Source organism: Pristiophorus japonicus, chromosome 3, assembly GCF_044704955.1.
Source record: "Pristiophorus japonicus isolate sPriJap1 chromosome 3, sPriJap1.hap1, whole genome shotgun sequence".
Classification (NCBI taxonomy): domain Eukaryota; kingdom Metazoa; phylum Chordata; class Chondrichthyes; family Pristiophoridae; genus Pristiophorus; species Pristiophorus japonicus.
The window spans coordinates 274,578,237-274,722,415 of record NC_091979.1 but is presented as its reverse complement, the minus strand read 5'-3'; the positions used below and the strand labels follow the sequence as shown (position 1 = coordinate 274,722,415).

The following is a 144,179-nucleotide window of genomic DNA, read 5'->3' as shown; positions in this document are numbered from 1 at the left end:
TTCTAGTGGGCGGCAGGTCGATCTGAATCCATCATCCCTGAGGAAAATGCTGGATTTCCAGTCTCTCGCACGGACGGGCGGCAGGGCGTGACGCCGGCGGAACCTCCGTGACCAATCTCCCGCCGGGCGGAACGTGGACAGCAGATGGGCGGTTTCGGAAGAATCGGCCAAAAAAACAAAATTTCCAGTGGAACCTTGGCAGCTACGGGTGCAGTTTCCACCAACTTCGGCCCCATTGTCACTAAGCACGAGCCTAAGGCCTAAACAATGCACACCAGTTTTCTTCTCTTCATTTCAAAGATGTTTCCATGCTACTTCTGTTTTAACATGATTCGTAACTATGTACATATTTTAAATGTAAGCTTTTCATTTTGACTGTCTAGAAAAATGTATTTTTAATTTTATGTCAGGTTAATAGTTTTTTTTTCAAATTCTATGAGGGCATATTATTCTGTCATCAAATTCACAAGAATTCCTGAAATCTGTAATAAGGTTGGTTTGGTGTCAGAGGCAATTTGACTTCAATAGTGTCTTGTCAGTCAGCCTAATCTTCCGTAACTCTGTAAAGGGAGATAGTAAATGGATGGAAAGGAAAATGATTTCTTCTGGAAATATATGGAAGCGCAGCAAATATGACTACAGTTCATAAGCCCATGAGAAGACTTCAGTAACAAAATAATGATCATGTCATAAGATACTCCTTATTTTAATTTTACTTTAATCAAGAATCTTTCGTCTGTCAGCTCTCAGGCCATTTAAAAATAGCTTCTCTCAAACTGCATTTTGGAGAAATTTCTCTGCCAATTTGATTTCTGCGTTACAGGGAAGGCACATCACTAACGTGTATGTAGACTACTACGTCAAAGGTGGACAAGTCTCCTCTGTCTGGGTGAACTGTTTAATTAATGTTAGAGACAAAGGGGTGAAATTCGTCTTCAGCTCAGTGCATCGGCGCTGCTTTACACCCTGCCCCATTCTCTTTTTCATTGACTTCAATTTTGCACCACTGCCGAACCCCAGATGCCATCCAGTTGTTAAAAACAGTTCATTTGAAGCACCTAGGCATGAGAAAGGGACAAAACTTACCGTTTGGAACTGCTGATTACTGGGGGGATAAGCTAGCACTGTTTATATGAGAGTTGCATTGTTTCAAAGCTGTAAGTCTTATATTAGGAATTCCTGTCAGGCAGACAATGTGCCGTAGAAACATTTTTGTGATTGACAGCTGTATTTGATCTTTCTTTGTCACAGTGACTTCAAATTAAAGGCCAGATATAATTCCAGTTTGTTAGTGTTACAGCATTTTTTCAGGCAGTTAAGTGAGCTCCAGAGACACTCCGTGAATGTCTGCTTTCACATATCGGCTTTTCTTCACATGTGTGTTGCAGGTTTTGAGAATTGTTAAAAGCATTCAGACATTATTTTGAAATGGATTTAAAGAACTGGTGTGAAATCAAATATTCATTTATCATAATCTGGTGAAATCTGCTGTGCCTGACCCTGGCTGTCATTTCATTTTACTTCTTAATAAACCTGCTTCATAGTTTGCAGCCTGAAATATACAGCCAGCGTGTTATTTGATTGTCATTCAAAAAGATCAGGAGCTTGGTATTATTTCCAGTGAATATATTGATTGACAGTGATCATTCATGGCACATATCCCAGATTACCTCACACATAAATTCACATTTCAGTTCATAGGAAGTGTGGGCTTGCCTGCCGAAATGGTTCTTTGTGGTGGGCGCGAGAAAAAGTATCTTCTATCTGGTGAGCACCTGAATCAAAGCAGTTATGTCAGATGGTGCAAAATTAGTAATGTAGTACAGTTAGATAGTAAGGAGTAGATTTATTAGCTACCAGTGGTTTTGACATAATTGAATACTATGCCAGTTTTAATGCAGAGACACTACAGCCTGATCCATTACATGCAGAGATATGTCATGCTGGCACAGTTTTAACTGTATATGTCCAGTTGCATCATATTTCTTGATCCCAAAAAACAGTGATTCCTGATACAGCACAGAATCTTAATATATGAATCAGATCCATTTTCGCACGATCAAATACAACTCATATTGCCCCATGTTTGCGACCTTGGCTGAAGGTAGAAGATATAACCTCTCCATAAACGTGGCATAAATTATTAGATACAGGACAATCACTAATTGGCTATAACATGGAGTTCATAAATTACATCTCTTCATATACAATTATGGATAGCTATATCTGATGCAACATTAATCACAAATAGGAACATCAACACCTGGCCACACATAATTAAAGCATGTTAACTAATTTTAATTAACTAATGAGCATTGTGAGCAGCTTGTGCCTGAATTTGTGCTAAGCCCTTTTGCTTTACCAAGCTCTTATACCCAGATACCGAAAAGGGACATCGGCCCCAGTGTATCTTAATGTGCAGCAAGGTAACTGTTATGTATGTAAACTTGTATATACCTTGTACAACCACCAGAGGGCTCATGCCCTGGAGTCCAAGGGATCCCACAATCCCTTGGGAGCACAGGTACTTAAGGAGGCCTCATAGTATGGAGAAGCAATAGAGACCTGTAATAAAAGACTCAGGTCACACTTTACTTTGAGCTCACAGTATCCAGTCAGACTCTGTATTCATTTATAACAACTGACGACGAGATACAGATGACAAACCCAACGATGCAAAGAACAGTGGGCATCCTGGAGAAATTTTTGGAGGGCGATGATTGGGAAACCTTCGTGGAGCAACTCGACCAATACTTCGTGCCCAACGAGCTGGAAGGAGAAGCGAACGCTGCCAAATGAAGGGCGATTCTCCTCACCGTCTGTGGAGCACCAACGTATGGCCTCATGAAAAATCTGCTTGCTCCAGCGAAACCCACAGAGAAATCGTATGATGATTTGTGCACACTGGTCCGGGAGCATCTGAACCCGAAGGAAAGCATTCTGATGGCGAGGTACCGGTTCTACAAAAGGTCTGAAGGCCAGGAAGTGGCGAGTTATGTCGCTGAGCTAAAACGCCTTGCAGGACATTGCGAATTTGAAGGACATTTGGAGCACATGCTCAGAGACTTTTTTGTACTTGACATTGGCCATGAAGTAATACTTCGCAAACTTTTGACTGTAGAGACCCCAACCTTGAGTAAGGCCATAGCGATAGCCCAGGCGTTCATTGCCATCAGTGACTATACTAAGCAAATCTCTCAGCACACAAGTGCTGCAACAAGTACTGTGAACAAAATGGTGTTGTTTTCGAATTGCAACGTATGGCAGGCCCCACATGCCTGCAGCTGCATGTCCGCAGATGTCTCAGAGTCCACCATCAAGGGTGATGGATGCATTAACACCTTGTTGGCGCTGTGGGGGTGATCATCATTTCCATTCATACCACTTCAAAGGGTATGTTTGCAAGGGCTGTGGAACAATGGGACACCTCCAACGTATGTGCAGGTGAGCTGCAAATCCTGTTAATCCTGCAAATCACCATGTTGCAGAGGAGGACAGATCCATGGCAGATCACGACAAACCAGAGCCTCAGACCAAGGAGGCAGAGGTATATGGGGTGCACACATTTACCACAAAGTGTCCCCCAATAATGCTGAAGGTTGAATTAAATGAACTCCCTGTGTCAATGGAGCTGGACATGGGCGCGAGCCAGTCCATTATGAGCAAAAAGACTTTTGAAAAATTGTGGTGCAGCAAGGCCTCAAGGCCAGTCTTGATTCCCATTCGCACAAAATTGAGAACATACACAAAAGAACTGATTCCCGTGATTGACAGTGCTACTGTAAAGGTCTCCTACAATGGAGCCGTGCACAAGTTACCACTCTGGGTAGTACCGGGCGATGGTCCCACGCTGCTCGGCAGGAACTGGGATGACGTCCGAGCGCTCTCGCCCGCTGATGACACTTCATGTGCCCAGGTCTTAAACAAGTTCCCTTCGCTGTTCGAACCAGGCATCGGGAAGTTCCAAGGAGCAAAAGTGCAGATCCACCTAATTCCGGGGGCGCAATCCATCCATCACAAGGCGAGAGCAGTACCGTACCTGATGAGAGAAAGGGTAGAGATCGAGCTGGACTGGCTGCAACGAGTGGGCCAGTCCAATTGTTCTAGTCCTTAAGAGAGACGGCACCATCAGAATCTGTAGTGATTACAAAGTAACTATCAATCGTTTCTCCCTGCAGGATCAATACCCACTACCAAAGGCTTACGACCTTTTTGCTACACTGGCGGGAGGAAAGACGTTCACGAAGCTGGACTTGACCTCGGCCTACATGGTGCCGCAGCTGGAGGAATCATCGAAGGGCCTCACCTGCATCAACACGCACAAAGATCTCTTCATTTATAACAGATGCCCGTTTGGAATTCGATCAGCCCTGTACCCTTCAAGTTTTTTGAGTTCAAGTATGTATCAAATTCCCTTTCGAATGCTATTATTGAATCTGCTTCCACCATCCTATCAGATGGTGAATTCTGGACCATAAAAATTCGCTGTGGAAAGAAAAATTCTCCTCATTTCGCCTCTGGTTCTTTTGCCAATTACCGTAAATCTGTGTCCTCTGGTTATTGGCCCTTCTGCCACTGGAAACAATATCATTAATTACTCTATCAAAACCCTTTTTTTTGCCTGCTTAACGCCCACTTAATGCCCATTTTACCGCTGAATTGACGTATGACGCCCATATATCGACCATTTTGGCACAAAATGGAAACTGGTGGGCAATTTTCGGAAACTTATCGCCGAGCGTTTCTTTCCCCATGTGGTTAACAGCGAGAAAAAATATTACCGCCCGCCCACTTTTTTGGGGCAGAATCAGCAGAATGGGTGAATTCAACGGCCATAAAATCGCCCAGTGTTACTTTCCGCACAGAATTAACGCCGAAATTCAATATTAACACCCGCCGACTGTTTTTTGTCGTAAAGAGCATATTTACCCAAACTAGCGGCCATGGAGATCGTCCATCGTCAATTTCACCACCTCGCACACATTTTGCCCACAATATCGCTCGCTTAAAAAACAAAAAATGGAACTAACCGGAACGAATTACAATGTTATGGATGCCATGTTGTAGATCACATGTCGTGTCTTTTAAAAGGCTGCTGTGCTTCAACTTCGGCGGAGTTCAGATGTACTCTGCAGGCCGTTGGAGTTGATGTGAACATCTCTAAAAACATCTTGACCACACTGAGACCGATTGGAATTGAAGAGGTGTGTTCATCGGGACATTCCTTGTTTATGTGCAATTGGTGGAAAACAGAGAGCTACTGCAATGGGGCCTGTCCTTTCTCACCCTCTCTTGGTGACCAAATCCATGCAGCAAACTCAACATCGCCGAAGGAATGCTCCACTGCATTATGTACCCAATGTACGAAGTGACAGACAGATAAGGAGGACCAGACGTTACACCCCCCGCAAGTACAAGGAGAAGCATTCTTACCTCGACTTGCCCAACCACCTGCCTTCGGAGACTGCGCTTCCACAAAGAGGTTATCACTGAGGTATGCCAGCTGATAAGGGCAGATGTGCAGCCTGCCAGCACCATCAGTACTGCACTGTCCGTCGAGGTCAAAGTCACCGTGGCACTGTCGTTCTATGCCTCCGGTTCTTTTCAGGCCACAGCTGGAGACATTTGCGGACTTTCTCAGCATGCCACACATCGCTGCATTAGACAGGTCAATGAAGCCCTGTATGCACGCAGGAGGGACTTGATCAGCTTCCCTATGAACAGGGAGGCACAGAGTGAGAGGGCTCTAGGTTTCTCCAGAATTGCAAACTTCCCCAAAGTGCAGGGAGCAATAGACTGTACGCACATCGCGATGCAGGAACCCTTTCAGGATGCTGAGATTTTCAGGAACTGCAAGGGATTCCACTCCATGAATATCCAGCTGGTTGTCGACCAGTAGCAAATTATACTGGCAGTGAATGCTCAATTTCTAGGCAGCATCCATGATGCGCACATCCTGCGTGAGAACACTATCTGACTTGTTTAACAATGAACCACAAGGTCAATGCTAGATGCTTGGGAACAAAGGATATGGCCTCGCCACCTGGCTGATGACACCCCTGCGTGATACCCACACCGAGGCTGAGAGGCGATACAATGAGAGCCACAGAGCAACTCACAATATCGTGGAGAAAACCATTGGAGTGCTGAAGCAACGCTTAGATGCCTGGACCACTCAGGAGGCGAGCTCCAATACCTCCCTGAGCAGGTAGCTCAATTCATGGTGGTGTGCTCCATGCTACACAATTTGGCTATCAGGAGGGGACAGAATTGCCTGATGAGTCTGACAGTCCACCTCACCAGAGAGAGGAAGAGGAGGACGAGGAGGCGGACGCTGACATCGGGCCAGACAATCAGGCTGATGCTGAAGCTATGCCCCCACGCCCTTGTAGACCATATGAAAGGGCCCATGATGGCATGATAGCTGCAAGAGCCTTACATCAGGAGCTCATCAATGATCGCTTTGCCTGAAAGAACGTTGGTGTTATTTATAAGGCTGACACATTGCTGGGTGTGCCGGTCATACATCAATGGTGGCCATCACCTTGGTGACAGTTAAAGTTTAAGTTGATTGAAGTTAAGTGGCATTATACCCTTTGATGTTAAGGAATCACCAGCTTGTAATGGTGCAGCTATTTGAGTCAATATGCTGCAAGGTTTTGTTAAATAAAAAACATTTAAACTGAACATTAGTCTGAAATCATCAGTATTTCTGTACAAACCAACCCTCCCCCCCCCACCCTCTGCTTCTCCTCCCCACCTCTACCCCTTCCCCTTACCCTCCTGACTCCAATCCGCCTGGCCGAGTAGGTCCTCAGGCGATGCTGCATTGTGGGGGGGGGGGGGGGGGCGGTGATGGCCGAAGCGTTGCGTGGATCGATATCGGAGAGGACGGTCCCAAGGTGGGAACGTGCTCCGAGCCATAAGCAAGATATTGCTGCTGGCTCTCATGTGTGGTTGGCAATGGTGGCGCATCACCTTGGGGTGCAGTGCGGTGCTCCGGGACAACTGGGAGCCCTCTGCCACCAGTGTTCCTGGCTACCAGCTCCAGGGCCTCCTCCATCCCTTCCATGTTATATCTTATTTGTTGGACAAAAACTCGGTGCCAGCTATGTTCTTGGTGCTTAGTGGGCTTTTTGCTGCTGGTGAATCTCCGTCATTCCTCCCACAACAGCCAAACAAGCACACACCACAGCCACACACGCTTTCAGTGCCTCTGAGCTCTCTCTCTCTGTCTCCTCTTCTGCGCATGTCATGATGATCCTTGACCTCCTGAATCGCGGGAATCGAGCATTGCCATACCATTGCTAAGGACGGCCACACTTTATGGCAGAAGGTCAGAAAAATTTAACGCTATCACCCATTTGCGCGATAACACCCATTTTCAAAAATGTAAACTCGGTGTTTTCAGAATGGGCGAGAAGCCAGCAATCTGAAAAACCCTTTTTAATGACCACGCCGGAAATAACACCATTTTGGGGCGATAAAAGTGGAGGTTCTAGCCCATTATTTTGAACACCTCTATTAAATCTCCCCTTAACCTTCTCTGTTCTAAGGAGACCACCCCCAGCTTCTCTAATCTCTCCACATAACTGGACTCCTGTCCCCTGGTATCATTCTAGTAAATCTCCTCTGCACCCTCTCTAAGGCCTTGACATCCTTCCTAATGTGTAGTGCCCAGAATTGGACATAATACTCCAGCTGGGGCCTAACCAGTGTTTTATAAAGGTTTAGCATAACTTCCTTGTTTTGTACTCTATGCCTCTATTTATGAAGCCCAGGATCCCATATGCTTTTTTCAACAGCCTTCTCAACTTGTCCTGAAACCTTCAAAGATTTGTGTACGTACTTCCCCAGGTCTCCCTGTTCCATTACCCCCTTTAAAATTGCACCATTTAGTTTATATTGCCTCTCCTCATTATTCCAACCAAAATGCATCACTTCATACTATACGTTAAATTGCATCTGCCATGTGTCTGCCCATTTCACCAGTCTGTCTATGTCCTCCTGAAGTCTGTTACAATCCTCCTCATTGTTTACTGTCAAGGCTCACAACAAAATAATGGTCACTTTGGTGAGGCCCATGAGGTCCCAGCAAGGAATCAATGCCATCAAGAGAGGAGGGAAATGAGTGGAGAAAATCAACGAGTAAAAAGATGTAACAAATGTCAGGAGTATGGGTGCAGAGTGCTATTCAATGTAATTGCATAAAGTGTTGTAATTTATAACTGTTAGCTTTGGAGCGAGCCTTTGGCTTCGTGGAAACATAGAAAATAGGTGCAGGAGTAGGCCATTCGGCCCTTTGAGTCTGCACCACCATTCAATATGATCATGGCTGATCATGCACTTCAGTACCCCATTCCTGCTTTCTTTCCATACCCCTTGATCCCTTTAGCCGTAAGGGCCACATCTAACTCCCTTTTGAATATATCTAACGAACTGGCCTCAACAACTTTCTGTGGTAGAGAATTCCACAGGTTCATAATTCTCTGAGTGAGGAAGTTTCTCCTCATCTCGGTCCTAAATGGCATTCCTGCCTCTGTTTCAGCAGGTGCAAGGTTCAAGCTGACTCCAGACAGTCCTGGTGAGTGGAGACATGATCTCCAGCTCTGAATTCTGGGTTGATGTCCAGTGAGATCCTCGGCATGGTGGTTGTCGGTCCGGTGGGTATGGGTGCTGCCCCCACCCCCCTCGAATCATATGGGTTATGGGAGCTCATAAAACTCTCCCACTGTATAGGACTAACCGTCTTATAGAATGGTATAAAGATGGTCACGGCCATAAAAGGAGCGTTCACATTACAGCCTGTCAGACTTATAATCAGCCTGTGGATCCTTCCACTATGTTTTTCTAACTCCTGGCATTAACATTTGAATTTGGGCCATCATCCCTTTTGTCTCTCTAATCTCTCTTGTCTTCCAACCTATCACAGACCTTCCCTTTTGTTCTGTCTTTCCCCTCCCCCTTTCAGTGCTCCTGAAGAATCTGTTCTTTTCGAACACTCTCCAGTTCTGACGAAGGGTCATTGACCCTAAACGTTAACTCTGCTTCCTCTCCACAGATGCTGCCTGAGATTTCCAGCATTTTCTGTTTTTATTCCAGATTTCAGCATCCGCAGTATTTTGCTTTTATGAAGTAATTAGATGATTCCACGGTCATACAACTGCCGACCTGCTTACCTGACATGATCCCCAAGCAGCGTGGACTCTGCAGGCGACCTCGTAAAATGTAGCGGTGAGCTCACAATACTACTTAATGAACTGTTAACAAGGTCATAATGACCTGAATTGCCTCCCCTGCCACTGTGTGTCGGGTCTGTTCAGCGCTGACAGACCCATCATCTGAGAAAGGCGTGTGGCAGTAGGTTAAGAGCGGGCTCCCGACCCGCTTTCAAAAAATAAATTCTCACCCGACCCACCATCGAACCTGACCCCCCGAAAAATTCCCCCCTTAGCACAAAGCCGGCAGAAGATCAGATTGCTAGAGTGTGAAGTTAGAATTAGTGTATCTTAGCAGTTTGAAAGGAACTAATAGACAAACTTTATGTCCTTAGTTGTGTGGTTTGAATCTGAAGACGTAGTCATACATATAGCACCACATGTACAGTTCTTGTTATTTTTGGTTAAATTAATAACACAGCAGATTTTTTATAAGGTTTGTGATTGTGATTTTGATTTATTATATTTACTAAAGACTTTCAAGCCAAATAGTCTCGAATTTAAAACAATTGTGGCATCAGTTGTATTAGATCTCTTGTAGAAGACAGAAACCTGTGCATTATATGACATTTGTCCAACATGGGCACAAATATAGACATGGAGATTTGCTACATTGACAGTTAACACCAATGAAAAACATAGCATCCCAAATTTTGGGCACAAGAACACAAAGGGAGACATTTCATTGATAGCTGATACAGAGTGAACAAAAACTTGATGTAGCATTGATGCCATTAGATTGCTAATTAATTACAGAAAAGAATTTGGAAACCAAACTTCAGATTTTCAAACCAATTTATTTTCAGAAGGATTTATGTTGAAAAAGCAGCTGAAACAACTTTAAGATAAACTTCAAATCTCAGTATTGGGAGGTTGATTCAAAAATGGATTGCAGACAGGAAATTAAAGATAATGTGAGTACCTTTGAAATGTTTTATTTACTACTAATGGCAAGAGATTAGTGAAGCTAGGGAAGAGACTACAAAAGGAAAACATGAACTTCCGGAAGACCTTAAGGAACTTGAAAGGAGTTTTTTTGATTAAAGGCTATTAGCTTGTTAGAGATACTTTCGTAGATAGTTGCAGAGAGGATTAGACTTACCCAGGTTCCTTTCTGGCTAGTGGTACCCTGCATTATGTATTTTTATTGCACTACAGTTTAACAGCCATAAGTGAAAACACATTTTTTCTACTGGTGTAATCCAAGCAACCATTCTATCCTTGGTTGATAGGGGCAAAAGGTCAAGAGCAAGGGTTGCCATCTCATGGTCATCCAGAAGTCGTTTGAATTGTCACAATTTGCTCCATAATGTCTTGGTTCACCTTTAATTGTCTGTGAAGTGATGCAGTGGTTTGCCCTGGGAACAACATTGAAAGAAAGTCGTCTAGTCCCGCTTGTGCTTGATGACTATTTTACTCCTCGAGGTTTTCCTGTTTTTGCCATCAAATAGCAGAACAAGTTGAGTTTCATCTTTTAGCGAGGAACTCGCAATCAGCTAAAATATCCATCAACAGGCCAAAAGGTACATAGATTCTCTGTGATATATTTATGGTGTCAAATGTCTTTGTGCCGTGAGGAAATACATTGGAACATGCCCACAGTGCTCATCAATATCTTTGGAAAATATTTTAATGATATGATCCATTTTCTCTTCAATTTATTCAAAGCAAAATACATCAGTTAGATTTTGGTTGGGAAAAGCTAGAGTGCGCTTTGCAAGTATAAAATGTTATTCCCTCCCATACACAAATACTTACAATTACACACATATAATTTGCGCCATGGTATGTTTGATAATATTCAATAAGGGTTAAATCAATCAAGATGAAAAGGAGAAAGGACAGTATCAATGTATGTGAAAATAAAGGACCTGAATGCAAAATGTTGAAATGGAAAGAAAGGGAATTGTAGAATAAAGAATATAATAAAAAACCCTTTGCAAGCACAGATAAATTGTAAGAAAGGGCTGAAACTAAATACAGTCTGGTGAAAGGATGAAAATCAACTCAGGAATTGACACCCACTGAAACTATAGTGCAACAATTTACATCTGCATATCCCAACATTAGCCACATATGTTGTAGAAAAAAAGTGTTTTTAGATTTTGAGGTTAGATTATATCATTTAATGTATGGATTTTCTTCCCCAATATTTCATTGTAATAGTCCACAGAAGAGAAATATAAGTTGGATTTACACGTTGTTGGAGACAGTTAAAATTTAGTGAATTGCTGCCCAGTCTGCAGGTGCTCTCTACTTTTTTTTCATTCTCAGGATGTGAGCATTGCTGGCAAGGTCAGCATTTATTGCTCATTTGTAATTACCCTTGAGAAAATGGTAGTGGGCTTTCTTGAACCGCTGCAGTCCATGTAGTGAAGATATTTCCACAATTCTAAGGTAGGGATTTTACCCAGGGATGATGAGGTAACGGCGATATATATCCAAGTCGATAGTATGTGACTTGTAGGAGAAATTAGAGGCGATGATGTTCCCATGCACCTGCTCCCCTTGTCCTTTGAGGTGTTGCAGATCGTGTGTTTGGGAGGTGCTGCTGAAGAAACCTTAGTGAGTTACTGCAGTGCATCCAGTAGATAGTGCACACTGCAGCCACGGTATATAGGTGGTAGATGTTTCTAGCTAGTGCTTGAGGTGCCAATCAAACAGACTGTTTTGTCCTAGATGGTGTTGAGCTTCTTGAGTGTTGTTGCACCTGCACCTATCCAGGCAGGTGGAGCATACTCCTTCACACTTCTGACTTGTGCCTTCTAGGTGTTGGCGAACATATCTAAAGGCTTAGGTCTCTGCTCTAAGAAACTCATGCAGCAATGTCCTGGGGCTGAGAAGATTAGCCTCCAACAACCACAACCATCTTCTTTTGTGCCAGGTATGACTTTAGCTACTGGAGAGTTTTCCCCCTGATCCTCATTGTCTTCAGTTTTAATAAGATTCCTCGATTGAATGCTGCTTTGATGTCAAAGTCACTTTCATCTCACCTCTGGAATTCAGATCTTGTGTCTATCTTTGGATAAGGTTGTAATGAACTCTGGAGCCCAGTGGTACTGATGGAACCTAAATTGGGCATTGATGAGACAGTTATGAGTGAGTCAGTGCCACTTTATAGCACTGTTGATGACTCCTTCCATCACTTTGCTGATGATTAGAATTATGCTGATAGGGCACTAATTGGCCCGATTGGATTTGTTCTGCTTTTTTTGGACAGGACATACCTCGACAATTTTCCACATTGTCAGATAGATACCGGTGTTGCAGCTCTGGAGCACATGTCTTCAGCACTACAGCTCGGGATGTTGTCGGGGCCCATAACCTTTGCTGTGTCTCATGCACTGAGCTGTTTCTTGATATCACGTGAAGGGAAATGAATTGGCTGAAGACTGGCTTCTGTATGGCAGGGAGCTCAGGAGGAAGCCAAAAAGGTTTATCTACTCTCATCATCATCATCATCATCATAGGCAGTCCTTCGAAATCGAGGAAGACTTGCTTTCACTGTAAAAGTCAGTTGTCAGGTGGCTGTACAGTCCAATGTAGGAATTACAGTCTCTGTAACAAGTGAGGCAGACATTGGTTGAAGGGAAGGGTGGGTGGGGAGTCTGGTATGCCGCATGCTCCTTCCACTGTCTGCGTTTGGTTTCTACATGCTCTTATCTACTCTAACTTCTGTCTGAAGATGGTTGCAAATGCTTCATCCTTGTGCAACCTAGTTTAAAAGCTGCTTTTGTAATAATAAAATATTTTTTGCTAAAATCAATAAGGGAGAAGTGATTTTTAGACCATAATAGCATTCTTCAGGTATTATTTTCTGAAACAACCTTTTATTTTTGAGCACATTGCATTTAAAGCCAAATCAGAAATGGAGATTGGATTTTCCAAAATGAGTAGCTGTTGCACAAAGAAATATAAAAGACCGAATTGGAAAAATAATGGCTGGGAAAATAACATTGGCTGCTACAAATTGATTTTTGTCAATTGATTTTGACAAACAATTATTCCAGCTGGGAGCAGCCTTTGAAATGTAGGCCAATGAAATTAGGAATGGACATTGCATTCAAGCATCAAACACTGTGTGATGATATTTTGACAAATTGCACAATTACTATAGTGCAGACCTTTATATAAATACCTAGAGTCAAAAGAATCTACAAATATTGAAATGTTTTACTAAAATAGATCTGTGTAAAATAGGAAGAAAAAATCAGTTCTGAAATGTATCAAATTCTTTAATGGTTCAACTACAGTCTGGTGATATTTTTAGGAATAGCTGCTAATGAGCACTGTTGAGACTCAGCAGCATAAACTCAGAAAAACAAGAGAGAGTAGAATGAGGAATCCACTGATACTTCATGAGCTCCTGGTACCAGCCACTGGGGCTTCAGCTTTTGTATAGTACAGTGCGGCAGGCACAGCAGGAGGGGCGAAGGAATGGCAAGAGTTTGGAGAAGGAGGTGATCAGGGCCCAGGATAGGCATGAATCTGGGGCCCAGAAGAGGTGAGGGCCCAGGGGCAGCACGGGCCAGCCCACACTGCTCTATGTGTGCGTGCTCGGTCCGTGCAGCAGAGCTGGTCTCCAGTCATCTTGGTTAATCCTCGCCACTGGACCAAGACCTGGCTCTATCAAGTCTGTGTGGTGGCTGGGATGCAATGGCCGCCACACATTAAAAAAAAACCCACGCACAGGCATCTTCCACCCTCCAAGATGTAGTTCGGGATCTGGAATATTAGGTCCTTCATTGAAACACCTGTGAACTCATTCCTTTTTGGCGTGGAAGCAAGTCATCCTCGCTTCGAGGGACTGCCTAGGATGATGAGTACTCATGATAATTAGAAATAAATGACAGTTCTCTGTGTGAAGTGAGATTGTGCCCCAAACTATGTTTGAAGAAGGTAAAAGGTTCTAATCGTAAAGATTTCCTTGAAACTGTTGCAGACAAGCTGGGGAATAACATTATTTTGCAAGAACTCCACGAAAACTTGGCTGTAAAGAAAGATAATGAACAAACCATAGTGGCTGAAACATGGACTTACAAGTCGAAATTGACACTGGAATCACTAAAGGTATGGTTTGACTTTAGCATGTGTCTGCAACCCCAGACACCCAGATGAGATATCGAGTGTTTGAAGCACCTGCCTAATGGGCAGACCATTTTTGCCCTCGTCTGCCTGTTAGGTGTATCTTCCTTTTTCCAATCTACTTTCTAAAACAGCGTTTCTACTTCCTGATCCTACTCATAGCAAGGAAAAGAGATTCAAGGGAATTCTACTGGGAAGTGGGGTCCATTCCTATCTTTTTGACACTCTCAAAACAGATTTAAAGGACAGGTAAGGCTGAGTTAAGTCTATATTCCTGAAGGACCCTCTCAATCTCTGCTGTGGCTCAGTGGGTAGCACAATTGCCTTTGAGTTAGAAGATTGTGAGTTCAAGTCTCACTCCAGGGACTTGAGACACTCCAGTGCTGTGCTAAGGGAGTGCTGCACTGTCAGAGGTGCTGTCTTTTAGATGAGACATTAAATCAAGGTCCCATCTGCCCTCTCAAGTGGATGTAAAAGATCCCATGGCACTATTTCGAAGAAGAGCAGGGGAGTTATCTCTAGTGTTCTGGAAAATATTTATCCCACAATCAACAAAAACAGATTATTTAGGTCATTATCACATTGCTGTTTGTGGGAGCTTGCTGTGTACAAATTGGCTGCCGCATTTCCCACCTTACAAAAATGACTACATTCCGAAAGTACTTCATTAGCTGTAAAGCACTTTGAGACATGAAAGGCGCTATATAAATGCAAGTCTGTCTTTATTTTTCAATCTCTCTATTGTAAAGGCCAGGAAGCAATAGATTCATTGCGTTACATGAAATGTAATTCTGTGGTCAGGTAATTAGCCTTGGCTTGGTGATAGACTTCTCAACTCTAAGTCAGAATGCTGTAGGTTGAAGCCCCACTTCAGAGACTTGAGCATATAATCTAGGCTGACATTTCAGCGCTCAACTGAGGGAGTGCGGCATTGTCAGTGGTCTTTCAGCTGAGATATGAAACGTGGACTCTGGTGGCCCTCTCAGATGGGTGTAAAAGATCCCATGGCACTATTTAAGAAGAGCAGGGGAATTCTCCCATTGTTCCGGTCAACATTTATCCCACAACCAAAATAATTGGAAACAGATTATCTGGTCATTTATCTTGTAGCTTTGTGTTGGACCTTGCTAAGGGCAGATTGGCTGCTGTGTTTCCCTACAGCGACCACACTTCAAAAGTACTTAATTGGCTGTGGAATACCTTGGGACGTCCTGAAATCGTGAAAGGCACTATATAAATGCAGGCGTGGAATTTGCCTTGTAGGGGGTCCCATGCAAAGGTTCACTTTGAGGCCCCTACATTTTACTAGCTGGTATTTATTTACATGTATCATCTTAGAAGTTTCAAATTGACCAGTTCCTTCTCTGAGACTCGCGTGTGTCAGCCGTGGCTCAGTGGGTAGCATGATTGGAGCGTGGGCAAAAGACAATACTTGTAAATAAATACCAGCTGTATAATCCAGGTCTATAGTTACAGGATAAAGTCTGTAATCCAACTCTGTGAGTGGACAAAATACAACTGAAGAACCGCTCTGATTCTTTTAAATACTGACACTGTCTCTTTCCTTTTTGAATTCCTTATCACTGAGGAAGCTGATTTTCATCGAAACTGCTTTTTCTTTCTTTTCTCACAAGACATTGAAGAGGGAGAGATTAGATCTCGCTGTGCTTAGAAAGATGGAATTGTGATGATCCTCCTTTTCCAGGTTCAGCAGCATCTTAGAAGTTTCAAATTGACCAGTTCCTTCTTTGAGACTTGTGTGTGTCAGCCGTGGCTCAGTGGGTAGCATGATTGGAATGTGGGCAAGTACAGTGGGAGCGGCGAGGTCGGGGCGAGGTCGGGGCGAGGGAGCGGCGAAGTTGGGGCGAGGGAGCGGCAAGGTTGGGGCGAGGGAGCGGCGAGAGATTGGAGAGCAACGTGATCGGGGCCCAGGAGAGACGTGAGTTCAGGGCTCAGCTGAGCCGTGGGCCCAGGGGCAGCACGGGCCAGCCCACACTACGATATGTGTGCGCACTAGGTCCGTGCAGCAGAGCTGGTCTCCAGGCGTCTTGGTTAATCCTTGCCACTGGACCAAGACCTAGCTTTATCAAGCCCGTGTGGTGGCTGGGTGCAACGGTCACCACACGTTAAAAAAATCCACGCACAGGCATCTTCCACCCTTCAATATGCAGTTCGGGGCCTAGAATATTAGATTCTTCATTGAAACATCCTTTTTTTGTGGAAGCAAGGCATCCTCCATACAAGGGACTGCCTAAGAGGACGACATTTTACCAGTCAGTGCTCATCCCATTGGCTAAGGGTCCCACCGCCAGTCTTAATCACTTACTCACAGTTATCACAAAGAAGCTACCTTCCTCATTTAATCGTTTCAAAAAAAGCTTCAATTTATTCTCGCCTCTATAATACTGCTCCAGTGACATTTTCTTCATTGCTCAGACATCACAGCAGTAGGCTGAAGGTCTATTATCCGAACTGCACCTGGAGTGAGCGAGTGTGCTACTCCTCTGTGGCCCCTCAGCCGCTCCCCAGGGGCAAATACTGTTAAATCCACTCGCACCACTAAACACAAGGCACAGCGGGCGAAGGGAAGTGTTTAGAATACAAACGTGCAGTAGAAATCAGCTTTGTGTCGGTAAATGCCTGGGGTTTAGTTGCGCTTCTGTGAATTATTGGAGGAAAATGAATAATCAAATAATAATTAATATTTCTGCTATTGGGATCAGGCTTGTAGTTGGGATAGTAAGTGTGTGTGCGTAAAAAATCCATTCCGTACAAGTAGGCACGAAGCAAGTCGTTCTCATTTTATTCAAAGTTGAAGATTTGAGAGAGGCCAATTTCCCTCTGCCCCAGCAACACCGCGGCCTCGGTTACAGAACAGTCGCAGGGGGCGCGGATGGAGTGGATCCCAAAGGATTGAAGCTGCTGCGCTTTCTGAGAGCGGGAGTATCGGAAATCCTTGAATGTATCACGGGATCGGCTGCCCCTGACTGTCTCAGGACCCCGTGCAATTGCTCGGGTTCCACGGTCCTAACCCCGTCTCTGTCTAAATGCAAGTTATTTCTTTTAGTCGCCATTTACTGAACAAAATGGATCGATTTTTAGTTTGAACATGTAATGCAGATAGTTGGGCTTCTAAAATATTTCCTGAAGGTTATGAGCTCAAAAAACTAACACTGGTCCCGATTAAGGAAGATTTGTATTCTATTGACTTGTCACTTAAACCTAAATGTCATAAAGGGAGATAGATGTACACTTATTCATGTTGTTAGCTTCCCTTGTTACATTGTCTTCTGCTCCAACATGTCTAGCTGGATGTTACCAGGGAACAGGCAGGTTCTGTAGAACTCTTCCTCTTGAAATTGCACTCTGGTGATTATATTCACAGCCTATGATCTCACTGTAGTGAAACGTCATAATGTCATATCAGGTGTATCACACAAAATAAGCCCGAGCTTTAACTAGCAGTTTTAAAGAGTGAAACATGGTAATAAGTCCACAGGTAACATTCAATGAATTGCACATTTTAGCTCACAAAATCTATCAATTTTTAATATATCTGAGAAAACAAAAGGAGTTCCATTCCCTTAAGGTGAATATGAAATTGATAACATTATAAAACATCTGCAGCTGAAGGAAAACAATGATAACAGCAGTTATGTTAGAGCTTGTTTGACAAGTATCTCCTACAACAAAGAAACAAAAACCAAGCACCACAAATGAAGAAATTTGATAAGCTGCTGATGTACTTGTTGATGGAAAGCACATTCAGAGCAGTAAAGCAAACAACCAGGAACGAGCCTGCCTATATAGTTCTGATGAAAGGTCATTGATCCACAGCTGCTGCCTGACTTGTTGAGCATTTCCAGCATTTTCTGTTTCTACTGCCTATATACTTAACCATTTCAGTTAATATGCTCACTAAGGGAAGGAAGTGGAATAATTAGAATTTATATTTATCCAGTCTGCATTATCAAATTCTCCGATGTTCAGAGTGATATATAAGAATATTGTAAACATTCCATAAACTAAAATGTATGTATTAATCTATGTACTTATCACACCCTAAATCAGTATTAGATTAGATCAATTCTTCTATATTGCTTGAATAAGCAATGAAAAAAAATCAGTTGCACACAACAGATATGCACCCATATTGATCTAGACTGACTTCAGGTACAATTGATCCTCTGATAAGCATATGATCAATACAAATCATCACTGCTGGTCTGAAAAACAATTAGGCAAGCCTTTTCTCATTGTTTAGATAGAAACATAGAAATTTACAATGCAGAAGGAGGCCATTCCAGTCCATCGTGTCCGCGCTAGCCGACAAAGAGCCACACGGCCCTTGGTCAGCAGCCCTAAAGGTTACATATAAACCTATGAACAATGACGGAAAGGCAAAGAGCACCCAGCCCAAACAATCTGCCTCACCACAACTGCAACACCCCTTATACTAAAACATTCTACACTCCACCCCAATCATGTGATCTCCTGGGAGAGGCAAAAACCAGATAAAAACTCAGGCCAATTTAGTGAGAAAAAATCTGGGAATATTCCTCTTGACCCATCCTGGCTATCGAAACTAGTCCGGGAGATCACCCTGGCCATATTCTATTTCCTGCAGTACTTACCATGATATCTGTTCCATCCAACAAAAGGTTATCCAGTCTAATCCCAATTATCCGCTCTAGGTCCGTAACCCTGCAGGTTACAGCATTTTAAGTGCCCATCCAAACATCTCTTAAAAGTGGTGAGGGTCTCTGCATCCATCTCTCTTCCAGGCAGCGAGTTCCAGATCCCCACAACCCTCTGCGTAAAGAAGTCCCCCTCTCAAATCCCCTCTAAACCTTCCACCAACCACCTTAAAACTATGCCCCCTCGTAATAGACCCCTCCACCAATGGAAATCGACCATTACTATCCACTATATCCAGGCCCCTCAATATTTTGTACACTTCAATGAGGTCTCCTCTCAACCTCCTCTGTTCCAATGAGAACAACCCCAGCCTATTCAATCTGTCCTCATAACTCAGATTCTCCATTTCAGGCAGCATCCTAATAAATCTCCTCTGCACCCTCTCTAGTGCAATTACTTTCTTCCTATAATACGGCGACCAGAACTGCACGCAATACTCCAGCTGTGGCCAACCAAAATATTATACAATTTAAGCATAACCTCCCTGCTCTGATATTCCATGCCTCGGCCAATAAAGGCAAGCATTCCGTATGCCTTCTTAACCACCTTATCCACCTGACCTGCTACTTTCAAGGATCTGTGGACAAGCACTCCAAGGTCCCTTTGTTCATCTACACTATTAAGTGGCCTACTGCTTAATGTGTATACCCTTTCCTTATTAGCCCTCCCAAAATGCATCACCTCAAAAAAGGCATTCAGACCAGCCCTGAGACCCATTCACACGAAACTGAGAACGTACACCAAAGAGCTTATCACTGTCCTGGGCAGTGCCATGGTCAAGATCATCTATGAGGGCACAGTGCGCGAACTGCCACTCTGGATTGTCCCGGGCAATGGCCCCATACTGCTTGGAAGGAGCTGGCTGGGCAAAGTCCGCTGGAACTGGGATGACATCCGAGCGCTATCACATGTCGATGAGGCCTCATGTACCCAGGTTCTTCACAAATTTCCTTCCCTTTTTGAGCCAGGCATTGGAAACTTTTCCGGGGTGAAGGTGCGGATCCACTTGGTCCCAGAGGCACGACCCATTCACCACAAGGCGAGAGCGGTACCTCATGTGATGAGGGAGAGAGTGGAAATCGAGCGGGACAGGCTGCAACGCGAGGGCATCATCTTCCCAGTGGAATTCAGCGAGTGGGCCAGCCTGATTGTTCCAGTACTCAAAAGTGATGGCACGGTCAGGATTTGCGGCAATTATAAAGTAACTATGAATTGTTTCTCGCTACAGGACCAATACCCGCTGCCTAAAGCAGACAACCTATTTGCGACGCTGGCAGGATGCAAGATGTTTACCAAGCTTGTCCTGACTTCGACCTACATGATGCAGGAGCTGGAGGAGTCTTCGAAGGGCCTCACCTGCATCAACACGCACAAGGGACTGTTCATCTACAACAGATGCCCGTTTGGAAGTCGGTCGGCTGCAGCGATCTTCTAGAGAAACATGGAGAGCCTACTCATGTCGGTACCACACACGGTGGTCTTTCAGGACGACATATTGGTCATGGGTCGGGACACCGCCGAGCACCTACAAAACCTGGAGGAGGTCCTCCAGCGACTGGATCGCGTAAGGCTGCGGCTGAAGAGGCCGAAATGCGTCTTCATGGCAACAGAAGTGGAGTTTTTGGGGAGAAAGATTGCGGCGGATGGCATTCGGCCCACAGACGCCAAGACAGAGACTATCAGGAATGTGCCCAGGCCACAGAACGTCATGGAGCCGCGGTCGTTCCTGGGACTCCTCAACTATTTTGGTAACTTCCTACCGGGGTTAAGCACCCTTTTAGAGCCCCTACATGTGTTATTGCACAAAGGTGAGAACTGGGTATGGGAAAAAAAACAAGTAATTGCTTTTGAGAAAGCCAGAAACATTTTATGCTCCAAGAAACTGCTTGTATTGTATAACCCGTGTAAAAGACTTGTGCTAGCAAGTGACGCATCGTCGTATGGAGTCAGGTGTGTATTACAACAAGGTAACATTGCGGGGAAGTTGCAACCTGTCGCCTATGCTTCCAGGAGCTTATCTAAGGCCGAGAGGGCCTACAGCATGGTTGAGAAAGAGGCATTAGCATGTGTTCGGGGTAAAGAAAATGCATCAGTACCTGTTTGGCCTCAAATTTGAGCTGGAAACCAATCACAAGCCCCTCACATCCCTGTTCGCTGAAAACAAGGGGATAAATACTAATGCCTCAGCCCGCATACAAAGGTGGGCACTCGCGCTATCAGTGTATAACTATATCATCCGCCACAGGCCAGGCACCGAGAACTGTGCGGATGCTCTCAGTCGGCTACCATTGCCCACCACAGGGGTGGAAATGGCGCAGCCTACAAACTTGTTGATGGTGGCGCAGCCCGCAGACTTGTTAATGGTCATGGAAGCGTTTGAAAATGATAAATCACCTGTCACGGCCCGCTAGATTAGGACTTGGACCAGCCAAGATCCTCTGCTGTCCTAGTAAAAAACTGTGTACCGTATGGGAGCTGGGCCAGCATCTCCGTTGAAATGCAAGAGCCAATCAAACTGTTCCAGCGCCGAAAGGACGAGCTGTTCATTCAGGCAGACTGCCTGTTATGGGGTAACCGTGTAGTGCTACCAAACAAGGGCAGGGAGACGTTCATCTCGGGTCTCCACAGCACACACCCGGGTATAGTAATGATGAAAGCGATAGCCAGATCCCATGTGTGGTGGCCCGGTATCGACTCTGACTTAGAGTCCTATGTATGGCAATACAGCGTATGTGCTCAGTTGAGCAACACGCCCAGAGAGGCACCACTAAGTTTGTGGTCCTGGCCTTCCAGACCATGGTCAAGGATCCATGTCGACTATGCGGGCCCGATTCTCGGTAAAATGTTCCTGGTGGTGATGGATGCTTTTTCAAAATAGATTGAATGTGAAATAATGTTGGGAAGCACCGCCACCGCCACCATTGAAAGCCTGAGGGCCATGTTTGCGACCCACGGCCTGCCTGACATACTGGTCAGTGACAATGGGCCATGTTTCACCAGTGCAAAATTTAAAGAATTCATGACCCGCAATGGGATCAAACATGTCACCTTGGCCCCGTTTAAACCAGCCTCCAATGGGCAGGCAGAGCGGGCAGTACAAACAGAGCCTTAAACGAGTCACAGAAGGCTCACTCCAAACCCGCCTGTCCCGAGTACTGCTCAGCTACCGCACGAGACCCCACTCGCTCATGGGTGCCCCCGGCTGAGCTACTCATGAAAAGGACACTTAAAATCAGACTCTCGCCGGTTAACCCTAACCTGCATGATCAGGTAGAGAGCAGGCTGCAGCAACAAAATGTAAACGATGGTCGCGCCACTGTGTTACGGGAAATTAATCTGAATGACCCTGTGTATGTGTTAAACCATGGACATGATCCCAAGTGGATTGCGGGCACGGTGATAGCTAAAGAAGGGAATAGGGTGTTTGTAGTCAAAGTAGACAATCGATAAATTTGCAGAAAGCACCTGGACCAAACGAAGTTGCAGTTCACAGATTGACCTGAACAACCCACAGCAGACACAACCTTTTTCGAGCCCACAACACATACCCAAAGGATCAATGACACTACACCGGACCAGGAAATCGAACCCATCACGCCCAACAGCCCAGCAAGGCCGGGCTCACCTAGCAGCCCTGCAGGGCCAACAATACGCCAGCCCAGCGAGGGCACAGCCAACACACCAGAACAGACATTTGTACTGAGGCGGTCCACCAGGAAAAGAAAGACTCCCGACCGCCTCACCTTGTAAATAGTTTTCACTTTGACTTTGGGTGGGGGGGCAGTGATGTTGTGTATCTGTAAAGCATGCACTCTCATGTTCCGCCACCAGGGAGCTCATCCCCTGAAGTCCCAAGGGATCCCAGCTTGGGGATCCCAGCAGTGCTTGGGAGCACTGTATATAAGCCGGCCCCTAAGGCCTGTTCCTCACTCTGGAGTGTCTTATTAAAGACTGAGGTCACTATTACTTTAACCTCCCTGTGTGCAGCCTCATCTGTGTTAGGAACACAATACTTTTTAATTTTATCTCTTAACTTTCTATATTACTCTAAAGATTCTATAGTATTTAGCTGGTGATATATGACATAAGCGTCCCTTTTTTTCTTAATCCTTTCCTGTAAATCCCTAGACATCCAGGGGGCTCTAGAATTATTTTCCCAGCCTTTTTCTTTCAGGGCACATGTTTGGCCTGAGCCTTCCAGATCTCCTTAAATGCCTCCCACTGTTCCGACACTGTGTGAATGATATTAATGATTTTGGAAAACATCATCAGATTAGGAAAATATAAATCATATGAAACCATTGTGCTGAAAACTACTTGTGATTCTTCTGAACTCTATCACTCCTCAAAATGGTGATTTTGTTCTTTGCAAGTTGCTGCTTGAAGTAACAAATGAGATTGTGCTTTACAATCCTGCAGAAATATAGATAATTTTCTCAATGGTTCATTTGGTAAATGCACTGCCCAGTGTGGTACTGAACCACACAAACCTGGAAGATATCTTGTCTGTGCTGAGTTACTAATAGTTTGGTGGAGGGCCACTGGAGCAGTAATAATGATCTCAGTACGCCTGGAGTAAAGAGTTAGTTGGGATTCCTATTCCTTATTGCTATCAAATGACCTTGTTACAAAGTTCCTAATATATAGGTGGGTGAAGAGAGGAGCAAGCTGAGCTGTAATCCTACCCTCAATTGATTAACCTGCTGACATTGTTTAGGTTCACACATAAAGATTGGTTAGTTGGGCAAGGTACAAATGGCCTTCTGGTCCCTGTGGAACTACACCTCAGGAGGACAATCCTCTGATATGGAGAAGTGTGGCACTTTCTTTATTTTATGTTCTACACAAAGATAAATACTACTGATTGAATTACCCGAGTCTGATCATATCATCATCATAGGCAGTCCCTCAAAACGAGGATGATTTGCTTCCACAACAAAAAAAAAGGATGTGTTCACAGGTGTTTCGAAAGAAGAACCCGAACTACATCCTCAAGGGTGGAAGGTGCCTGTGCGTGGATTTTTTTAACGTGTGATGGCCGTTGCACACCAGCCACCAAAAAGGCTTGACAAAGCTAGATCTTGGTCCAGTGGCAAGGGTTACCCAAGACAACTGGAGACCTGCTCTGCTGCACGGACCTCATGCACACACATATCACAGTGTGGGCTGGCCCATGCTGTCCCTGGGCCCCTGGCCTGAACTCACGCCTCCCCTGGATCCCGATCATGTCCCTCCACAGTCTCTCGCCGCTGCTTCGCCCCGACTTCACCGCTCCTGCTGCATCTTCCCACGCTCCAATCACCAACCTGGACCTTGCTGATGTCACTCTTCACTGCTGTTGCCCAGCTTGTGCTGTACCTTGAAGTGGCATGCCTCCACGCTGCCCATAACCACCGCTCACAGCTCCTTTTATGGCCCTGACCTACCGCTGCTCATAACTGCTGTTCTGAAGGATCTGGAGAAGAGGTGAATTTGTAAGTTATCAATAACACCCTCTATGACTACAATTGTGACTTTTCCTTATCTTCCTCAACTTCTTTGCATTCAACAGTTCCTCATTCCATCCATCTCCATTACCTCTCCACTTCAAGGACTGTCCTCTCTTGCTTCTACTCCCCTCTGCATGTGCTGGGTTCTCTTCCCATCCCTACAAGTCTGGTCCTGTTCTACCACTCTGCCATCAGCAGCAGAGTCTTCAGGTACGGTGGCCATACACCATGATCTTCTCCCAAACCTCTCCACTTTGCCACCTCCCCGCCTTTAAAGGCTTCCTCAAAACCTATGGTTTTGAATGCCTTTGGTCATCTCGCCTCAGTATTCTACCACTACTTGTACATACTCTTCAAGATGAAGAGCTCCAATATGAGGAGATTATCTGAGTCAGTAGGTTGTGGGTTCAAGTCCCACTCCAGTGTCTTAAGCACATGAATCTAGGCTGAGGGAGTGCTGCACTGTCGGAGGTGCCATCATTCTGATGAGACGCTAAACCAGGGCCCTGTCTGCTTTCTCAGGTGGACGTAATAGATCCCATGGCACTATTTCAAAGAGCAAGGGAGTTATCTCCGGTGTCCCCAAATAATAACTTCACGGTGGGGCGGACAATAATCAAGGGAATAATGGAGGCATGTGAAAAAGGAACGGCAGTAATCATAGGGGATTTTAACCTACATATCGATTGGTCAAATCAAATCGCACGGGGTAGCCTTGAGGAGGAATTCATAGAATGCATACGGGATTATTTCTTAGAACAGTATGTTACAGAACCTACAAGGGAGCAAGCTATCTTAGATCTGGTCCTGTGTAATGAGACAGGAATAATAAACGATCTCCTAGTAAACGATCCTCTCGGAATGAGTGATCACAGTTTGATTGAATTTGTAATATAGATTGAGGGTGAGGAAGTAGTGTCTCAAACGAGCGTACTATGCTTAATCAAAGGGGACTACAGTGGGATGAGGGCAGAGTTGGCTAAAGTAGACTGGGAACTCAGACTAAACGGTGGCACAATTGAGGAACAGTGGAGGACTTTTAAGGAGCTCTTTCATAGTGCTCAACAAAAGTATATTGCAGTGAAAAAGAAGGGCGGTAAGAGAAGGGATAACCAGCTGTGGATAACCAAGGAAATAAAGGAGAGTATCAAATTAAAAACTCGAAGGCAAAAAGAAGTAGAAAGAAATCAAAAGGTGACGTCACAGCCAAGAGGGTAAGTGATTGGCTGGTGATTGGTGAGTAGTTTTTCTTTTTTCTCTTCTATATCAGTGAGTAACTTTTAACATTGTTGTTGCCAATTTAAGTGTATCTAAGGGTTAAGTCATGGCAGGAGAGCTCGGTCGGGTGTTATGCTCCTCCTGTACCATGTGGGAACTCAGGGACGACACCAGTGTCCCTGACGACTATATCTGCAGGAAGTGTATCCACCTCAAGCTCCTGACGGTCCGCGTTGCGGAGTTGGAGCTGAGGGTGGATTCACTCTGGAGCATCCACGATGCTGAGAATGACGTGAGTAAGACGTGTAGCGAGTTGGTCGTACCGCAGGGAAAGGGTCCACAGCCAGATAGGGAATGGAAGACCAACAGGAAGAGCAGTGCAAGGAAGGTAGTGCAGGAGTCCCATGTGGTCATCCCCCTGCAAAACAGATACACTGCTTTGGGTACTGTTGAGGGGGATGACTCATCAGGGGAGGGCAGCAGCAGCCAAGTTCATGGCACCATGGCTGGCTCTGCTGCACAGGAGGGCAGGAAAAAGAGTGGGAGAGCAACAGTGATTGGGGATTCAATGGAGAGGGAAATAGATAGGCGTTTCTGCGGCCGCAACCGAGACTCCAGGATGGTATGTTGCCTCCCTGGTGCAAGGGTCAAGGATGTCTCGGAGCGGGTGCAGGACATTCTAAAAAGGGAGGGAGAACAGCCAGTTGTCGTGGTGCACATTGGTACCAACGACATAGGTAAAAAAAGGGATGAGGTCCTACGAAATGAATTTAAGGAGCTAGGAGCTAAATTAAAAAGTAGGACCTCAAAAGTAGTAATCTCGGGATTGCTACCAGTGCCACGTGATAGTCAGAGTAGGAATCGCAGGATAGCGCAGATGAATACGTGGCTTGAGCAGTGGTGCAGCAGGGAGGGATTCAAATTCCTGGGGCATTGGAACCGGTTCTGGGGGAGGTGGGACCAGTACAAACCGGACGGTCTGCACCTGGGCAGGACCGGAACCAATGTCCTAGGGGGAGTGTTTGCTAGTGCTGTTTGGGAGGATTTAAACTAATATGGCAGGGGGATGGGAACCAATGCAGGGAGACAGAGGGAAACAAAAAGGAGGCAAAAGCAAAAGACAGAAAGGAGATGAGGAAAAGTGGAGGGCAGAGAAACCCAAGGCAAAGAACAAAAAGGGCCACTGTACAGCAAAATTCTAAAAGGACAAAGGGTGTTAAAAAAACAAGCCTGAAGGCTTTGTGTCTTAATGCAAGGAGTATCCGCAATAAGATGGATGAATTAACTGTGCAAATAGATGTTAACAAATATGATGTGATTGGGATTACGGAGACGTGGCTCCAGGATGATCAGGGCAGGGAACTCAACATCCAGGGGTATTCAACATTCAGGAAAGATAGAATAAAAGGAAAAGGAGGTGGGGTAGCATTGCTGGTTAAGGAGGAAATTAAGGCAATAGTTCGGTAGGACATTAGCTTGGATGATGTGGAATCGATATGGGTAGAGCTGCAGAATACCAAAGGGCAAAAAACGTTAGTGGGAGTTGTGTACAGACCTCCAAACAGTAGTAGTGATGTTGGGGAGGGCATCAAACATGAAATTAGGGGTGCGTGCAATAAAGGTGCAGCAGTTATAATGGGTAACTTTAATATGCACATAGATTGGGTTAACCAAACTGGAAGCAATACGGTGGAGGAGGATTTCCTGGAGTGCATAAGAGATGGTTTTTTTTAGACCAATATGTCGAGGAACCAACTAGGGGGGAGGCCATCTTAGACTGGGTGTTGTGTAATGAGAGAGGATTAATTAGCAATCTCGTTGTGCGAGGCCCCTTGGGGAAGAGTGACCATAATATGGTGGAATTCTGCATTAGGATGGAGAATGAAACAGTTAATTCAGAGACCATGGTCCAGAACTTAAAGAAGGGTAACTTTGAAGGTATGAGGCGTGAATTGGCTAGGATAGATTGGCGAATGATACTGAAGGGGTTGACTGTGGATGGGCAATGGCAGACATTTAGAGACCGCATGGATGAACTATAACAATTGTACATTCCTGTCTGGTGTAAAAATAAAAAAGGGAAGGTGGCTCAACCGTGGCTATCAAGGGAAATCAGGGATAGCATTAAAGCCAAGGAAGTGGCATACAAATTGGCCAGAAATAGCAGCGAACCCGGGGACTGGGAGAAATTTAGAACTCAGCAGAGGAGGACAAAGGGTTTGATTAGGGCAGGGAAAATGGAGTACGAGAAGAAGCTTGCAGGGAACATTAAGACGGATTGCAAAAGTTTCTATAGATATGTAAAGAGAAAAAGGTTAGTAAAGACAAACGTAGGTCCCCTGCAGTCAGAATCAGGGGAAGTCATAACGGGGAACAAAGAAATGGCGGACCAATTGAACAAGTACTTTGGTTCGGTATTCACTGAGGAGGACACAAACAACCTTCCGGATATAAAAGGGGTCGGAGGGTCTAGTAAGGAGGAGGAACTGAGAGAAATCCTTATTAGTCGGGAAATTGTGTTGGGGAAATTGATGGGATTGAAGGCCGATAAATCCCCAGGGCCTGATGGACTGCATCCCAGAGTACTTAAGGAGGTGGCCTTGGAAATAGTGGATGCATTGACAGTCATTTTCCAACATTCCATTGACTCTGGATCAGTTCCTATGGAGTGGAGGGTAGCCAATGTAACCCCACTTTTTAAAAAAGGAGGGAGAGAGAAAACAGGGAATTATAGACCGGTCAGCCTGACATCGGTAGTGGGTAAAATGATGGAGCAATTATTAAGGATGTCATAGCAGTGCATTTGGAAAGAGGTAATATGATAGGTCCAAGTCAGCATGGATTTGTGAAAGGGAAATCATGCTTGACAAATCTTCTGGAATTTTTTGAGGATGTTTCCAGTAGAGTGGACAAGGGAGAACCAGTTGATGCGGTATATTTGGACTTTCAGAAGGCTTTCGACAAGGTCCCACACAAGAGATTAATGTGCAAAGTTAAAGCACATGGGATTGGGGATAGTGTGCTGACATGGATTGAGAACTGGTTGTCAGACAGGAAGCAAAGAGTAGGAGTAAATGGGGACTTTTCAGAATGGCAGGCAGTGACTAGTGGGGTACCGCAAGGTTCTGTGCTGGGGCCCCAGCTGTTTACACTGTACATTAATGATTTAGACAAGGGGATTAAATGTAATATCTCCAAATTTGCGGATGACACTAAGTTGGGTGGCAGTGTGAGCTGCGAGGAGGATGCTATGAGGCTGCAGAGCGACTTGGATAGGTTAGGTGAGTGGGCAAATGCATGGCAGATGAAGTATAATGTGGATAAATGTGAGGTTATCCACTTTGGTGGTAAAAACAGAGAGACAGACTATTATCTGAATGGTGACAGATTAGGAAAAGGGGAGGTGCAAAGAGACCTGGGTGTCATGGTACATCAGTCATTGAAGGTTGGCATGCAGGTACAGCAGGCGGTTAAGAAAGCAAATGGCATGTTGGCCTTCATAGCGAGGGGATTTGAGTACAGGGGCAGGGAGGTGTTGCTACAATTGTACAGGGCCTTGGTGAGGCCACACCTGGAGTATTGTGTACAGTTTTGGTCTCCTAACCTGAGGAAGGACATTCTTGCTATTGAGGGAGTGCAGCGAAGGTTCACCAGACTGATTCCCGGGATGGCGGGACTGACCTATCAAGAAAGACTGGATCAACTGGGCTTGTATTCACTGGAGTTCAGAAGAATGAGAGGGGACCTCATAGAAACGTTTAAAATTCTGACGGGGTTAGACAGGTTAGATGCAGGAAGAATGTTCCCAATGTTGGGGAAGTCCAGAACCAGGGGACACAGTCTAAGGATAAGGGGAAAGCCATTTAGGACCGAGATGAGGAGGAATTTCTTCACCCAGAGAGTGGTGAACCTGTGGAATTCTCTACCACAGAAAGTTGTTGAGGCCAATTCACTAAATATATTCAAAAAGGAGTTAGATGAAGTCCTTACTACTAGGGGAATCAGGGGGTATGGTGAGAAAGCAGGAATGGGGTACTGAAGTTTCATGTTCAGCCATGAACTCATTGAATGTTGGTGCAGGCTAGAAGGGCCGAATGGCCTACTCCTGCACCTATTTTCTATGTTTCTATGTTTCTATAAGGGTGGCCAAGGTTAGTGGGAAACCAGAAGATTGGGAAAATTTTAAACGACAGCAAAGAATGACTAAGAAAGCAATAAAGAAAGGAAAGATAGATTATAAAAGTAAACTTGTGCAAAACATAAAAACAGAAAGTAAAAGCTTTTAACAATATATAAAACGGAAAAGAATGACTGAAGTAAATGTTGGTCCCTTAGAAGATGAGAAGGGGGATTTAATAATGGCAAATGTGGAAATGGTTGAGACCTTAAACAATTATTTTGCTTCGGTCTTCACAGTGGAAGACACAAAAACCATGCCAAAAATTGCTGGTCACGGGAATGTGGGACGGGAGGATCTTGAGACAATCACTATCACTAGGGAGGTAGTGCAGGACAGGCTTATGACTCAAGGTAGACAAGTTCCCTGGTTCTAATGAAATGCATCCCAGGGTATTAAAAGAGATGGCGGAAGTTATAGCAGATGCATTCGTTATAATCTATCAAAATTCTCTGGACTCTGGGGAGGTACAATTGGATTGGAAAGCAGCTAATGTAACGCCTCTGTTTAAAAAAGGGGGCAGACAAAAGGCAGGTAACTAGGTCAGTTAGTTTAACATCTGTAGTGGGGAAAATGCTTGAAGCTATCATTAAGGAAGAAATCGCGGGACATCTAGATTGGAATAGTGCAATCAAGCAGACGCAACATGGATTCATGAAGGGGAAATCATGCTTAACTAATTTACTGGAATTCTTTGAGGATATAACGAGCATGGTGGATAGAGGTGTACCGATGGATGTAGTGTATTTGGATTTCCAAAAGCAATTCGATAAGGTGCCACACAAAAGGTTACTGCAGAAGATAAAGGTATGCGGAGTCAGAGGAAATGTATTAGCATGGATAGAGAATTGGCTAACTAACAGAAAGCAGAGAGTCGGGATAAATGGGTCCTTTTCAGGTTGGCAATTGGTGGTTAGTGGTATGCCACAGTTTTCAGTGCTGGGACCACAACTGTTTACAATATACATAGATGACCTGGAAGAGGGGACAGAGTGTAGTGTAACAAAATTTGCAGATGACACAAAGATTAGTGGGAAAGCGGGTTGTGTAGAGGACACAGAGAGGCTGCAAAGAGATTTAGATAGGTTAAGCGAATGGGCGAAGGTTTGGCAGATGGAATACAATGTTGGAAAATGTGAGGTCATACACCTTGGAAAAAAAACAGTAAAAGGGAATATTATTTGAATGGGGAGAAATTACAACATGCTGCGGTGCAGAGGGACCTGGGGGTCCTTGTGCATGAATCCCAAAAAGTTAGTTTGCAGGTGCAGCAGGTAATCAGGAAGGTGGATGGAATGTTGGCCTTCATTGCGAGAGGGATGGAGTACAAAGGCAGGGAGGTCCTGCTGCAACTGTACAGGGTATTGGTGAGGCCGCACCTGGAGTACTGTGGCAGTTTTGGTCACCTTACGTAAGGAAGGATATACAAGCTTTGGAGTGGGTACAGAGACGATTCACTCGGCCGATTCCGGAGATGAGGGGGTTACCTTATGATGATAGATTGAGTAGACTGGGTCTTTACTCGTTGGAGTTCAGAAGGATGAGGGGTGATCTTTTAGAAACATTTAAAATAATGAAAGGGATCGACAAGATAGAGGCAGAGAGGTTGTTTCCACTAGTTGGGCAGACTAGAACTAGGGGGCACAGCCTCAAAATAAGGGGGAGCCAATTTAGTTGAGAAGGAATTTCTTCTCCCAGAGGCTTGTGAATCTGTGGAATTCTCTGCCCAAGGAAGCAGTTGAGGCTAGCTCATTGAATGTATTCAAATCACAGATAGATAGATTTTTAACCAATAAGAGAATTAAGGGTTATGGGGAGCAGGTGGGTAAGTGGAGCTGAGTCCACGGCCAGATCAGCCATGATCTTGTTGAATGGCGGAGCAGGCTTGAGGGGTTAGATGGCCTACTCCTGTTCCTAATTCTTATGTTCTTCTGTCCTGGTCAATATTTATTCCTCAATCAACATAACAAAAACAGTTTATCTGGTCATTATTGATACACTCATAATAAATGGTCAGACTGAGTATTGTGTGTAATGAGCCAGTGTGACCTTAGCTCCTTTATTAAGGTTCCAGAGTGCAGGTACCTCGTGGGTGGCCTGGTTATATACTGTGCTCCCAAGGGATGCTGGGATCCCTTGGGATTCCTACAGGTAGACCCTCTGATGGTCAGGTGTGTTGCCGGTTACAAGGGGTTAAATACATAACAATTATCGCATTGCTGTTTGGAGGAGCTTGCTGTGCACAAGTTGGCTGCCACCTTTCCTACATTACAACAGTGACTACACTTCAAAAAGTACTTCATTGGCTGAAAAGCACTTTGAAACCTCAGGTGGTCGTGAAAGGCACTATAATATAAATGCAAGTCTTTCTTTTTCTTTTATATAGATACATTATGGTACTCCTAATGTTGCCCAGCTGAGGTCTCCAAACTCTGCACAGGGCAGAAAGTAAACCTGGGACCGCCCTGATCTGTATGGCTCAGTAGCACATGATGTGGTGAATTTCCCCCGCCATCGGAGAGCACAGCCGAGCGTCTACTAAACTATTCCTCGATACCGCCCCTATTTATAGACTCTTTCATGCTTGACTTTGTATTCTATGATGTATATTTATTTTATTTGTTGCGTTACTTTTTTTTATAGGCGCCATCCTTAATGACAGAAGAATGCATGTTGGGATTGGGCTTCACATGTGCACATGTATATACTCTTATGTAAAAGAAATGACAATTGCGTGTGGACACATAGCGGTTTCATTTAGCTGCCGGGTTCCTCCTGCAGCCAAATGCCCCGTTTAAAAGCCAATCCTCTTTATTGTGGAGTTGGGAGCTTGGTCTCACTTAGGTCACTGCGCCATCTAGCACGATAATTGCGACAGCGCCAAATATTCCGTCTGAGTCAAAGCCTAGGGGAGGGAGGGGGGGCAATGCCAATCCACAAATGAATCGTGTTTGTAAAGCTGACATCTCATGCAGTTAATTTTTTTTAAACGTTGGTACTTTGCATATTGCTCGCCGGACAACAACTTTTTATTCCACCCTGAAAAAACCCACACAGATTCATAACAACAGACTGTCCAGGAAGTGACAAGCAGACTTCCCTTTACATTTCAGCTGATGAGGAGTTGTAGTGAGTGGACGGCTCCAAATCGGGAAGAGAGAGGAGGGGTTGAGAGGTAAGTGTAGCAGCCAAGGATTGATCGGAGCCGGGGGCAAGACTGCGGGGCTTGGCAGACGGGCGAGTGGGGAAGAGATTTATGCCGGTATTTGATGCGGGAGCGGGCGAGGCCGGTGCAGGGAATGGGCTGGGGGCGGGGGTTGGAGCCCGTGCCTCCCTCCTCCACGGCGCGGAGTGGAGCGGCTGTGTGCGGATATTGTTGCAATGTGTAAAGTCAGGCTGCGAGAGAGAGTTTGTGACAGTGCCCAGACGGGGCTGGGAGCAGCGCTGAGAACAGCTGAAAGCTTCCTCCCGGGGTGAACATGTCCTCAGCCTCGCACCACCATCGAGAATTGTGAGAGAGGGGGAAAAGCACACCAAAAAGGAGCTGACATCCTGATCTGAAGAAATAACGTTGGAGGAAAAAAAAGATTTATTATATAAAAAAAATATATCTATTAACCGATCCAACACGTCGCATCCTCTTAATCCTGAAAGGATGGATGATCCTGTGGGTATAATTTTCATGTGATTATACAATAGTTTCCTATCCAGCCCGTGTCAAAAGTAATATTTAAATAAATATGTGTGAGAACGAGCAAAGAATGCAAAGGCTCATTTACATGTTGTAACCTATTGTTCAATAGTTTTACTTTGATTTTTTTGTTTGTTTTTAAGAATTTTCTTTGTCGGGTGGGGAAGTGATTATTGTTCGGAGGAGGTGCTGATGGTATTTTTTTTCAGTGGGAGCCTCCAGTTTTTCTTGGAGTGTCTGCTTTTGGAAGGCGGTCGATTCCTTTCCAGTTCATTTAGTGCAGTTTGCCAGCGCACTGCTGGGCTGCGTGAGGCTGCACATGGCGATGGCTCGATACACCGGTCTGCCCTTGAAAGTCGCATTCCCAGCATTAAGTCAGTGGTTTGGAAACCGCCAGGAATCCCGGGGGCTTTTCTTCACAGTGTTGGTTTCTCGTTGTCACCTTTGCACGGCCGCGATTGTATTAAAGGAAAACTGCTTAAAGTATTTTAAAAATTATTTTTTGGGGGGGAAGTAAAAGGTTTGCAGTCATGGTGGGATTTAAAATACACGTTTCTTACACTCGAAGCAAAAATAGTTTCTAGCAAGCAGTTGTATAGATAATTCCTGTGCTCAGATGCCATCTCCAGTTTGAAACAGTAACCTCCCCCTGTCTGGGTGCACAGATCAACATTGCTTTGCTCTATAGAAAGAACAAGCTGGCAGTTGCCGTAATTATAAACATGCAGACAGTTTTTTAAAATGCATTTATGCTTTGCATGGGTGGCTTTTACAATTCTTCGAAAGCAATAAATGATGATTTAGGATTTCTCCCTAACTACGACCAGCACGTAAAATGCAGACTTTGCCGTATTTGCTGATGCTCTAAAGTGTTTCTTGGATCTTTTAAGAGTTGACTGGGGCCTGATGCCACGAGACAAAGTACAGTTTATGCTCCTATTAATTGTGTTGACAAATTAAGGCCTAACTTGGTGCCAAGATCAGATACTGTAGTATATTCCGCCTGTACAGGCGAGTGCCACAATACGCAACTGTTTCTAGTTGGGAGGATGGAATGTGCAAGGTATTTTGAGGTTTGAGATTGGTGTCACATAGAGAACGCTGTACAGTAAGTACACTTGGATGCCTTTGAGCAGGCAGCTGGCGGCAGGGTAAGTACGTGGAGTTGAGATATTGTTTATAATACACGATGTTTCTAATACACATTAGTTCTGCTTGTTCTCACTCACCGCTTACAGTTCATTTGTTGAAGGTCTATTTCCCCCACTGGATCCTCATTTTTTAATGTCTGATGTTTTCCAAGGAAGAACATTACGCCATGCATGGCCCATTATTTTAATGTTGTACTTGTTTCCTATTAGGTTTTGTAGGAAAATGGAAAAATATTTAAAATGTCTGAATGCTTTAAATTATGCTTGAGTGAGCTCTTACACTGTATAGGTATCTTCCTTCCCAGAGAGAATCCACACAAAGTGCTGTTAAAAGTATAACTTTATGAACGTTTATGAAGGAGGGCTGAGGGATATATAATTAAACAATCAGATCTTGAAACTCATTTAACCAAGGCTGAATCATTTACATGTAACTACTTAATTCTCTAATAATATTCCCATTTAGATAGAACTCTCATCTATATAGCACTCTTCATGTTTTTATGATGTCCCAAGGTGCTTTATGGATTACTTTTGAAGTGTAATTGCTGTTTTGTAGGCAAACAATTTTGGTGGTGTTTGAGGGAGGAATGTTGGCCAGGGCAATAAGTGAACTCCCTGCATTTGTTTGAAAAAAAAATGACATCTCATAGCGCCACCATCAATGCAGCATTCCCTTAGCACTGCACTGAAGTGTCAGCGGAGATTATGTACTCCGATTTTTAAGTGGGGCTTGAACCCACAGCCTCTGACTCGGGAAAGAGTGCTACCAACTGAGTAAGCTGATACTTTACTTTGTCTCATAGCATCAGACCTCAGTCAGTTCTTCACAACAAAAGCAACTTTCATTTATGTAGTGTCTTTAATGTAGTAAAAGGTTCCAAAGTGCTTCAAGAAACATTTTAAAGAAAGAATTTAATCATAGAATCATAGAAATTTACAGCACGGAAGGAGGCCATTTCGGACTTCGTGTCCGTGCCGGCTAACAAGAGGCTATCCAGCCTAATCCCACTTTCCAGCTCTAGGTCCATAACCCTACAGGTTACAGCAATTCAAGTGCACATCCAAGTACTTTTTAAATGTGAGGGTTTCTGTCTCCTCCACCATTTCAGGCAATGAATTCCAGACCCCCACAACCCCCTCAAATCCCCTCCAAACCTTGTACCAATTACTTTAAATTTATGTCCCCTGGTTGTTGATCTCTCTGCTAAGGGAAATAGGCCTTTTCTATCCACTATATCTAGGCCCCTCCAAATTTTATACAACTCAATGAGGTCTCCACTCAGCCTTCTCTGTTCCCAGGAAAACAAACCCAGCTTATCCAATCTGTCCTCATAGCTAAGATTCTCCACTCCCGGCAACATCCTCGTAAATCCCTTCTGTACCCTCTCCAGTGCAATCACATCCTTCCTGTAATGTGGTTATCAGAACTACATGCAATACTCCAGCTGTGGCCTAACCAGTGTTTTATACAGTTCAAACATAACCCCCCCCTGCTCTTGTATTCTATGCCTTAGCTAATAAAGCATTTGTATAGTGCCTTTTATGGCCTCGGGATGTCCCAAAGTGCTTCAAGGATAGTGAAATATTTTTGAAGGTTAGTCACTATTGTAATGTCGTCAATTTGTGCATAGCAAAGTCCTACAAACACCAATGAGATACATTAAAAACAGATTATCTGTTAGTAATGTTGGTTGAGGGATAACTATTGATCGGGACACTGGTATAACCTCCCCCCCCCCTATTCTTCTTCAAATAATGCTGTAGGATCTTTTATGTCTCCCTGAGAGGGCAGAGTCCATCTCAGTTTAACATCTCATCTGAAGATGGCACCTCCAATAGTGCAGATCTCCTTCTGCACTGTGCTCAAGTGTCAGCCTGGAATATTTTAGAAGTAATAGTTTAAACTCTGTGTGAAATACTGCTATTGTAGCAATAGAACCAATAACTGTATGTACCTCTTTTAGCTAATAGTGCAATTGTGCCAGTTCAGTTTTGCCATGGTAAGAACAAATGTGCGGACATGTGTGATGCACAAAATGAAACAAGCTTGAGCACTATTAGAATAGCTTGTGTCTTGTAATATCAATTTTCACGTGTCACATTTTTCTACAAAATGTAATGCACATTTGCATAACTTTTATTTTTTTGAGGGAATTCCCTAATATTGAAGTGCAATCTTGAGGCTCCCTCGTTTGCTGTATAACTGTGGCATATCAGCTGCAACCTGTCCTGACAGATGCAAATATTTACAAATTAGTAACTTTAAAACAAGAAAAACATGTCATCTTTCCTTGCTCAGCAATTTCATAAAAGAAAAGGACAACCATTTTATTGTACTAGCTGGAGGGAACTCAGGAATAAAATGTGCAGCTGATGGCATTGAGACTGTTGTGTGTTCTTTTGGATGCTGATGGGGATTTAGCCATGTTTTCACACCCTATTTACTTTGCCATCACCAATTTCTGCCCTGAGCTCACTGATAAAACAGTGAAGTAAACAAACTGGCACCAGTTTTATCGGAGGTGGGATGTTCCACCCACAAAGCTGGCACTAGACCATGCCTCTGGTGGCTGTGTTGTCACAAAGAACTTGCTTCACAGGCACCATATTTTTGACCACGATGGTTATAGTGCTTGGCAAGCCTCATTTAAGCCAGTTCTTTCATTGGCCTATTAATTACCACCCCTGTCACTGGTGAAGATTTTAGTCCCAGCAAATAAAAAAAAAAAATCTTGAATTGTGATTTTAGACTACATTTGTTTTAATATCTTTAAACATTGCATGCCTGTTACCTTGCACACATGCAGTTGTTTAAATGTTGAACAACATTGGAGAAATTGCTTTGTAATATAAACATCATCATTTCTCATCCTAAACTAGGAAGGTACCAGGTTCGATTTCTGGCCTGTGCTAAGGGAGTTGATTCCAGTTGGGAAGCAGCAGGGCACAACAGTTGGTTGCATTTCCCTTGGGATAGGAAAAGGGAAATTGTCAGGAATGCCCACTCCTGATTGCTAAGCAGCAACCCCTATCTGTGGATCAGAAAGAAGGGGAAGAGAGAAAAATAAAAAGGTTAATTTTTACAACACTGGGAACTGTATCTGGCAAGCCAGGACCAAATTTTGAAGTTGAGCTTCAGTACAAGTTCAGAAACATCAACCAAGACTACTCTTCCCAATCGTCGAGTAATGTTATTATTCAAATGTTTGCCGTTCCATGTAACTGGCCAGTAAGGTTTTATTTAAATTGACGACATTTCCATGAAATCTTACTTCATGATGGAGGATGTCTGGAAGAGGAGCTACACACATTTTAGTCTCATTAACATTACACATAAGTGAAGTAATGATGTGTTTGGCTTTGATTTACATTGTTCATCGGCAAACACTTTTTAATCGTAATAGTTTCCATTTGAGAGTTTATGAACATTACAGTAGCAATTGCTTCAAAAATGATTTATTTGAAAACTGCATGTATTGATTTATTGCAAAATCTTGACTTTTTCTGGAAAAAAAAATGATATTATGTAGGATTGAAACATGTTGTCATGTCACTTACTGGCACTTTGGAATTGCTTACTTGACAGTGACATTGGGTGAATTTATGGCAGTCACTGTAAACATTGTTTTTAAACTTTGGATTTGTTTCAGGCTATTAATAGCAAATATAAAACATTTGTTGAAATACTAATAGGACTGGATAACTCAACTGTACATGGATTTGATTGGTCCATAAACACAACTTCTGCTACACTGAGAACTGCTAAATCCTACCCCTTGAGCTGCAAAAGTGGTGACCAACAGCAAAGTTATCACCGTGACATGCTGCCATATTTCTTATGCCATATTAGCATTTTTTCTGATGTGTGTCTTAACTCCCTTGATTATTTTTATAAACCCTTTCCTATTCTCTCATTTTGAATGCATTTTCTGATTTTTGTTTTTCGTATTTTATAGGATTTACCTCCTCCCCCACCGATCAAATCTGAGTTGGCCTTCTGCATAACATGCACAAGTGTAAACCATGTCTTGTAATGACATAGATACCTGGATGTGATTGAAAGGCAGTAATTTAATCCAGGAGTTCAGATGGCATCATAAACCTGGAGAGCAAATTGTGAATCATTCATAATGTCCATTGTATCTATAGATTAAATTACTGTAGAGCATTTTTATATAAAAAAAAAACATTTTCAATTCTGGGTTTGTTTTTGGCCTACCGGTTATATAGAAGACAACGCTCCATATACTTTGCTTTATTCGTCTGTAATGTTCAAAAAGAAGGATTATTGATTTGAGATGCAATTAGTATTGAGTAATGATCCGTAGTTGATTTACCAGAAAATTTAAGTGGAACACATTTTATAAATCACTAAATGTAGCATGTGCCTTGTCTACAAAAATCATACAAATTTTGAAACAGTATCTTAATGGAGAATATATTTGCAAGCTGAAGTTTTTCTGTAGTGAGGTTGGTGTGAAGTATAGTCTCCATTTCTTCTGCAATGAGATGGAGCAGGGGTAACGGCCGTGTTTATTATCTGAGGGTCTATGGTTGATTACAGTTGTAACTTGAGATTTGCTACTTCATGGGATCTGTGTTTTACGCTACAATAACATGGCTTGCCAGTCATCAGCTCTGAGCAAGCTGCCAGTTAGAAATTTACTTCAGACTCATGTGGCCTCTGGGTGAAAACAATTAGCAAGGCATTGACGCAAATGGTACAATGGAGTGTTTTGTATTGTCACTTGTAGTTTGGCAGCTGCAAAAACTAAGAATTTATGGGAAGCAATAATAATAGGCCTTTACTCACATGTAATGCTGTTTTCCTCATGAAAAACATTCAGGATTGTTTTGTAACAAAATCACTTCAAAGCAGAGGCCACTTTTTATGAGCTGGTAATGCCATATTGTAGAGATTTTGTTTGTGCTACTCACCTAAAGGGTCAGTGCCAGCCAATACAAACTGTCTCTCAAAACTCATTGTCCTCGTTCTACATGGTGGAGAGCACATGGACAGGACTGGTATGATGTCATTGAGTCCAGTACTTCACTATTATAATTTTTGTTTCAATAAAATCTAACAAATAATTAAAGCCCTATTATAATGTTTCATAGTGTATCGATGTGGCGGTAGTAAAACCTAACCAGCAGCCAGCATAGCAGGACTGAAATGGAGTTTCCTGAGCTTTCTTGGGACTGAGTCTGTCCGGTACTCCTTTAGAGAAGCTTCAAGCTCTTTCGTCGGAATGATCAAGCCAAGGAGCAGAAGGTGTGCAGCACTGTACCTGAATCCGTCGCTTGAAACCTCTGAATTATTAAAATAATGTAGTCTTGACAGCTTGTTTTATTTGTAAACTGCTGCGTTTCAATTGTAGATAGATTCCAATTAAAAGCCTTACACAATATTAAGTACTTGGAGAATAATAGATAAATAAAAAGAAAACTAAACTGCAAATACTTGAAATCTGAAATGAGAACAGAAATGCTGGAATTACACTTCAGGTCAGTCTGCATCAGTAAAGAGAAAAGGCTGATTAACCTTTCAGGTGCAGGACCTTTTCTCACAATATTGGACCTCTGGGAGTGATTAAGTATTTTTTTTAGAGGTTTTGTTGCATCATAATCCATATCACTGAAATAGCTTACAAGTGTCACCTTGTCCAATCCCAGAGATAAGATTATGGCTGTGACTCCCTAGGGCTTATGAATGGTCTATATATTATGGATATAAAGTATTGGTGTAGTTATTAGCTATTGCTGGCATCTAAATTATTTGAAAGCTGTGATACATATTTATCAAAAAGTTTGCTGGTTCTATAATATGATGTGTTACAATGCATGCTGGTATGAACCAGTAGTGATATATCATCTTGCCTGTGCCATTGAGATAGGTGCAGTGTAGAAGCTTATTATCTGCCGAAAGGGATCGGTGGGAAAATGATGAGCTTGTTGCCAAACATTCTTCTTGCACGTAGCTGGAACAAGAACAACATTTGTGGTGGCCGAGGAGCAGGTTGTTTGTTTGGCCTCTCAGATGGAGAGTGGGTGGGGATAGCATTAAAAGTGGCAGTAAAGGGAAATTGTGAGAGGCCTGCCATTTTGTAGGGGTGAAATGCCAGTCCAAGGGTTGATCCTGCAGCACAACTCTGTCCCTCGCAACTTCTCCAGTACCGTTTCCAGGGTGGGCGAGCACTCCTTCTGCCTGGCTGCCAATATGCCCAAGGACCACTTTGGGAGCATGTCTGGGGATCCTTCCTGGACTTCCCTGGAAATTCCATCCAGCTCACCACTGCTAGGCCCAGTGGCACCTGTACCCGCTGAGAGCAGGCAGGGGTCCCTTTCTGGACCTGGAAGAGACTCCATGAATAAATAAAAAGCTTGTTGATCCCACAGGCTGCCTGTTGCGTCCCGAGAGGAATTGTAAAATTTGCAAAGCTATTTTCCTTTGGCCTTTTCCAGGCCTCTTGCATCATTTTTCAGTGTGGCAGGGTGCTACTGCAATTTCTGACTCGGTGAGGCAGGGGCCTTTGTTGCACTGATACAGCTGCAGGTGTCCGCCCCGAATATTCTAATGACCCCAGGCCCCGGATTTGGCATAGGGCCAACGGCAGATCTAAGAAGAAGGCAGAAGTCTTAACTCGTTGCAATTTGGTCTCTTTTTAAAAAAGTCTGTGAAACTCCTAGACTTATATCTTTAATATTGAAATGAATCTAGGATGCCCTCAGATTTATTTTGAGTGGAAGTGTTTAGTTGAAGGTCACAGTGGAGAACCATACCTTTTTGGATTCACTTGTTTATCCTGTTCCCTTTTATTACCCACTTCCTCCTTCGCTTCCAGTTTCACGCTGTCTACCTTCAGATCCTCACTGGGAACAACGGGCTATGCCTCGGGGGATCCAGAATTTGTTCCATATGTTGTATAATTTGTTCTCCTGTATGTTGAGCAACATATCAGAGTGTAACACATTGCATTGCTGGCTGAGTGATAAGTGAGTTTGACCTGTGATTTTTTAACATGAGTTTGTGCTGTCCGTCACTGCACGCAGCAAGTCATAGTGCTGTCACAGGCAAGATAATTACGCACTGAGGGAAATTTGCAGCTCAACCACGCTGTGCTGTTCTTGTGCTCTTCGAAACAGCAAAGGCCTGGGAATAGGTTTTCTGCTTTTTGGTTGGAGAATGGTACAAGGCGCAGGAAAAGCCAAAGAGAGGGATAAAATAAAACACTTCTAAAAATGGTGACTTTGGGGCTCCCACCATGTGGTGTGGTATTGAGCTCGACATGACATCCAAAGTTCAATTCCTGTTCTATGCCACGTTAGATGGTGTCGGCGCGAGTGAGGGCAGGAGGGCTACAGTTGGCATCAGCAACTCCGTTAGGGTTTTTCCCACTCCGGAGAACCAGTAGTTCCAGTTGGAACAGGGCTGAAAATCCTGCTAACACTCCAGCCTAGATTTCCAATTGGTGTTAATACATCCAATTTAAGCAGCTTGACGCTAATGTTAAACATAATTCCAATTGGAAGATCTAAGAATCACCATCTCGGCTCAGACAAGAAACATGGTCATTTGCGTGAGCTATTGGAGGGCTGCCAGCACCGACTGCCAACCCTGATCCCACATGTGTCACCATCTTCAGAAGAGGAGGGGAGAAAGGAATTCAAAATAATACATGTAACATATGGACAAGATCCCATGGGGATGTTTTTCATAACTTGGTGCTTGTGATCATCGAATCATAGGATGGTTACAGCACAAAAGGAGGCCATTCTAGCCCATGCCTGTTCTCTGCAAGAGCACTTCAGCTAGTCCCACCCCCTGCCCTTTTCCCACAGCCTTGTGATTTTTTTTCCTTCAGGTATTTATCCAATTCCCTTTTACATAAGAACATAAGAATTAGGAACAGGAGTAAGCCATCTAGCCCCTCGAGCCTGCTCCGCCATTCAAAAAGATCATGGCTGATCTGGCCGTGGACTCAGCTCCACTTACCCGCCCGCTCCCCATAACCCTTAATTCCCTTATTGGTTAAAAATCTATCTATCTGTGATTTGAATATGTTCAATGAGCTAGCCTCAACTGCTTCCTGGGCAGAGAATTCCACAGATTCACAACCCTCTGGGAGAAGAAATTCCTTCTCAACTCGGTTTTAAATTGGCTCCCCCATATTTTGAGGCTGTGCCCCCTAGTTCTAGTCTCCCCGACCAGTGGAAGCAACCTCTCTGCCTCTATCTTGTTTATCCCTTTCATTATTTTAAATGTTTCTATAAGATCATCCCTCATCCTTCTGAAGTCCAACGAGTAAAGACCCAGTCTACTCAATCTATCATCATAAGGTAACCCCCCCCCCCCCCCCCCCCTCATCTCTGGAATCAGCCTAGTGAATCGTATCTGTACCCTCTCCAAACTAGTATATCCTTCCTTCAGTAAGGTGACCAAAACTGCACGCAGTACTCCAGGTGTGGCCTCACCAATACCCTATACAGTTGTAGCAGGACCTCCCTGCTTTTGTACTCCATCCCTCTCGCAATGAAGGCCAACATTTCATTCGCCTTCCTGATTACCTGCTTCACCTGCAAACTATCCTTTTGTGACTCATGCACAAGGACCAATTGTGGAGCAGTGGAGGCGTGTCCTGCACAGTAGGAGCTGAGCTGCTGAGAGAGGAGCAGCTACCAACCTTAGCTCCTGCCTTGGAAGGCCTGGAGAGCCCTGAGAACAGCCCAGGAAGAGAAGGAAGGAAGGGGCTTCATCACCAACTTTCACCCAGAGGGAGAGGAGGAAAAAGCAGAAAACTTTTACTAACTTAACATTCTGCAAAGAGTTGGAGAGAGGGGGAAAGACCAACAACAACATCCAGTGTGGAAGGAGGGAGACTCTACCATTCTACAGGTGGGTGTGTTTTGGTGCAGTCCTCATAGACTTTGTTGTATCGGTGGGGGGAGGAAAGAAGACCACTGAGGGCCGGAACATCGCGGGGGGTGTGTGTGTGTGTGGAAGTGTGTGTGGGGGCCTTGTTTACAACTAGGCCCCCCCCACAATTGGACCCCCCCCCCCATTGCCTAGCCTGGGATAGCTGGAGCTACCAGGCTCAAGAATATTTACCAACTATTTAAACATCATCATTAGGAGTGTGTGCCTGGTGGCTCGAGCTGCCCCAGGTGAAGACATCTTCTCCCCTCACCCGAAGACCACCGCAAAGACTATTTGTGTTTTGCCATCTGGGGATTGCACCCATCCACAGCTGCGAGGGGAGACCTGCCCTCGCAGTTCCCCCCCCTTCCTACCCCCCTCTCTCTTTCTCTGTTACTCTCTGTTTCTCCCCTCTCTCTCTGAGACCCCTTCCTCCTAATTTAAAAAAAATAGAAAACAATTAAGACAACTGAGCAGAGGGAGCAAGGCCCCTCCCCAATTGCCAACTAGGGGAGAGGTGTGCCTCGTTAAGAGCTCCTCTGCTCAGTCTAATCAAACGAGGCCAATCAAGACCATTAAGGCCTGTGACTTTGGGGTGGGTGTAGCCCTTAAAGGGACCCCGTGATGGCGACCCCATCCACGCCGGTGGCAGGGCCAGCGAAGACATATGCGCAGGTGGCAACCGCTTCCACGGCACCTCCTGCGCCACCCGCTGCCCTGCCACCATTCAGACTTATTACGAAAAAACACTGGGTCAAGAGCTACACTCACCCCACAATGACCATCGAGGAGTGTGTGCGGGCGATGGCTGGGGTAGTCGGCCCCTCGGCCATTGTCGCAGCCTCCAAGATATCTGGGAAGGCCGTGTTCTTCCTGGGGTCGGAGCGGGCGGTGTCCCTGGCCCTCGAAAAGGGGCTCACGGTGGGCGGGACGTTCCTGCCGGTGGACCCTCTCGAGGCCACCGCGCAGAGGGTCATCGTATCAAACGTCCCGCCCTTTGTTCCCGCTGAGCTCCTCCCTCACCTACACCAACTGGGGGAGGTAAGGTCGGGGATCAACCCCATACCGCTCGGCCTCAGGGAGAACAGCCTGCGCCACGTGTTCTCCTTCCGCCGCCAGCTCTTTGTCCGGCTGGCACGGGAGGACACGACGGAAGGGCACTTTAATGTGGTGCACGAGGGGACTGCCTACCGCGTCTTCTGGACGTCGGACGGCGTGCTGTGCCATGCCTGTAGGGAGGTGGGGCATGTTCGTAAGAACTGCCCCGCCTCCAAGGCCGCCAAACCACCGAAGGCGGCCAAGGCTGGCGCCGCCGCCACCCCTCCCCCTAGTTGCGTCCGCGTGCCGGGAGCCGTAGGTGCGCGGGCATCGTCGGGGGCCTTTGTTTTCACGGCCTCCGGCGGGGGGGAGGGAGAGTGTCCGACCGGAAAGAAGGCGCGGAACAAGGTGAAACATCTAGAGGCGGGTCCCCTCAGTGCGCCGGAAAGATTGACCACCGCGCTCAGCCCAACCCAGTCACCGGCGAGCGCGGGGTGCCCTGAGACCGTGCCCGAGCCCTTGACCAATACCGCAGAGGGGCTCGGGCGAGGGCAAGAAAAGGAAAAGGGGGGGGCGGAGCGGGAGGCCTCGGCAGACATGGAGGTCTCCCTGCCTCAGCGCACCCCCAGCAACAAAAGGAGGCGCCGCTCCGATGAGGCGGAGGGGGAACAACATCCCTCCGCGGAGGAGTTGGTGCCCGCCGCGTGTCCCGCGTCCCCCACCAGCGCCCCCAAGCAGCGCCGTAGGCGGGAGGAGTCTGTCCCCGGGGAGGGTGAGACAGTCGAGGCTGCCCAGCCTCTGCCTCCCGGGGATGGCGTGGAAGATCTGCCTGTCGTGGGAGGCGTGGGGACCGCGGAGGAATGCATTGCCGCCGGGCCAGGCGTCCCGGGGACTGAGGCGGGCGGGGCCGAAAAGGCCGAACCTGAGCCCGCCCAGCCAATACCCAACTTCCCCCGGGATTTGCACGACCCGGCAGAAACCGAAATCAAGGAATTTAATGACACTGTAGATGCTGGGCCGGGGGGTGGCAGCGGGGAGGGGGAGGAACACCCACCCTCGCCCCTTACTTTTGGAGCTGGAGCACTTGGGGAGCCTGGGGATTTCCTATGGCCGGATCTCTCCTTGTTCCCCGGTTCCTGGGGCGGAGGGGGAACCCCTTCCGCTGTCGTTTCCCGACCCAGCACCATTTTTAAATGAGCCCAGTGGGGACTCCTCTGCCGACGATCCTGGGGGTGGGATCGGGGCAGAGCCAGGGCCGGTTGGAGCGGCCGGGTCATTTGCCGTACCTTGTGCGGTCGATGGGCCGGCTGCTGGCGGCCACCTCCCGGAGGAGGACGGGGACTCGGTGGGGGACGCGGGAGAAGAATTAGAGACCACCGCCAGGGAGGAAAAATGGTCCGAGCCAGAGCTGATCAAGGGGTCCGTCCGCGCCGCCGTTAAAACCTTGGCCGCGGGCGGGCCCTTGACAAAGGAGCAACACCTTGAGCTGTGCGAGCTCGAGGGACTCCTCGCTGGGCTGCGGAGGGAGCGGAGTTCAACAAAAGACTCCGCTCCCTCCCCCACAATAGGTTAAGGTAGAGGTTGTACTATGCTTTTGCCATGAAGATAACCATAGCCAGCCTCAACATCAACGGCGGCAGAGGGGCACGCCGTAGATTTGACAATTTTTCGCTCCTGCGGGAGGGGAAATATGCGGTGTGCTTCCTGCAAGAAATCCACACCGTTCCGGGAGACGAAGCCACGTGGCTCCTGGAATGGCAAGGAGAGGTCCGCATGAGCCACCTCACCGCCATTTCTAGTGGGGTGGCCATCTTGCTGGGCCCGCATTTTCAGCCGGAGATCTTTGGGGTCGAGGAGCCCGTGCCAGGCCGCTTGCTGCACGTAACGGTTCGCCTGGGGGACGTGCCGCTCCATCTCGTGAACGTGTACGCCCCTCAGCCCGGCCCGCAGCAAACGCGCTTCTTTGAAGAGGTGTCCGCTCTTCTTGGCTCCGTCGACGTCGGCGACTGCATTGTCCTCGGGGGGGATTTTAACTGCACCCTCGAGGCGAGGGACCGCTCCGGTGCCCCGCAGTGCATGACGGCGATGGAGAAGTTGAGGGACCTGGTCGGGTCCTTCGACTTGGTGGACGTCTGGCGAAATCTCCACCCCGACTCCAGCGCCTTTACTTGGGTGAGGCCTGGAGTAGGATGGTCCAGAGTCGACCGCCTTTACGTGTCTCGGGCGTACGTTTCCTGCGTCCCGGCGGCCTCCATGCGGCCGGTGCCGTGTTCGGACCACCACCTGGTGTGGGCGGAGCTCGCTTCGCTCCGCGCGAGGCGGGGTCCGCGTTCTGGCACTTTAACAACCAGCTGCTGGAGGACGTGCGGTTCCAGGACTCGTTCCGTCGATTCTGGTCCGACTGGAGAAGGAAGCAGGGGGGCTTCCCCTTCTTGAGGCTATGGTGGGACGTGGGCAAGGCTCACGTCCGCGTCTTCTGTCAAGAGTACGCGAGGGGGTCGACCAAGAGGCGGGCGGCCAGAGTCGGGCGCCTAGAAAAAGAGGTGCTCGACCTGGAAGCCCGTCTCGGTCAAGTCGTCCAGGACCTGGCCCTGCGGACGGTGTACAAAGCGAAGAAGGCCGCGCTGAAGGACCTGCAGCTCGTCGGGTCCCGAGGTGCGTTCGTGAGGTCGCGGATCCGGTTCCTGCGGGATCTGGACCGCGGCTCCCCCTTCTTCTACTCGCTGGAAAAAAGGCAGAGTGTCCGTAAGCAGCTCTTGACGCTGCTGGCCGACGACTGCTCTCTCGTCTCGGATCCGGAGGGCGTCAACAACAGGACCCGTGAATATTACGGGGCTCTGTTCTCTCCGGATCCGTCCAGCGAGGAAGCGCGTAGAGTTTTGTGGGAGGACCTGCCGAAGGTCAGCCCGGAGGGCGCCGAAAATCTGGAAGCTCCACTAAGCCTGGCGCAGCTGATCGGTGCCCTCGACCGACTCTCGAGGGGAAAATCCCCGGGGCTGGACGGGCTGACCGTGGAGTTCCACAGGGCGTTCTGGGACGTCCTGGGGAGCGACTACGCGCGGGTCCTGGGGGAAAGTCTGGCGACCGGGGAGATGCCCCTCTCTTGGCGCAGGGCAGTCATCGTCCTGCTGCCTAAGAAGGGCGATCTCCGCCTCCTTAAGAACTGGCGCCCGGTCTCCCTCCTCAGCACGGACTACAAAATCTTCGCCAGGGCGATGTCTGCTCGCCTTGGTGCCGTGCTGGACCACATGATCCACCCCGACCAGTCCTACACGGTTCCGGGCCGGACAATCCACGACAACATCCATCTGGTCCGGGACCTCATCCATTGTTCCCAGGAGGCTGGTCTGTCGGTCGCCTTCCTATCCCTCGACCAAGAGAAGGCGTTCGACAGGGTGGATCACGACTATCTGCTCGGAACTCTGCGCGCTTTCGGGTTCGGGACGCATTTCGTCGCCCGGATCCGACTTTTGTACACCGCCGCGGAGTGTCTGATTAAGGTTAACGGGTCCTTGACTGCGCCCCTTCGCTTTAGGAGAGGGGTGCGCCAGGGATGCCCCATGTCCGGCCAGTTATACGCCGTTTGCGTGGAGCCTTTCCTGCGCCTCTTGCGGACGAGGTTGACGGGACTGGCTCTGCAAGGGCCGGGCGTGGAGGTCGTCCTCTCGGCTTACGCCGATGACGTGCTCCTCGCGGTAGAGGATCCCGCTGACCTGTGGAGGATGCGTGAATGCCAGGAGATTTACTCGGCCGCGTCCTCCGCCAGGATCAACTGGGAGAAATGTTCCGGACTCCTGGTAGGTCAGTGGCGGGTGGACTCCCTGCCGGAGGAGCTCAGGCCTTTTGCCTGGAGCACGACCAATCTCCTCTATCTGGGAGTCTACCTTAGCCCCGACGAGGGAGCCTGGCCGGCGAACTGGCAGGAGCTGGAGGCCAAGGTCGCCGCTCACCTAGGGCGCTGGACAGGACTGCTCCGAGTGCTGTCCTACAGGGGTCGAGCGCTAGTCATAAACCAGCTGGTGGCCGCAATGTTGTGGTACCGGCTGGTCACTTTGACCCCTCCCCCTGCGTTTGTCGCCAAGATACAGAAGAAGCTGGTGGACTTCTTCTGGAACAACAGGAAGCACTGGGTCTCTGCTGCGGTCTTGAGTCTCCCGCTTGAGGAGGGCGGTCAGTCGTTGGTGTGCGTCAGCGCCCAGCTCGCGACTTTCCGTCTTCAGACCCTGCAGAGATACCTTTACGTCGAGCCCCCTCCTAGGTGGTGTGCTCTGGCGACGTATTTCTTCCGCCAGCAGCGCGACCTCAATTATGACACGCAGCTCCTGTTTGTGAACTTGGGGGGTGTCAGGACCACCCTCCGGGAGCTGCCTGTCTTTTACAAGGAACTCATCAGGGTCTGGAATAAAGTCTCCACCAGGCGCAGCTCTCCGCCGGCTGGAGTGGCGGCCGTCCTGCAGGAGCCGCTGCTCGGGAATCCGTACCTCCACGACCGAGGTTTTATGTGGCAGTCGGAAGAGAGGGCTGTGGCTGGTGAGGTGACCAGGGTCAGGGACCTGCTCGATGGCGGAGGAGCGGGCTGGATGGCGCCAGACACGCTGGCGCGGCGCCTAAATTCTGCCAACGTCCGCCACGCGGCCGATGCCATCGAGTCGCTAAAAACAGCTCTGGGCCCTGACTCCGTTGGGTGCATCGAGGAGGCTCAAGCATGTGGGGAGATCCTGTCCGAACTGACCCCCGTCCGGACGGAATTCCTCATCGGCGCCAAACCCCGGAACCTCCCTCCGGGGCCGGCGCCTCACAACTTGAGCCGCCTCGGGGAAATCCCTTCCGTGCCTTTCAGTTCCGCGCGGAGGGGTTTCCTGTACGGGCTGCTCCTGCACACTCTCAACTTTGCCATCCTCGCCGGCCGTCCGGACACGCCATGGCGTACCATCCTGCCGTCCGGAGGAGGCGGGGGTCCCCGATGGAGGGCACTCTACGCAGGGGTCCTCCCACTATTCATCGGGGACTTGGCCTGGAGGGTGGTGCATGGAGCAGTGCCGTGCAACAAATTTTTAAGCCGGTTCACGGACTCCCAGGCCGCCTGCAATTTCTGCGGTCTGGAAGAGTCCGTGTTCCATGTTTTTATGGAATGCACAAGGTTGCAGCCCCTGTTTTATTATTTGAAGGGGCTGCTCCTGAAATTCTGGCTGCACTTCAGTCCCACTCTCCTGATCTTTGGGCACCCTGTGCGGAGGGGAGAGGGTAGGTCCGAAGGCCTCCTCGTAGGACTGCTCCTGGGCACGGCCAAGGGTGCCATCAGCCGGTCCAGGCAGCGGGCGGTCGAGGGGGTCGTTCAACCTGACTGCCTGCCTCTCTTCCGCTCTTACATCCGGTCCAGGGTGTCCTTGGAGATGGAGCACGCGGTGTCCACCGGTACGCTCGCGGCCTTCCGCGAGAGGTGGGCACCGGAGGGACTGGAGTACATCATCACGCCCGGCAACCAAATTTTAATTTGATTTTACGTTTTTAAGTTTAATTTGTTTTAATTGCCGGTGCTTTTAGTGTCCCCTTCCCTTTTATAGGGGGCACTGGAAAATTGTGATTTTAGTGCCCCAAAAAAACCCACAAAAAACACAAAAAAAAACCAAAAAAAGGAAAAAAAGGGCCTTGTAAATGTCTGGTGTGTCACCCAGGTCGGGTGGCACGGTTTAATGTTTTATGTTTTGTAGGTAGACTCAAGGATGCACAAGGATCCCCAGGTCCCTCTGCACCGCAGCATGTTGTAATTTCTCCCCATTCTAATAATAATCCCTTTTACTGTGTTTTTTTCCAAGGTGGATGACCTCACATTTTCCGACATTGTATACCATCTGCCAAACCTTAGCCCATTCGCTTAACCTATCTAAATCTCTTTGCAGCCTCTCTGTGTCCTCTATACAACCCGCTTTCCCACTAATCTTTGTGTCATCTGCAAATTTTGTTACACTACACTCTGTCCCCTCTTCCAGGTCATCTATGTATATTGTAAACAGTTAAAAGCCACAATTGAATCTGCCTCCACCACCCTCTCAAGCAGTGCATTCCAGATCCTAACCACTCGCTGGTTCTTCTGCCAGTCACATTAAATCTGTGTCCTCTGGTTCTCGACCCTTCCACTAATGGGAACAGTTTCTCTCTATCAACTCTGTCTCGACACTTCATGATTTTGACACCTCTATCAAATCTCCTCCTTGGCGCAGAGATGGTTGAGAGAACAACCCCGGCTTCTCCAGTCTATCCACGAAACTGAAGTCCTTTATCCCTGGAATCATTCTCGTAAATCTTTTCTGCATCCTTTCTAAGGCCTTCACATCCTTCCTAAAGTGCAGTGACCAGAATTGGACACAATACTCCAGTTGAGGTCGAACCACAGTGTTTTATAAAGGTTCATCATAACTTCCTTGCTTTTGTACTCTATGCCTCTATTTATGAAACCCAGGATCCCGTAGCTTTTTTAACTGCTTGCTCAAACTGCCCTGCCACCTTCAACGATTTATACACATATACTCCCAGGTCTCTCTGTTCATGCACCCTCTTTAGCATTGTACCCTTTAGTTTATATTGCCTCTCCTCATTTTTCCTACCAAAATAGTATCATTTTGCACTTTTTTCTGTGTTAACTTTCATCTGCCACTTATTTGCCATTCCACCAGCCTGTCTGTCTGTTATGTATGCAATAAAGGTTCAAAGTGAGTACTGTTTAACTAAGCAAGATACAACCTTGGCTCTGTTCACTGATGACCCTCGAGTCCTCTGAAGACTGCTGGTAGGTTGGTTGATTGTTGATGGTTTCTTCATCTGACTGTTCTGGCTCGTCTGTGTGCCTCAGCTTTGTTTGATGCAAGAAACACATGGAAGTTTGCCCATTCTTGAGCTTAATAACGAATACTCTGTTGCCCTCCTTGGCCATGACTACCAGCGATCCATTTGGGATCCTGATCATAGTTCAACACATACAGGATCATTAACAGAAAACGCGCGTGACACAATTGCGCGATCGTGGTACCCTTGTTGACTTTGTCTTCTGTATTCAACGTGATTATTTAAATCCGGGTGTACCAGAGATAGCTTGGTCTTAAGACCTCTTTTCATCATGAGTTCAGCAGGCGAGATCCCTGTGAGTGTGGGGTCTTGTCCTGTAACTCAGCAGTATGCAGGACAAGTGGGTCTGCAGTGACCCTTGGGTTACTCTCCTCATGCTTTGCTTGATAATTTGTACTGCACGTTCTGCTTACCCGTTGGACGCAGGCTTGAATGGTGCTGACCTTGCATGTTTTATGCCATTAAGTTTCACAAACTCCTGACTGGTGAAGCATGACCTATTGTTGCTCACCACTATGTCAGGCAGACCATGTGTCGCGAACATGACATTGAGATTCTCTATGGTTGCTGTGGATGTGCTGGGTGACATGATTATGCATTCTGTCCACCACTACTAAAAACATCTTGCCCAGGAAGGGACGTGCAAACTCTACATGGATCCTGGACCAAGGTTTGGATGGCCACAACTACAGACACAGCGGCGATTCTGCTGGTGCTTTGCTGAACTGCATGCAAGTGTTGCACTGATGCACGCATGCTTCTAGCTCAATCAATTCCTGGCCACCATACATGGGACCTGGCGATGGCCTTCATCATCACTATATCAGGATGTGTGTTGTGTAATTCATGCACGAACTTCTCTTTCCCTTTCTTGGGCATTACAACATGATTGTCCCACAATATGCAATCTACTTGAATAGACAGTTCGTTCTTGCGACGAATGCACCTGTTTGGCCTCCTCGTACATTTGCTTAGGTAGAGCAGACCAATCCCCTTTTGAGGATGCAACCCTTTACCACCGATAAAATCAGGTCCTAGCTAGTCCAGATCATGTCTTGTTGAGCCGTGACAGGGGTTCCTTCACTCTCAAAAGCATTCATGATTAACATTAAATCTGCCGGTTGTGGCGTTTCCACCTCCGGTGTGAGCAACAGCAACCGGCTCAAAGCGTTGGCACAATTCTCTGTGCCAGGTCTGTGGCGAATGACATAATCATAGGCAGATAATGTCAGCGCCCACCTTCGTATGCGGGATGAAGCATTGGTAATGATACTTTTGCTCTCGGAAAACAATGAAATGAGCGGCTTGTGATCAGTCTCCAATTGGAACCTCAGACCGAACAGGTATTGATGCATCTTTTTAACACTGTACACACACGCTAAAGCTACTTTTTCTACCATGCTGTAGGCTCTTTTTGCTTTAGACAAACTTTTGGATGCATACGCGACAGGTTGAAGTTTCCCTGACTCATTGACTTGTTGGAACACGCAACCAATTCCATATGACGATGCGTCACAGGCCAAAACTAAACGTTTACATGGGTCATAATGTACCAGCAGCTTGTTCGAGCAAAGCAGATTGGTGGCTTTCTCAAAAGCTCTGTCTTGTGATGCGCCCCACACCCAGTTGTTTCCTTTTATCAATAGTAAGGTGCTCAATTTAGGTAGGAAATTACCAAAGTAGTTGAGTAGACCCAGGAACGAACACAGCTCCATCACATTCTGTGGCTTGGGTGCATTCTTGATGGCCTTGGTTTTTACGTCAATAGGTCAGTAGGATTTTCCTCCTGAGGAATTCGACCTCCGGTGCCATGAAGACGCACTTCGAGCGTTTCAGTCTGAGTCCCACTCTATCCAAATACAGTAGAACCTCTTCCAGATGTTCCTTGGAATCACGACCAATGATTAGGATGTCATCTTGGAACACGACAGTTCTAGGAACGAACTTCAGTAGACTTTCCATATTCCTCTGGAATATTGCTGCAGCCGAGCGAATTCTGAAAGGGCACCTGTGGTAAATAAATAGTCCTTTGTGCGTGTTAATGCACGTATGTTTCTTTGATGTATCGATCAAATCCTGTGTCATTTAGGCCGATGTCAAGTCCAGTTTTGTGAACAACTTCCCACCGGCTAGCATCGCAAACAAGTCATCAGCCTTCGGTAATGGGTACTGATCTTGTTTCGAAACCCTGTTGATCGTAGCCTTGTAGTCTCCACAGATTTTGACTGTGCCATCACTTTTCAGCACAGGAACAATGAGGCTGGCCCATTCATTAAATTCAACCGGTGATATGATCCCTTCATGCTGGAGTCTGTCTAGTTCAATTTCGACTTTCTCCCACATCATATACGGCACTGCCCGAGCTTTATGATGGACGGGTCTTGCATCTGAGTCCATGTGGATCTGCACCTTGGCTCCCAGGAAGCTGCCGATACCCGGTTCGAACAGCGAGGGGAACTGGCTCAATCCTCTGATGACAACACCTTTTATGTTGTTCCAGTTGCATCTGATTTTCTCCAACCAGCTCCTACCGAGCAGCTTTGGGCCATTGCTTGGAACAATCCACAGCAGTAACTCATGAACCACAGCGTTATAAGACACACTAATTTGTGCACTGCCAATCACCTTTATCAGTTCTTTGGTGTATGTGCGCAGCTTGGCGTTAACAGGGCTCAGCCTGGGCCTCACAGTCTTGGTATCCCACAGCTTATTAAACGCCATCTCATTCATGATCGATTGACACGCCCCAGTGTCCAGTTCCATCGATACCGGTATCCCGTTAAACTTCACGTTAATCAAAATTGGTTTACTCTTGGTTATGGAGGAGTACAGTCCATACACTTCCTCCTATTGCGTATCCGGATCCGTGTTAATCTGACTCTCGTCCTCCACGTGGTGTGTCGCAGCTCACTTGCTCATCTGCGGACACTTGCACTGGAGATGTCCTACTCTCAGACAGTCTTTGCAACTATATTGCTTAAATCGGCACTGCTGGTGCCGATGATTTCCCCCACAACGCCAACACGGAGAAGTCGGATACATTCCCGCTGGCGGACTTTGAGCAGCCACAGATTTCGCGAACGCAGCCGGATAGGCCCTGCCATGTGCCGCTCTGTCGAACGCCGAATCAATTGCATTTACAGTACTTGCCGAGGTTCGGTTCTTCACCGATATTTGCTTTAGACTTCTGTCCATCGTCATACATGATAGGGCCATCCAGATCGCTCAATTTAAATCCAACAACTCCACCACCAGAAGTTTGCACAGGATCACCTCGTGATTGATACCGATAATAAAGAAGTCCCGCAGCATGTCTGCCAACACCGTCCCGAACTTGCACGGTCCCGCTGGACTTCAGGTCGGCAACGAATTCCGCTACGCTCTGGCCCTCCGATCGAATGTGTGTATAAAACCTGTATCTCAAGATGATGATGCCATCATCTGGCTTGAGGTGCTCCCGTACCAATGTACACAACTCCTCGTACATTTTCTCTGTTGGATCACTAGGCATGAGTAGATTCTTTATCAGACCGTCGATCTTTGAACTGCACACAGTGAGGAACACAGCCCGGCGCTGATCTGTATCGTCGACCTCCTTCATTTTGTTGGCCACGAAGTACTGGTTCAAACAGCTCACAAAGTCTGCCCAATCTTCTCCCTCCACGAATCGCTCTAAAAATCCAATCGTGCTCATTTTGCAAACAAAGGTTCTTGTAGTCTCATCGCCAAATGTTATGTATACAATAAAGGTTCAAACTGAGTACTGTTTAACTAAGCAAGGTACAACCTTGACTCTGCTTTATTTAGGCCCAAAGTGCATGTCTCTCAAAATGGCTGGCCTTTTATACCTGAGCAGCACACATATGGTGCTGCTCAGTGGCCTCCAACAATGGTGCCATCTGGTGGCTGTACATTCTGTTTGTATACATGACACTCTCTTCTTGAAGTCTATCACTATCTTCCTCACTGTTCACTATACTAGTGATGTCATAAAAACAAATGTAATTTTAAAGTGCTATTTTTCTCTTTCATCTTTCTATCATATAGTGAGCACTTCGTGTGTCACACTTCCTATATATTTAGCTTCGTTACACTTTGTTGATGACATCCCTATGGTCACAAAACAGCACATCCTGTGACTGTCCATGAGCAATGCCACGGGAGATCTGATCCATATGTACATAGTCTTGTGTCTATTATGTGTCAGTCACATCTAGATGTCTCATTTGAAAGTATCACAAAAGTACAAAAATTGAAAACGAAAGCCAGTCATTTCCTGCTGGCTCACCTGGATAACTTGGACTCTCCTTTAAAGCCAGGAGCTGGGGATTTACAAGCAGTTGCTAACCTACAGAAACTTCTCTGAACAGTTAACCTCTAATTAACCTCATTATAAATGTCTCTATTTGGACTGCTTCCCCACAGGGAGTACCAGACCAGGCTAGGTTAAACACTGATCCATCTTGGCAGCTAAACATCACTACTGTGCTCCAGAAACCAAACTATCCATTAGCAAGGCTATGGAAGATCAGCTTGTATTTCAAATATGCAATAGAAATAGAATATAGCAAGGTAAATGGAGAACTATGATAAATATCTCTGCTTATAAGCATCATAATCCAACGCTTGTTATTTTTCCATCTGATTGACAGCTATGAGATCTCTCGGTTCATGTTTCTTTAGGATAACTCTACAGAGACTAGTGATGAAAATACTGTTTAGCTTTCACAATTTAAAAAAAACATACCTACTGTAAGTAATCCAGGAATTCAAGATTGCAATGCTCTCTGTCTCTGTCCTTTTCCACTCTCTCTCTGGATTCCTCTCAAACTTTCTCTTGTGTTGTCTCTGTTCATTTCACACTTTTTTTTTCTTATTTTCTCGCTTTGCTTTATTCTGTAAGACTCCTTCCCTGTGTCTCCACAGGCAGAGCAAGGAGTGAGGGAATAGAACCACTTGGAGCACTATGGGAGGAGGGAGTGGGGGAGGAGTGAATGAGATGGGCAAATCAAAAGCCAGAATACTGCAAGGGCTGCCTGCAAAGGCAGGATCAACCAAAGCCAGTATGGGGCTAAGATTGAAAAGGAGTTCGAAAGTCTAGGGCTGTGCTACAGGTAGGTTTTCACGCACGAGCGTTTGGATTCCTGTCCAGACAGTGCTCAAGTCTGGCCTCAAAACGTGTGATCTCAAACTACACCGAGGCGGGCAGTTAGATCTGGTACTGAGTAGGGTATATGCAGGTTTGAGACCCATGCGAGGATGGGGAGTAGCTGTTGAACTGATTGGAGATGAACCCAGCGACAATGAAGGAACGGCGATTATACTTCCAAGTCAGGATGGTGTGTGACTTGGAGGGGAACATGGAGGTGGTGTCCCCATGCACCTACTGCCCTTCTCCTTCTAGGTGGTAGAGGTCGTGGGTTTGGGTGGTACTGTCAAAGAAGCCTTGGCGAGTTGCTGCAGTGCATCTTGTAAATGGTACACACTGCAGCCACGTTGTGGTGGAGGGAGTGAATGTTTAAGGTGATGAATGGGGTGCCAATCAAGCGGGCTGCTTTGTACTGGATGGTGTCGAGCTTCTTGAGTGTTGTTGATGCTGCACTCATCCAGGCAAGTGCAGAGTATTCTTTTGCCCTGTAGGCACTGGAAAGGCTTTGGGGAGTCAAGAGGTGAGTCACTTGCTGCAGAATACCCAGCCTCTGACCTGCTGTTGTTGCCACAGTATTTATGTGGCTGGTCCAGTTAAGTTTCTGATTAATGGTGACCCCCAGGATGTTGATGGTGAGGGATTCGATGATGGTAATGCCATTGAATGTCAAGGAGAGGTGGTTAGACTTATTCTCATTAGAGATGGTCATTGCCTGGCTCCTGTGTGGCACAAATGTTACTTACAGACTGCATCATTATCTGAAGTAATGCAAATGGAACTACACACTGTGTAATCGCTGGTGAACATCCCCACTTCCGACCTTATGATTGAAGGATGGTCACTCATGAAGCAGCTGAACATGGTTTGTCCAAGGACACTGCCCTGAGGAATTCTTGCTGCGATATTCTGGGGTTGAGATGATTGGCCTCCAACAACCACACCTGGTTTGTGCTAGGTATGACTCCATCCAGTGGAGTGTTTTCCCCCTGATCCATACTGACTTCAATTTTACTAGGACTCCTTGATGCCACAATTGGTCATATGTTGCCTTGCTTGTCTCTTACCTCACCTCTAGAATTCAGCTCTTTTCTCCACGTTTTGTACCGATGCAGTAATGTGGACTGGAATCGAGTGGTAGAACCCAAACTCAGCATTGGTGAGCAGCTTATTGGTGAATAAATGTTACCTGATAGCACTGTCGACGACATCTTCCATCACTTTGCTGATCATTGAGAGTAGGTTGATGGGATCGTTGTTATATATGTGGACTTGTATTTACTCTGTACAGCCACTAGAGGACTCATTCCCCGGAGTCCCAAGGGATCCCATAATCCCTTGGGAGCACAGGTATTTAAGAAGGCTTCACAGGTTGGAGAGGCACTCTGGAGACCTGCAATAAAAGACTAAGGTCACACTTTACTTTGAACTCCCAGTGTTCAGTCTGACTCTTTCTCCATACACAACAATAGTGATTGGAGGGTCATTACCTCCCGACTGCATATCACTGCTGCCACCTCTGGAAAGTTTGTCCTACCAGTGGGGTAGGACATACCAGTGATTGTGATGGAGGGGTCTGGGACGTTGGCTGATGGGTATGATTCTGTGAGTATGACTATGTCAGGCTTGACTAGTTTGTGGGACAGCTCTCCCAATTTTGGCACAAGTCCCGAGATGTTAATGAGGAGGACTTTGTAGGGTTGACTGGGCTGAGTGGCTTGCTATGCCATTTCAGAGGACAGTTAAGAGTCAACCACATTGCTGTGAGTCTGGAGTCACATTGAGTAAGAACATTAGTGAGCCAGTTTATTTTTTATGACAACCCAAAGTTTCATTGTCACCATTTGATACTAGCTTTTTATTATTTAATTAACTGAATTCAAATTCACATACTGGTGAGATTTGAACTCGTGACTCCAGATTATTAGTCCAGGCCTCTGGATTACTAATCCAATAACAGAACCATGATGTTACCATACCCATTCATTACAATCACTTTTGTAATATGAAACTGCCTCGAGACTTGAGCAGTATGGCTGTGGCACATTTCATTCTTTCTTGGATCAGTGCAATCCACTTTTGCAGTATATAGAGGTGCTCTGATATCCAGTATCCCTTGATTTATAAATAAAAAGATTTGTGGGAACACCATCACCTCCACTTTCCCCTCCAAGTCACACATTGTGCTGACTTGGACATATGCCATCATGGTCACCTGGTCAAAACCTGCCTATCACTATTGTGGGATAACTATCATCACAAGGACTGCAGCAGTTCAAAGAGAAGACCCAGCACCACCACCTCGGGGCAAATATGGATAGGCAATTAACGCCACGGCCTCTTCCTCTTCTGAGGCAGTCCCTCGGAGTCGAGGATGACTTGCTTCCACACTAAAAATGAGTTCTCAGGTGACTAATTTTCCTGACGTTCCAGGTCCCGAACTTCATTTTAAACTGTGGAAAATGCCGGTGCGTGAATTCTTTTAATGTGTGGTGGCCGTTGCACACCAGCTACCACACGGGCTTGACAGAGCAAGGTCTTGGTCCGGTGGCAAGGGTCCAAGATGACAGCAGACCAGGCTCCACTGCATGTGCCTAGTACATACACACAAACACAAACATACTCCTACTGTCCTCCTTCCCACAGGACCTCTCTCCCTGGAATTGATAGTACACAGTCTGGGCCTCACAACCTCACTATTGGCCCGTGTTGCGCCTTCCCTTGGCCTCGACCCCGCTGTTGATCCACTGCTGGGCTCCTACCTCACGCCACGTCCCCCGCAAGCTAATCACTATAGTTTTAGTTTATCTGTGCACATGGCTAATTTCCTTCCTACTATCCATCTTGGTAACTCAAGATCCTGATAATGCAAATCAATAACATTAACTGTTTCAACTAACATTGTTTTTTAAAAAAATAAAACAAAGTATATTGAAATTCCTTGACCTCATTTGCACCATGCTAAGTTAATCATGTTTAAAATGAATTATGTGATTTTTCTTAAAGGGAAACTGATGATGCAATTCCTTTTTTATAATAAAACAAACTGTATATATATCCCTACTCCACTCAAGCATGATTAATAACATTTTGAAATATTGAAGATGGCATTTGATCACCATATATTTTTTAACATTGTTATGGTATGGCTTGAAGGAGAAAAGGAATGGAAGCAGACTGGAAAATGGCTGTTGGAGCTCTGAGATGTAAATGCTATTCTTTATAACATGCGAATTGTGGAAAAGTTATGCGGTCACAACACCCAGCACATGGGCTGATTACAGCATGAAACTAGACAGCTCAACAGTATTAACCATTAATCTCCGGCTGTACATCAGAGGCTGCACATAGGTTTAAACATTAATAAGTAGAAACAAAATAGATATACTGATACAGATAATACAATCGATACAAACAAATTAACTTAACTTAAAGATATACAGTGAATTCTTGACTGGTTTCCAGATTTTGTTTGAAATTAAAGTCAGCAAAAATACTTTATAACCTAACACAACAACAAACAGTTGCCAAGTATATCACTTTCATGATATTTTAGCAACAGTTGTTTTTCCTTCTTCCATTGTGGCTTCCCCCAGCTGCGATTACTGGATAGTCTAAGCTGTGTTCCAAAATATGTTGAATTTTTCTAATCATCCCGTTGAGGGTTTGTAGTGTTGGGAATGCAGCCAGTAAGCACTACCAGGCCAGGTCTCTATGCCTGTTTTCTACTCTCCCAATGTGCCTTAGCCTCAATGTCTGAAAAGAGCATCCTCTTTGGTGCAGTGTGGATTTTCCATATACCACACCAGACATTTTATGGGCTTTCTTGATTGAGATTGCCGGTTTTGTGCTGTTGGCCAGGTATGCTTCCTGGAAACTTAATTGAAACTGTCCAAACTCACTTTGCACAGGACTCCTGCAGATAGAGGAGACTTGCATTCTTTCAGTCTAGGCTGTATTTGAACCAGATCACGGAGGTCAAACACTGGTGTGCGAACTCACTGTGTCTTGGGTGCTTTAGGTCCAGATGAATGGCACATTTTTCTTCATCTGCTTGTGCAGTGACACTGCTGCAGTTGGTGAAAACATTTCACTTCATCTGGACTTGTGGAAATTCCATTTGCCAAATAAACCATAACACTCATGTCTTGGTGCAAGAGAAAATAGTTCTTAAATTTGAGCTTAATACCAGTATTATCCATAAGCATTACAGAAGCCAAAAGGCATCACCAGAAAGTTATACAAACCTTGTCCTGTTGCAAAAACCACTTCATGTCTACCTGCAGAGGTTCTAAATGATTTGAGAGAAAACATGAGATTTGTTGCAAAGATTAAGGTCCAAGGTATTAAAAGTAAAGTGGTAGCATGGATAGTGGGATGGCTGAAGGACAGAGAGTAGAAGTAAATGGATGATTCTTGAATAGGCAAGATCTAGCTAATTGCCTTCCCCAGGGACCTATGTTGGAATACTTTTATTCTGTGTATACCTAATTTGGAAACAGGCATTTCAAACTGTATAGCCAGCAACACCTGGAATGTTGAGATCCAAGCTCCCAAGCTGAACCTCTGTTTCCCACAGCCCAGAATGGCCAACTTCTCGGAGTTTGGTAGCAGAGTGCTTGAGTGTATGGTATGAGGCGATCCCCAACACCTCCATGCAAGTGAAAGCAGAATGGCACTTGATAGAAATGTGACCTTTCACCCTGTCTCCAGTGCATGGCGGGTCTTTTGATCTCTCTGTGGATGCGATCCTCCCGAGTGGATCAACTGTTCATTCGTAGCAGCTGGTCTGTCTGCATCTGCTGCAGCCGATTTAACAGATAGTTCTTTTTGTTCGGTGCTTTGGTTCTGCTCTGGTGGCAGAATGCCTCATTCCATCTGGCTTGTATAAGTCATGGGCTCTTCATGCTATGTTTTCCTGCACTTCTTGCAGTGTTTTTCCTCCTGTTGATCTTTGTAGATTGTTTGACATATTACCATAGTTACATCCATCAGTGCATGGGTATCATCAGCAGCTGCTGTCGTCAGTCGTGTCCTAAACCATTGGAAGCTTCTCGCATGAAGAACAGTGCACAGAAGGAATAAGTGCTTCGAGAGTCTTACTCTCAAGTAGAAATCTTCTATTTCTGCTACCACTCTGCAGTATTTGTACGGATTATTCGGTTCTGGCACCCGTTGAGCATATTATGAATCCATCCAATGTGAATATTGCAGAGAAGTATCATAGTATTTACCGAGTGAAAAATCAAACCTTATTCCAGCACAGCACAGAAAATCCTAGTGGAGCTTCACGAAGCATGCTTTCCCTGGAAACTCTTCAAATATGTCGTGCATTAATACACAAACACACTGCTATTCAACCTCCAATGGAAAGCTGGGTGCTTTGCTATGATGGTGAAAGGAATTTTTACATTTCCAGTTTTTTGAGCTTTTCTATTATTCAGTTAGCACTTGGTTAATGAGCATCATATGTGTAACTTTATTTCCAAACAAAACTGCTCAGTTCAATGATAGGTGGATTATTTAAGTTAATGAAGTCCAAATTTTCTTCAGAACCTACTCCAAAAGGCACGGTTTATGTAGAAGGTAATCCTGCTGCGTAAATTATTTATTGAAATTTGACAAGGGCAACATATCCTGCCAGAAAATCCACCTTTTCCACAAATTTATAACTGGAAATGAAAAGTATAATATACCAGCATCTGTACAATTTAGAATCTCTTTTCTAATGTGTATTTACTGAAAGTGTAAATAATGATCTGGTATCTACAAGTGGCGTAAGCATTGTTGCAATAAGCAACTTCCTCAATTTTAGGAATTTAATAAGTCTTCCTTTTGAATGTTAAAATCCAGTAGGCAGCAAAGTGGCTTTATTGGGCAATTATGGGTTTTGCTGCATACTGTCTTGACAAGTGAATCACTTGTCAAATTGTCCTCATTTAACAATGGAGGCGAGGATATTAGCCAATCACCTATCTGGGTTCAAATGAAGTACAACTATGTTTCATTGTAGGCAAGAAAGGTCTGCACACAGATCTCCAAACATCTTGCATGTGCAAAGTATTAAGTCTGATGCCCCAAGAAATCATAGGTACTTATTTATTTGAAAATAAATCAAATCACTGTTAGATGTGCTATATGAAATAAACAAGCAAGGTGCAAGTAAAACTAACCACTGTAGTGCTAGTTTATTTGGAGAGAAATTGGATGCAAAGTCCTATCTGTTTTTCAGTGGAAGACCATTGTGACTCTTGCCTGTTCATCCAGATACAAAGGAACATTTCTATGAAATCAAATATGGAAATGTGTTGCGTTTTTTAAAAAACTGTTAATATTTCCCATCAATTCTGTTTCGCAACTGGCCCTCCGTTTATTCCAGGAGTGCATTGAAAGTCACAACATCTTAGTACACTGCTACAGAGTGTAGGATCTGGGTTCATACTTGTGATTCCCCACATGTCGATTCCCTGGCCTCAGTCATGACATTAGGAGGTGACACAGAATGGAAGCTAGTCACCTCCCCAAAGAGGAAGTGAATTTTCACTCTGAGCTCTTATTTATTAATAATCTGCAGCTGGTTAGAGAGCAGAGTTGCAAGAGACCTGGACGCAAGTCACGTGCCAAATCTTCTTGCCTGGAATATGGTGCATGGCACACCGAGGGGAGGAAATAAATATTCAGTAGATATTTAACTTCAAGTTTGATTTATTGAACAAAAACTTATGTGCTTCTCTCTTTTTCTCTCCTCCATGGTATTGGACAGTTATGAAGAGCATTGCAGTAGTATACTCACAGCTAGCTCTCTCGCTGACCTGAAATGGAAGATGTGGCTTAAAATGATATCCACTAACAACTGGTCACAGTGTAATGGACCAAGAGTGGTGACTGTGTTACCATGGTGACTCTTTTAACCAAAGGTGTGGAAAACAAGGGCTTGGATTATGGTACATGCAACACCTTCAACACAGAACCGGTAAGCTTATTTCTTAAGCCTAATGTGTGGATCATTTTTAAACATTTACTTTGATTTTCCAATATAAATAGTTTCAGAAGATAACTTCCACTGGTAGGTTATATTGTGCAGCTTCACAATCTTAGTGAATCCTTGAGAAACTCTCAAAAGTTGTATTTGTGAGCAGTGCCACTACTAATATGTAAATTTAATTTCAAACTGGTTTGCACTGGGTAATTTACTTTGATTTCATTGCGCTGGCTTAATCTTTGCCTGATTTTGCACTGATTAAATAGAGTGCCACATCACTCCTAAAGCATACGGGATCCTGGGCTTCACAAATCGAGGCATAGAGTACAAAAGCAAGGAAGTTATGATGAGCCTTTATAAAACACTGGTCCGGCCTCAACTGGAGTACTGTGTCCAATTCTGGGCACCGCACTTGGAGAGGGTTCAGAAAAGATTTACAAGAATGGTTCCAGGGATGAGGGACTTCAGTTATGTGGATAGACTGGAGAAGCTGGAGTTGTTCTCCTCGGAACAGATAAGGTTGAGAAGTGATTTGATCGAGGTGCTCAAAATCATGAGGGGTCTGGACAGAGTAGATAGAGAGAAACTGTTCCCATTGGCGGAAGAATCGAGAACCAGAGGACACAGATTTAAGGTGATTGGTAGAAGAACCAAAGGCGACATGAAGAAAAACTTTTTTATGCAGCAAGTGGTTAGGATCTGGAAAGTGCTGCCTGAGAGGGTAGTGGAGGCAGATTCAATCGTGGCTTTCAAAAGGGAATTGATTAAGTACCTGAAGGAAAAAAAATTGCAGGACTACGGGGAAAGGGTAGGTGAAAGGGACTAGCTGAAGAGCTCTTGCAGAGAGCTGGCATGGGCTCGACGGGCTGAAAGGCCTCCTTCTGTGCTGTAACCATTCCATAATTCTAAACGTCAGAAGAGCAGCCATGTAATAATTGTAGCAGCTATCCTGATACTTGTGACAGCTGCTGAAAAACTAATACAATCATTCAGAAAAGTTAGTAAAAATTAAATTTCATAAATCTGTAGCTGGCAGTACATGAGGGAACACTACCGATATTTAGGGAAAACCTCGTAAAGGCAATTTGTGTGATCTTTCTGGGGAATATCCCTTTTATACTAACACATGAGCTTGTATCAATGGCAGACATGTTATTCAAAGTTTAAGTTAGATCCATCTACAGTAAATATTTTAATTTTGACAGTTTTGTCACTAATATTATAATATTTATATTATATTAATATTTGTGAATTGGCCAACAAATCTATTTTCCCACAATATGGGAACATTTACCCAATGTCCAAATGGAGGGTCTGTGCAGTTATCCTACTTGGTCCTGTATGCATTCTAGTGTTCTTTCTAAACTGTGTTGTACTTGGGATGTAAACAGCTAATTATAAGAACATAAGAAATTGGAACAGGAGTAGGCCATACGGCGCCTCGAGCCTGCTCCGCCATTCAATAAGATCATGGCTGATCTGATCATGGACCCTGCTCCCCATAACCCCTTATCGTTTAAGAAACTGTCTATTTCTGTCTTAAATTTATTCAATATCCCAGCTTCCACAGCTCTCTAAGGCAGTGAATTCCACAGATTTACAACCCTCAGAGAAGAAATTTCTCCTCATCTCTGTTTTAAATGGGCGGCCCCTTATTCTAAGATCATGCCCTCTAGTTCTAGTCTCCCCCATCAGTGGAAACACCCTCTCTGCATCCACCCTGTCAAGCCCCCTCATAATCTTATACATTTCGATAAGATTACCTCTCATTCTTCTGAATTCCAATGAGTAGAGGCCCAACCTACTCAACCTTTTCTCATAAGTCAACCCCCTCATCCCCAGGATCAACCTAGTGAACCTTCTCTGAACTGCCTCCAAAGTAAGTATATCCTTTCGTAAATATGGAAACCAAAACTGCACGCAGTATTCCAGGTGTGGCCTCACCAATGCCTTATATAGCTGTAGCAAGACTTCCCTGCTTTTTATACTCCATCCCCTTTGCAATAAAGGCCGTACCTGCATACTATCCTTTTGTGTTTCATGCAAAGGCATCCCCAGATCCCGCTATACCACGGCACTTTGCAATCTTTCTCCATTTAAATAATAACTTGCTCTTTGATTTTTTTTTTGCCAATGTGCATGACCTCACACTTTCCAACATTATACTCCATCTGTCAAATTTTTGCCCACTCACTTAGCCTGTCTCTGTCCTTTTGCAGATTTTTTGTGTCTTCCTCACACATTGCTTTTCCTCCCATCTTTGTATCATCAGCAAACTTGGCAATGTTACACTCAGTCCCTTCTTCCAAGTTGTTAATATAGATTGTAAATAGTTGGGGTCCCATCACTGATCCCTGCGGATAGGGTGATGAAAAGCATAATTCTGAGTGCTAATGCTACCAAATTCCACAATATTTATGGGCTTTCTAAGAATAAGGTCGCAAAGCTAAAACAATCCAATCCAGATTGTTTTCATTCATTTCTAATATTGGTGTGGCTCAATTTAGATTAAGAGGTATGAGGACAGATTTCACTTCACGACTGCATTCTCTACCAGTCGTAGGGTGATGAAGGAGAAGATTAAAAAATAAGAAAGAAGATGGCACTAAGTTTGTTGGAAACACCAGCATGAAGCAGGATGAGTGTGTTTAAATAATTGATTTGCTGCAACACGTGCTCTTAGTGCATAGTTAATTACGAGATATGCAGGGTAGTCTGTAAAGTTTATGTTTAATCTGCTTTTCCATTGGGTTTTGCCTTTCAAGATTTGGTCTTGTGTTCTTGCTTCAGAATTCTGCTGGAGCTTTGTATCTTCCAGTTGTTCAGTTTTGACTGCGTCTGCCATGTTGTGCTGCTTTTGATTGTATTGGAAGTTCTCCGACTGTATCCTTTTGTTACGTGCCTGTAATGCAGAGGATTGGTTTGCTGCACAACAAGCAGATGTCAGGAAATACAGTAGGAGAATTCACCGTCTTTGCCATTTGCTCCAACTCCCTCTGGACACAACATTTATGTGTTGCACCACTTTTGGCCAGCCATTCGGTACCACTATCTTATGGAAGGATGCCCTGAAGTGTCAAACAAGGCAAACCCTCCTTTTCCCTCATTTCTTCCATGAGCATTTGAACTGCTGGATTTGTAAATCTGGTATTCTTTGGTGCAAAAATTGCTGATGTGGGAAAAGCCAAACAAAGACAGAACAGGCTGAGGAAACCAGCAGGTCAGATGACAGCTGTAGAGGGAACCGATGAGTTCACATTTTGGTCGTGGGCCCTATAAAGTGTCTACACCTGAAATGTGAACTGATCTGTTCCCTGCATAGATGCTCCCAGAACTCTCAAATTATTTTTGCCAGACAAAAGTCCCTCCCCATTAAAGGGTTTTTGCAGCCCTTTAAATGGTTGCAGCAGTGCCAGATAGCCCACCCCTAAATTTGTCAGCTCCCAGAGACTGGTAGATTGAATGATTGGAGCTGAGAATGAACAAGTAACAAGGGTCAGCAGCTCCAGCAGATTTGACAGAGTTGGCCATGCCTTACTCAGACAGGTGCAACATTTCTGCTGCATCCATCCACATCATGGAAAATACATTCGATGGTCACATCAAGGGCAGATTTTCATCTTCAGTGCCTAGGCATAAGAGCTTGGCAAGGTGGAAGCATTTATCACAGGTTTGGGCACAAGCTGCTCCTAATTTTCCATTCATTATATTGTCAGCTGTTTGTGTCGTAGTTTGCAATAATCACTTCTGCTCTGCCAAACTCTTATGCCCAGAAGTGGGAAGAGTAAAATTTCCCCCCTGTTTCTGAAACAGAACCTATACCTGATTGACAGATCAGGCTTGAATGGGTTAAATGGCCTTTTTTCATACTAATTTTATGACAGGCACACAACCCTAGAAATTACATTTGGTGATAATGGACAAAAGCTTAACTCATTTCTTCGACATTCCTTTGTCCAGTAATTTAATTGAAGCATTAAACTATTTAGTTTAAATAAAAGAACTATTGCAAAGGACTGTAACACGTCTGATAATCATTCGCCTACTAATACTGGCAACAGTAATTTCTCGGCCTCTAAGTCTCATCATCCAGATATAGTTTTTATTTGAATGTAAGCACAAAGACCATGATATTTCTAGAGGTTTTGATAGGATATGGCACTCTAGCTTCCTAACCCCATGGGAAAAGTGACTGCATCTCAACATTCTCTATCAAAGCTTCAGACACTGGCTCTCCTGTGGAGCTCCCTCCCAGAAGGTGCAGCCACCTGGAATTGTATCCCTTGTTAACAGGAGTTCAAATGGACTGTTAGTCATCACTTGATAAACTTTGATTGTTGCAGCATGTAATAAGTTATGGAAGATCTCCTGACTGTATAGTTTCTCCTTTTGCGCTCTCTAACTATTGAGCTCAAGTTTGCGAGAGATCTGCCTTCGTTACACAAAATATTTACACTTGCCTGCTGCTGTTCCGAAGTGAAACTAGTGTTTACCGCTTCAATACCGAACAGATTTACGACTTGCTACACAGAATGGAACTGGTGGTTCTATTTCTGTGCAGCATCAGTTGATTAAATTTAAACAGCGAATTGAGTGTTTTATGTTAGTTAAAAGTTCACTGACTCTTGCAACATCTTGTTGCGAATAGTTGTATAAATTTAGTACTTAATCTCTTGCTTGAGTGATTTTCCAAGATGGCAGAAAGTCACTTCTAGACTGAAGAGAGGAAGCTGGTTTGACATAGCAGGGGATATTACAGACCCATCTGTACTCATAATTGTGCCCATTTTAATAAATAAATCAGAACAAGAAACATTTCAAATGTGAGTATGACTATGATTGTCCATTTGCAGGCTTTAACACTGCTCGCAGTTCATTTTATAAAGATGGCTGGTCAAACAGTCCAGGAAATGCTCAGATTTGATCATTGGCCTTTATTCATTTAGTAGATCTCATTCTGGGTCACAGTAAGGCCACTATAATTAGCCTGAATATCTCTGAGGTTGTTGACGGGAAAATCAGTCATAGTTCTCGCTCCTGATCACTGTCCAAAACTGCCTACAAAAAGCGAGCACATCTGAAGGTCTAGCAAAGACAGAGTTGGGCTCCAATATGGTACTACCATGGTCATAATAACCTGCTGGGAAATACAGATGAAGAATGGTACTTTGATGAAATACTGATGCAAGGCAGGCTGTGAAACTGCATCTTAGCAAGGAGGTCTTGAGAGAAGATGGGCAGAGGAAAGAAATTACCAGAAAAAGGGGAAAATATGATCCGTAGACTGGCCATACCTCACTCACTTCTGGGAATATTTATTATATCGTGCTTCTGGCCTAGCCACTTCCTCTGAGGGATAGTCAAAGGAACTTTCTTTCACAGTACAAGTCACTGCAACAAGTACTGTATAATGTAAATTGTCTTATTTTGGAAATGATAGAATATAAATAATTTGTAATCTCTTGTTGCCACAGGATGTAGTTGTTGATATTCTGGAATGGTTGGGCCAACACTGTAAACAAACGACTACTAACGTTTCTTTGATATTTTCTGGATCTTGCAAATAATGCACAAGCAAGAAGAGATTGATCCTCAGAATTAAAAATAAAATAAAAGCTAGTGGTCAGTTAATGGAAGGTGATGGCAGTGGTGGTGGGGGGAGGGAGGGGGAGCTTACAGTGCAGAATGAATGATAAAGAAGACACTGGAGTCTAGTCTGACTTGGATCAGCTGTTCCAATTTACTGATTTCTGGTAGTTTAATCTTCAGACCACGGGAGTGTTGGTTTTAAATCCTAAGGCACATCGAGCAGGGAGCTTGAAACAGCACGAGAATTCCTGCCACAGCAGTTGTTTGAACCAAACAAGAGACCTCAGAGATGCAAGCCTTGCCTGAGGGTTAGTGTAGTTTCCAGCCGCAAAGAACAGAAAGAAGCTAAATTCCCTCTTATAACAAGAAATTTGCTTGTTATTTAACAGACTCTTGAACTCAATTAGGAGCTGGTCTTGTGAAGGATAATTGACTCTTAACTGATATTCTTATTGCATGTATATAGGGTATTCTTAGCACATGCTGACTCTTTGTTTGTACATGAAAATATTAGTGGCTTTAGTCTGTAAACTTTTGGTCTGTGTTTTAATTGCCACTTCAAAGTGAATTTGGTAATGTAGCACAAATCTATCTTAATTCCAGCAGAAAGAAAGAAAAACTTGGATTTATATAGCATCTTTCATGACCACTGAACATCTCAAAGTGCTTTACAGGCAATGAAGTACCTTTTGGAGTGTAGTCACCGTTGTAAAGTGGGAAACGCGGCAGCAAATTTGCGCACAGCAAGCTCCCAGCTCCCACCAACTGCAATGCGATATTGACCAGATAATCTGGTTTTTTTTGTTTGAGGGATAAATATTGGCCAGGACACCGGGGATAACTCCCCAGCTCTGCCATGGGATCTTTTACGTCCACTTGAGGGAGCAGCTGGGGCCTCGGTTTACAAACAGAAACATAGAAAATAGGTGCAGGAGTAGGCCATTCGGCCCTTCGAGCCTGCACCACCATTCAATAAGATCATGGCTGATCATTCACCTCAGTATCCCTTTCCTACTTTCTCTCCATACCCCTTGATCCCTTTAGCCATAATGACCATATCTAACTCCCTCTTGAATATATCTAATGAACTGGCATCAACAACTTTCTGCAATAGAGAATTCCACAGGTTAACAACTCTGAGTGAAGAAGTTTCTCCTCATCTCGGTCCTAAATGACTTACCCCTTATCCTAGACTGTGACCCCTGGTTCTGGACTGCCCCAGTATTGGGAACATTCTTCCTGCCTCTAACCTATCCAATTCTAACCTGTCAGAATTTTATATGTTTCTATGAGATCCCCTCTCACTCTTCTAAACTCTAGTGAATACAGGCCCAGTCGATCCAGTCTCTCCTCATATGTCAGTCCTGAAATCCCGGGAATCAGTCTGGTGAACCTTCGCTGCACTCCCTCAATAGCAAGAACATCCTTCCTCAGATTAGGAGACCAAAACTGAACACAATATTCCAGGTGAGGCCTCACCAAGGCCCTGTACAGCTGCAGTAAGACCTCCCTGCTCCTCTACTCAAATCCCCTAGCTATGAAGGCCAACATGCCATTTGCCACCTTCACCGCCTGCTGTACCTGCATGCCAACTTTCAATGACTGATGTACCATGACACTCGGGGCTCGTTGCACCTCCCCTTTTCCTAATCTGTAACCATTCAGATAATATTCTGCCTTCCTGGTTTTTGCCACCAAAGTGGATAACCTCACATTTATCCACATTATACTGCATCTGCCATGCATTTGCCCACTCACCTAACCTGTCCAAGTCATCCTGCAGCCTCTTAGCATCCTCCTCACAGCTCACACCGCCACCCAGCTTAGTGTCATCTGCAAACTTGGAGATGTTACACTCAATTCCTTCATCTAAATCATTGATGTATATTGTAAAGAGCTGGGGTCCCAGCACTGAACCCTGTGGCACCCCTAGTCACTGCTACCATTCTGAAAAGGACCCGTTTATCCCGCTCTCTGCTTCCTGTCTGCCAACCAGTTCTCTATCCATGTCAATACATTACCCCCAATACCATGTACTTTAATTTTGCACACCAATCTCTGGTGTGGGACCTTGTCAAAAGCCTTTTGAAAGTCCAAATACACCACATCCACTGGTTCTCCTTCGTCCACTCTACTAGTTACATCCTCAAAAAATTCAATGTCTCATCCGAAAGACGGCACCTCCAATAGTGCAACACTCCCTTAGTACTGCATTGGTATGATCACCTAGATTTGGTACACAATACTTTAGGTGCAGGGTACAGAAAAGGTTCAGCTTTGAGATTGTAGGGCACAAGGTGTGCTAAGCAGGAAAACGGTACTAAAAAGTGACAACATTTTAACATCTATTATTGGAGCAACAAATGTTCTAAATAAAACTATACCTTTGTTCCAAGTTAAAGAAGATTCATATCATTTAAAAGATTTAATTTTTATTTCTCCACACTCCATTTCAAACAAGTTGTATTTCTTAAAAGTGCTTACGCTGGTGATATTCAAAATCAGTCAGTTAGTGGTGTCATAATGTCACGTGATCACGTGACACAATTCTTGTGTTGTGATTGGGTAATTTTACTTGCTGTAAAATGTCACATTACGTCAGTAATTTTGTCAATTACATGTCTTTTCCCCTGAATTATGATTGGCTGATTTCATGACATAATTGTAATAGTGTTTTAAATTTTTTTAATGCATTTTTTTTAATCAGCTATCTGTAAGTGCATTTTTTATATTAAATACTTTTTAACTGGTAGTCATTATAAATTCTGCCTTAACTGCTCTTTTAATTATTTTCAGCACGATCCAAGGAAGATGAATAAAGGGCCTACTCTCCTCTCATGTGGAATCATGGGTAAGTGTAGAAATGATTAGTTGCTAAGAACACTTGGACCAAGTGGTCATTACGTGTGCCAATAATTATATTCTAGATACAATACTCAGGTGGGCTAAGTTTCCTTTCATAAAATTAATTAGGGAGGCTAATTCCATAGGCTTAATAATATGCACGTGATGTTTACTATGGAGTTTGGTCAGTTTCCATGGTAAGAGAATATTTTCTGGACATGAAGAATTCTAGTTCTGAAAGGTGATGATGATAAACCCTTTTTAGAGCATTTGTATCATAGTTCCAAAGATAATGATCTAATGGAATTTTTGGCAGTTTTGGCAGCCCCTGTGACAATGTGGAAAGTATCATGAGGTGTTTTTAAACTGTAGAGTAAATTCACCAATTCTGTGTTCTCAGCATTGAGCTGTGCTTGAAGGGAATGTGGATCAGAATCAGTGCTATAGTATTGCAGTCCTGTCTCTGACCTATGCTTCCTTCAAATGTAGTTTCCTACTGGGAGCACAGAATCGCTGAATTTGCCTTTATATGAGTGTCGATTGCAGATTACAGTCCATGGTGTAAACAAACCCTCCTCCCAGATCCCGATGGCATTGTAGACCAATTAAAATATGGCAGCAATTGCTGCCAGCAAAGTTGAAGTAGTTGCGTACGCGCATTCTAAGTGTTTTTTTGGTTGTTCGCTTTGCGAAACACGGGCTCTGAGGGAAAAAAGCTGGGAAGGGAGCAGGTCTTTGGGACTGTAGGAAAAAATGCCAGGAACAGAGCGGGTCTTCGGGACTGTAGGGAAAAATAGCCAGGAATGAAGTGGGCCCTGTGAGGGGAAAAAAAACCCCAGAAACATGATCGATATCAGCTTCCAGATTAATGTGCAGAACGCTTCTGAGCAGCTTCCGGTCATTGGCAGCAGTCACCATTCCTTTAAAATGTAGGCTTACAATTCTGTCGATTAGAATAAGGGAGCTGATTTTAGTAGTGTAAATGCAGGAAGCTGGTCGTGTAACTTTGTTTTCTGTGGTATCCCATATAGAGCCTCGTATTTCTACAGAGACCAGCTCCTTGGCCCAGTATAAAAGTGGGAAAGAGGCACATAGCAATTGCTCTCTCGCACTGGATGAAGTACAATCTCCAGATATAAAACCATGATGTTAAAAGATTGGGTGTAACCATCTCGTCCCTTAATTGATTGGGAAGAGCAATTTCCACCCTAAATAGCTTAAGAGTCATGGGATTGCTTCAGGCACATGGTGATAGTTTGTGTGCATCCGGCATTACCTAAGCCAATAGATTGTGAATGTGTAAAATACTGATCATGTCCTAACCTATTAACCTATCATATGCACCGCTAGGGGAGCAATAAACTCCACAAACTCTGAGCATATTTTAAAAACAGATCAATGTTTCAAATGCCAAAGCTTTCTCTAGCTTTTCTTTTAATATATTGTGCTTGGTGTTTCTAGTGATTTTCCTTCGTGTTGAATGGATTTTGAGCAATATTTTGAGTCTTAATCAATCAAATTTGGTTGATTTGGGCTATTATTCTGAAAAGTTATGATTTGACTGATTAGAAATACAGAGTAAATTATTGAAAAAAAAATTGGTTAAGTGCACATATCGGTGAAAGCTGACCCTTGCATATGCTGAACCAAGTAGAGACGAGACATGAACTATATGGCTAATTTAGCAATCACTGTAATGCAAATGACTTTTTGGGGGGAGAAATAACTTTGGTGGGATATAGAATAGCACTATGCTACATTCCAACTCACCATAGAGTGGACTGGTACTATACAGACTGACACTGGAGAGTCCCCAATCCCAGACAGGTCTTCGTAGCAGAGACAACTGGGAGAGGTCACACACCCGCCCTTTTGACTTCAATATGATGCATGACATTGAGAAGAAGCCATCAAGAAAAATGTGGCATGGATTAGTAGTGTGAGAATTTTGCTGATTTTTCTCTCTTTGCGCATTATATGTTATTGGGACACCCAACTGTTATCAGCAAAGGTTGCCAAGAATATTGTGCACCTCCTTAGTTTGGTAGGTTTTTCCCCATCAACCCACACATAGTAATTGGTTCGCATTCTCCTCTATTTGTAACTTATTTTTTCACTTCATGTTACGCCATTCCCTACTAGGAGGACGAAATTACAAGCATCCACCAATGTACCGCTTGAGAGTGCGAAAGCAGCGCCATGATGGTAACAACTTAGACCTGTTTCCATTGTGACGGGACTGGGTGGGTTGGAACAGTATCATCTCAACTGCATTTACTTTTGCTTCTAATCTTTACAGCTTGTTTAGATTGTTTTAACAGTATAATCGTTATTTTTAAAGGAAGTTCCTCTTGCATTAAATTTTTGCAGGATTGGGCCAGGGCTGCATTTTCTCCACCATTTGAGGCTCCAATCGGCTACTTTGTACACACAGCCCATCCTGATAATAATCAACTTTTAAAATGGGCTGTGTGCTTCCATACAGCAGATGCCATCATACTGTTGCGATAATACAGCACGGATTCCCTGGAATTACATGTTTTCATTAGACCCATGTGATAATGTTTTCTGGAACCCCAGCCTTTTTCTGTTTAGTATTGTGTAAATAAGGATGGGAGAAGGTAGAGTGATTCTACCTTGTGTAATGTAAACAGGGCAAGAACCCAATGCAAAATCAGTGAGTCAGGGAGCCTACCCACGGCAATGGTTCCTGTGGCAACAACTATAAAATGTGGAAATGCAAAAGAATAACCAAATAATAATCATTGGTAAAGGCTAGCAGTACCAGTAGAGTAGCAGCTGTGATTCAACAATTTAAAAAAATCACACTGGGGGTGGAGGAAGGAGGAATTTGGTTCTCTCCGATCTTCAAATGTTATGGCCAGAAGGAGACTATTGGTGGATTGCGCCTGTGCTGGCTCTCGGAAAGAGCTATCACTTAGCCTCATTGCCTTACTCCACATTTCTCTGCATTATAGGCTGTTTGTGCTCCCACTGGGGAGTGACACTCACAGGAGGTACATGGTGACAAATCCCAGGTTATACACTGCCATGTGCCCTTCCCCCCACCCCATGAGCACAGCTCCCCACTGGTGATGCAGAATAGCCCTTAAATTTCATGTGACATCTATTTTCCCAATTTACTAACCTATCACTTGCAGTCCTCCGTGGTTAGACACACCCTTTATATTTATGTTGTCTGCAAATTTTGATATAGCACCCAACACATGTAAAAATCCACGATGGTCTTAACAATGACACCTAACGAACACCGCTGTCCATATCGCCCAAGTCTCAAAAACATCTGTTAACAACTTCTCTGAGGCCAAAATTGCTCTCCGCCCCAAACAGGGTGCACTTACCGTTTTTAAATTTTTTCCTCTGCCTCAACCCATGGGGCGGAGAGTAGAACGATATTCAGCTCTTTCATTTTTTTTTGAGTTGGTGCGGTGCTCTGGGCGGCTGCTGGGCGGAAATGCCCTTGGGTCGGGTCGGCCGTCACTACGACGTCAGCGTGTCGTGGATGCGCTGCGTCCCGCAGATATGTCAGAACGTCCCTCCTCTTCAGTTAAAGGGGAGGGCCGCTGCTGGTTCTGCAGCCACTTTAGTGGCACCCACTGGGCCACGTGGGAGAGTTTCGGCCGAACCAGCGGTCTGGCACCCAAGAGGGGGAGCCGGGCTGCCGGTTGGTGGCCCGGCCGAACACATGGCTGCCATTGTCAGGCCGACCTCGGAGCCGGCCGACAATTAAAATAAAATAGCGGCCGCGGCAGTGCGCCCTCCCCTTTAAGTGCGGACGCGCCAGACAGCCACAAGAAGCTTCCCGCTGTGGAAAGCTGTCGGGGGCACAGACTGGCGGCCAATCCGCTCCCGGGGGCAATTTCCCATGGGGCAATTTCCCAAGCGGGGTGGAAAGGGGGTCACCGCTGGTTGGTATGGGGTCGGCGTGTGCCCGACGGAGCGGGAAGACGGCTGGGGTGGTCCCGTACACCATTCCAAAATTAAAGGAGGGCAATTTATAAAATGTCGGTCCCTCTGGGCCGACCAAGCGCTGAGTGCTTTCTGCTCCATTGTCGCCTCTGAGGCGATAACGGCTCTTTTTATTTTAAAATAGGGGCAATTCCGGCCCCTTTGTTTTCTATGTTCTCGCCAACTTTCTGTCCATGCTGCCACTTTACTTTAATAGTGTGTCCTAATTTTGCTAACAAGCCTACTTACATGGCATTATATCTATCAAGCGTCTCTTGAAAATCCATATGCAAAAACATCTACTGCATTTCCATTATTAATACACTTCACATTATTTCCTCAAAGATCTATTAAATTTGTCAGGCACACCTTGCCTTTATAAGACTGTGCTGGTTATCCTTAATTAAACCATATCTTTCTAAGTGGATATTCATTTCATCACGTATTATTGTGGCCTTTGGAAGCTTACCCACTAACGTGTTGGACTGACTGGTTTATAGTTATCCACTATCTCTCTTTTTCAACAGAGGTGCTGCTATTGTAGCCCTCCTAGTCCTCTAGCACAATTTCCAGTTTGTGGTCAGATTGTCTGCTATCTCAGTTCCCACTTCTCTCTGTATTCTATCAGGACCTGATGCTTATTCCACTTTTGAGTTTCACCAACTTTTTCTGCACCACATCCTTTTTTATAGTTTCCCTTTTGCTCCACCTCCTCCTCTTGAACCCTTTCATTTCCATGATTATACTCTTCTGTGAAAACTAAGGCAAAATACTCATATCTTCACCACTCCTTCGCCTTCTGTGAAAAAACTGCCTTTTCTAAAGAAATCTCAGCTTCAGAAAGCCTATTGGCCTTTTTTTTTTTAACCCTGCGTTCCTTTTACATCCTTATATGGCTGAGATTATTAGGGTCTAGGCACACACCCATGCTCTTTATGCATCTGTGCCATGATGCCTTCCTATTTTCCCCAAGAACTCTGTCTGAATCGAATCTATGTTTCCAAACTAAAAGCTGCTCTAGATAAAAGGGAAGAATAGTAATGATCTTGGAGATCACTGGCAACAACTGTGAACTCTCCTCTGAGCTACCCTTCTGTGATTGAGGTGCACATACCATCAGTGTTGCAAATCATAAAGTCCCAATACACATTTATGCTTGAGATATATAAGATTTGTATCCAAACATTTCTATTCATGTCTCCAAACACATAGGCATATGGCAGAAGGGCTTTCTTTGGCTTATGCCCAAGATTCAGGAGCAAGTTGCAAGGAGGGAAGGCTTTGGTTTTCACCGACCAGTTGCTTAGTACTATGGAATGGAAACCAGCCACATGGCGGCCATGTTTCTTTGTCACGTGATAAATAAACTTGGTACATAGAACTGGACTTGAACGTCTAGATTATCAAGGTGACTAGGACAGCACATGTGGTCCTGCATAGGACCTCCCATCACCCTGATGAGGATAGTTGGAGGCTTAGCCTGGCAGTCAACATTAAGCATTATCTTGACCATGATCAGGTTGCGCAAAGCCTGCAATTCACAATTCAGTGGGTAGGGTATGTAGCCAAACTGTGATCTTTGAGGATGCACTTGCACACTTTTTAAGGTGAATTGTGTAGGTCATCATACCATTGGTGAGAAAGTGCTGGTATCTTCTATCTTCCCAGAATGGATTCAAACACAAGTTTAAGAACATAAGAACATAAGAATTTAAGAACATAAGACATAGGAGCAGGAGGAGGCCATACAGCCCCACGAGCCTGCTCCACCATTCAATAAGATCATGACAACAACAACTTCTATTTATATAGCGCCTTTAATGTCATAAAACATCCCAAGGCACTTCACAAGAGTGTTATCAAATAAAATTTGACACCAAGCCACTTAAGGAGATATTAGGGCAGATGACAAAAAGCTTGGTCAAAAAAGTAGGTTTTAAGGAGCGTCTTAAAAGAGGAAAGAGAGGTAGAGGGGCGGAGAGGTTTAGGGAGTGAATTCCAGAGCTTAGGGCCTTGGCAGCTGAACGCACAGCCGCCAATGGTGGAGTGATTAAAATCAGGGATGCTCAAGAGGCCAGAATTAGAGGAGCGCCAGTATCTCGGAAGGTTGTGGGGCTGGAAGATATTACCGAGATAGGGAGGGGCAAGGCCATGAAGGGATTTGAAAACAAGGATGAGAATTTTAAAATCAATGCATTGTCGGAGTGGGAGCCAATGTAGGTCAACAAGCATGGGATGATGGGTGAATAGGACTTGGTGCGAGTTAGGACATGGACAGCAGAGTTTTGGATGACCTCATGTTTACGGAGGGTAGAATGTGGGAGACCTGCCAGGAGTGCGTTGGAATAGTCCAGGCCAGAGATAATGGGCATGGATGAGGGTTTCAGCAGCAGATGATCTGAGGCAGGGGTAGAGTAGAGAGATGTTATCATGGCTGAACTTCTACATCAATTCCACTTTTCTGTCATATCCCCATATCCCATGATTCCCTTAGTGCTCAAAGATCTATCGATCTCAGTCTTGTATACACTCATCGACTGAGCATCCACAGCCCTCTGGGTAGATAATTCCAAAGATTCACAACCCTCTGAGGAAATTTCTTCTTATCCCAGTCCTAAATGGCCGACCCCTTATCCTGAGACTATGACCCCTAGTTCTAGACTCTCCAGGTAGGGGAAACAGCCTCTCATCATCTACCCTGTCAAGTCCTCTAAGAAATTTATACATTTCAATCAGATCATCTCTTATTCTTCAAAACTCCAGAGAATATCATCATAGGCAATTTTCTACTCAATCTCTCGTCATAGGACAGCCTCTCATCCCAAGAATCAATCTAGTGTACCTTTGTTGGACCACCTCTAAGGCAAGTATATTGTCAGTTGTTTAACGACTAACTAGTGACTTTCAGTCAGTGGAGAAGGCAAGTGGGCTTTACATTATGACATTATGACAACTCTGATATCTGAAGTATTCCAGAGCACTGTTGATAACTGAAGGGGTAGTCACTGGAATTCATCCCACCTGAGCCCAGGTGACCCTGCATGCCAATAGACTAATGGGTAGGGTGATCCTAACAGGATAATCAACAGGAAGTTTGCCAGTGATTTCAAAATTCTTCTCCTTGTTTACAAATCCCTCAATGGACTCTCTCCTCCCTATCTCTAATCTCTTCCAGCCTCACAACCCCACGAGATGTCTGCACTTCTCAAATTCTGCCCTCTTGAACACCCCTAATTATAATCGCTCAACCATGGGTGGCTGTGCCTTCAGCTGCTTAGGCCCTAAGCTCTGGAACTCCCTCCCTAAACCTCTCCGCCTCCCTACCTCTCTTTCCTCCTTTAAGACGCTCCTTAAATCTACCTCTTTAACCAAGCTTTTTGTCATCTGCCGTATTTTCTTCTTGTGTGGCTCGGGGTCAAATTTATCTGTTTTGTCTTATATCACTGTTGTGAAGCGCCTTGGGATATTTTACTACGTTAAAGGTGCTATATAAATAAAAGTAATAGTATTGTTCCGTGCTGGTAAGCTGTGACTAAGTCCATCAGTACTCCTGCACCCACTTGCGGGTCCCCAAGCTATGGCTTCTGCTAAGTTTATACTTTCATTCTGCTAATTTGGGTGAGTGGGGTCTACACTCTACACTGGGCAAAAACACAAACTCCATCTTTGTGGCTTTCTCACTACTTTGGTTTGGAGACTCTTGTGCTTGGTAATGTGTTTCTCTAACCGCAAGATACCTGGCTGGCCAACATATATATATATAAGTAAATATGTTAGGCAAACTGAAAATCATTTTGGACCCTGTCCAGTTAGATTACATGAATAGTCCCACCCTCCAGTCTTCAACATTGTTCGGTCCTTATGAATACAATATTCTGATTTTTATTGCAAAACAAGACTGGAAAAATATATGAAAGCTTAGTATGCTTCAGTATGCTAATATAGGATAGGCATTTAGCGATATGCAATAATGACACAGTATTTTGTTTTATTGTTATGAATGCTTTCAGATATATTTCTGTCTGTAATTATATAATTCATTTTGTTCACACTCTTAACCATGAGCTGGAATAAAATTTAAAAAAGATGTCTTAGACTTTTCTCTCCTTACCTCTAAAACTTATGAGATGTGATTCTTGTTCACTTTCAATTTTAGCTTTTCCACTCTTGATTTTCCTATTTATCATTCCAATAGTCTACTCTAGTGTCCAGAGAGTCAAACCTGCTTTTGTTAATTTTACTGAGAAAGTCAGTAATAGAATTATCAATGAAAAGAATCTCATTCCCCAGGCCCTTTGGGCATGAAGCTTGCTGGTTTGGAGTAGGAGCATTGCACATCTAACCACAGATTTTCTAAATAGCACAGAATATTTTGACTCTAAGCAAAAAAATCAAAGGAAAGCAAATAGTGCAGTTCACATCCTGCACTGTACAAAGCCAGCAAATATTTCACTGCTACATGGTTTATCAGCTCCACAAACCAGATGATCTTTTTCCTGTCAAATAACGCTGAAGACATTTCACAGAACATAAAATGAAATAGTGCTCCAGTATTTTTAGCTTTCAGTCTTCGTTGGTTTTAATTTTATTCCTCTCTCTCCTTTTCCCCTCTGAATTCAGCAGCACCTGTGAAACTTTTTAACCAGCTTTTGAATTACAGAATGTACAAGGAAAATCTGAAATACATTTTGGAGGATTGGCTCAGTCTCCAGCACAGCAAAGAGAAATATTACTTTCCCTTCTGAATCTTTCGCTTTGTTTCTGCTGTTTTGTAACCGTTTTCTGGAATGTTCCAAACTGGTTGTTTTTCCCAACTTCTAATTTACTTTTATGATTTGCCCCCTCACTTCTTCCACCATGGATTTTTGTAGACATCCTTTTCGGAGTAACTATTTGTACCAAGTCTCGAGACACATACGCAGAAGCGAGAGTTAGGACAAATAGTCTTCCAGCGCAATTTACACTAACCCTTTTTTGAGCGTGCGCCCATCCGCAGCGCCAATCCATCCATCCTCCGATCCATCGACCATGTTGCCTCCATTATGTCGAGCAGTCCCGAGCTCTGAGCAGCCCTGTAACACCACGTTGCCTCCACTGCAGCTCCGAGGCCCCGACAGCGGCGAGCCTCCGATCCATCTGGCCCAAAGAGGGCCGGCAGGGAGCGAAGTGGCGGGCAACCGAGAGGGGAGTGGGAGAGAAATACTGGGGGGGGGGGGGAGGGGGGAGAGAGAGAGAGAGAGTCTTACAAGGGACATCGTTGGGGGTGGATGAAATCCAGAAGTCACGACACTGTCATCATTCACTTCATACCCAATAAACCTGTTAACAATCCGTACACAATGCCTGCCCCAACTATGGGGGGGTGGGGTGGTAAGGTCACTTGTGCTGGGGTAAGCCACTTTGGCTAGGGGAGGGATGTGTCCTTTCTGACTTCTGAAGTCAAAATGGATCATGTGACAATGTGCAAAGTTAGGCTGGGCAGTTCCATTCACACATTCCAGAGAAACTTCAGAGTGTGGCTTATCCTCCAAAGGGACCAATCAGCAATAGGTCATGTTATAATGGAGAGCCAGTCAGAGAAACGGCTGCAATTCAGTTAGTACAAATAGACGCATCCATTTTTTTTTTGGTCTTCTGTAACAGATCTCTGTATCTTGCTAAAAGCCTCTGCCTGTGGAGTCCTGCTTTATGTCCTTTTTGCGCTGGCTGTGAAATATCATTCTGAAATGTCTTTTTATCCCTGATTTTCTGGTTGGTTTTTGGTCAGATCTTGGTGAAATGACCTTTGCCTCCATTTCCTTTTTTTTTTTCATTTCACCCATCCACTTTTTTTGGTCAGTTTTCTCCTCCTCCTGAAGGCGCTTTCCCTTCCAGGGGTGCAGTTCTATGGGCTGCAGAGCCCTACAGTAACTCCAGAGACTTGAGCACAAAAATCTAGGCTGACACTCTAGTGCAGTACTGAGGGAGCGCTGCACTGTCTGAGATGCCGTCTTTTGGATGAGATGTTAAACTGAGGCCCCGTCTGCCCTCTCAGGTGGACGTAAAAGATTCCATGGCACTATTTTGAAGAGCAGGGGAGTTATCCCCGGTGCCCTATCCAATATTTATCCCTCAATCAACGTAACAAAAACAGTTTATCTGGTCATTATCACATTGCTGTTTGTGGGAGCTTGCTGTGCACAAAATTGGCTGCCACGTTTCTCACATTACAACAGTGACTACATTCCAAAGTTACTTCATCGGCTGTAAAGTGCATTGAGATGTCTGGTGGTCGTGAAAGGCGCTATATAAATGCAAATCATTCTTTTTTTCTTTCAAGTGGCTGGTTCATGTCGGAGCTGACCGTGGATGTCAGCTGCCTATATGTCAGTGGAAGCTACCCCAGCTGAACCTAATCCTATTCATGCCTGATATCCACATGCACACTGTTCAGCAGGGGACAGAATCCTGACTTGTGCCCCCTCCCTCCTTCCCTCGTCTGGAGGCTAATTGTAGCACCCTTTTCACTGCCACAGCTGAAACCAACCAACAACGCAGAGCAGCAACGGGCCTTCCCGGCCTGCCTGGCTGAGTACCCCACCAGGCAGTGCTTTCACCCACTGAGCCATTCCAGCCTACCTCAGCAATGGGAGGCTCAACTGGTTCCTGCCAAATGAAAAGTCTTTTATTCTGCAGGGCAGAACTGGAAAGTCACACACAGAATTTGTAGTTTTTTTCCTGTTGCTGGTGACACGCCCTGTTTCCACTGCTGAATCTAACCTGGAGGCGATGAAGGTTGAACAGGTTCCCATTGGTTCTATAATTTAGTTCCACTCCAGCGGGGGGGCTTGTTGAGTGTGAAGTAGAGCATTGCAGCGTGGAAGATCGAGCAGAGCATTGGCACGATGACGCAGCCCTGCTTGACCCCGGTTCAGACGTGGATTGGGTCTGTGGTGAATCGGTTGGTCAGGATCATGGCTTGCATGTTGTCATGGAGCAGGCGGAGGATGGTGACAAACTTTTGGGGGGCAGCTAAAACGGAGGAAGACGCTCCATAGTCCCTCACGATTAACAGTGTCACAGGCCTTGTGAGGTTAACGAAGCATTGACCTCACTTGACCAGCTTCGTTGGGCGGACCACATCGTCCGCATGCCCAATACGAGACTCCCAAAGCAAGCTCTACTCTGAACTCCAACATGGCAAGCGAGCCCCAGGTGGGCAGAGGAAACATTTCAAGGACACCCTCAAAGCCTCCTTGATAAAGTGCAACATCCTCACCGGCACCTGGGAGTCCCTGGCCCAGGACCGCCCTAAGTGGAGGAATAGTATCTGGGAGGGCACTGAGCACCTCGAGTCTCGTCGTCGAGAGCATGCAGAAACCAAGCGCAGAGTGTGGAAGGAGCATGTGGCAAACCAGTCCCACCCATCCTTTCCTTCAACCACTGTCTGTCCCACCTGTGACAGAGACTGTCATTTCGTATTGGACTGTACAGTCACCTGAGAACTCACTTTTAGAGTGGAAGCAAGTCTTCCTCGATTTTGAGGGTTTGCCTATGATGATGATGACGCTGCTGAATGATTTCACTAATGAGGGAGGCGATGGCCAAAAATGCCAGAGGGCAGATTTTCCTCTTGGATCTTACAGTGGTGCAGCTTTGGTGGGACATGTCTTCTGCCTATTCCATGGGTACAACCCCGACCCAGGCCAACTTTATGGGGTCAGGATCATTAGTCATTAGCTGTGACTCAGTGAGTAACACACTCGCCTCTGAGTCAGAAGGTTGTAGGTTCAAGTCCCACTACAGAGACTTGAGCACATAAATCTAGGCTGACACTCCAGTGCAGTGCTGAGGGAATGCTGCACTGTCCGAGGTGCCGTCTTTCGGATGTGATGTTAAACCGAGGCCCCATCTGCCCCCTCAGGTGGGTGAAAAAGATCCTTTTGCACTATTTCGAAGAAGAGCAGGGGCATTATCCCCGGTGTCCTAGCCAAAATGTTTTCCTCAATCAACATCATTTAAAAAAAACAGATTATCTGGTCATTATCACGTTGCTGTTTGTGGGAGCTTGCTGTGCGCAAGTTGGCTGCGCGTTTCCCACATTACAACAGTGAACTACACTCCAAGTGTACTTCATTGCCTGTAAAGCGCTTTGAGACGTCCGGTGGTCATGAAAGGCACTATACAAATGCAAGTCTTTCTTTTTCTTTCTTAGTACAAAATTTGCTGGCTCCCAGTGGCGCTTCCGCTGCTTCCTGTCTCAAGTTGGGGAGAGCGGGATGTGTAATAGCTGCAGTGTAATGTGACCAGTAGCCCTGGCTGAGGACCCAAGAAAATGTAAATCTCCCGGCTAATGCAATCATTCGCTCTGTGACCAGTGAATGCCTGAAGCCTTCCTGCTTGTGCCTCAACTGCAAACAAGATGTTTCCTGAGACTTGCCTTGGGATGTGATTCTTGATTTTGTATCAGAAAAACTGTCTTGGGTTTCTTTTAAAACTATCGAAGAGTCGATGTACTGCATGCAGTTTTTTTTTAAAGTGCATTTTCTTACTCATATATCAGGAGTCATCCCAAAGGCAAGTTGCTTAAAAAGCACTTCAATTGCACCAATGCACAAGGAGGAGAGGTCAGAACAGTCAAGCTGCAGGCCTTGTTTTTTTTGGCCTTTTCAAATATGCTTGAAGTTTTTCCACAGCTTTAGTGACACGTAAACGAATTCAGAGTCACACCTTCCCCATTGATTTTTCCAAACCTATAGAAATGGTGGATTCCATTAATTTTTTTCTTTGTCAGGTTTACATAGTCAAATCCCCCAGCTCTTTTGTTGATTTGAGTCCCATTTCATACGAGATGTTAAAGACTGGAGCCTAGAAATGACTACAGCTGATATCAGTGGCTAAATGTTTCACACGAATGTTAAATGAACACATTCATTTGCTGATGTCGGCAGCGTCACTTTCTAGCCTGCGTTCTCAATGTGACCTCTGCAGTATATGGCTTTGCTCATCAACCTTTACTTTGCTGTCTCTGCAACTTGATAGGGCTGCAGCAGCAGATTGTAGCTTTAAGCAACCGTTAGAGGTTTTTACTAAATGCTCATGTTCATTGTTTATCTATTCGGTTATGTTCCTAAAGCAACAAACTTGTTCAGGTAAGAAAAATAAATTGTATTTCTGATACTGTAACTGAGCTCCTTTGCAACATGCCTGTGTTCTTCCAACTACACATTTTTTGTCCCATGTGCTGCAGTTCATAGAATCATAGTACAGCACAGACAATCAGTGAGAGACTAAGGTTCATTGTCCACAACCTTTGGTCAAACTTAATAACATTTACAAAAATATATGAAACATAGAAATTTACAGCGCAGAAGGAGGCCATTCCGGCCCATTGTGTCCGCGCCGGCCGACAAAGAGCCACACGGCCCTTGGTCTGCAGCCCTAAAGGTTACATATAACGGAAAGGCAAAGAGCACCCAGCCCAACCAATTCGCCTCATCACAACTGCGACACCCCTTCTACTAACACATTCTACACTCCACCCCAACTGGAGCCATGTGATCTCCTGGGGGAGGCAAAAACCAGATTTAAAAACCCAGGCCAATTTAGGGAGAAAAGAATCTGGGAAAATTCCTCTTCGACCCATCCAGGCGATCGAAACTAGTCCAGGAGATCTCCCTGGCTGTATTCTATTTCCTGCAGTACTTACCATTATATCTGTTCCGTCCATTATATATGCTGTAACAATTACAGAAATAGAACTTGTCCAACTATCGCTGTGACAATAGAGTTAAATAGGCCGGCTAGCTCCCTCAATAGCCAATAGCTTCGTGCTTTGAGCCAGTCAGTAGCTAAGCCACAGAGACTGGGTTTGATCCCCAGTCTGTGTTGAGTTTACTGATATCGTCCAGAGTAGCGGGAGGGGTCCTACAGTCGTCCTCTGAGCCCGAGTCAGGAGGAAGAAAATCAGTTGGGCTTTCCAGTCCTGACTTGCTATCCACTGACCTCTGCTAGAAGTGTGCCTGTCTCAATGTTGGGTGAGCTGCGGTTTGTGCTCCATTGTGATACATTCAATGTTCAAAATGGCAGCCGACTTCAGACATAAATAATGACCACTTGGTTGAGGGCAGCCAGGGACTGTACCCAGCTGGGCAGGGGAGCAAATTGATGGTGGCAAAAACCTATTTGCTCAACATTCATAGTGCAAACTGACTATGCTGGAATGAATGCTTTGGGCATTCCTCATCCTGCCATTAATGCAGGTGTGGGGGCAGTTGCCCTGTAGCATATGAGGTGCTGCTGCTAGTTATCACACTTCATATGGTGCACCTACTGTGACCATTTTAATTAAAATAATCCTTCCTGGAGGAGTGAAATGTACGAGATGTTCAGCCAGGAAATTTGTTTTTTTTTTTAAAAAGAAGAAAAACAACATTTATTCAAAGTACAATGTTGTTTTTAATGGCCTGTTTACTTTTAAAAGTTTTGTTTTTTTATAATTCTGATAGTGTTCCTCCCTGCAGGATGTAAATAGCCTTTGTATTTTATTCACTGTAAGGGGCCAGCTGCTCATGTTGCTTTAATAAAATTCTGATTTGAAGAAAACAATGGGAACAGATCAAAATCTTCTTTACGTTATGTAAAGCAAAGCTATTACTTGGCACAGCCGAGTAACAGGAGTGAATCCTAGCGTTAATGCACTAAAGTTAAACTAAAAACTGCTTCCTGCTTTTTAAAACTAAAATCTTGAACTAAAATAGCAGCAAAAATAGACACACCAGAAACAGGAACATATTTAGCATTTAAAAAAAAAATATGCAACTCTTTTTTTTGTAAATTAAATCGATCCCTCTTATTTCAGACTCTTACTTGTATGAATGTGGACTTCACTCTGTCTGCTTTCTGAATGATTTCTTCAACTTTCACTCAAGCCATGTTGAATGGGGGTGTGTGTGTGTTGGGGGTGATTGGCAGAATTGTCTTCGCATTACACCCCTGTGCATTGTTCACATTTCTCCTTGTCACGTCAGTAATTTCTGATGAATTATTCCCTGGTTTAATTGGAAGGCACGTAATCTGTTCCTAGATCTCTTCCATTCCATTCTGTAGCCAGTATGAGTAGTCCCGGGTGATTCTGGGATTGAATTTTCTCAGAAGAATGTCTCTTGGCCTTCACTTAGTAGCTGCTCATGTGACTTAACCAGAACTGTAAGTTTGTCACATGACGATGGAGTTACAGGCTTGGACATGTAAAGGCACAAATGCAGTGTACTGTGTTGACACATTAATCATCTTTTTAATTTTGTTCTGCTCAAATGACAAATGTTGAATAATGCTGCTGTGCAGAATCTTGGTCTGCTTCCCCCTTGTTGACTTAATGTCAAGTTCCACTATTTCATTCCTATTGTAAATATGTTGTGTTCAATTTTAGCAAGAAGCAATTTGCTTCAGTGCCATTTACTGATCTGAATTGTGTAGATGTGATAAATTCAAAATAGATCCATGATTGAATTAACAACATAAGAGCAGGAATAGGCCATTTGGCTCCTCGAGCCTGCTCTGCCATTCAATAAGATCATGGCTGGTCTGATCATGGACTTACTCCACTTCCCTGCCTGCTCCCCATAACCCTTTATTCCCTTATCGCTCCAGAAGTCTGTCTATCTCCACCTTAAATATATTCAATGATCCAGCCTCCACAGCTCTCTAGGGCAGAGAAATCCACATTTACAACCTTCTGCGAAGAAATTTCTCCTCATCTCAGTTTTAAATGAGCGGCCCCTTATTCTGAGACTATGTCCCCTAGTTTTAGTTTCCTCTATGAGTGGAAATATCTTCTCTGCATCCACCTTGTCGAGCCCCCTCATTATCTTATATGTTTCGATAAGATCACCTCCCATTATTCTGAACTCCAATGAGTATAGGCCCAACATACTCAACCTATCTTCATAAGTCAACCCCCTCATCTCCGGACTCAACCTAGTTCTCTGAACAGCCTCCAATGCAAGTGTATCCTTCCTTAAATACGGAGACCAAAACTGTATGCAGTACTCCAGCTGTGGCCTTACCAATACCCTGTACAGTTGAAGCAGGACTTCTCTGCTTTTATACTCCACCCCCCTTGCAATAAAGGCCAACATTCCATTTGCCTTCCTGATTACTTGCTGTACCTGCATACTAACTTTTTGTGTTGCATGCATAAGGACTCCCAGGTCCCTCTGTACTGCAGCACATTGCAATTTTTCTCCATTTAAATTATAATTTGCTTTTCTATTTTTCTATTTTTCTGTCATTTTCCCACATTACACGCCATCTGCCAAATTTTTGCCCACTCACTTAGCCTGGCAATATCCCTTTGCAGATTTGTTGTGTCCTTCTCAAAATTTACTTTCCCACCCATCTTTGTATCATCAGCAAACTTGGCTACTTTACATTCGATCCCTTCATCCAATTCATTAATATAGATTATAAATAGTTGAGGCCCCAGCACTGGTCCCTGCGGTACCCCGTTGTTTGCCAACCAGAAAATGACCCATTTATCCCGACTCTGTTTTCTGTTAGTTAGCCAATCCTCTATCCATGCTAATATATTTCCCCCGAACTCGTGAGCTCTTATCTTGTGCAGTAACCTTTTATGTATTGTATTCGGGGTTGAGAGAAAGCTTTCTGAGTTGAATATTTAATCCCTGTTTGGAAGATTTTTGAATTAATACCTGATGAGGACAGGTAAAAGCCATGATAAAAGCCCCTTGAATCTTTATAACAGTCCATATTTAAATTAAACATTTATTCATACTAATGTTTTAAACATATAAAGCTATAGCATTAACAAAATAATGAATCACTGTGATATAAATATATTCACTTGTGAGCTGATCACTTGCCTTTGGCTTAGAATAGCTTGTGATGAACTGCCCACTCAATGATGGAAATAATTATTGCATTGTATATCAATCATTCATGATACTGTGTTAAACAATTTAATTTCTATTCAAATGGCCGAGAAGCAGAGCCTTGTAGGTGACTAGTGTTGTCCACAGTATTAGCCTGCTACATTACCATGGTAATGAGAGCAGTGAGTTGTTTATGAAATTGTAAAATAATTATTGATGAGGCAGACCATTCAGCCCATCTTTGTTTATTCTGTCAATTGCAGCAACCATCTCATTCCTGGATGATTCTAGGGTATTTTTGGCCCTAGTGTTTTGACAGGGAATCCATTCCATGCATTGATCACACTATAACCCCGATTCTAACCTAACCCGCCTGCCGTGAATAGGATGGGTTCAGGTCGGACCCCCAATTTACACCTCACCTGATTTCAATGGAGCGTAAAATTATGCAGCGTGTAACTTGGACGTTGGATCAGAACCCAACCAAATGGGTAGGATTAATAAAGAGCTAATGTGTGAAGAAGAACTTCCTAAAAGCAACCCTAAATTTACCTTTTTTACTAGTTTGAACTTGTGGCAATATAAATGCAAGTTGTTGTTGTTGTCATTGTTGTCCCCACATCCCACACTCAAATTAAAACCCTGGAATCACTTAAAAATCGCTTGAATGCTGTATTTGTTCATCCATCCAGAAAGATTCTGAAATCGGTCAAAGATGTGCAGAATGGTCTACCTCATCTGTAATTATCATACGATTTCATGAACAATTCATTACTCTCGTTACCACGGTAATGTATTAGGTCAATTAGGCCACAGCTAGTGTACTGCGTGCAGTTCTGGGTCACCGCATTACAGGAAGGATGTGATTGCACTGGAGAGGGTATAGAGGAGATTTACGAGGATGTTGCTGGGAGTGGAGAATCTTAGCTATGAGGAGAGATTGGATAGGCTGGATTTGTTTTCCTTGGAACAGAAGAGGCTGAGTGGAGACCTCTAAGGTGCATAAAAATATGAGGGGCCTAGATATAGTGGATAGAAAGGGCCTATTTCCATTAAAGGGGTCAACAACCTGGGGGCATACATTTAAAGTAAGTGGTAGAAGGTTTAGAGGAGATTTGAGGAGAAATTTCTTCACCCAGAGGATTGTGGGGGTCTGGAACTCACTGCCTGAAAAGGTGGTAGAGGCAGAAACCCTCATTTTTAAAAAGTACTTGAAGTGCCGTAACCTGCAGGGCTACAGACTAAGCCGGAAAGTGGGATTAGGTTGGATAGCCTCTTGTTGACCAGCATGGACACGATGGGCTGAGTTGGCCTCCTTCTGTGCTGTAAATTTTTATGATTCTGTGACAACACTACAATCCCCTAGAAGACTGCTTCTCATTAATTTTAATAAGAATTAAATTGTTTAACACAGTACTATGAATGATTGATTTATGATACAACTATTTTTAGTTGAAACGTAAATCAAGTGTCCCCTTATTAACGGGGGGCATTAAAACCGACAAATAAACAAATTAACTTTTTACCACAAACTTAAATCAAATTAAAATTTGGTTTGGCTTATGATACAATAGCTAATATGCTGCACTTGCTTTTTCCATACTGTTAACTATCTTGTGTACATCTAAGAGCATCACAAATGCTTCCTATCAAGGCTGAAAAGACCTCCAGTCTTTCTTCATAATGCAGATCTCTATCATTAGGGATCTTCTGGGTACATTCTTCATTCCTTGTGATTTTTTTTATTGAAAGAAATAAATGAGGAGATAAAAGATACACTTCGATTGCACCATTCCCAACCTCAGGATGGCCTAAAATGCTTCACAGCCAATGGAATGCTATGGAAGTGTAGCCACTGTTATGTAGGCAAATGCACACAGCAAGACACCAATAGAATTACCTTCTCTTCTTTGAACAGAGCCACGGAGCTTTTATGTCCACCTAAACAAACAAATGAGGCCTTGGTTTAATGTCTCCTCTGAAAAATGGCACTTCCAAATTTGAATAGGGTAAATAAGATCAGAGTTAAACGCGTGGCTCAAAGACTGATGTGGGAGAAATGGGTTTCGATTCATGGGGCACAGTACTGGGGTAAGAGGGAGCTGTCCCATTGGGACGGGCTTCACTTGAACCATGCTGGGACTAGCGTCCTGGCGAATCGAATAACTAGGGCTGTAGAGAGGGCTTTAAACTAATTGGTGGTGGGGGTGCCGGGGGGCTGCCGGGGGGGGAGGGGGGGAGAATTCAGGTCAGCGAAAATGTAAAATGTCAAAGAACAAGGAGAAGGCAATTGATCAGGGTAGCACTGGGGGAAATGAAAACCAGAGCATGCCAGGAAGGGACAGAATGTATAAACATGAAGGTGAATCAGAAAGTGGGATCAAAGCAGGAAAAAATGTTTTTAAAAAAAACACATTTAAAAGCTCTTTATCTGAATGCACGTAGCATTTGTAACACAATAGATGAGTTGACAGCACAAATAGGTACAAATGGGTATAATCCAATGGCCATTAGAGACGTGGTTGCAAGGTGTCCTGGACTGGGAACTAAACGTTCAGGGGTTTTTGACAATTCAGAAGAACAGACAGAAAAGAAAAGGAGGTGGGGTAGCACTGCTAATAAAGGATGGGATCAGTGCGTTACTGAGAAACGATATTGGCTCAGAAGATCAAGATGTTGAATCAGTTTGGGTGGAGATAAGGAATAATAAGGGGAAAAATTTGCTGGTGGGCGTAGTCTATCGGCCCCCTAACAGTAGCTACACTGTTGGACAGAGTATAAATCAAGAAGTAATGGAGACTTGTAATAAAGGAACGGCAATAATCATGAGCGATTTTAACCTTCGTATTGATTGGACAAAGCAAACTGGCCAGGGTAGCCTTGAGGAAGAGTTCATAGAGTGTATCCGGGATAGTTTCCTTGAACAGTATGTTGCGGAACCAACCAGGGAACAGGCTATCTTAGATCTGGTACTGTGTAATGAGACAGGATTAATAAATGATCTCATAGTAAAGGATCCTCCAGGAATGAGTGACCATAACATGGTTGAATTTCAAATTCAGTTGGAGGTGAGAAAGTTGGTTCTCTAACCATTGCCCTAGGCTTAAATAAAGGAGTCTACAAAGGTATGAAGGCAGAGTTGGCTAAAGCGGACTGGGAAACTAGATTAAAGAATGGGACGGTTGATGAGCAGTGGAAGACATTTAATGAGATATTTCATAAATCGCATCTAAAATATATCCCAATGAGAAGGAAAGACTGTAAGAGAAGGAATCTGTGGCTAACTAAGGAAATAAGGGATAGTATCAAATTGAAAACAAGGGTATAAGATTTGGCCAAGACTAGTGGGAGGCCAGTGGATTGGGAAAATTTTAAAAGCCAGCAAAGAATGACTAAAAAAATGATAGAGGGAAGATAGATTATGAAAGTAAGCTAGCACGAAATATAAAAACAGATGGTAAGAGTTTCTATAGGTACATAAAAAGGAAAAGAGTGGCTAAAGTAAATGTTGGTCCCCTAGAGGATGTGACTGAGGAATTAATAATGGAGAACCGGGAAATGGCAGAGACGTTGAACACATTTTGTATCGGTTTTTGCGGTTGAAGACACCAAAAACATCCCAATAGTGGATAATCAAGGGACTATAGGGAGGGAGGAACTTAATACAATCACTATCACTAAAGAAGTAGTACTCGGTAAAATAATGGGACTAAAGGTGGACAAGTCCCCTGGACCCGATGGCTTACATCCTAGGGTCTTAAAAGAAGTGGCTGCAGAGATGGCGGATGCATTTGTTGTAATCTACCAAAATTCCCTGGATTCTGGGGCGGTCCCAGTGGAGTAGAAAACTGCAAATGGAACGTCCCTATTTAAAAAAGGAGGCAAACAAAAAGCAGGAAACTATAGACTAGTTAGCCTAACATCTGTTATTGGGAAAATGCTGGCGTCCATTATTAAGGAAGCAGTAGCAGGACATTTGGAAAAGCATAATTCAAATCAAATAGAGTCAGCATGGTTTTATGAAAGGGAAATCATGTTTGACAAATTTGCTGCCGTTCTTTGAGGATGTAACGAGCAGGGTGGATAAGGGGGAACCAGTGGATGTGTATTTGGATTTCCAGAAGGCATTCGATAAGGTGCCACATATAAGGTTATTGCACAAGATAAAAGTTTACGGGGTTGGGGGTAATATATTAGCATGGATAGAGGATTGTCTCACTAACAGAAAACAGAGAGTCGGGATAAATAGGTAATTTTCTGGTTGGCAAACAGTGATTAGTGGGGTGCCGCAGGGATTGGTGCTGGGTCCTCAACTATTTACAATCTATATTAATGACTAGGATGAAGGGACCGAATATAATGTAGCCAAGTTTGCTGATGATACAAAGATGGGTGGGAAAGTAAATTTGTGAGGAGAACACAACAAATCTGCAAAGGGATGTAGACAGGCTGTGAGTGCGCAAAAATTTGGTAGATGGAGTATAATGTGGGAAAATGTGAGGTTATCCACTTTGGCAAAAAAAATAGAAAAGCAAATTATAATTTAAAGGGAGAAAACTTGCAAAGTGCTTCAGTACAGAGGGACCTGGGGGTCCTTGTGCATGAAACACAAAATGTTAGTATTCAGGTACAGCACGTAATCAGGAAGGCAAATGGAATGTTGGCCTTTATTGCAAGAGGGATAGAGTATAAAAGCAGAGAAGTCCTGCTACAACTGTGCAGGGTATTGGTGAGGCCACACCTGGAGTACTGTGTACAGTTTTGGTCTACGTATTTATGGAAGGATATACTTGCATTGGAGGCAGTTCCAAGAAGGTTCACTAGGTTGATTCTGGAGATGAGGGGGTTGACTTATGAAGATAAGTTGGGCCTATACACATTGAAGTTCAGAAGAATGGGTCCAAATTTCCCCATGAGTTGCACCGTTTGGGTAACTTGATTTTTCTGGTGTATCTTTTTAGTTGCAACTATGGCTATTTAATTTGCGCCAGTGTAAATGAGTTAGTTAGGTTTTTTGTTAGGTTAGTTTTTTTTTCAAAAGGGGGCGTTCCCAGCCACTTACACCATTTATGCCAATTTGCCCAGAAAAAAGTTGCACTAAACTAACTTAGGGCAGGGTATGTGTCCACTTTTGTCCGCACTGAAAGACCTTACTTGCAGTTAAGGAATCGGTGCAAGTAACTACATTTCAAGCACCACCAAGCACCAAACAAAGCACAAAAAGTAATAAGCAATTAATTAACAAATAAAGTAGAAGGAACCCTGCCCCTAAAGCACTAAGACCAAAGTAATAAGCAATCAATAAATAACAAATTTAAAAAAAAATAGAAGGAACCCTGCACCTAAAGCACCAAAATCAATCAGTAAATAACAAATAAAAAATAGAAGTCTAACCTTAGGGAACGCAGCAGGCAGTCGATGAGGGAGCCCATTCGGTCAGGGCTAGGGACGGCGTGCTTCGGGCCCCTCCCACACAACCTGCAGCGCGTACTCACAGATTCGGGCTGCCAGGAGCTACTGCACATGCGCGCGGACTCTAGTGCGCATGTGCAGAAGTCCTGGCACTGTTTTCATTGCTGAGACCTGGCTCCGCCCCCAATCCATTGGGCCACATTGCTGGGGAGCGGCCAGAATACTGACATCTTTTTTCGGCGCGCTTGGAGGCGGACAAAAACGGCGCACCTTGGGTGAGAGTGCCAGAAAAACAGGTTAGGGAAACTCTAGCCCAATGAGAGGTGATCTTATCGAAACATATAAGATAATGAGGGGGCTCAGCAAGGTGGATGCAGAGAGGGCATTTCCACTCATGGGGGAAACTAAAACTAGATGGCATAGTCTCAGAATAAGGGGCCGCCCATTTAAAACTGAGATGAGGAGGAATTTCTTCTCAGAGATTTGTAAGTCTATGGAATTCTCTGCCCTTGTGGAGGAGGCTGGGTTATTGAATATATTTAAGGTGGAGATAAACAGATTTTTGAGCAATAAGGGAATAAAGGGTTATGGGGAGCGGGCAGGGAAGTGAAGTTGAGTCCATCATCATCATAGGCAATCTTTTGAAGAGAGGATGACTTGCTTCCACGCTAAAAAGGAATGAGTTCACAGGTGTTTCAATGAAGCACCTAATATTCCAGACCCCGACCTACATCTTGGAGGGTGGAAGATGCCTGCGCTTCGAGTTTTTTAACGTGTGGTGGCCATTGCACACCAGCCACCACACAGGCTTGACAGAGCGAGGTCTTGGTCCAGTGGCAAGGATTACCCAAGACGACTGGCGACCAGCTCTGCTGCATGGACCGAGCATGCGCGCACAGAGCGGTGTGGGCTGGCCCGTGCTGCCCCTGGGCCCTTGCCTTTTCTGGGCCCCAGACTCGCGCCTTTCCTGGGCCCCGGTCACTTCCTTCTACAAACTCTTGCCTGATGGTCTTGCAGGCCGGGACCGCTCTGCTGCATGCTGCTCCCTCCAATGCAGCCTTTGATCTTATTGAATCCATGATCCATGATCTTATTGAATGGCAGAGCAGGCTCGAGGGGCCAGGTGACCTACTCCCGCTCCCATTTCTTATGTTCTTATATTCTCCAACAATGCAGGACCCCTGCAGTACTTCACTGAAGAATTGGCCAGGATTATATACTCATACATAGTTCGGGTTGAAGCCACTTGGAGTTGAGAGTCCTACCCACTGAGCCAAACTGAGAGTATTATTCGAACGTTTCGGAACTTTTAAAGTAAAATTGCGAAAGTCAAACGGTAAAGTTTGATATATGTGATATGTGTAGAAATTTGCAGTATTTGTCATGGAATGCTTTACTTCACGGAATCGCTTGTCATAAACATGGGTAAGCAACGGTTTTGGCAGGACAGGAGTTGTTTAAGTTCTTGGTAAATTAAGATTATCACCCAGTGCCAAAAGAGGAACTGCATTTTACTAACTTAACCCATAATCCTAAATGTAATAAAAAGAGACAATTGCACACTTGATGAGCATCTCTGTTGCCTCTAATTCCTCTGATGCTTTAGAGCGACTGGTTAGAATCATGACAATGTGCATGTGGACACCTAGCCATCCAGCACTTTCATGATGTCACAGCAGAAGTTCAGCACAAAATACCTGGCATGAGATTCTGTTTACCCGTAACTTAAAAAATTAATACTGAGCAATAAGATGTTACTGAACGATGCTGATAAGTTTTCAGATATCTTTTTATCACAGTTAGGATTGTGCAGATGTCTGTAGAATGTACTTTCCCTTTAAATAAAGCTTTGCAGGCATGCTATCCCAAATCATTGACGTAACCTCACATTTCAAGGAACAATATGCTTGTTGATGCAGTGTTGTCAGTAGGGGAACTGCTAACACTGAGATTCTGTTGCTAGGGGAGAAAAATTAAATATTTAGCAATTTTCTTGAACCAAGTAATAGTCCAGGTACCCGATTTCAACATGGGCAGGCTGAGGTTATTTATGTTTAGATGAAGTGACTTAGAAAAAATTGGGGTAGTATTTCCTCAACCCAACTGGCCCCATTTATCACCATGTTGCTAATGGTCACCATAGTGAATCAATATTGTGGGTGTCCCATACTTGACCTGCACAATTTGATGGAGTATGCAGTATGGAGTCAGCTAGTCTAACCCTTTTCCAAATCATTTAATTCCAAAAAAATACACTTTTTGAAGGACTGAGGGTAAGTAAATATTTATGCTTAAAAGATAGATTTAAATTAAGATATACCGTTCTTTTTAAAATATTTCTTTCCTTAAGAACTAATCCACGCTGTGGCATCAGGGTACAGACTAATAAAACCTTTTTGTTTTGTTTGTTTGAAATAAAAAGAGGGTGATCGGTGGCGAGACCTCAGCAGGAAGTGTCAAATTGACCTTGAGCAAACCACCAATAATCTGGATTCACCTTGGACTTGTTTGACCGGCTCAGATGAGTGTCAAGAGAATGCAGTCTGGCCAAGTGATCCAAATCCAGCATCTGCTGTGACCAGTTTAATCAAAGAGCTCAGCCTCAGTGATCGAAATGGAAATCCGTCAGCACCTCCCAGCAAACGGCAGTGTAGGTCGCTGTCCTTTTCAGATGAACTGTCGAGCTGTCGGTCACCGTGGAAACCTAGTGGCTCAAAGGTGTGGACTCCGGTAGATAAAAGACGCTGCCACAGTGGGAGCAGTGTGCAACATTGTTCAAACGGGGTGTCTACAATGCAGCGGAGCTCAAGTTTTAGTCTGCCTTCAAGATCCAATGTCTTTTCTTTTCCCTGTGAACCCTTGGCTACCAGCAACAGATCTGTGTGCTCCCAGGGCAAGGGCTTTTGGACCTCGCCCACCTATGGAAGGTATGAAGACGACCTGCGTCCTGATTCCGATTCTGGAGTTGCGTCCGGGGTCGATCTGCTGCGACCCCTTTCTGTATCTCATGAGCAGATCTCGGCGCTGGAGCTCGGCACGCTGTCCACAAAGAGCCCGCCTGCTGTGACCCCAGAGCCTGTGCAGCCGACCAGCCGACTACTGCGCTGCAGATCTCAGCCGTGTGTCCACAATGATCAGAAAGTTGGGATGAAGCGTCGCAGACCAGAAGAAGAGCAAAGGCCATCGCTCGACCTTGCCAAGATGACTCAGGTATGAGATGCCAATGTGGCAGACTGCAGGCTTTGGCTGACATTCATTTACAGCTCCCCTTCCCCCTAAATGCATATAATTTGCAAAATTTATGATACGGTAGCATAGTGGTTATGTTACTGAACTAATAATCCAGAGGCCTGGAATAATGATCTGGAGAAGCTAGTTCAAATCCCACCATGGCAGCTGGGGAAATTAAATTCAGTTAATTAAATAAATCTGGAATAAAGAGCTAGCATCAGTAATGGTGACCATGAAACTGCTGGATTGTTGTAAAACCCCATCTGGTTCACTAATGTCCTTTTAGAGAAGGAAATCTGCTGTCCTTACCTGATCTGGCCTACATGTGACTCGAGACCCACAGCAATGTGGTTGACTCTTAACTGCCCTCTGTGGTTCAAGAAGGCGGCTCACCACCATCTTCTGAAGGGCAATTGGAGAAGGGCAATAAATGCTGGCCTTGCCAGCGACGCCCACATCCTATGAACAAATAAAAAAAATAACACAAACTGCAGTAATAATAGGTTTATAAATCGCACTGATGTATATACTGCTCTATATTTACATGAGGACATAAACATATCGGGTGTGACTTGCGTGTCAAATTTTAGAGTATGTAAAGCAGATGCAGTTTCATTGTGGTGGGAGATCACTTGACATTTTCACAAGATTACATTGAATTTCCAAGGGAGTATTATTCGGTCTTGTGCACAATTACGTTTTAACAGGAAGGTAAAATGTTGATTTGAAGAGAGAACATGTAGGGATCAGCATTTTTGTTCAAGCCATGTGTAGGGAGGAATAAATCTGAACAAAGACTAGTCTGAAAATGTTAAATAACCTGCAACATTTCCTTTCCTTCATTTCGAGCTGAATTTCCAAGCTGCGAAGAAACCATAGGATGTCTTCCTCAAACACTATACAGATAGCCTGACCCATTTCCTGTGGGAGCCATATGTGCATCCGAAATAATGATCCCCACTTTGTGTCCAGTCATAATTATAATTGATATTTCCATCAGTACCAGTCTTACTCCTTTCATATTACAATGTTCTAAATTTTTAATTCAGCTTCGTGGCTTCAGTGAAATTCAGCTGGGTAGAAAATGAAAAATTCTGTTTCACGATTGGTTTCTGAAACCAACCTGAGACCATCAAAAACCTGGCAATAAAAACACAACCAACCGACCACCTAGTATCAAAGATCTAAGCACATATTCCTACTTTTTGCTCTGGTAATGATTTAAGCAGAAAGTGGAGGGATTGAGCCAGCAATCAATTCATTGATGGCCCAGTAAGTCCATAATTGATCCCAGCTACAGTAAGTAGTGCTTTTCAAAATCATTTTCATTTAAAAAGAAAAGTTCCATCTTTTAGTGTATTTTATTGCAGTGTCACTAAAGAAAGGATGTAGGAGGTAGTGCATAGTGATGGGGGGGAAGGAATCCTCATATTTCCAGTAGATTTTTTTCCATTTGCAGTTTCTCCTAAGGGAGACATTATGGCCGGAATTTTCTGGGTTGGTAGTGGGTGCAATTGGTGGTGGGTCGGATGGGAAAGTTATTTTTGACAACCGGTCGGGATCCCACTGTCATCTCGCTCCCATGCACCTTTCCCCCAGACACATCTGTCATCACGGAGCCGACCCAACTGGCAGCGACGGGCGACCCAATTGAAATCATCGTCGGGTAGTTTACAGTCATTTACAAGCAATTTCCACGTATTCCCTGCATGGCCACGGGATTCACATAGCTCAAGAAGCACGTCTGTCAATCTGAGGCGGGAGTTCAGTGGCCATTGCTCCAGCTGATGACTTGACAGCATCACATGTACAGTAAAAGTTCCCACCTGACAGATGATCACTTTCCTCAAGCAGAACCTGTTGCTCAGTCCATTTCCAGCTCAGATTGTACAGGCTGCAAGTGTTTCCAGCAAAGTCTTCATCCAGTGTCACCTCATTGGAAGAACTCTCTCACCATTGACAGAATGTCTCTTGTCATCTCTACGTCACCTGCCATCTATTCTATCAACATGGGTGCCGTTATACTGTCTCACCTTGGTCCTCAGAATTGGACCACGATGAGCTCCAACACCATCGGCACCAACAACATCACCAATCTTCTCCGCAATCACCTGATGCTGCACAGGACACAGGGCATCAGCACCCGGCAACATTGCTGCTAGGGAGGCCAGTGATGGCCTCTTCATGACCAGATTTAGTTAACTTTATGCTGTACCCCCCCCCCCCCCCATATGGCTGCCATATGATGCACCAGGTTGGCACCACCTCACACCAACACCATAAACCATCCCTACAATGACCAAGCCATTCCTTTCACGTGCATTACCATTGCAGGAGGTACCGTTATGTCTCACCATTCACTGCAACTCACTATGCCACTTCCAAAGGAGCATACAGATCTGTCCGACCAAAAAGTGTTGAAAATAATATTTATGTTTGACACCGCATTAACAGAAACTTTACATAAACATGGAAAAACACTTGGCTACCCTTGTGTGTTGGTATGATTGCACTAGGGTGAGTGTGAGGGGTGGCTAGTGAGAAGGGGATGTGATAATGTAGATAGAGAGAGAGAGGGATGGGTGGAGGTGCAAGCTATGTTGGTGTGAGTAAGGATGTGCAGGAGTAGGGTAGGGAAGGCAGAGTGATGGGGATGTGATGAGAGGCACTGCAGGATGAAGTTGTACTAATGGTTCCTGATCTACTGAGATCGTTGAAAGGTTTGCAGCACTGCACCCAGGTCCTCCTGACCTCCTCTGCAATCTGCAACTACGCTGTTTTGGTCTCCTGGGGAGGTCTCTTCCGCCCATGGGAAGGGAAGGGAAGAGAAGCTCCCTGTGTGCTGTGACTCCCTCCATAAGCATATGGAGGGATTGATGGGAGAGTCTCAGTGTAACCGTGCACTTCTGTGCAGTCATTGTCAGTGTTTGCAGCACCTCAATGCTGTAGTGCAGCGATAGCAAAATGTTAGCTTAAACTTCAAATGTAATGTGGCCATGGTCCCTTTTAAGATCCTGGCTGAAAATGCATCATGAATGATGTCACCAGACCCGCTCCAACTCATTGGGCTGGGTAACATGCTGGGTAGACTTAATAGGCCCCATTAAGGTAAGTTCATTTTCAACAGCGGGATGGAGCCAGCAGCAGGGTCGTGACCCGCCATGGACACCGCCCGCACTGGACCCGCCCAGGTAGGAAAAGTCCAGCCATATGTGTTTAAGGAGCATTTTGTAAATTAGATTTGCTGTATTGCAATAGTAGACCATTCAATTTTCTGCCATATCTGAATGATCGCCTGCATTTTTTAATAAACTTAATAACCTTATTACTTAGTGTCTGAGTAAATTTCAGGGGAAATGAGCTCCAGCCAGTCTGGCTACACCTTATGGGCTAGAGTTTCCCTAACCTGTTTTTCTGGCGCCCTCACCCGAGGTGCGCCGTTTTTGTCTGCCTCCAAGCGCCGAAAAAAGACATCAGTATTCTGGCCACTCCCCAGCCTCTCTTTGGTCGTGGCCCAATGGACTGGGGGCGGAGCCAGGTCCCAGCGCTGAAAACAGTGCCGGGACCTCTGCACATGCACGCTAGAGCCTGCCCGCATGTGCAGTAGCTCTTGGCAGACCGAATCTGTGAGTACGCGTTGCAGGCTGTGTGGGAGGGGCCCGAAGCACGCCGTCCCTAGCCCTGGCCGAATGGGCTCCCTCATCGGCAGCCTGCTGCGTTCTCTAAGGTAGGACTTCTATTTTTTATTTGTTATTTGTTAGATTTTGGTGCTTTAGGTGCAGGGTTCCTTCTCTTTTTCTATTTGTTATTTATTGATTGCTTATTACTTTGGTCTTGGTGCTTTAGGGGCAGGGTTCCTTCTATTTTATTAATTAATTGCTTATTACTTTTTGTGTTTTGTTTGGTGCTTTAAATGTAGTTACTTGCGCGATTCCTTAACTCTAGGTAAGGTTTTTCTCTGCGGACAGAAGTGGCAACATACGCTGGCCTAAGTTAGTTTGGAGCAACTATTTGCTGGCCAAATACCTAAAACAGGGCTAAGTGGCTGGGAACGCCCCCTTTTGAGGAAAAAAAACTGAACTAAAAAAAAAAACCTAACTAACTCACTTACACTGGCGCAAATTAAATGGCCAGAATTGGAACTAAAAAGATAGTCCAGAAAAATCAAGTTGCTCCAAAAAAAAAGGAGCAACTCCTGGGGAAACTTGGGCCCATACATGACTGAATCTTCAATTTCATAAAACATTCCTGGAATTTGGAAAGTGAATTGAAAAGTCCTTTAATCTCATAGCAAGACGCCTTCATTGTATTTGGTAACATTTACAGCCTGTTTGCTGCTGCTGCACTTGGAAGGATTTTTTGGGGTAGGCGAAAGGGTTGTTAAATTATTAGGCTATTTAGAAAATGTACCAAAAATTCACCTTTTTTCTATTCTATATTACTCATGAAATGATTTTAATATTAACCTCTATTTTCCAGCATACATTACACTCTCCAATTTGCTCTTTCTTGGCTTCTTCTACAATATGGTCCAATAGGTGCTGGTCACCCATCGATGCCTCACCCATTCTTTAGTGTTAGTGTAGATGGTGAATGTTGGTGGTTACTTGACTATGGGGGAGGGAGGGAGGGGGTGGGGATGAGAGGGCGTTGTAGACAGGTTTGTTTCTCCAGCCTTGCTCGATCACTAAGCCACTCCAACTGCCACACTTGGCAAAGGATCAAGCTTTGTGCCCTCTGGGTCTGTATGGTTCAGTTCTGCCAGGCCGTACATTTATTTACTAAGCCACGAGGGGAGCTATCCAGCATAATTTAAATACAATCACTGCAATCACAAGTGCTTTTCAATTAGAAAGCACGCTTAGAAATATCAGAGACTTTATGATGTGTCAAAATGCTCGCATTTTTTTATTTAGAATGAATAAATTGAATTTAATAAAGGTGGGAATAAAGGAATAAAATGGTTGAATGTTCAACAATAATAGTGGTGTATTTTACAGTAAATTATACTTGTGCTGTTCCCTTATCTGTCTTTAAAGTAACCATTATGTTTGCATGTAGATCTTACCAGTCAATTAGCTCGCTCTTTGTGTGTGACTCGTGTTCACAACAGATGCATTTTATTGAGTCAAGGTTAGTTACACAAAGGACTTGCAGGCACACACTAAATAGGAGCTTTTAATCAATATCTTTGGTGTAAGGTACTTGGAGATTCCTGTGGAACCCCTTAGGAAACATATTGCTCTCCTTATCACAAAAAACAGAAATAGGCAGCAATGTCGTGTAATCAATTGTCTGCTGACCTTTTGCAGTTTCTGGATACTTATCAGCTTGTTATGATGATCATGGACACTTAGTAATATGTACTGAAAGGGGATGGCTGAACAATAATTCTGTGTCTCTTTAACTCAGTGCTTATATAAAAATATTAATATAGGTGAGCATGTTATTTGCAGAGGGCAGCAAAAGCACAATGATATCACTACACGTTGTATGCATGGCGAGCATACAATGATTCCAGGACTGTAATCTAATGCAAACTGGAACCCAACTTGAAATTTTACCATAACCAAAAAATTACTGTTTCATGTCTCTCTCCATGCATTATAATATTGTAATACCATTCTGAATAATTGAAGTGGATCGCACAATAGACTTTTATAAATTTCTGTATTTATGACACATGTTTGAAGTTGTCAGCAACAAACTTTTAAAATCTTCACTGACTGTGTCTCCAACTATTAATGCTCGCTGCAGATAGGAGCGAAATAAAGGTCTCATTCTGCAAACGTCACGTATGATAATATAGATTACCAGCGTGATTGCCAGTAAAGCTACGTTTAGGACCTTGCTGCAGGCATCATCTATCCTCGTCACTCCTTCCACTTGTGGTTTTTTTGTTGCAAAGCAGCAGTCAGTTCCATAAATTTCACAAGCTAGGCTGGGGTTGCTGATCAATTTAATGTTGTGTAATAACCAAACCTATAAGAGTGAGAGCTACTAAACTGTGCACAGTACGATTGTCCACTTGATCAACCAGTGGCTCAGTGGGTAGCACCCTTGTCTTTGAGTCAGAAGCTAGTGCACATTCTAGTGCTGCACTGTCGGAGGTGCCGTCTTTCGGATGAGACGTTAAACCAAGGCCTCGTCTATTCTCTCTCTCAGGTGGACGTAAAAGATCCCATAGCACTATTTCAAAGAAGAGCAGGGGAGTTATCCCTGGTGTCCTGGCCATTTATCCCTCAATTAACATCACTAAACAAATTATCTGGTCATTATCACATTGCTATTTGTGGGAGCTTGCTGTTGCATTTCCGACATTGCAAAAAGTACTTCACTGGGTGTAAAGCGCTTTGGGACGTCCGTTGTTAGTGAATATCTATATAAATGTAAGTCTTTCTTTCTTAGAATCATAGATTGATTACAGCACAGAAGGAGGCCATTCGGCCCGTCGAGCCCGTGCCGGCTCTCTGCAAGAGCACTTCAACTAGTCTCTCTCACTCGCCTTTTCCCTGTAGTCCTGCAAATGTTTTTCCTTTAGGTACTTATCCAATTCCCTTTTGAAAGCCATGATTGAATCTGCCTCCACCACCCTCTCAGGCAATGTATTCCAGACCATAACCACTCACTGCGTAAAAAAGTTTTTCCTCAGGTCACCTTTGGTTCTTCTGCCAATCGTCTTAAATCTGTGCCCTCTGGTTCTCGACCCTTCTGCCAATGGGAACAGTTTCTCTCGTTATCTACTGTCTCGACCCCTCATGATTATGAACACCTCCATCAAATCTTCTCTCAACCTTCTCTGCTCTGAGGAGAACAACCCCACCCACTTTAGTCTATCCACGTAACTCAAGTCCCTCATCCCTTGAACCATTCTTGCAAATCTTTTCTGCACCTTCTCCAAGGCCTTCATACCCTTCCTAAAGTGCGGTGCCCAGAATTGGACACAATACTCTAGTTGAGGCCGAACCAGTGTTTTATAAAGGTTCATTGTTACTTCCTTGCTTTTGTACTCTATGCCTCTAATTTTGAAGCCCAGTATCCCGTATGCTTTTTTAACCACTTTCTCAATCTGCCCTGCCACCTTCAACGATGTGTGCACCTATAACTCCAGGTCTCTGTTACTGCACCCCCGTTAGAATTGTACCCTTCAGTTTATATTGCCTCTCTTCATTCTTCCTACCAAAGTGTATCACTTTGCAGTTCTCTGCGTTAAATTCCATCTGCCACATGTCCGCCAATTTCACTAGCCTGTCTACATCTTCTTGAAGTCTGTCACTATTCTCTCGCTGTTCAATATACTTCCAAGTTTTGTGTCATCTGCATATTTTAAAATTGTGCCCTGTACTCCCAAATCAAAGTCATTAATATATATCAAGAAAAGCAGTGGTCCTAGTACTGACCCCTGAGGAACACCATTGTATACCTTCCTCCAATCAACTGCATTGCCCTCATCAACCCTCTCTGTTACCTCATCAAAAAACTCTTTGTAACATTCATGTGCTAGTTGTTACTTTGAGTGCTTTATACATGGAAACATAGAAAATTCGAGCCTGCACCGCCATTCAATGAGTTCATGGCTGAACATGCAACTGCAGTATCCCATTCCTGCTTTCTCACCATACCCGTTGATCCCCCTAGTAGTAAGGACTTCATCTAACTCCTTTTTGAATATATTTAGTGAATTGGCCTCAACAACTTTCTGTGGTAGAGAATTCCACAGGTTCACCACTCTCTGGGTGAAGAAGTTTCTCCTCATCTCGGTCCTAAATGGCTTACCCCTTATCCTTAGACTGTGACCCCTGGTTCTGGACTTCCCCAACATTGGGAACATTCTTCCTGCATCTAACCTGTCTGAACCCATCAGAATTTTAAACGTTTCTGTGAGGTCCCCTCTCATTCTTCTGAACTCCAATGAATACAAGCCCAGTTGATCCAGTCTTTCTTGATAGGTCAGTCCCGCCATCCCGGGAATCAGTCTGGTGAATCTTCGCTGCACTCCCTCAATAGCAAGAATGTCCTTCCTCAAGTTAGGAGACCAAAACTGTACACAATACTCCAGGTGTGGCCTCACCAAGGCCCTGTACAACTGTAGTAACGCCTCCCTGCCCCTGTACTCAAATCCCCTCGCTATGAAGGCCAACATGCCATTTGCTTTCTTAACCGCCTGCTGTACCTGCATGTCAACTTTCAATGACTGATGTACCATGACACCCAGGTCTCGTTGCCCCTCCCCGTTTCCTAATCTGTCACCATTCAGATAATAGTCTGTCTCTCTGTTTTTACCACCAAAGTGGATAACCTCACATTTATCCACATTATACTTCATCTGCCATGCATTTGCCCACTCACCTAACCTATCCAAGTCACTCTGCAGCCTCATAGCATCCTCCTCGCAGCTCACACTGCCACCTATAGCGACTAACCAGTTTGAATCCCTTGTTCTAATGCACACTTTATGTTTTTATTTATTTGGATTGCATGCAGCATTGGAGAAAGGGTTGTTCCAGTATTATATGTAAGTTATTGAGACCTCATTAGTCCTTGTATCTTATTTTTCAACATTTTTCATGCCAGTGTGTCTCCATTAATCTTTTTCAGTGGTGAAACATATGTTTCTTTCTGTTCTTCTAGTACGAAGTGCACTTGCTGAGGTTTACATTATTTTTTTTCTCTGGCATGGGATTCTTTGCATTCATAAGGCATCTCCAGATAGATACTAGGCTGAGACCTGAAGTAATTCAATACATGAACAGTTGGGCTGCAGACAAGGATGTGAAGACAGTATCTTTGTTCCTTAGGCAGTTATAGTTGATGAGTTCATCCAGATGACCCATGTCCAGGTTAACTCCAGATGTCTTCTATAAATTGATGCAGTTGGGACTTTGTAAATATTTGCACATTATATTCCACCCCCTCTCAATTTGCATATTTTCATTTCCCTCCCTCTCTTGTGTCGCATTCACTGTTGAGCAGAGTGGGCAGACTGTCTGCTATCAGCCTCTGCTAATGTTGCTCTGCAATTAATGGCATTAAAGGAGATGTATGAGAGTAGCTTAGGCTGACTGAGCCTTTTTCTCCCTCTTGCCCTTCCTGTGAAGAACTACCTTGCTTTTGGCCATTACCACTGACAACAACCCAGATACAATCAGAATGGGAAACGCAGCGGCCAGGCTCTGTCCAACCACTTTGGAAAGCCAATATGTTACACACCGCATAAAGGATAGGGTTAAGTTTGCGTATCATGTTAAAGTAGTGAACCAACTTGCTCTGCTGATTGCACTGTGTAGTAACAGCACTAATGCAGAGACATGTTAAAACCTTTTGAGCCAGTGGAGCCACAATTGGATTTCCGGCATCAGACGTGTCATTGAATGACACTTGAACTGTCTCTTAAGCCAATGTAAATCTCTTCAATGTCACTCCAAACCTTACTAAAGACACTGGCTTTTGGCTTGCCTTACATTTCACTAAAATTCTTCCATTGCTGTAGACGGCCATAAAGCATTTGTGGAGCGTTGGCCATGACTCAGAGAAGACTGTTTGGCCTAGAGCTGGCTGTCTCTGAAGAATACAAAACCTATAACTACACTGTGCTAATTTTGATGAAAATGAACCAGTTATGGCTTGTTTTAATCTGGTTGCTGTCAATGTTCCCTCTAATTTTTTTTAATGGGTTGTATGGCCCATTCAAACTTCCACGCATGCGCAGTTGTTTGCATTGTGAAGCTGGTAATTCAGGCACAGTACATAGAGTGTAAAAAGCCACATGCACTGTCCCAACCGATTCTAGTACACATGTTGTGAACCTAGTTATTAATTACATGGTAACCGGCTGAAGTGCAGGACCGACACGCAGATTTTAAATATACACAGACTTTGTAATTGGCTCAGTTATTTATGAATGTAGTGCAGTTATAAAATTCCAACTAGCCTTGGCAGCCATTCTAGGGGTATTAACAGAGAGTCATTTCAATAAGGCTGAATCAAATAGATTGAAATCCTTACAGAATACTTGGTAGACTAGCAAGCTCCCGCAGTAAGTGAAGATTTCAAAAGAAAAAGCTATGTGTAAAGAAGATTACCTTCAATGTGTCAGATGTTCTACTGCCTGTTAAGGACTGGAGAGAGATCCTGTGAAGGCATAGGATAATTCTTGTAGCTTAAAGATAATTAATAGATAGGGGAGTAGAAATTCATCTCGGAGAGTAGTGCAAAACAACATCAACAACAACTTTTATTTATATAGATCCTTTAACGTAGTAAAACGTCCCAAGTCACTTCACAGGAGTGTTATAAGACAAAAATTTGACACCGAGCCACTTAAGAAGAAATTGGAGCAGATGACCAAAAGCTTGGTCAAAGAGGTAGGTTTTAAGGAGCATCTTAAAGAAGGAAAGAGAGGCGGAGAGGTTTAGGGTAGGAGTTCCAGAGCTTAGGGCCTAGGCACCTGAAGGCACGGCCGTCAATGGTGGAGCGATTAAAATCAGGGACGCTCGAGCAAAAAACAAGGGGTATCAGATCAGCCACCCATTACACGCAGCGCCTGATATTCAATTCCATTGACTGCAATCGAACTGATTATCAGGTGCTGCGTATAACGGCCAGCCAATCCGATAGCGCCCGTTTCGCTCCACTGCCTGAGACAAGTTTCTCCCCCAGGGTTTTCTGTTTGTAATCCCAGACGCATTACCAATCGTTTATCTAGTTAGTAGGGCAATATTCATTGCCCGACCTTGACCTGAAAATAGAAGTTTGACGGGAGGAAGACTGGAAAGAGTAAGCAAAGCAGCATTGTGTGCCCATTTGAAAAGCTGCAGAGAGATGTAAATACACAGAGGATCAGGATGAGAAGATTTGCAATAATAACTGTATTGGGCGTTCTGACTTCCAACTCCACAGAGCACTGTGTGCAAAAGCTTTTGGATTCAACAGGTGCATTTTATGACTGGCTCAAGGTTGAAGTTAACAGGGTTTCAAATGCAATGTTCTGATTATTGCCAAATTCTTCTCTGTGGAACATCTCTAATCCAGATTTTTTCAGGGTTCTGGTTGCCAGATGGACATCTGCTTGTAGCAGTAAACAATTTTTACTCTCAAAGTTTTGGGTCTCCTGAGAGTCAATGTACGTTATAACTTCAAACAGGTAACTGCAGCAAAATGTCATCAGTCACAAACTTCATTACAATGAATGTGGAACTGACCAACCCTCGGGGTATTAACAGGGTTCCTGTTTTAATCGGCTCTGGTTAATCCAATTAACTCCCTTTGCTTTGCTCTGTTACACAAGTAATAATTCTGGCGTGTATCACCACATATCCAATATACACCACATTCAGTCCAGGATTTCATGGTCACTGTCATGTATCTCACATTACTGTATCTTACCATGCTATACATGACTGTAACTGGATATGACCTGTAACAATAAGCATACCTTACCACCAGGGGTGCACTGGCAGGAGACACTCCATACCTGTCCCACTGAGGTATATAAAGCGAGGTCTCAGGCAAGTGCAGCACTGGAGAGCTGGGATTAAAGGTGCAGGTCCTGAGTGACCTTGACTTCAGCATGTGTCTCGTGTAAGTCAGTACATTAGAGTCAGGACTTAACAGTCACTTAACCCCTTCCCTCGCCCATTGTGTTTTTTAAAAAGCTCTTCGTGTCACATCACATTGTGCTTGCTGTGAAGTGCTATTTGAAGGTCACTGTTTGCTTACAATGGATTTCCTTTAAGTGATTTTTGTTGCATTCTGTGATTTGTATCTGTGTTTCCGTCACATGTCCTTATTACTTGCTGAGTGCCATAATAGTTTAGACTGATGTTTTTTTAAAAAGAAAGAATCAGTACAAACTTAAATCTAGAGTATGTCTAGGGGATTTTGGGGTTTTATTCAAACCAATATGTAGCAGGCTGTCGTGTTAACAAAAGGGTTGGACTGTTTTGAGTTCCCAAGGCTGTCTGAAATAAGGGTTCCAGTCTCCATCATTGTCTCTGACTAACTGCTGTTTCCTCCTTCAGCTTTTGCAATACTTTTGATCTTTGAATATGCTACCTAGATTACAGCTATCCTAGTCTCCTTTCTGCTGCTGTTAAGAATATACCAGTTGTTGTGGACTCTAAAGCAATGATTTGTACACCACAAATTTTCTCCGAAATCCCTTTCAACGGAGTCACAAAGCAACTGACAGAGTCAGAGTACAGGGCTCTTTATTGTCACATACTTTCATACAGTATCTGTCTGGATATAGAAACCCACAGTAATATATCTCAGTGATACTTACCCTGTACTTCTGGCTCTTCCCATCACGTGCAAGGATAATTAGCAGGGGGAGTTTTGTTATATCTCGCGTATTTTTTTCACTCCCATGATTCAAAAATTGCAGCTATATTCTGAAGACTGTCCTGGCAGAGTTCATTGCACCATGACTAGAAGGTGGGCAGGCATCCAAGCCACATGTGCTGATTTGTATAGTTTTACCTGGATTTTTCTAGTTTTACATTATTTGTGCAGAGTGAGCGAATATACGATAATCATTTTTGATCGGTATGGAAGTGTGAACCATTCCTCGTGTACCTTATTTTCACTAATAAATTCTTGGATCTTAAAATAATTGCATCGTGATGCCATTGGGTGTGATGAACTATATTTTACACAGTGTGATGAATTATATTTTACACGGTGTGATGTTGGCTGCAATGAAATATATTTTACATAGATGTTATCTTTATTCCTCGGGAATCTTGGAGATATGATTTGACAAAAATGTAAACCGAATAATGATTTGACCTTGCAGCACCCCAGTGGTTTCTGACAAATGGAAGGCCTGTATGAGTCAGACTATTGAATCAAAGTACTTTCCTGGAGATGTTTTTTTCCCCCCACAATGGTCACATATTTAAAGGGTCATTGTCTTGTTTAATTCATTATATTAGCCATTTTAATGTATTAGTAAATAGATGGAACATGCTGATGTCATTCTATCACCAAGCGTATATGCTCTGAAGTCATCTTCAAAATGAACCCAAATAGCCGAAAGGCACATTGCAATATTTAGAACGGAGGGAGACAGGGAGTCTGCCAACATGTGAATTTTTCCTTTTGAATCAGTTCAAATTTCTGTGAGCCAAATGCAGAAACACACCAACTCGATTCCAACTCCTCTTCAAAAGAGCTCATCCCGCCCCTGCCCCACCCACCCCCATCCCCACCAGACTGAATCCTGCAGATTACCTGAAAAGAACTTGCCAGTAATGGAAACAAGTTGCACAAGTCTGCCTATATTCAGTTACTTCTTTGATATTAAATCAAAATTGCGCTTTTAAGATGTGTCGTACGTTGCTGCAGGGCGCAGCACAAATAAGCCTGCGTCTCACCTGGAAACGTTACTTTCAAAATGGTTGTCAGAGGATGGGTCAGAGCTTTGTAATCTTTTTCCTGCTAATCACGTTGTGTTAATGCACTGTAAGGCGCTGGCATTTCATTTAAGAGAGATTTTGAGTGGCAACACAGATTTAATGGCACCAACACTTTACATGTGGTGTACCTTTTAAAGCTCCGAAATGGTGGCTGAAAAGTGGATGTAATGGAGAGGAAAAATAGCTGCTCATCCTTTCTATCAACTCTGCCCCTGAATACCACTGCTCCCAAACTTCCTCTATACCTTTTGTAGGTATCTGCACCTGACTGCGTCTGAAGAAATGAATGTAATGAGGGTTGTGCACTGGATTTACACTATTGTTAGGGAAAACTGTGATGCTACTGATTCCTGAACTATTGTTCAGGAGCTATCGGCCATAAGGGACAGATTGATATTGTCAAGAAAGGTAATTTATTCTTGATTTTTAAAAAATGGGGTTGCTGCTCCAGGACCGGTTGGAAAATGCTGTTAGTATTTTACATGTCGTGATGGAAGTCTTGTTCAGTGCTGTGCAACCCCCTTCCTTTCCCTCTTTTGCAATATGCCTCACTTGGAGACAGATGAGGGGAAAGAACCCCAAGCTCCCTTTAAGAGCCACTGAAGCCATCTGCCTGGACCTCTCCTAAGCACCGAATAATTGTTTCGCCGCTACAGAATAGGAATCCCATGCTCCCGGACTGTACACCTGCCACCTGCAGTAAAGTGTCAGTCAAACCAGCGCCCTTGCTCCTAGTCCTGCCCCATCATTCTTCATACCCACACTTGTTTTCCCTTTCTTCAACTTACTGTTTGGCATCACAGTGCTGCCCTCTCACCAGTTCACTCTAAGACAGATGGCAGGATTCCTCTGATTTCTGCTACCACCCCCTTTATGGCACAGTATTACAAGCTCCTTCACAGGGAATGACTCCTTTTGCATCACAGTTTTTGGCATGCGTCCTATTTGGCCTTCTGACCCCCATATCCTATTCGTCATGAAGACCACCTCTAATATCACCTGCCTCCGTCCATACTTTAGCCCATCTGCTGCTGAAAAGCTCATCCATGCTTTTGTGGCCTCCAACTTACCAATATTCCCCTGGCGGCCTCTCATCCTTCACCCTCCATAAACATGACCTCATCCAAAACTCTTCCGCCAGTATCCTGTCCCTCATCAAGTCCCACTCATCCATCACCCTTTACGATGGCCTCCGGTTCCCCCCCAAATTATCATTCTCATGTTTAAATCTTTTTATGACCTTATCCTCCCTATTTCTGTAATCTCCACCATACCTCCAATCCCCTCAAAACTCTTTGTTCCTCCACCTCTCGTGCATCATTCCCTCTCTTCGCTCCACCATTGGTAGCTGGTCCCTAAGCTACATGCCCTGGAATTCCCTTCCTAAACCTCACTGCCTCTCCACCTCTATGTCTTCCTTTAAGACTCTTCCCTAAAACCCACCTATTTGACCAAACTTTTGGTTCCCTTGTATAATAGCTCCTTCTTAGGGTTGGTATCCATTCTTGTCTGATTACACCTCTGTGAAGCACTTTGGGACATTTTCTATGTTGGATGCTATATAAATGCAATGTATTGTAACTGCAACAAAAAAAATCCATCTGTCTCTACCATTGAAACATACAAAATTCTTACAGGGAAGATGCAGGAAGGATGCTTCCTCTGGCTGGGGAGTCTAGAACCAGGGTTCAGAGTCTCGGAATACGGGGCCGGCCATTTAGGACTGAGATGAGGAGAAACTTCTTCACTCAGAGGGTGGTGAATCTTTGGAATTCTCTACTCCAGTAGCAGATGCAACAAATCTATTTTTAGCAATAAAGTAGTGCAAATTGTGTACCAGTGCTTGTATGTCTCTGACTGATATTTTCGGCATCATGGATTGATTCTCACCTAGTGTGACAAGTGGCCTTTGCAGTGGTATATTCAAGGCAGAGGTTGAGAGATTATTGGATATTAAGGGAATCAAGGCATTTGGGAATAGTGCAGGAAAGTGAAGTTGAGGTAGAAGACCAGCCATGATCTCATTGAATGGCGGAGCAGGCACGGAGGACTGAATGGCCTACTCCTGCTCTTAATTATTATGTTCCTGTGAGGCTTTAACTGTGCCTGTCCCTTTAAAGGACCTGGTGCCTTTAAAGCCCAAGAAGTGTGCAGATATTCTCTTCTCTCTTCATAGCTGCAGTCAACATTACGCCCCAAGTGCTCCTCCCTTTGATACACTCCACACTAATTGCACAACACTGGGAGAGGAAGATTATCCCTATTATATTTTTTTAATAATTACACCAAAGAAAAACGTCAATCTATGAGAGACTTTCCCGATTCATTACTGGCTAGCAGTGGTCCAGTATCTTGGAGCTTTGAGTCTGAACTCTTTTTTAAAAGTGTGCAGCTCTGCTCCCCCAGTAATCCTGCAGAACTCAACAATAATCTGAGTAAATGCTGAGATTTGTTTTATGTGGGATTCTGATAATGGTGCTCTTGCTCTGGCGAGGTTCCAGGATTAATAATAGAGTTATGATATTGGCCGGGAACACTAGAACAAAACTATTCTGGAATTCCTGGGCAAACTGAATGGCATTCATCTGGCAGCGGACGGTGTTTTAAGCTATTTATATGTTGTAATGTTGGAATTGCCTCAAGGTCAGTATGAATAGCAATTTCTGGCTGGTGAATGCTAGATTGGAACTGTAGTGACACACTGTACATTGGCAGCATGGATTTTACTTTATGGGCTAGAAGATGGACAAACAATGCCTGCTTTATGCAATATTTGCATTCTGGAATTTAGCATTTTTTGAAATAAGAAAGTCAGCTAACTGGTAAAAGGAGGGAGATTGAAGGGATTTGTAAAATATCAACTAATAAACACAGGATCCATTAGTACAGTATGTAAAATTTGCTAATCCTCTTACTGATACAGTATCCCTCTTCTACTGAAATTCCTGGGCAGCTTCATGAATTCCATTTCAACAGCGATTTCTTGTTGTGTGCGCTGGCCAGAGAGTGGAACTGCTAGGAAACTGGGTACTGCAATAAAATGAAAAGTAACTACCAACTCACAGGTGTAGTAGAAGTGGTTTATATTTCTATGAATTCACTACATTCTTTTCCTGCGGGGGTGGGGGGGGGGGGGGGCGGTGTGGTTCAAACACCTATTTATTTGGGAGGTGGTGGGATTGGGACATATTCATGGTTTTCCCCTTTCCCAATGCCCCAAATTGATGTCAAATTGGATTTTTAAAACAGCACCAGTTTAGTAAGGAGTGATTGGTGAACCTCTTTCCATTGGTAAGCACATCCACTCCATGTAACTGTATAAAAGTGTTGAAACACTTCACCGTGCCATCTCCTGCCTGTTCTGCCTCCCCAACAACAAAAGGTTTGCCAAGAACTTTTTAATAATGACGGCGCTTCCAAAAAGGGAACGGTCCTCTTCAGGGCGGTTCCACAACATGGAGGGAGAGCTGAGTGCATTGTTCATGGTGGCACTCAATTGGAAGCGTTTTTAAATGGTACAGTCCTTTAAATAGACACTATTATCTGAAGATTGCACTAATTAAGCACTTCACAATGATCATTTTACAGAGATTGTCATGAACCTGGAAGCTGATTTTATCCCTATTTGCTCAGCGGCAGCCTGGCGGGAGGGCAGTTAAAATCGCCCTAGTTCATGGGATGTGGGTATCGCTGGCAAGACCAGCATTGCTCTTGAGAAGATGGTGGTGAGCTGCCTTCTTGAACCACTGCAGTCCGTGAGCTAAAGGTATTCCCACAGTGCTGTTAGGGAGGGATTTCCAGGATTTTGACCCAACAACGATGAAGGATCGGCGAAATATTTCCAAGTCAGGATGGTGTGTGACTTGGAGGGGAACGTGGAGGTGATGGTGTTCCTATGTGGCTGCTGCCCTTGTCCTTCTAGGTGGTAGAGGTCGCGGGTTTGGGAGGTGCTGCCGAAGAAGCCTTGGCAAGTTGCTGTAGTGCATCTTGTAGATGGTATACACTGTAGCCACGGTACGTTGGTGATGGAAGGAGTGAATGTTTAAGCTGGTGGGATGGGGTGCCAATCAAGCAGGCTGCTTTGTCCTGGATGGTGTCGAGCTTCTTGAGTGTTGTTGGAGCTGCACTCATCCAGGCAAGTGGAGAGCACCTGTCCGAAAGCCGCCATGATCGCAACATCTGCAATTTTAACCTGCTCTCCTCAGTAGGCAGCAAGGACACGCGCCCAGAGCCAACAGGGTCCTTCTTTACACATGCATGTTGCAGCCTGATGACATTATTGAGACCTGACTCTAATTTTAACTCGGGCCTGAGCTGGGCATCCACATGGAGTTAATGTTGGGGCCTCGGTGATTGTTGTCACGTTGGATACGGTCATTGGCGGTGCTTTACACCAAATAAGTTATCTTTCAACTTTAAAATTTTTAAATTCAAAGTAGTCAATATCAATTATCAAAACACCTGAAAATGATAAGTGAGTAGAAACTGAAAATTATAAACCTGTTTCTATCTGCACGGGGTAAATGAAACTTTAGTTGGCTGCTCCTATTAAGTGGCTAATTTTTCTTTTGCCCAGGTTGGATATGACTCCGTTTGCAGGTCAAATTATATACAGGGTATAAGTACCTTCTGTGTAAATCAGCTGGCGTAGTATTTCTACAATTTACCAGAAGAAAATCAACAATTATATGAAATGGATTACACTTCATGAAGTTTTCAATTACAATGTAAAATTGGGCAACAGGGCAGCTTTATTAATGATGCTTCAAGTGAATAAAACAGAGCAGTGCTGTAGTACAGAACAGAAGGAATTAATACACAATGAAAGCAGCGAGTGTGATACATCAAGTGAAAGGTGAATGGATGTAACCCAGACAAGGGCTGTGGAGGGCCTTTTAAAGGAGAAATGAATGTGTAGGATAAACGCTCACAGTAAAGGACACCACTACGATTGAAATGAGTGGAAGACAAAGTAAATTGGGCGTCGCCAAACTATGGTTGTAAAATCCTCTAAATTGCAGGCAGAAGGGAAATCTGAGGGAGGTTAGGAATTCCATGCACTATGCATATATCTTTATTTTATACAAGATAGAAAATGGAGTGCTTTAAAGGTTGGTGTCTAATAAGAATTCTGGGACCAAATGAAGAACCTGGCATTCCATTTTTAGTGGAGAGATGGACTTGTTCAGTCCCCAGGCTGAGCTGAGTTCGATGATCTCCTCTGGAGCAGTCGTTGTCATCATCATCATAGGCAGTCCTTCGGAATCGAGGGAAGACTTGCTTCCACTCCCAAAATGAGTTCTTGGGTGGCTGAACAGTCCAATACGAGAACCACAGTCCCTGTCACAGGTGGGACAGATAGTTGCTGAGGGAAGGGGTGGGTGGGACTGATTTGCCGCACGCTCTTTCCGCTGCCTGCGCTTGGTTTCTGCATGCTCTCGGCGTCGATACTCGAGGAGCTCAGCGTCCTCCCGGATGCACTTTCTCCACTTAGGGTGGTCTTTGGCCAGGGACTTCCAGGTGTCGGTGGGGATGTTGCACTTTATCAAGGAGGCTTTCAGGGTGTCCCTGTAATGTTTCCGCTGCCCACCTTTGGCTCATTTGCCGTGCAGGAGTTCCGAGCAGAGCACTTGCTTTGGGAGTCTCATGTCTGGCATGCGAACTATGTGGCCTGCCCAGCGGAGCTGATCAAGTGTGGTCAGTGCTTCAATGCTGGGGATGTTGGCCTGGTTGAGGACGCTAATGTTGGTGCAGTAGTTGGGTGTTGTAATTGCCTCGGTTGGACTGAGCTACGGTGGGGGGTGGGGGGAGGGGGGAGGGGTAAATCAGCTGAGGATCGGATTGAATTCGGCTGTGATCCATCCTCCCCCAAAGTGGAAGAGTCTGCATTCAGAAGACAATAACAAGTTGCATTTGTGCCTTTAACATGGAAAAACATCTCAAGGCGCTTCACAATTGCATTACCAGAAACAAATGGATGCTGAGACAAGATGGGGATATTGGGTGGGTTGACCAAATGCTCGATCAAAGAGATGGGCTTTAAGGAGGGGAGAAATAGGTGGAGGGGCTCAGGCATGGAGCCTAGGCCTTCAATGGTGAGGCAAAAGTGGGGGATGCACAAAAGGTCTGAGTCAGAGGATTGGAGAGTTCAGGAGATGGGAGTGGGGGGATCTTAAATGTCAGACTCCAGTACCTTGATAGCTTCGGTAGTTCTAAACTGGAACTGGAACCAGCATGGCGGCCCCGACCTGCGAGGAAACACTAGCATCAGGTCTGGGCCAGAAAAGGTGAGCAGCCCTGGAATCAGCGTGGCAGCTGGTGCAAGAAGGCAACGGCAGTGAAGAGGGTGACTAGATTGGGCGTCACCATAACCCAGCCTGGTGATTGGAGCATGGGCAGGTACAGCAGGAGCAGCGATAGATTGTAGAGCGACATGATCGAGGCCCAGGAGAGGCGAGGGCCCAGGGGCAGCACTGGCCAGCCCACACTGGGATATGTGTGCACACTAGGTCCATGCAGCAGAGCTGGACTCCAGTCATCTTCGTTAATCCTTGCCACTGGACCAAGACCTAGCTCTGTCAAGCCCGCGTGGTGGCTGGTGTGCACCAGCCACCAAATGTTTAAAAAAATCCACACACCGGCATCTTCCATCCTTCAACATGTAGTTCGGGACCTGGAATATCAGGTCCTTCATGATCAGCCATGATCTTGTTGAATGGAGGAGCAGGCTCGAGGGGCTAGATGGCCTACTCATGTTCATAATTCATGTGTGTGTTCATTATAACACTTGTGAACTCCTCCCTTTTTGGTGTGGAAGCAAGTTATCCTCGGTACAAGGGACCGCCTAAGAAGAAGTTCTAAACTGTTATGAATCACTCTGCTGACTAGCAAGATGAGACTGTCTTTAAGTCAGAACACCAAGACTAACCACAGGACAATCAAGCTGTTGCTTTTGGATCCCAGCATTACAGAAGCATAAATCTTTGCGCTCTTTATCTAGAGCCAGATTGCTTTATTGCAATTTATATCACTGGTAAAATAAATTAGAAAACAAATTAAAACACAGAGTAATAAAACACTAATTACAAATGAGGCCTACAAACCTGAAAGGAAAGATCACAGCAGCCTTAAGATTTATTGGCAGATTTTCCAAGCAGCAGCCATAAATTGCGAGTAGTCTCTGGACATCAAAATTCTAAATGAACTTCCAGACACTGTTGGTCATAAAATAGTCATTAAAATGTGATCATTATAAAAATATCATAAATAGAATTAACGATTCAGTGCCCTATCCTGGCCATCTGTCAGCCTATATTCAGCAGTTCAGTCTAGTCAAGCAGCACCGTGCAAACATGTTGAACGGTAGCTTGGTAAGACGTACCAGCGATTTCTCCGAGTTTAATGTTTGTGATTATAGCTGTGCTGTCTGTCAATGTGCTGTGTGGGGGCTGGACCTTCCCATTAAGGAAAGGGATGGGTGTGGCGGGGGAAGACTAGGAGAATGAGTCAGCACAGGACAACAGCCAGTAGCAGGCGTGGGATAAAGAAAACAAAATTGCAAATGCTGGATATCTGAATTAAAACAAAGTACAGACTGGAAATACACACTGATCCATCAGCATCTGCAAACAAAAGAAAAAGAGACATATGAATGTTTTGGGTGAAGGACCTTTAACTGACCTCGGATTTCTTTAACTTGTCTTTTCTCTTTACAAATGCTGAGTATTTGCAGCATATTTCTGGTTGTAGGCTCCAGCCATTGACAGAGAGAGGCCTGGGACCAGGTCCCCTGGCACACACTCTCCCAGCAGATAGAGACTGGTGAGGAAAAATAAAAATCAGGAATTCTTTTGGGGGGCGAGGGGGGGGGGGGGAGGAGAAATGTTTTTGGGAATGATCCTTTATCGGAAGTGGGATGGTTGGCTGGAATAACTGCTGGGTCAGGGATTGTGCCTGCTGTGGGGACAGGAGTTTTAAAGGAAGCAACAAAAAAATATTTTAAAAATGTAGCAATAGAGAATAATTCATTTACAGTCTAGTGTACTCCTATTGGCTGTTTACCATATTCTTGGTTTGACAATTCACAGGCAGCCCAGTTAAGGCTATAAAGTCACCATTTGGAGACTTGTTGGGGGAGCAAACTCTATACCTGTGTCTCTAAGGTGAAGCATCCCACAGTATTTCCTCCTATATTCAATTGTTTAGAATTCTGCTCTGTGACTGACATAATCAACAACTACTTGTATTTCTATATTCTTTAACGTGGAAGGAAAGGTCCCACAGGGAACCACAGAGGTGTAATTAGATTTTTTAAAAATCAATAATAATAAAGGCCATTGTTTTATAACTGTAGCCCATACCACATTGTTCATCGTACAACTCGTTTATTACCATTCCTAATCCCATTGGGCTGATTTCAATAACGGCCCTGAATTGCCTGGGGCTTTCTACCGCTGTGCTGCAGGAACTTTGCCAGACGTTTCCACTGCACTTCTGGCGGACTTGTGGTGGCACAGCGGCTGAAAGCCCGAGGAAATTCAGGCCCAATGTCTGGACTCGAGTTAGCGTAAATGTCCCAAAGCTTCTAAACCTTCCTGTAATTTATCATAGTTCGGATGCTAAAAATAGATTTAGGTTGAGTCTGCAGCATGTTCTGTACTCTCCTTCCGTGCTAAACTATTGAAAAAAATCAGACAGTACAAGCAACATTATTTCCTGTACACATTCAGAATTTCAGAGGGTTAGGACATCAAGCATCTTCTTCAAACAGATCCCATGCAGCTTATAATGAAGTGTCAATTGGCAGAGTTCACACGAGGCTGTTTTAACCCAATGGTTCCACATTAGGGGCCCTAGTCCTTTCTGGCCTCTTTCTTACACATGCTTCTGCTGTAATAACTCCCTTTAGATTGTGGTCCGTTTAAAAGGATCATGTTACTTGTTATAATCTGGGACAGACACAGCAGTCGATTGAGAGCAGTCGTACACAAGCAGAGTCCTACTGCCCCCGGCCTCCCCTACTCCTGTGACGGAGAAATTGATGAGCAAACTGGGATTCAGGATAGACTTCCTTTTGCAAAAAGCTGGCTTCTCGGAGTTAAATCTGAGCAAACGTGATGGCATGCACACTTCATTTCCAGAATTTGATTGCCTGATAGACTCATGTAAAAAAATAATCTGTCTACTTATTCATTAGTTGGCAGAGGCAGTTTTCTGAAATTAGTCTTGAAACTGAGCAGAGTCACTGGAAAATGTAGTTCTTGTATTTCTTTAATGTGTTTATTTTTTCCCCAAGGGTCAAAGAAACCAAGTCATTTTTATTGCTGTGCATGTAGGCTACTGCAAAGAAAAGACCATTCTCACAGTCAGCTGGTTTGGATAAGAAACACATTTTTCCTTTTATTAATTTGTTTTCTACCCTTTGTGCACTTTGTTAATGATTCATCTTGCTTCTTTGAGAGCTTTGTTTTTGAAATTGGCAAATGTTCCAATGTCTGTTTTCTGCCAAGCTGAGAGTGTCGATAATGGCTGGTGGAAAAAAGATCTTCTGATCTAATCGTCGACAAGCCCAGAGTGAGTCTAGCACTAGTGCAAGCTGTACCTCATTTTAGGTTCTAGATAACCTGTTTGTTTGGAAAATATTTAAAAGCAGACTAATTTTAAAGAGCTTTCAGCACTCCGTCAGGTTGCCATGCTGAGGTTATCATTGTAACACCAGTGGTCTGTTCTCATTGGGGAGTTGATTCAAAATGAATTATTCATTATGTGTACAGTACAAGAGCAGCCTGAAGCTGGCCTTCACTATGAGTCTGCACCCTGCGACAGACGCAACAAGTTTTTTAGTACTACCACTCAATCATATTAGAGCATCCTGGGCCATAAAGTCTCAGGTGGCTAAGGTTCTAAGCCTTGCATAATTGACCCATGCCTCCTCCCCCACCTCACAGCAGATTAATTTAGCTGCAACTTATAAAAATTAGCTCCCTCCAATGATCGAGTGTCTTTATGCAGTGAGTTGCTTACAGGGCAGAAAGTTCCTAGATTCCATCCTTGGTCTGTGTTATATTAGCTGATCTATGTGCTACTGGTCAAGGAGAACAAAATCAACTCGTGTTCTCGCTCCTGATTTCTATCCAGTGACCTCTGGAAATGTGTGTATGTAGGGGTGTACATCAGATATGGTCAAGAGTGAACTGCCCTTTGTTTTGAATAATCTGCTGGCACTCACTGTTGAAGCTCTCACACGGGCAAAATGGCTGTTTGAGCAAGGGCTTCCAAGAGTGAGTGGTGCCTGAGAATAGGGCAGAGAGAAAATTCACAAAACAAAAAATCTAGAGATTTTTTTTCAAAGAATGTACAGAGAAAGAGAGGGGAAGCGAGGGGGTGAGAGAGAGAAGCAATTTAATGATTTGACAGTGTCTTCCTCTGAGTTACCTTGCCCTATGACCTAGGAGGGTGAGTGTGTTGATGGTATATATACCTGCTTCATCTACTCTCTTCAACAAGTTGACGGCATATATTCATCTTCTGTTAACCATGTTTGCTTTATTTCCTGTGCTGATCATGGAACAAAAGTGCTGAAAGAGTTACAAGCTCATGTATCGTTCAGCTTGATGGATATTACTGAAAAGTCGGCAAGGTTTTGGCCAAAAGAAACACACTGGGTGGGAATTTAACTAAACTGCATTAGTGTTAGAACAGGGCTTCTCCTCTGAGGCTCAAATCCCAGGATAAAAATCAACACAAGTTTTCAATTTACTTTTATAAGCAAATTCAAAAGCAGTGTAACTGAGCTATGTTTGTGTTAGGCCTCAGTAGTGTTCTCCTGCTGGTGGGAAAAGGTGCTGAAGGCTTTTCCCAGAATCATTTATCTGAGACATTTCTGATCTCTTGCTTATATATATAAAATAAAGACAATTAATTATGTCACCTGAGATGAGGTTAAATTGCTGTTGGATTATTGATTCAAAAAGTTAACTTTGCCTTTTCAATAGTCACTTGTTCGTGCGGGCAACCATTCTCATAATGTGATGTTACCAATTACATAGACAGATTACTTAACTTATTCCTAAAGACTCGTACAGCTGTAGGTATAACAAGGTCCAGCAGGGGACCAAGCTGCATCTGGGTCTGGTCTAATAGGAAAGTTCTTGGGTTATTAAATGTGGGAATATGGGTTGAGCGCATACTTTAATTAGGTGTTCACTGCAGTGACACAGTGCATTTTGTTGGGAGTTCTGTTGATTCTGCCTGGCATTCGGTCAATATTTCCGTGTTGGAATTGCTGTCTGTAATCTCCAGGTCTGATTTCCCTGCACTTTTATTTGCCCTTTATATATCTTATATTCATCAAGACAAAGGATCTCAGTGCTGAGCATGGGAGCACTTTTCCCACTTCGGATACCCATGAATCATTCCCCAGTCAGTTATAGCACAGCCAGATGTAGAGTAAAGCGCCCTCCGTTCTGTCATTACTGTTACTTGGTAAACATTTAAGAAAGCAAGGTTCCATGTGCTTGACTGGTGCTGTGCTCCCACTATAGAAAACTAGTTGCATTTAGTGGGCTTGTATCAAATGTTCCAGTAAACATGCTGAAAATATTAAGCCATATATCTAGCATCATTGCAAAGTAATGACAATAGAGGATTTTACATTTCTCTCTGTTTGGAACAGTCTCTTTTTTAAAAATTAGTAATTGATAACTGATTAATAAAGATTGTTGGTGCTATTCGGTCAGTGTACCTATAACTGAGTAACCTGCTGTGGATTTGTTTCGTATAGTGTCAGGAATGGCCTGGCTTTTGCACACTTGATAACCTTTCCTAGATAGTCTCTGCAATCCTGTATTGTAAAACACATTGCAGAGTGGTGTGCTCTGTGAAGTGGATTCAAATGCACGGGCTGAAATTTGCAGCTATCCCAGAGGTACAACTCCTCCCAACTCTCCTTTTTGCGGGATTCACACTTTGGAGTACAGCAAGAGACAAAAGTGGAAAAATACATTTTCAATAACACTAATCTTGTGTTGATGTTTGCTTTTTCCGTGGCTGCATTTTGAAAATGTTTTTTTAATATTTTGATCCAAATATATCTATTTCCTGTTTTTACTTGGGTGGTTTGACCATCTTACATTGAATAGCAACAAGGCTTCCAAAAACAGCCTTCACAAAAAAAGATTGCCAGCAATCTACGGCTAGTTTTAACCTGCCTACATTAGCCCAGTTACTGTTCACAGTCTAAACACGCTGCATGAATTGAAACAGTTTATATACATGTCGTTCTGAAATGTAAAAATGAAGAAGTGAATCAGCATTTGTAGCATACTGGGTTGCCTTGTGATTCTTGTAACTTAGAGCATTTTTTTAGTTATATAATATCATTTAGCCATGAGAGGTTTTTCCAGGAGCCCCTCTCCTGTCTCCATCTTCTGAGGGTGCAAAGGGCTGGATACTGGAGCCTTTACACTGCGTACCTGAGAGTGCAAAGAGTTGGATACCATATGCATCCAGTGTTTACACCATACATATCAGTTACTTTAAGAATTGCTTCTACACCAGATAATGAACTAGTTCGGTCTTGTATGTATGCTTGGGGTTACTAGCCACCAGATGGCGCCACTGTCGGAGGTCATTGGGCTGTACGCACGTGTGTGCGGCCCAGGTATAAAAGGCAAGCCATCATGTAATGTAATCACTTTGGGCCCTAATAAAGTAGAGCCAGGTTTGTACCCGTGTTTGTTTACAGTATTCAGTCTATCGAGTTATTACATACATAACGTTCTTCGTGTTTTCTGTTGTATTGTGCAAGTGTACCTACTCCATTACTCAGAAGAGTATCACCCAGAGCTTGGAATGTGGACAGCTGACAGCACATTATGAAACTTTATGGTTTTATTAGGTGTGTACGTAAGTGATAATCTATATGGGTAGAGCTGCAGAACACCAAAGGGCAAAAAACGTTAGTAGGAGTTGTGTACAGACCTCCAAACAGTAATAGGGATGTTGGGGAGGGCATCAAACATGAAATTAGGGGTGCATGCAATAAAGGTGTAGCAGTTATAATGGGTGACTTTAATATGCACATAGATTGGGCTAGCCAAACTGGAAGCAATACGGTGGAGGAGGATTTCCTGGAGTGCATAAGGGATGGTTTTCTAGACCAATATGTTGAGGAACCAACTAGGGGGGAGGCCATCTTAGACTGGGTGTTGTGTAATGAGAGAGGATTAATTAGCAATCTCATTGTGCGAGGCCCCTTGGGGAAGAGTGACCATAATATGGTGGAATTCTGCATTAGGATGGAGAATGAAACAGTAATTTCAGAGACCATGGTCCAGAACTTAAAGAAGGGTAACTTTGAAGGTATGAGGCGTGAATTGGCTAGGATAGATTGGCGAATGATACTTAGGGGGTTGACTGTGGATGGGCAATGGCAGACATTTAGAGACCGCATGGATGAAGTACAACAATTGTACATTCCTGTCTGGCGTAAAAATAAAAAGGGGAAGGTGGCTCAACCGTGGCTATCTAGGGAAATCAGGGATAGTATTAAAGCCAAGGAAGTGGCATACAAATTGGCCAGAAATAGCAGCGAACCTGGGGACTGGGAGAAATTTAGAACTCAGCAGAGGAGGACAAAGGGTTTGATTAGGACAGGGAAAATGGAGTACGAGAAGAAGCTTGCAGGGAACATTAAGGCGGATTGCAAAAGTTTCTATAGGTATGTAAAGAGAAAAAGGTTGGTGAAGACAAACGTAGGTCCCCTGCAGTCAGAATCAGGGGAAGTCATAACGGGGAACAAAGAAATGGCGGACCAATTGAACAAGTACTTTGGTTCGGTATTCACTAAGGAGGATACAAACAACCTTCCGGATATAAAAGGGGTCAGAGGGTCTAGTAAGGAGGGGGAACTGAGGGAAATCTTTATTAGTCGGGAAATTGTGTTGGGGAAATTGATGGGATTGAAGGCCGATAAATCCCCAGGGCCTGATGGACTGCATCCTAGAGTACTTAAGGAGGTGGCCTTGGAAATAGCGGATGCATTGACAGTCATTTTCCAACATTCCATTGACTCTGGATCAGTTCCTATGGAGTGGAGGGTAGCCAATGTAACCCCACTTTTTAAAAAAGGAGGGAGAGAGAAAACAGGGAATTATAGACCGGTCAGCCTGACCTCAGTAGTGGGTAAAATGATGGAATCAATTATTAAGGATGTCATAGCAGTGCATCTGGAAAATGGTGACATGATAGGTCCAAGTCAGCATGGATTTGTGAAAGGGAAATCATGCTTGACAAATCTTCTGGAATTTTTTGAGGATGTTTCCAGTAAAGTGGACAAAGGAGAACCAGTTGATGTGGTATATTTGGACTTTCAGAAGGCTTTCGACAAGGTCCCACACAAGAGATTAATGTGCAAAGTTAAAGCACATGGGATTGGGGGTAGTGTGCTGACGTGGATTGAGAACTGGTTGTCAGACAGGAAGCAAAGAGTAGGAGTAAACGGGTACTTTTCAGAATGGCAGGCAGTGACTAGTGGAGTGCCGCAAGGTTCTGTGCTGGGGCCCCAGCTGTTTACATTGTACATTAATGATTTAGACGAGGAGATTAAATGCAGTATCTCCAAATTTGCGGATGATACTAAGTTGGGTGGCAGTGTGAGCTGCGAGGAGGATGCTATTAGGCTGCAGAGTGACTTGGATAGGTTAGGTGAGTGGGCAAATGCATGGCAGATGAAGTATAATGTGGATAAATGTGAGGTTATCCACTTTGGTGGTAAAAACAGAGAGACAGACTATTATCTGAATGGTGACAGATTAGGAAAAGGGAAGGTGCAACGAGACCTGGGTGTCATGGTACATCAGTCATTGAAGGTTGGCATGCAGGTACAGCAGGCGGTTAAGAAAGCAAATGGCATGTTGGCCTTCATAGCGAGGGGATTTGAATACAGGGGCAGGGAGGTGTTGCTACAGTTGTACAGGGCCTTGGTGAGGCCACACCTGGAGTATTGTGTACAGTTTTGGTCTCCTAACTTGAGGAAGGACATTCTTGCTATTGAGGGAGTGCAGCGAAGGTTCACCAGACTGATTCCCGGGATGGCGGGACTGACCTATCAAGAAAGATTGGATCAACTGGGCTTGTATTCACTGGAGTTCAGAAGAATGAGAGGGGACCTCATAGAAACGTTTAAAATTCTGACGGGTTTAGACAGGTTAGATGCAGAAAGAATGTTCCCAATGTTGGGGAAGTCCAGAACCAGGGGTCACAGTCTGAGGATAAGGGGTAAGCCATTTAGGACCGAGATGAGGAGAAACTTCTTCACCCAGAGAGTGGTGAACCTGTGGAATTCTCTACCACAGAAAGTAGTTGAGGCCAATTCACTAAATATATTCAAAAGGGAGTTAGATGAAGTCCTTACTACTCGGGGGATCAAGGGTTATGGCGAGAAAGCAGGAAGGGGGTACTGAAGTTTCATGTTCAGCCATGAACTCATTGAATGGCGGTGCAGGCTAGAAGGGCTGAATGGCCTGCTCCTGCACCTATTTTCTATGTTTCTATGTTTCTATGTTTGCCAGGATAGTTCAATGCAGCTGCAGATGTATTAACCAAAATGCAGATGCTGAAAATCTGAAACAGGAACAGAAATTTTTGGAAATAAACATGTTGGTCAGTCAGCATCTGTGAAGAGAAAAGATAGGCTAATATTTTGAAAGTGTATCCTTCTTCGATTTCCAGCTTTTTCTAATTTCGTTTCAGATTTCCAATATTTATAGTATTTTTTTCTATTTGTATAAAGCAGCTCCACTGCAGATTAGATTAAAGCTGGAAGTTTCTTCTTCTGTCAGTAGACTGTGTGTTGCTTTCCCCCTCCTTTTTATATCCCCAATCAATAAATGTTGGTTGCATTTCAAAGAATTACAAGTCAAACCAATACGTAGTGCAAATGCTGCCAAAGGCAATCCTTTCACAGTTCCTGCACTAAAGCACTATATAGCCCCAAAATGTCAGAACTTGGAGAGGATGGATAGCCCAATTTCTGCCTGGAGGGAGAGGCAGGAATTTGCTGTAATCCTGCTGCGATTTTACCCCATTTAGACTGCCCGTTTAAATTCTGGTAGAGTCCTGAAGGCAGATCTTCTGCGTGCTACACCCACCACTCCCACCCCCCGACCCCCTGGCAATGTCGAATGATTATGTCTGGAAGCATTCCTGGATTTCCCCAGGAAATTCTGCCTGTTTTCCCTCCATAAGTTTGGCCAAAAATTTCCTAAGAATCTCATTAGCATATATTGGAACTTAAAATCCCGTGTGAAACAAGTGGAAATCAGCATAAATAAGTGGGGCCTGAGGAAAGTGTGCGGAACTGACAGCATATTCCTTCAAGTGTCTCTTTCTGCATGGAAATTGAAGTTTGAAGCCATCAAACTGTCTCTTAAGCACATTAGAAGCAGAATGTTTAAGGAAATGCAATCGTGCGCACTCTACAAGGTCTCTGATGGCCACCACTGGGCCAGCAGCCCGGCACCCAAGAGGGCAGCTGGATTATGCTAGGGCCACCATCGTCGAGCTAAGAGTCGTCCGACAAAAAAAGATGGTAGCCCGGGGTGCTGCCACCCTCCCCTTTAATCACTGCCCCGAGAGCGAATGTCCCCCAGCCTTGCAGCCCATGGGGCAATTTCCCCTGTGGGGCATTAAGGGGTTATAAGAACATAAGAATTAGGAACAGGAGTAGGCCATCTAGCCCCTCGAGCCTGCTCCGCCATTCAACAAGATCATGGCTGATCTGACCAGATCATGGTTGGCATGGGTCGGTAAGGGGTCGCCGCACACTTGAAGCTAACCTGAAGCTAATTGCATCAGCTGCAGCACAAGCTGGTCTCGGCGTCTAACATGGTGGACTCTCAGCGGAAGAGGTTCGTGTGCCTGCCAGCTCCCCAGTGGGACAACATCCCTTTAACTCAAACCGTTATTTCTGCTATCACCAGTGTGCCAGGGTTTGAAATGTTTTGCTCTTTCTAAATTGATTGCACTAACGTCTTTTTTTCACAGTCAGGCTTCGACCTCAGCCCAAGGACTGTGTAACTGTGACTACTCGGCAAATACCAAAGACATGAAATTATCATCAATCCGCCTGAATCTTGCAGCTTTGAAAAGAGCAAAGTATTAAATTCCTTTGCTGTTTGTCTGTGTGGGATGCACAAATAGTCTGTTTATTTTCAGCATGTTGGCAGGAAAGCGAAAGGAGATGTTGGGGACTAAATGCAGAGTGAATCCTACAGCGACGACAATTATGGTGACCGGCTACTTACTTTGGGGAATAAATGGAGAAGAATAGAATGAATTGCACAACAGGAGAAATCAACTGCCCAATTTTCAATATTTGTCCCTCCAGCCAGCAGAACCAGTCTGTACTTTACATGTTGAAGAGCCCAGTAATACCTCATTCTATAGGTCTGAAATAAACGGTGAGGTTGTTACTGGTTACAGCTTTATTAAGATTAATATGTTGATAAATTCATGCTGTTCTGACTTATTTGTGGTGTTTTGCAATGCAAGGGTTCTAAATCAGTCTAGTTATTGTGTGATTACAAATCGTCAACCAAGCAAATCAGAACATGGCCAGCTAACAAACAGTAAGTTAACCTGTGGTCGTCCATGGCACAGTCGAACATTGTGCTGTATCTGGATGTGGGTGAGGGGTAAGGTTTCAGTGGAAAGCTTTTAAAAGCCAACAAAGAACAATTAAAAAAATATTAAGAAAGGGAGAATAGACTATAAAAGTAAACTAGCACAAAATATAAAAACAGATAGCAAGAGTTTCTATAGGTATATAAAAAGGAAAAGGGTGGCTAAAGTAAATGTTGGTCCCTTAGAGGACGAGACCAGGGAATTAAATGGGGAACATGGAGATTTTGTATCAGTCTTTACGGTAGAGGACACTAACAATATTCCGACAGTGGATAGTCTAGGGGCTATGCGGGGGGGGGAAACTTAACACAATCACAATCACTAAGGAGGTGGTACTCAGTAAGATAATGAGACTAAAGGTAGATAAATCCCCCGGACCTGATGGCTTGCAACCTAGGGTCTTAGGAGAAGTAGCGTCAAGGATTGTGGATGCATTGGTTGTAATTTACCAAAATTCCCTGGATTCTGGGGAGGTCCCAGCAGATTGGAAAACTGCAAATGTGACACCCCTATTTAAAAAAGGAAGCAAACAAAAAGCAAGAAACTATAGACCAGTTAGCCTAACATCTGTGGTTGGGAAAATGTTGGAGTCCATTATTAAAGAAGCAGTAGCAGGACATTTGGAAAAGCAAAATTCGGTCAGGCAGAGTCAGCATGGATTTATGAAGGGGAAGTCATGTTTGACAAATTTGCTGGAGTTCTTTGAGGATGTAACGAACAGGGTGGATTAAGGGGAACCAGTGGATGTGGTGTATTTGGACTTCCAGAAGGCATTTGACAAGGTGCCACATAAAAGGTTACTGCAAAAGATAAAAGTTCACGGGGTTGGGGGTAATAGATTAACATGGATAGAGGATTGGCTAATGAAGAGAGTTGGGATAAATAGTTCATTCTCTGGTTGGCAACCATTAACTAGTGGGGTGCCGCAGGGATCAGTGCTGGAACCCCAACAATCTATTTACAATCTATATTAATGACTTGGAAGAAGTAACATAGCCAAGTTTGCTGATGATACAAAGATGGGAGGAAAAGCAATGTGTGAGTAGGTCACAAAAAAATCTGCAAAAGGACAGACAGGCTAAGTGAGTGGGCAAAAATTGGCAGATGGAGTATAATGTTGGAAAGTGTGAGGTCATGCACTTTGGCAGAAAATAAAATCAAAGAACAAGTTATTATTTAAATGAAGAAATATTGCAAAGTGCCGCAGTACAGCGGGACCTGAGGGTACTTGTGCATGAAACACAAAAGGATAGTATGCAGGTGTACAGCAAGTGATCAGGAAGGCCAATAGAATCTTAGCCTTAATTGCAAAGGGGATTGAGTACAAAAGCAAGGAAGTCTTACTACAGCTATATAAGGTATTGGTGAGGCCACACCTGGAATTCTATGTGCAGTTTTGGTTTCCATATTTACGAAAGGATATACTTGCTTTGGAGGCAGTTCAGAGAAGGTTCACTAGGTTGATTCCGGGGATGAGGGGGTTGACTTATGAGGAAAGGTTAAGTAGGTTGGGCCTCTACTCATTGGAATTCAGAAGAAGGAGAGGTGATCTTATCAAAACATATAAGATTATGAGGGGGCTTGACAAGGTGGACGCAGAGAGGATGTTTCCACTGATGGGGAGACTAGAACTAGAGGGCATGATCTTAGAATAAGGGGCCGCCCATTTAAAACTGAGATGAGGAGAAATTTCTTCTGAGGGTTTTAAATCTGTGGAATTTGCTGCCTCAGAGAGCTGTGGAAGCTGGGACATTGAATAAATTTAAGACAGAAATAGACAGTTTCTTAAACGATAAGGGGATAAGGGTTTATAGGGAGCGGGTGGGGAAGTGGAGCTGAGTCCATGATCAGATCAGCCATGATCTTATTGAATGGCGGAGCAGGCTCGAGGGGCCGTATGGCCTACTCCTGCTCCTATTTCTTATGTTCTTATGAGGTCTGATCATATACCACTATGAGAATTAACTTGGGTTAAATCTCTTCTTTCAAAATGCTACTGCTGGAGAGATGACGAGCTAGACAGATAAGTCTGTTTTTGAGCCCTGGTGAAAGCACAGCAGAGGTGAATGTGCTGGCTATTTTGCGAGGCATGCCCAGAGGTTTGGCCTCCTACTGTGCCTCCGTCAATGGTGAGGCACTGTCTTGGATATTTCACACTTATTTTTAAAATCAAGTCACATTGCAGTTTAGTGAGTAAAGGGACTGTGAAGTGTGGTATTGAACCTTGCAGAATAGAACATCCCAGACTTGACTTACAAGCTGTGTTGAATTAGCTGATTTTGGCCAGGGACCATTTGGGGTCCTACAATTGGCCTCGATGTTCCTGGACCAGCGAGGTGGGTGGGGGTAATATTCAGACAGATTTCTCATTCCTGATGGTTATGTAGTGACTCCTGTTGTGAAAATTTGCAATAAGGGCACATCTGGGTGTAAGTGCTGAGATGTGCTCACAGAGTCACCACTGGTGGACTCTGGGGGGGGTAAGGGGACGATTCCCTACTTGGCTTCCAATACTGGATGTCCATGCCACTAAAGTGCATGTAGAGCGCCTGCCTACCAGGAAGGTCCAGCTGAAAGGTGGGGGGGGCGGTGGGGGTGGATTGTTGTCAACAAAGTTTAAGATCCTGCCCCTGGCTCCTCCCTCCCTTCTGTGCCATTTTTGGGTCAGGTGCTGGAAAAGTTTCCTGCTCTTCAGATGGACTCCTACTGAAGGTATGGTGGGAGTACGCCAGAAAGGCCAGAGCATTTCGGGTCCAATATATTGGGTGTGCATGACTCTGATGTCCTCTATGGTGGAATACCTTGTTGATAGTTGTTCAGGCTTGCAAAATAAAGAATGCCTACTTGGGCAAGGTACTGAAGATTATTGATGTATCTATGGTAGAACCTTACACCTCGTCCAAGAGAGGAAGGGAGGGGAGAAAAACCTTTGAATTAAGATTCACAAAAATAGCATTTCAAGTGTCCACCAGCTCCTCAGATACAAAATTAATTTAAAACTTACTTGTGTCGATATTTGACTTTTTAACCTTCAAACAAGTCTCCCCTGCTTCAGGATCCATGTGGCTATTAGCTTGACCCTACGTTCATGTAGAGAGTGTTGTCGATGCTCACAAGTGGTACGGGAATGCTAGGTGCTAAGTCAACACACCATTTCAGGATGGCCAAAAGCCAAAATGAAATAAAATTTTATTACCCAAATATGCTGCCTTCCCCGCAGGCAGTCCTCTTATACTTTATGTCTTAGACGGCTTGCTGGAAAGGTAGTATTGTGTAATGAAATTATATTTCTACTTGATGTCATCTTTAAAATTATGAAAGGTTTTGATAGGATGGATACAGAGTGTCTCCACTTGTGGGGATGAGCATAGCTAGAGGCCATCAATATAAGATAGTCACCAAGAAATCCAATTGGGAATTCAGAAGAACCTTCTTTACCCAAAGAGTGGTGAGAATGTGGAACTAGCTCCCACAGCGATTGGTTGAAGCGAATAGTATAGATGTATTTAAAGGGAGGCTAGCCAAGCATATGAGGGAGAAAGGGATAGAGGGGTAGGCTGATAGATTTAGATGAGCAAAGACGGGAGGAGGCTCGAGTGGAGCATAAATACGGCATGGACTGGTTGGGCTGAATGGCCTGTTTCTGTGCCGTATATCCTATGTAATCCTATGCAATATAATTTTCAATCATAACCTAACTTTAAATTGAGCATGGAATAGTCTATGGCTTAAAAAATAAAGTATGAAACACAACTGGCTGTTAAATTTATTTTTACCTGAGAAACTTGCTTATATTTGGGGAACTCTCAAAAATGTGTGTGTTTTTTTTTTAAAAAGAGCCCCTTCTGATGAATATTCCATAAAAGGGGGTGAGGTTTGCAAGGGACGAGTATTTTGAATGATAATTCTACATGAGTCCCATGTATTAATAGACAGAAAGAAAAGCCATGAATGCTGGTAATCAGAATTAAAACAGAAAATTCTGAAGCTCTGTTCTGGCAAAGAATCCTGTCCAAAAACATTTTGCTTTCAGATGCTGCTGACCTGCTGTGCATTCTCAACATTTCCTGTTTTCATTCTGTATATTTAGAGTTTGTGTGATGTTTAAAATTCAGATTTTAAGTACTCCTCCACAAATCCCTGGAGGCTATCAATCTGCTGTGAAAATATTTTAACTTCATTCCCATTCAGTGTATTTAGCAAAACCTGGGAGTGACCAAGTTAAAAGGAGAGTTACTCTTTTATTCCAGAGCATACGTTTTTAAATAGGGTCCTGACAGTGGTTAGATTTCTCCCATTTGTGGACTTAACTAGCATGTTAGTTCTGTTGCTGCATATTAACAAAGAATACTTTCTGTGATGATAGCACCACTTTTTCTTTTGGCCATCTGATACTGATGTTCCAAAGTTAGGACAAGGAGTGTATCAATATTTGCAGGTGGGCTCCTGCACGGAAAAGTTTGAAACCACTGTTGTGGAACAGTGTGTGCAAAAATAATAAGAGCAAAACTCTGTTGCTAATCATTATTTTCTAGATTGAATGCTGGGCCCATTTGAAAGCTGAGTTTTTAATAAAAAGAACTTTGGGAAATTAAAATGGCCGCCTTGAGCCGAGAGTCTACATAATGTGAAAGTCAGGTTTTCGACATTAACTCGTGCTTGGGATTCATTTAAATGCTGAACTGAAGGTTACTTGGCTTTAGAAGAAGCAATCTGTTGGGAATAAGAAGTGAGGGTGTACGGTAACAATGGACTTTGTTGTTCTGCACGTTACTGCTCCCATGTTCTGCTCGCTATACAAAGCAAGGTCACTTCAGGTGGGCGTGAAGGTCAACCAATCTAGTCCCAATTCCTCAGTGACATTAATTACAGAAACAGGCCATTTGGCCCAACTGGTCTATGCTGGTGTTTATGTTCCACATGGGCATCCTCCAACCCTACTTCATCTCGCCCTATCTGCACAATTCTATTTCTTTCTCCCTCACCAGGTGCTGTTTTTGGTTAGAAATATTTTGATCCTTCCGTTGCCAGAGGTGTGTGGGGGAGTTTATAATGTTGCTACCACAGGAACATTTATTGCACATTAAAACTAACCATTTCTGAATAATTCTTAATGATAATTAGAAATTTGAAGAAAATTTGTAAAGGTATATTGCTCTGTTCCATTCTATGCAGTAGAATAATGCGAATTAATGTTTCACCTGTTTTGATTTTAAAACCAAATTAATGTCACTCGACTTACCTTTGCCAAGAACAAACTGTACCAGCCCTCAGAATGAAGTACTTTTGCAAAGAATGTGTATTTCATCAAAAAAGCCATGTTGGACTATGTAAACACAGTCTGTTAAACATTTCATGTGGAACTCTACCTTACCGAACTTCAGTGATGTGAACAAACAATTAAAATGTGATCCTCATTTACATTGCTGTAAAAGAAATCTGACCCTGTATTCTTCTGTGTAGCGAAAAAATTATATTAAAATATTCATTCCCTCTCCACATCCCCCCTCTCTCTATTCTGCTCTTTCCCATCGGTTTATCTTTCTCTCTTCTTTTGCTTTCTCTCTTTTTCTCTCCTGCCTTCACAGCCCATTTGTCTGTGGGATTTCCTGCTGTCAATGTTTAGCTTTGTTTCTTTTGGCAGAGATTCAGAGCCAGAGGAAAATACTATGGAAGTGGGAACACCCAACACTTGATTAAAACTAGTTTTAATAGAGGGGAGAAAAGCAAAATACTGCGGACGCTGGAAATCTGAAATAAAAACAGAAAATGCTGGAAACACTCAGCAGGTCAGGCAGCATTTGTGGGGAGAGAAATAGAGTTAACGTTTCAGGTTGATGACCTTGCGTCAGAATAATAGAGTGTTTTCACTTGTTCTGTTGACACTGAAAAACCTGCTCCTCGTTACTGTTCTTTTACTTTCTATCATTGGAGGGTGAGAGAGAGGAAGGAAAAATGGATGGGATTACAACGTTGAGACAGGAGGATAGTCATAATCTTGCAGATGACACACCTGCTGAACATTGAGAGGGTTGACAACAGGAATCTTACCCAGGTCTAGGCCTGACAACTATCCTGCATTCAGCGGGGGTCTGTTGCATGAGAGTACAATTTCTCCGCATATTTAGTCGAGCTACAGCCTTCTCCTGCCAATGTGTTTAATTACTGCGGTTATGATTTGGTCACTCTAATGGTAGTGGAAGAAAATTAGTGCCGCAGAGCAGCTGCATTAGTGGTAACAAGATCAGAACACCACCAGGCCAATGACCTGTATGATGGATGCCATTTTCCCCTTTAACCATGTTTTATTTTTGGTGTGAAGCAGTGCCTGACGTATACTGCTCTTGATTAAACATCTCGCCCCAAGAATTTGCCTGATCTAAGCAGACTTGACATGGGCACCATTCTCGCAGGTACAAATTTAATGGCAGGTTTCACACTGCTGGACCTACAGAATGCATATGAGGTCTGTGCATCTGTGCTGGTGGCATGGGAACAGCCTTTGATTTCTTGCTCCCATACCTGAAATTTAGTTGTACGCGATTCATGAATTTCCAACCGTTAATTTAAAAGGTTAGAAAAGCTAGGGCAACGTGTGCCCAAATTTCTCAGCTGAGCTGAGCGGGGGAGACTCCCCGGCAGAAGCATGAAATTAGAAAAGTTGAATTATCGACCAGAATTTGTACAACTTGATCTTCCTCTTTGTGTTTCGTAAGAGATTTTTTCAACTTCGGAGTACCTGTATAACACATAATTTCCAGTTTTTAAAATCAACACACTTTGTTGTATCGACAAGAATTATTTCCATTTATTGTTGATTATTGTAATCTCGGAGAAATGTCTGGGATAATAAACAGATACCACGTGGATCCTGTGCTATTATGGTGCTGAAACAGTGAGTCAACCCAGTCACGTAACATGAAGACTGAAGCAAGATGATGTTGTGTCTGGTTTGGGTCTTTGTATTTAGATACAGGATTAGCAATCTGATTCGGCTGGATTTTGGCAGTTCCCAAAAAGTGGAATGAGTAGAATTTTGGGTTAATGACTAATGTTAATTCATCACAGCTGACGCAAATATTTAATCCAACCAATCCTCCAATGATACTATTACATTTGGAAGAAAAATATAAATAAGAATCAAAAATGGACACAATAAGTATCTTAACTTAGATTTATTTTAAAGGTGTAGTAATACCTATTGATCAAAGATATTTGCTCAGTAATGTTTTTAATGCTAAATGGCACTTTGCATTGTAAAGTAAGCTCCGACATTGTAACTGGAGAAATCAGCAGAGCGGTTGTAATGATGTTCCGGGATGGAGTAGGCCTCCAGTAAATCCCAATTTCAGTGCCAGGGTTTTGTTTCAAGGAGAAAATAAATACTTTAAACTGAAGCAATTCCTTATTGATCATGTACATTTTAGTTTGCAATGCAATACTTTTTATACTGTGGGCCAGTAGGTACTATGCAAGATTGGTTCAATTTATATTTTATGGTGCTTCAAAATGTTGCCACATAAATCATTATATTTTGCACTCTGGCCAGAATCTGGCATGAAGTAAAGAGGTCTTTGTTTGTGTAAATCCACTTTTACCTTTTTCCATCACCAAGGTGTTTTCTCCAGAATCTTACAGGTCCCTGGCAATTTTGCTTTTTGTGAGGGATTTTTTGTTGTTATACTAACTTTTGTTCGTTGCTAATAACCCGTGATGGGAATAGGGGGAAAAAATGCCATGACGCGCCTTTTTGGTAAAGCTGGATGTTTACTGAACTCTCTTTGAATTTTGAAAGAATTGCCTTTCATCTGCTGTTTTGTGGTTCCTCTTATAGAATCTCAGGAATTTTCACAGCCCCAGCTCTGTGGGCACCACTGGGAATGACTGTTGCCAACGGGAACAGACCATCTCACCGAACTCAACCACAGCAAAGACATGGACGCCCCATTTTTATGATTCCGCTCCCATGCCAGGCACAACACCTGCCTGCAGCCCAGAACCACAGCATTATGAAGACTCAGAAAAGCCCTCTACCAGCAAAGGGGAAACCAGCAGGGAGAAAACAAAAGTGTTTGGAACTGTGAAGCAAAACTGTCGAAGTGATGAGAATGATAAAGACTCGTGGAGAAGTGAGGAATCTGGACAGGATATTTTTCAGCTGGATGGTGAACTAGACATTGAGCAAATAGAAAACAACTAGGCTATCGGGTTCTAGGATGCATGAGCAGAAGAGATCTATAAAATTCTGCACAGTTTGATGCATTTTTTTTAGTGTTTTTAACAGTGCTGCAAAGGCACGTTAAGTCAAACAACTTCACATCTAACATGTCTACACCTGAAAGTTGAACTTGCCAGATGAGAGTCAGGCAGTCATGGTTCTGTGGGGGCAAACACAAAGTGGATTGGAGGTTATTACAAGTTTTTAAAAGCTGCTCATTATACTACAGTTATAATTGTCCAAGGCGTTGAGCTTAAAGCTATGCTCAAGAAAGAGTGGCCCCTCTTTACATGTTTTTATACAAGCTTGATCACAGTAGTTTTATATATCCAAGCTGTTTCAATGCAGTGTGAATGATGTTTATAATTCTGATCTAGTAATTGACACCTGCCCCTCCCACCCCCAATTCAGTAAATGAATGTCTATCAGAGATGCCAACTTTCCAACCCCAAAATTGTGATCTCAATGAATTGGAACCACAAAAGCAATCTGTCACATGCTGCGCACTTGCATTTTTGTTTTCTTATACCTACCTACTTTTTTTTTGGACTGCCTTAATGTTTAATTTGCTTCTTTCTGTTTTCTTTTCTTCTTGCAACCAAACTTTATTGTTGTCTCTTCCCCGACAGGGCTAGCAAAACAGAGCCTCTCCCCCCGCCACTCTAGCTTTGACGGCTGCCAATGTTTTCCAGCAGGTTTGTACTACTGATGCCTGTACTCCATTACTGCAGAGATTTTTCTCCCGTTTTCAGTGAGTGGGATAAACAGGAGCCAAATATGGGCTTCCCTGCGTTACGTTTGCATTTGTTTGCACTGGGACTCAGTGGATAGCTCTTTCACACAGCGAACACAGGCGCAATGAGCTGACTGGCCTCCTTCCATGCTGCAAAATTCTATGAGGAATATGTACCCACTGGTATCTTTACAAGGCCTATTGACGGGCTCTTGGCTAAGTGATATTAGCAGCTGGACGCGGGAGATGGTGACAAGTATGACAGACAGGGAGAGAAGGGAAAGCGAGTATTAACATAATCAGTGTGATTCAAAAATATAAGAATATTGTCTTGGAATCATGAAATGGAGAGGAAGTTCATTAACGTCATATAAAATATGCAGAAACTTATACAGCTTGAAAATTTAGTTCTGAAGGAAACTATCCAGAAATCCTGCCAAAATCAGGAGAGTTGGCATCTCTGGCTTTGGACACCACCAGATTTCCACTTATCAGTGTGTGTGTCTACTGTAGACTCAGGGTGTCCATAAACGGACTTGTGATATGAACATTTAAATATAAAACCCACTCTCTTTTTTTAATTTATATTAAAAGTGTTCAATACAGGACAAACATGTTTTCTACTGCAAGGATTATTTTCTTCTACTTGCGTGTAACAAATTATCTACAACCTCATTCTTTGCAATAAGCTTAAACGTGAATTAGTTACACAGGGTGTTCGAAAGATAAAACCAGTGCTGCTGGTTTCAGATAGAACTGAAGAGGATGAATATTGTAAGTGAAGTGGGAATGAGGCAGGGCATAGAAAGGTTACACTTTTCAGTGTGACTTTCTTTGTTTAGTTATTACAATTTCTGGAATATCAGGAATTCCAAGAAAAAGAAGAAAGTCTGTGAAAGTATTGAGTATTTTAAACTGTGTTTTTTCCCAAATGTAGACCAAGCAATATTTATGCCTATACAGTACTACCTGCATGTGCTAGGAAAACTAATGGTAGCACAATGTATTGTTTAATGTTGAAGGCCTTGCAATTCATGAAATGCTGTCGAGTACGGGATGACTCCGAGTTGAGCCACAAAACCCAGTGGCTAAATGCAGTATTTCCGACCATTAGTAGCAGCAATAACGCAGCACCGCGTAACCGGTTTGCCTTACTTCAAAAGCTTACACAGTAAATGCTACAGTTATATGTGGCAAGTCTGGACATTTTAACTCGATACTTAAGGAGACTTATGCTAGCAAATCTGGATGCATATTCTGTATGAAAGACTGCTTACATGCAGTGAAAACATGGGCTACAGTTGCTGACGTGAATTGGAGAACACTACTGTATTTCAGAATATTTGTAATGCGGTTCTTAGCTAGAAGCAAGGAGGTTTTTGAAGATCCAAGGCATGTTCTGAATCAGTAAACCTGATTGTTATGAAGAGACTGTCTTCAGCAAAACTGTATCACTTACTGTTGTTTTACATAGACTGTTCTCAACTTTCAATAAAAAGTGATGCAACAAGCTTATTTTTTTCCTTTGTTATTTTAATGCTGTTGTAGTCTGTTCATCATTGTGCATTTCCCATTCCCCTCTCTCAAACTGGGAGGAAGGAGCTAGGGTCTGGACCTCTCTGTGGCTATCCTCATCGCCATAATTATTCACCAGGCTGCTTGTGTCAACCAGGGTGTGACTGACTATATCAGTTCATTATATATCAATTCGCATGGGATTGCATCTGCAGTAAATGCCCTATTGATGCCTGCTTCAACTGATGTCACCCAGCAAAGTGAACAAACTCGATCTCTCAGCCAAAATCTCACCAAGTGAGAAATTTCGTAGGATCTACAGAGAGAATTTTCTTTTGATTTTTTTTTTCAGGAAGCTGAATAACTCGGGTTGTTTTATTTCAATTTCAGAAAAGTAAGACATCAAATTATGTCTTAGTGGCTAATTAAAAAAAAAACACAAGGTGGTCATTTTAACCCTTTTATGAATCTGACCGAAAGGTATAATCAGACTGTGCTCTGCTCCCATCTAATGCCCCTCTTCAGAGCTATGAGACTTACAGGACAGAAGGAGGCCATTCGGCCCATTGTGTCCTGCTTTCCGACAAAGAGCTATCCAGCCTAATCCCACTTTCCAGCTCTTGATCCATAGCCTTGTAGGTTACGGCACTTCAAGTGCATATCCAAGTACTTTTTACATGTTATAATCTGCTATTTGATTATATTTTTCTACACCAATAAAACTCTGATAAGCAAAAGAGAATTTCTGTAGTCTTGAAGCTGATTGGTTGTTTTCAAGAATGGAATAATTGGGCAAGATTTATTCCTAAATTGCCAGTATTAAAATTAGTGTTGGGCTGAAGGAACTGCTGGTATCACCTCAAGTCTCTGGGGTAAATACACTAGTCTGAGTAAAGTGAATATATCCATGAGTCGACGACAATGTCAACAACTTGGAGAATGACCAGCTTTCCATGTGTCACTTTTAACACAATACATTGAATACAGATTAGAATCAACCTCATCACCTGCTGGTGGTAGTTTAGCACCGCTCAGAAAAGAGGGAACTGCACAACAGATCAAGAGTTTCTGAAGCTTCTCCACATACTCATGCTAGGTGCCTTCCATTAGTATGTCAAAGTACAGTAAGTTGGAAAATCGGTGGTAGTCCATTTTCATAGCTAGAATTATCATCCCTTGTTTTTTTTTTTCAAAAAAAGCATTTTCTCCCGGATCTATGCTTCTAAGCTATGGTTTAGTTGGTAGTATTCTCGCCTGAGTCAGAAGGTTGTGCGTTCAAGTCCCACTCCAGAGACTTGAGCTCAAGAATCTAGGCTGACATTCCAGTTCAGTGCTGAGGGAGTGCTGCACTGTTGAAGGTGCTGTCTTTTGGATGAGACGTTAAACCAAGGCCCTGTTTACTCTCTTAGGTGGACGTAAAAGATCCCATGGTACTATTTAGAAGACAAGCAGGGTAGTTATTCCCGGTTTCCTGGCCAATATTTATTCCTCAAATAACATCACTATCTGGTCACATTGGCTGCAAAGTGCTTTAGGACATCCTGAGGTCATGAAAGGCCCTATCTAAATGCAAATCTTTCTTTCAAATCATACATCATAACAGCAGTAGGCAAGCTCTTTCTATATGTGATTGGAGTGGGGGGTGTTACATTTATTTTGTAACCAAAAACAGGAGAAAACCTGTTTTTTATGATTAACAATTCACTAACTCTTAAGTTTCCACAATTTTGTTACATTGTTAATTTGAGAAAAACAGGCATTCTATGCATTTGGCTGAAATCTCTCCGCTATATTAACGGAAATATTTAACCCATTTCTTTTAAGCAGGTTAAAACTCCAATAAAATGAGGGAGCAATTTCAGACAAATAAGTTGCGTGTTTGTCCACTAGTATCGCACTGCATTATTTTGGGGCCTGATCACCAATACTCACCTCTGCCAACGTTCGACTTCACCTTCTTCGCTGCAGATAAAACGTGCAGAAAATTAACACGGGTTGAAAATTTTAGTTGTAAAGGAAACTATCAGAACATTGGCTCAAACCCAAGGGAAACAAACCTGCAAGATTCCTAATCAACTGATAACAGCACTTGTGTACTGCTTGGCAGGACTCCTGTGGACTAAACAACATTATGAACCTGAAGAGGAATGAGTGCATTTTCTTTCTCTAGAATGGCTAACCGTAAGGCTGGTGAGTTTTGTTTGTGTGGCTGGAATGGCAGCATTAAAAATTGATTTTAGTTGAAGGTTTAACTGGTAAAAGAACCAACATGCGAGGGTGCTGTCAATTTAAAACAATCACTGTTGAGGGGGAGTAGCATAGTGGTTATGTCACTGGACTAGTAATCCAGAGACATGAATTCAATTCCTACCATGGTAGCTGGAGAATTTAAATTCAGTTAATAAATAAATCTGGAATAAAAAGCTAATATCAGTAATGATGATCATGAAACTACCGCATTGTTGTGAAAACCCATCTGGTTCACTTTGGAGAAGGAAATCTGCCAGCCTTACCCAGTCTGGCCTACGTGTGATTCCAGCCCCACAGCAATGTGGTTGACTCTTAACTGCCCTCTGAAATGGCAGCTTCTCTCTGGCAATAAATGCTGGCCTTGCTGGCGACACCCACATCCCATGAACGAATAAATAAAGTAAAAAGTTCCAGCTCTGTTATGCCAGTTTTGTTTGAGGGTTGGAGATAGGGCTGATTCTCTGACTTGCACTTCCCTTGAAGGCAGCTCCCCTGTGAGAGTCCAGAAATGATGGATTTATCCTAATGCGTACCATCAAAGCACTGTCTGTGATTATAATAATTTTATTTTATGACATTTTAGTTAACACTAAATTGATAAATCCATTTGAAACAAACTTAGTTCACATTTGTTGAGGAATCTGACTATGCAGTGAAGAAAAATTCCAATTTATTCTGCTCATGAGACAACTCTTTGCAATTTATTCATAATCTTGCCATTCATAAATTATCAAATCTTTGTTCCTGATGTAATGAAAGAGCTATCTGCCTGCTTTCTATTGTTTACTGACTGTCACAATATGGAGCGTTATCTCTGCCCAGTACTGTATACCTTTATATTGATTAGATACTAGCGCCTGTCAGTACTGGTTGAAAAAGATGCTAGGGTAAGGCAGCGCTGGGCAAGATGCTGGGGTATGGAGTAATGGGGGAGGGGCAGTTGGCTGGCCATACAGAGTTAGTTCTCTCCATCATAAAAACTGCCCACTTCCACCTCGGTAACATCGTCCGTCTGCACCCCTGCCTCAGCCTACATGCTGCTGAAACCCTCATCCATGCTTACATCATCTCCAAACTCGACTATTCCAAGGCTCTCCTGCCCAATCTTCACCCTCCGTAAACTTCCATAAAAAGCTCACCCGAAGGTTATGGACAGCAGAGCTAACGCGCACCAACTCCTGCCCCTGTGCTGGCTAAGCTACATTGATTTCTAATGAACCAATACGTCAAATTTAAAATTCTCATCCTAATGTTCAAATCTCAGTAACCTCCTCCAAGCCTAAAACATAATAACATAAGAAATAGGAACAGGAATAGGCCATACGGCCCCTCGAGCCTGCTCCGCATTCGATAATATTATGGCTGATCTGATCATGGACTCAAGTCCGCTTCCCTGCCCGCTCCCCATAACCCCTTATCGTTTAAGAAACTGTCTATTTCTGTCTTAAATTTATTCAATGTCCTGGCTTCTACAGCTCTCTGAGGCAGCAAATTCCACAGATTTACAACTCTCAGAGAGAAGAAATTTCTCCTCATCTCAGTTTTAAATGGGCGACCCTTTATTCTAAAATCATGCCCTCTAGTTTAAGTCTCCCCCATCAGTGGAAACATCCTCTCTGCATCCACCTCGTCAAGCCCCTTCATAATCTTATACGTTTCGATAAGATCACCTCTCATTCTTCTGAATTCCAATGAGTAGAGGCCCAACCTACTCAACCTTTCCTCATAAGTCAACCTCCTCAACCTAGATTCAACCTAGTGAACCTTCTCTGAACTGCCTCCAAAGCAAGTATATCCTTTCGTAAATATGGAAACCAAAGCTGCACGCAGTATTCCAGGTGTGGCCTCACAAATACCTTATATAGCTATAGCAAGACTTCCCTGCTTTTATACTCCATCCCCTTTGCAATAAAGGCCAAGATACCATTGCCCTTCCTGATTACTTGCTGTACCTGCATACTATCCTTTTGTGTTTCATGCACAAGTACCCCCAGGTCCCGCTGTACTGCGGCACTTTGCAATCTTTCTCCATTTAAATAATAACTTGCTCTTTGATTTTTTTTCTGCCAAAGTGCATGACCTCACACTTTCCAACATTGTACTCCATCTGCCAAATTTTTGCCCACTCGCTTAGCCTGTCTATGTCCTTTTGCAGATTTTTTGTGTCCACCTCACACATTGCTTTTCCTCCCATCTTTGTATCATCAGCAAACTTGGCCACGTTACACTCAGTCCTTTCTTCCAAGTCGTTAATATAGATTGTAAATAGTTGGGGTCCCAGCACTGATCCCTGCAGCACCCCACTAGTTATTGGTTGCCAACCAGAGAATGAACCATTTATCCAGACTCTGTTTTCTGTTAGTTAGCCAATCCTCTATCCATGTTAATATATTATCCCCAACTCCGTGAACCTTTATCTTGTGCAGTAACCTCCAGGAACTGTGCGTTTCTCCAACTCCAGCCTCAGCCATCCAGGCACTAAGCTCCCTTCCTAAACATCTCTGCCTCTCCACTTCTCTCTCCTTGTTTAAATTCCTCCTTTAAACTTACCTCTGTGACCAAGCTTTTAGTATCTTTAACATCTCCTTCTTTGACTTGGTGTCAATTTTTGTCAGATTATGCTTCTATGAAGAACCTTGGTTCATTTTCCTATGTTAAAGGCACTATATAAATGTAAGATGTTGTTCTAAAGGTCTGGAAGCACTGGGGAGTAAGATTGAATGACCTGAGAGCAAGTGTCTGTGAATATTGGTGGGACGTATCTGAGGTACTGGTCAGACTGGGAGTTGT

The 144,179-nt window shown here is 44.0% G+C and overlaps 1 protein-coding gene across 2 annotated transcripts; it reads left to right on the top strand.

Moving 5' to 3' along the window:
- The first annotated feature begins 33,169 nt into the window (after window positions 1-33,169).
- fam53b (family with sequence similarity 53 member B) lies at window positions 33,170-139,139 on the top strand. Of its 2 annotated transcripts, XM_070875016.1 has the most exons (5): window positions 33,170-33,552; window positions 63,435-63,644; window positions 72,039-72,093; window positions 96,762-97,549; window positions 136,508-139,139. In XM_070875016.1, the coding sequence occupies exons 2-5, from the start codon at window positions 63,567-63,569 to the stop codon at window positions 136,871-136,873; spliced, it is 1,287 nt and encodes a 428-aa protein (XP_070731117.1). In that variant the 5' UTR covers window positions 33,170-33,552; window positions 63,435-63,566; the 3' UTR covers window positions 136,874-139,139. The 2 variants fall into 2 exon arrangements, with proteins under 2 accessions (XP_070731117.1, XP_070731118.1); XM_070875017.1 differs by lacking the exon at window positions 63,435-63,644.
- The last annotated feature ends 5,040 nt before the right edge of the window (window positions 139,140-144,179 follow it).

Bases quoted from the DNA above. Each gene is read 5' to 3' on its own strand.
- fam53b (XM_070875016.1), top strand. From the start codon at position 63,567: ATGGTGACTCTTTTAACCAAAGGTGTGGAAAACAAGGGCTTGGATTAT. The intron at 72,094-96,761 runs GTAAGTGTAGAA...TGAAATAAAAAG, and splicing joins CCTCTCATGTGGAATCATGG to AGGGTGATCGGTGGCGAGAC. The intron at 97,550-136,507 runs GTATGAGATGCC...TTCCTCTTATAG, and splicing joins ACCTTGCCAAGATGACTCAG to AATCTCAGGAATTTTCACAG.